Below are 113,844 nucleotides of genomic sequence, written 5' to 3' on the forward strand. Positions count from 1 at the left end.
AGACATCTGTGGCATTGTGTTGAGTGACAAAACTTCACATTTTAGAGTGGCCTTTTATTGTCCCCAGCACAAGGTGCTGTTTAATCAGCTTCTTGATATGCCACACCTGTCAGGTGGATGGATTATCTTTGTCAAAGGAGAAATGTTCACTAACAGGGATGTAAACAAATGTGTTCACAAAATTTGAAAGAAATACACTTTTTTGCGCATATGGAACATTACTGGGATCTTTTATTTCAGCTCATGAAACATGTTACCAACACTACATGTTCAGTATATTATAGAAAATATATATTCAAAATTCACCATGGGTCATCATCATTGAACTTGGTAAAGAGAGCATAAAGGTGCCAACTATTTAGTCTCTGTTGAAGACATCCAATTAATAAATGTCTTAATCCTTTCAAGTAATCCTCAAGTAATATTATACATAGTCCTTACTTTCCTTTTATTCATTTGGATGTCAACCTTTATTTACATCTTAAAGAAAGATAACGAAAGAAAAACAACATTACAGAAAGGGTTTATTCAGTTTTTGCAGGTTGTATTAAGAGTAATATCTTCCAGTGAGTATAGGTAAAGACATTTTCACACAACCACATGTTCTGAATCTGGCTGACTGTGTTGGCTGTAGCTAGCACTTAGTCTGAATCCTTCTCAATGATTCAATTGACTTAATGATTGTGAATCCGCCCTTAAAACGAGTCCTGACCAGGTTGGGTGTGTTAGAGATTACTCTTCGCTGAATGCCTTGATTAAAAAACACCTCTCGGCTGCCCCTCATCCTGACAGACTCACCATAGCAGCGCTCATCCCTTTCCTCTCCTCCACATCATTAAAAAAGCTGTGCTTACATCCAAAACCTGAGCCATTTCTTCTCTGCAATTCTCCATTCATTTCTGTTCTGTTGAAAGGGAACTTGTATATAATTTGACATGATGTGATTTATATTTATAGCATATCGGAACTACCTCAGGGGCAACAACAATAATCTATATGACAAGAACACAGAATTAAAAGGTGCCATAGGGTTGATTAGTTTATACATGTGTGTATAATCCATAATGCGCACACATTTCACCATTTATTTGTTGAATTAAAAGGATGTTTTCAGATAAATCAAATAACGTAGATTGGAAAAAACTAAGTGCTTTCAACTTCATTATACAACCGCACAATAAAAAAATATTAAGTTATGTAACACTGTAGTTTACATTCCCATCTTTTCAATAATCATGAATCTAATAATTATTCATGATTATTAGGAAATCAATCGGTTTAAGTGATGAAAAAATTACTAACATTTCTGTATGACTAATTAACACTTCCCATGATAAATGTTGGCAATATTAACTTAGTGACCGTCCATAAAATTGCTATAATTAGAATTCAAATTGTCTTGAAATCTTCTTTTGTCAGGAAGAAGATAGCAATTTGTTCATAGTCCTCAGTGTATGTACCTGCTCAAAGAAAATACATGTGAACCTTCAAGAAAATTATACAACATTGTAGAAAACAGTTGGAAATAAGATTGTGGAAATATGATTGTGTTATCAGCAGTGTGAACAACACGTGTGAATCATTGTGAATTATGTCCGAGGTCCTACCCAAAGACAAAAAAACTCAATTGAGAATTGTTTTGTCATCCATTCTCCATTCATTGGTTCTGCGTTCACTCCTCCACATTAGAAAGTCATTTGAAGTACAGTGCAATGTACAGGTCCTAAAGTGCACACAGTTATCATCCCTTTCTCTGATAAAATATAAAATGTGTCTTTCTTGGAAGAAAAAAAAAGAGGTCTGCCAATAATAGTTCCATTTACATGTGGGATTCACATGTCTTTGTTCAGTGGATGACAGTACAACATACTCGTTTGTTTCGTCTCCTCCTTCTCTCTGGTCCACGATGTAGTGAAAGTGCAGTGTCGAGAGGGAGTACTCAGGGGAAGGGAAGGAGAGGGGGTGTATAGGCTCTGTCAGGTAGAGTATTTGATTTGGGATGTCTGTGCGTTACAGGAGACACTGGTGAGAGTGGGAACCCCCAACCCCCCCGTGGTCGTCGCAGCACCTCGGCTCTCCAGAAACATTGGATCCAGGCAAGCAACTTTGGCAGCGAAGAACGCGTGGATACAGTGAAGCACGGCAAAGAGGTTTGAAAATTCCAGCTCCTGGGAAACAAAAGATAGACAGTAAGTATTTCATTGTTTTGGTATAATAATACAAACAGAAATTGTATGAATGCACAATACAGTACATCGTTGTTCACATTGGTATCAGGTGATAATGGCTAAGAAAACATGATACAAATATGATATCTGTATCGGCTGATTTCACAGAGAGGATTTTACAGAGTCAGGGAGGTTTGTTACCTTGGCTTCAATAGCTTTATTGTCCTGATTTTGGAACAGAAATTTGATCTTGCTCTTCCCATCATCAGAGGACCCTTTCAGTTGGGAAAACTTGTATCTCCATAGCACTGCCTATATAGGGGAAGGAAGTAAATGTGGTTGGACTTGGTTTATAAAGAAGCTTATCTTCTCCAACTAAGATGGAGTCAAGCGTTACGGTAAACTAGCTGTTTATCTATCTATTTGATCCTGATTAGTCCTCTTAAATTAGCTACCTATAATTATCATATAACTGAATTGCAAAGCTAAATGGTTCCCATAATGTTTTTCCACCTAACATCTGAAAATGTACCAGACAGTGTACTTATAATAATAAGTCATAACCTCAGCAGGAAACACAGTGTGGATTGTAGAGACACCTGGAAGATGACATCCTGTTGTGAATGACGATTCGAATCTCCTACAGAGTGATGATAAACTTCCTCCTAATTGTCAATCATTTTGTTTGGACTGTCTAGAGAACGTGAAAGCGTCCACGTCACCTTGTTCTAAACCGGTAGCCTGACTTTTCAACATTGGGTAAGTCGGTTTTAATTTGTGTCAATAGAGATCGAGCTCTCCCTCTGTATCACTGTCTGTCTTTTGAATAGAATGTACGTTTATTTGCCCGTGGTAAGGAATTTACACAAGTAAAATATGCTAATTCATTTATTCACATTCCATACAAAACAAGATATACATGTACAAAACACAATAGGAAGCAACACTCTTCCCCCTAGGGGCTCCACACAGATCTGAATCCTGTGAGTGCAGAACAAGGCCGGTCTCCTATCTGATTAAATTATTAAACATTCCCCACCATGTGTATAGTTTTACAATTGCCGTTTAAATATGAATTGTAATTTCATGCTTGTTTTGATAAACAATACCCTGCCTATCAGCAGTAGCCTAGGCTACTGCAAGACTCTCTGGGGAGAGAAAAATAATATGCCTCGCTGTGTAGGAATTAGGCCAAGAAACACAGAGAACAATATAGCTGTTGATGTGTCCTGTTTGTCCACATTATGTATTCTAGTGGAGTAGTTCTGGTGGCTCTCAGACTTGGTAAATGTCCAAAGTTGATGTACCGGTAATGTAACTTACCTTCGAAGCAGCATCAAAACAGACAAAGCCCATACTGAAGTCTACGGTCAGTCCCATCAGGTGGCTCTCCATGATGCAAGCGTATGTTTTACACTGTGGAGGGGAAACCATGCAAGACGCTAGTCACTAGAGGCATCTATAATAGACAGCATGATCTTCCACAGCTAAACGCACATAAATCAGTTGTTGTGAGAGGATGAGCAAGCTTGGCCTGTATAGTAGAGTATGCCACTGGTTCTCTTTATCACTTATCGGTTTATCTCCTACAATTGTTTAAGCAGGATGAGCCCTCCCACATAGCTCTGCCTCACTCCCCACCCCTACCTAAAAGAGTTTGGTTTTGATTGGTTTCAAGTGATAATTTTGATGACAGAGAGCTTGGATGTTGCTTTGGGGGCGTTGAAACCTGCCTGGAAATTGATTTATGAAAAAGTTCTGCCTCTCATCTATTGTGTACCTGTATTCTCTCCACCTCCAGGAAGGTAGCCATCTGAAAGGCCTTCTCCCAGATGAGCAGCTCACACTCCAGCTCTACGCTGTAGAACATGTCCTCCCCACACTCCGTTTGGACACTGAAGCAGTGCTTCCGTTTGTCCAAGAGGTCACTGTCCTGAGAGAACCATGTTAGTCATGCCTGCATTCAATGCCAGTCACACATGGGTTCAATTGGTATTTGTTTTCTTTTAAATGCTTCGAGTGGTTTCATTGAGCCTGCCTGGAATGCCAGATGGGCGGGGTTTGTGCATTTGGGACAATTCTATTGGTTCCGTTGCTCCTGACTAGCTCAATCATAATCAAGTACAGTATTTTAAATGTTTCAAATATTATTTGAACCCATGTCTTGATATCATGCTGATAATGTGCACAAGCCACTCATACAGTAGCTTGCGAAAGTATTCACCCCCTTGGCATTTTTCCTATTTTGTTGCCTTACAACCTGGAATTTAAAAAAAAAAAATGGGGGGGGGTTGTACCATTTGATTTACACTACATGCCTACCACTTTGAAGATCCAAAATATTTTTGGGTCGTTGGATGGGTTCCGCTGGTGTACAGAAATCTTTAAGTCATACCACAGATTCTCAATTGGATTGAGGTCTGGGCTTTGACTAGGCCATTCCAAGACATTTAAATGTTTCCCCTTAAACCACTCAAGTGTTGCTTTAGCAGTATGCTTAGGGTCATTGTCCTGCTGGAAGGTGAACTTCCATCCCAGTCTCAAATCTCTGGAAGACTGAAACAGGTTTCCCTCAAGAATTTCCCTGTATTTAGCGGCAGCCATCATTCCTTCAATTCTGACCAGTTTCCCACCCAGTCCCTGCCGATGTAAAACATCCCCACAGCATGATGCTGCCACCACAATGCTTCACTGGGGGGGATGATGTTCTCGGGGTGATGGGAGGTGTTGAGTTTGCGCCAGACATAGCATTTCCCTCGATGGCCAAAAAGCTAAATTTTAGTCTCATCTGACCAGAGTACCTTCTTCCATATGTTTGGGGAGTCTCCCACATGCCCTTTGGTGAACACCAAATGTTTTAGCTTATTTCTTTCTTTAAGCTATGCTTTTTTTCTGGCCACTCTTCTGTAAAGCCCAGCTCTGTGGAGTGCACAGCTTAAAGGGGTCCTATGGACAGATACTCCAATCTACGCTGTGGAGCTTTGCAGCTCATTTATAGTTATCTTTGGTCTCTTTGTTGCCTCTCTGATTAATTCACTCCTTGCCTGGTCTGTGAGTTTTGGTAGGCGGCCCTCTCTTGGCAGGTTTGTTGTGGTGCCATATTCTTTCCATTTTTAAATAATGGATTTAATGGTGCTCCATGGGATGTTCAAAGTTTCTGATATTTTTTTTATAACCCAACCCTGATCTGTACTTCTCCACAACTTTGTCCCTGACCTGTTTGGAGAGCTCATTTGGTCTTCATGGTGCCCCTTGCTTGGTGGTGTTGCAGACTGTGGGGCCTTTCAGAAAAGGTGTATATATCCTGAGATCATGTGACACTTAGATTGCATACAGGTGGACTTTATTTAACTAATTATGTGACTTCTGAAGGGGCTTATTTAGGGGCTTTCATAGCAAAGGGGGTGAAAACACATGCACGCACCACTTTTCCGTTTTTTATATATTTTTTTAAACAAGTCATTTTTTAAATTTCACTTCACCAATTTGTACTATTTTTTGTGTATGTCCATTAAATGCAATCCAAATGAAAAAGCTATTTAAATTACAGGTTGTAATGCAACAAAACAGGAACAATATCAAGGGGGATGAATACTTTTGAAAGGCACTGTATACTGTACTGTATGCAGATAAGAAACCCAGTGATACACTAAGGGGATGTGACAGACATTGGCTGGAATTCAATCAACATGCATTTTAGACTTTCAGAAAATCTGTTTCACATGTTGAGAAATGCTGTTTCACATTTGTAATTCAATGTGTTATCGGCGGACGGACATAGCTGACAATACACATAGAAATAACCAGTTATGTGCACGGCGCAAATGACCAGCTCACTCAGTATGTGACGACGAACCTGGCTGAGTGAGAAATGAATAAGCGGAGCTGCTGTTGCTGCTGTGAGGATTTCAAAATCAAGTGTCAACTCCCTCGTCCCAGCCGAGACATGCTGCTGTGCATACCAAATGCACTCGTGAAAGAGCATTGCAGGAAATTTCAATGATACCAGCCAGAGTTTCAGAAAGTATAACTGCTTCCAATAGCAGCATTTTGAGTTTTACTGTTTTGCACTGTCATATGAAAGTGAAACCAGTGGTCAATGAATTGATCAACTCTATCCTTGCAAAGATGCAATGTGCGTAGAAATTGATCAACTCTATCCTTGCAAAGACGCAATGTGCGTAGAAATTGTGCAATATCCACACATTCTACGTCACAACTCTTGCCATTAAAATGACAAAGGACACATAGCACAGATCTCTTCTCTTTTTCATGTCATCTTTCAAACACAGACCCTGACATTTGCTACTCAGCACTTTCTAAATACAGTACCTCAGGCGTAAAAGTTGTTGACATACCTTTAAAACTTTACACATGATCTCATACACAGTGTAGCTTTTCTCTGCCCTCGTCCAGTCCCATGTGGTCACCTGCAACATTACACATTAAATACCCTTTAGTCATCTATTCAGATGGGTCCCTTTGAAATCTTTTTGAAGTGTAATTACATTGGTCTGTTTCAGTTTCCTTCACTTTAATCTTTTATGTCCTACTTGCACACTCTGTGTTCCCATTTTCACACTTGTTACGGGTTTGTTTTTTCTCTCCACTTCGATGTTGGTTAGCATGTTAGCACGATAGCTGAGGTGCGCACTGATAGGAGTCACCTCGTTAGCCACCTGTGCTGGACCAGCTGGTTTTTAAGAGCTGCTGACCTAGTGCATCAGGAGAAAGGAGATGTTGGGAGAGCTAAACCTGAGGTAAGATTTCCAGCTCAACCACTTTAGTTAAGAAAGAAGCCTGAGTTTTGATGTTTCCCCTGTTTGTTTTGCTCTATATTCTCTTTACTCCCTATCCTAAGTTGGTGTGGGTTTTTCTTTCTGTGCTCTGGTGTGGTGATGAGGTCATCCATTTTATAAATGTTTTTCTCCATGGTGTAAGGGCCTGAATAGTGAGCTTGCAACAGTGACCCATATTCTCCATATTCTCACTGGCAAACTCACAGGTGTGGTGTAGCTGCAATCTGTATTGAAAAGTGCTTACGTGCTCCAACAGATTTGTTTTCATGTTTGAGGTGTTGTCCTCCAACAACCTCTCTCTCAGCAAGGTCAATGGACCTCTGACCAGTGGCGGTCAGTGCCGTTTAAGATGAGGGAGGATGATTATTATTTATTTTTTCATGACCTTGGCCTTATTTCTATTACAACATGACTGTCATTCATATTCCATTCACCCAGTTAAATGTAACAGCGATAGGTTTAGGCTACTACATCCCTACACCCATCATGAGGTTGCTACAACCTAGTCCCCCATATCTGGTGGACCTCAGACCAGATCCAGACGCAGAACGGGGTCAAAACGGACAGCGGGTCCCCCCAAAAAACTAGTTCGGGCATCGACCCCTGGTATCATATAAACGCACATAAGACATGGAAGAATGCATAGAATTGCAGGAAATAAGCTGTAATAAAGCAGCAAAAAAAATCTCAACTACTCACTATATTTTATGCATCGCAGTGCTAACTAGCTGTAGCTTATGCTTTCAGTCCTAGATGTATTATCTGATCCTTTGATTGGGTGGACAACATGTCAGTTCATGCTGAAACAGCTCTGGTTGGTTGGACGACGTCCACCGGAAGTTGTCATAATTACTGTGTAAGTCTATGGAAGGGGGTGAGAACCACGAGCCTCCTAGGTTTTGTATTGAAGTCGATGTACACGGAGGACGGAAGCTCGCTGTCTCCCGGCTACACCATGGTACTACCCTACAGAGTACTGTTGAGGCTACTGTAGACCATCATTGCAAAATACTGTGTTTTCATCAATTATTTGGTGACGTGACTATATTAAGTATAGTTTTATCTAAAAAGATAACTTTTTAAATGTTTGCATTTTTATTTTTATGAAATTTAGTGAGGAGGATGGTCCTCCCCTTCTACTCTGAGGAGCCTCACTGCTTCTCACATAAAGTCCAAACACTAACTTGTTCGGACTGAAACCGAGAGACTCCTGAACAACCTCCTGTGCTGCAAATAGCACTAGAGGCATCCCTTCATCCCAGTCTTTCTCGAACTCAAAGTAGTAAGCTCTCAACATTGACTGCAAAGTCTGATGAAATCTCTCAAGAGCGCCTTGTGACTGGATGATATGCACCGGAGGGGCAATGGGTAACACCCAACTTCTGTAGCACTTGCTGGAAGATCTTTGACATTACATTTGAACCTTATTCAGACTGCACTATCTGAGGATATAAACGTTGAAAAGGTTTCACAAGGCCCTTAACAATACTGGGAGCCATGATGTTTCTCAGTGGAATGGCCTTGGGGAAACGAATGGCAGCACACATGATGGTTAAGAGAAAATGGTTACTACTCATTGCTTTGGGCAAAGGACCAACCCAGTCCACCAGAACCCTGCTAAAAGGTTTGTCAAAAGCAGGTATAGGCTACAAAGGTGCCACAGGCAGAGTTTTGTTCGGTTTAACAGTCAGCGGGCAAATGCTACATTATGTTTCAGACCAGGCCAGAAGAAGTTACGCAGGATACAATCACACATCTTGTTCACCCCAACATGGTCTACCATACTTCCATCGTGAGCCAACCTCTGTATCTCTTGTCAGAGTGTAACTGGAACGACAATTTGAGATACACTGGGACTATCGTTTGGACCAGAAGTGGCTTGAGAATGCCATTCCCTCATCAGAACACCATCTCTGTCAAAGTGACCCATGAGAACTTCATCAAACTCCTCCTCTGGATGTATCTCAACAAAAAGACAGGAGAGGGAAGCATATTTTCTCTGTTCAGCAATTAGCTGCTTCTTAAGGTTCCCTACAGTTGAATATCTTCTTTCAGGGGTCCTACTAACTCGCTCACCTTTGGGGTTTTCAAAGGAGAGGTCAACTCAGGAGGTTTACTGAAATCAGGACCACACAAAGGTCTCAGACAGATTAAACATGGTGCGATCGCTGACATTCCCGAACACTAGACTTGCTCTCTGCAATCTTCTTAAACATAGCACATGTAACAGCAAAAACTGGGAACTGGGAACACAGACAAAGGCAAAACACCCTCCAAACTGAAGGATTGGGCTGCCCCAGTGTCTCGCAGTATTTTCACCGGCTGCTTAGCATCATCACCACTCTGAAGAGACAGAAACCAATCAGAAACATAAGGTTCATACACAACTGATAAAAGGTCTCACTCTTCTTGTTCTTTTCTGTATTCTAACTCAAGTTCCCTTTTCTTGGACTCAAACTTAAATTTCTGTTGCTCTAATTTTGCCTTTTAGTTCCTACTCCCACTGTGGCACGTCTTCAGGGTTTATTCTACCACCCGTATCACCCTTTTCATCAGCCTCTCTCTGAGAGTATTTCCTTCAGCGCCAAAGCAGCATTGAGTACATTTTCGACCACTACTTCTGGATGGACAGATAACACACTGATGTCATAATGCTTTGCAATGATGATCAGATTCGCCTTCGTACAGTTAGATTTTATTTCCCAAGTTGGGTCTTTCATAATGCTTCCGAATCAAAGTCACTGGTTTTCTTTTTTTCATGTGTGTTTTTGCAACTTTCACACCGATTTCACCAATCTTATAACACCTATGTTGGTTGTCAGTGACAGAAAGTCTACAACAAAAAGTTCTATGCTATTGGGCTGTTGAAGCTAGGTGCACCCGAATCAGCTGCCCTGCGCACCGGGTAGGCAACTTTTGCCATTTTTAACAATTTAATGTTTCTTAAGGTACAAACTCTGCCTTGACTGTCAACGAATACAGCAAAGGGCTGCTGTTTTTATGAGTGAGTTCATGCTTAAGTTCAATACTCTAGATTGAACACTTTAATAAGCCACACATTTGAGCGTTCTTCCTATTTCCACTCAGCGCTAAAACAAGCACTGCTGCAGTAATGAATGAGTACGAAAGTGTATCTATAGGCTTGCTCTTTTTTAATATCGAGGAATATTTCACTTTCTCTGTTCATAGGAGTAACAACATGAATTTGTGCATGAGGCAGAAATAATGTGGTGCGCCTGGAGTTTCACCATCAGCTGAAAGACAATGTCCCTTTTTTGGTCAGTGTCAGTGGAGGAAATGGAGAGTGGAGGGATGTTGAGAGGTGGACCCTCAGTCTGCTGCTCTCTCCCTCCGCTGAGACTGACCATCAGATGAAGGCACCATCAGCCCTGTAAAATGTAATTAAAATTAAAATATTTAAATGCTCACTCAGCTGTGCCTCACAAGTAATACAATGGATCTATTACCAGTGTGATCATATTGTTTACCTCAAATGTTGAAATCTGATTTTTTTTAAATGGCCCAAACAATACGTTGGCAGACAATATGCGGTGATAACACATACATATCCCAACCAGAAGCCATGGATTACAGGCAACATCCGCATCGAGCTAAAAGATAGAGCTGCCGCTTTCAAAGAGCGGGAGACTATTCCGGACGCTTATAAGAAATCCCACAATTCCCTCAGACGAACCATCAAACAAGCAATGCATCAATACAGGATTAAGATTGAATCCTACTACACCGGCTCTGACGCTCGTCGGATGTGGCAGGGCTTGAAAACTATTACGGACTAGAAAGGGAAACCCAGATGTGAGCTGCCCAGTGACGCGAGCCTACCAGACGAGCTAAATGCCCTTTTATGCTCGCTTCGAGGCGAGCAACACTGAAGCATACACGAGAGCACCAGCTGTTCTGTTTGACTTTGTGATAACGCTCTCGGTAGTCGATGTGAACAAAACCTTTAAACAGGTCAACATTCACAAAGCTGCTGGGCCAGACGAATTACAAGGACATGAACTCAAAGCATGCGCGGACCAACTGTCAAGTGTCTTCATTGACATTCTCACCTCCCCCTGACCGAGTCTGTAATACCTACATGTTTCAAGCAGACCACCATAGTCCCTGTGCTCAAGGAAGCGAAAGTAACCTGCTTAAATGAGTACTGTCCCGTGGCATTCACATCGGTCGCCATGAAGTGCTTTGAAAGGCTGGACATGGCTCACATCAACAGCATCCCCCCGGACACCCTAGACCCAATCCAATTCGCATTACGCCCCAACAGATCCACAGATGACGCAATCTCAATCGCACTCCACACCGCCCTTTCTCACCTGGACAATTGGAAAACCTATGTGAGAATGCTGTTCATCGGCTACAGCTCAGCGTTCAACACCAGAGTGCCCACAAAGCTCATCACTAAGCTAAGGACTCTGGGACTAAACACCTCCTTCTGCAATTGGATCCTGGACTTCCTGACGGGCCTCCCCCAGGTGGTAAGAGTAGGTAACAGCACGTGCCCCTCAGGGGTGTGTACTTCGTCCCCTCCTGTATTCCCAGTTCACTGACGACTGCATGGCCAAACACAACTCCAATTATTCTAGTTATTCTTATTGTTTTACTTTTCAGTCCCCTCAAGAGACTGAAAAGATTTTGCATGGGCCCCCAGATCCTCAAAAGGTTCTACAGCTGCACCATCAAGAGCATCCTGACCAGTTGCATCCCCATCTGATATGTCAACTGGTTGGCATCTGACCGTAAGGTGCTACAGAGGGTAATGCGAATGGCCCAGTACATCACTGGGGCCAAGCTTCCTGCCATCCAGGACCTATATAATAGGCGGTGTCAGAGGAAAGCCCATAAAATTGTCAGAGACTCCAGTCACCCAAGTTATAGACTGTTTTCTCTGCTACCTCACGGCAATCGGTACCAGAGCGCCAAGTCTAGGACCAAAAGGCTTCTCAACAGCTTCTACCCCCAAGCCATTAGACTGCTGAACAATTCATAAAAATCGCCACCAGACAATTTACATTGACACCCCCCTCCCCCTCCCCTCCCTCTTGTACACTGCTGCTACTCGCTGTTTGTTTGTTACCTATGCATAATCACTTTGCCCCCACCTACATGTACAGATTACCTCAACTAGCCTGTACGCCTGCACACTGACTCGGTACAGGTGCCCCCTGTATATAGCCTTGTTATTGTTATTCTTATTGTGTTACTTTTTATGATTGCTTTTTATTTTTCCTTCTTCTTGAACTGCACTGTTGGTTAAGGGCTTGTAAGTAAGCATTTCACGGTAAAGTCTACACTTGTTGTATTCGGCGCATGTGGCAAATCAAGTTAGATTTGATCATGTATTGGGCCTATAGCTTACTGCACAAATCTCATTGCTACAGTACTGTTTTTAATTGCTAATGATAAAATTAAAAACAAAATCTCAGCAGTAAATCACGGCTTGCATTTTAACACAATGTGATCTTGACTCAGAAAAGGTTGGGGACCACTGTTCTAGAGTTTTCCTTGTTAACACTATCAACGGTTCCCTTTACTGTTGCAATTGTGATCTAATCAACGCAATATTAGCCACTTTCAATACTGAAAGATCCCTCTCGTAGGCCTACGTTTCATTCAGAAAGTATTCAGACCCCCTTGATGTTTTCCACATATTGTTACGTTACAGCCTTATTCTAAAATCAATGAAACTATTTTTCCCCCTCGTCAGTCTACACACAGTACCCAATAATGACAAAGTGAAAACAGGTATGTAGACATTTTTGCAAATGCATAAAAAATAAAAAACAAATATGTAAATACGATAAGTATTCAGACCCTTTGTATGAGACTCGAAATTGAGCTCAGGTGCATCCTGTTTCCATGGATCATCCTTGAGATGTTTCGACAACTTGATTGGAGTTCACCTGTTGTAAATTGAATTGATTGGACATGATTTGGAAAGGCACACACCTGTCTATATAAGGTTAACAATGCATGTTAGATCAAAAAGCAAGGAATTGTCCGTAGAACTCCGAGACAGGATTGTGTAGAGGGACAGATCTGGAGAAGGGTACCAAAAAATGTCTGCAGCATTGAAGGTCCCCAAGAACACAGTGGTTTCCATCATTCTTTTTTCTTTTCTTTTTTTTTCTGTTTCAAATATTTTTTTATTAAACACAAACAAGAATGGTGTATAGGTATACAAGACAGGTATACAATTCTTATCTAAACATAAAAGAGCATACAGGAACAACAAGACCCAGAGTTGGTTTCCATCATTCTTAAATGGAAGAATTTTGGAACCATCAAGACTCTTCCTAGAACTGTCCGCCCGGTCAAACTGAGCAATCGAGGGAGAAGGGCCTTGGTCAGGGAAGTGACCAATAACCCGATGTTCACTCTGACAGAGCTCCAGAGACCCTCTGTGGAGGTGGGAGAACCTTCCTGAAGGACAACCAGCAGCACTCCACCAATCAGGCCTTTATGGTAGAGTAGCCAGATGGAAGCCACTCCTCAGTAAAAGGCACATGATAGCTCGCCTGGAGTTTGCCAAAAGGCACCTTAAGGACTCAGACCATGAGAAACAAGATTCTCTGGTCTGATGAAACCAAGATTGAACTCTTTGGCCTGAATTCCAAGCGTCACATCTGGAGCTAAACTGGCACCATCCCTATGGTGAAGCATGGCTGTGGCAGCATCATGCTGTGGGGTTGTTTTTCAGCGGCAGGGACAGGGAGAATAGTCAAGATCGATGGAAAGATGAACCGAGCAAAGTACAGAGAGATTCTTGATTAAATTCTGCTCCAGAGCACTCAGGACCTCAGACTGGGGTGAATGTTCACCTTCCAACAGGACAATGACCCTTAGCACACAGCCAACACAACATAGTAGTGGCTTCAGGACAAGTCTCTGAATGTCCTTGAGTGGTTCAGCAAGAGCCCGGACTTGAACCCGATGTGAACATCTCTGAAGAGACCTGAAAATTGCTGTGCAGCGACGCTCCTCATCCAACCTGACAGAGCTTGAGAGGATCTGCAGAGAAGAATGGGAGAAACTCCCAAATACAAGCTTGTTCCGTCATACCAAAGAAGACTCAAGGCTGTAATTGCTGCCAAAGGTGCTTCAACAAAGTGCTGAGTAAAGGGTCTGAATACTTATGTAAATGTAAAAAGTCAAGGGGTCTGAATACTTTCCGAATGCACTGTACATTAGGATCAAATAGCCACATTAGCCACGGTTAAAACTGTAACTTAAAGCAGGTACAGGCTGGAAGTTGCACAGAATTTTCAGAACTTTTAAGTTTGCGCTTAGCCGACCTGAAATTCGCTCAGTGCCCCAAACAATGAGAAGGATCATTGCCCACTAGGTTTACCTCCGAAAAGATAAACTAAAAGAAAAACCCACAGCAACTTATTATAGGGAGCACAAACAGAATATGGAACGAAACAAAATTAGGGAAAAACCTAAACTCACTAATGTGGTTGAGCTAGAAATTGGACCTCAGCTGATATAAGGGGTAGCTGGGGGCTCCTCTGGGATAAACCTACATCTATCTCAACATCAATCTCACTTTATATTTTAGTTTAATACCAACAAAACAATTGTCATAACTAATATTCTGAGTTGTGGATATAAACACAATTACTGATATGGTTGGCATAACATAATAATACTGATGGAGTAATAATGATCAATCAAATGAAAAGCAAGGGGCCACAGACGGTCATCAATCAGGTGTGGAATTATAATTGTTGTCCAGCTGGATACATGTACGGTTTAATAGACAATAACAAAAGTGGAAAATGTGTGTAGGACTCATTATAGGCTGGACAACAATGTACACATTTTCAAAAACAATTGACACATATTTTCAGAAACTAGTTTAGATACATTTATGTGGTAACCTTTTTTTTTTTTACAGCCCAGTATTTAGCAGGTAGTTCGCTGGTACTGTAAGTACCAGAAAGTATCCATTGTTGACACAATTTCAAAGTGAAGTACCAGGTAAGTACCAGTGTTGGAAAAAATACCCAATTGTCCTACTTGAGTAAAAGTAAAGATACCTTAATAAAAAATGACTCAAGTAAAAGAGAAAGTCACTGGATTAAAGACTACTTGAGTAAAAGTCTAAGTGTTTCGTTTGATATATACTTAAGTATCAAAAGTGCGGCAGATAGCCTAGTGGTTAGAGTTGGGCCAATAACCGAAAAGTTGCTAGATCAAATCCCCGAGCTGACAAGGTAGAAATCTGTCCCTGAACAAGGCAGTTAACCCACTGTTCCTAGGCCATCATTATAAATAAGAATTTGTTCTTAACTGACTTGCCTAGTTAAATGTAAAAGTATAAATCATTTCAAACTCCTTATATTAAGCAAACCAGATGGCAAGATGTTCTTGTTTTTTAAATTTATGGATAGCCAGGGTCACACTCCAACACTTACAAACAAAGCAATTGTGTATAGTGAGTTTGCCAGATCAGAGGACGTAGGGATGAACAGGGATGCTCTCTTGATAAGTGCCTGAATGGGACTATTTTATTGTCCTACTGAGCATTCAAAATATAACTTTTTGTACTTTTGGGTATCAGGGAAAATGTATGAAGTAACAAGTACATTATTTTATTTTGGAATATAGTGAAGTTGTCAAAAATATCAATAGAATAGTACAGATACCTAAAAAAAAATACTTAAGTAGTACTTTAAAGTACTTTATGCCACTGGTTAGTACCCGCTTAAAACAGACTGTAAAATAAAGTGTTACTTAAGTACTTTACACCACTGGTAAGTACAAGCTTAAAACAGACTGTAAAATAAAGTGTTACTGTTGCTACTAAAGGGAAATTAGGATATAAAACGTACAGGAGGTGCTGAGAACTTGAAGAGTGAGGAACCCCTCAAGGCAAGGAACTGTGATGAATACATTCGGTCCTGAACGGAGTCCTGCTCCTTCTCATCTACCCAGCCCATGTAGATAATCTATCAGAGAAAGAGGTGGGGATATAGAGGGGAGAAAGAGAGAGATGGAAGGAGAAAGAGAGGGAGAGAAGGAGTGGAAGAAATGGAAATGGTGAGGGAGAAAAACACTTTAGGGAAAAGGGAAGGCAGCAGGCATCAAGTCTTTCTGCACTTATCTCAGTCAGGAGGATTGCAGCGAGCCACAGTGGAAATGTTTGCTTGCATTTCTCTCTCTCTATGGACATCTTGATGGATGAAAACACTGAGTGAAAGATTCAGGACCAGCATGAGCAGTCGGTCTCTTCTAATGTACTTTAATTACCATGACGATACGGGATGTCGAATGATTTCATGCTTTTGTCATTTGGGGGCTGGAGATGGATTAATTATAAAAACAGTTAATTCACTATCCATGTCTAGGCTGATGGAGGGATTGTTGCTGAAGTGAGGACCAAGGGAACTTGTGTTGTCCTCTCTTCCTGATGATTTCTCTTTGCTTTGAATTTATGACGCAAACATTCTCCCTCCATCTGCAATAGTTGCCACTGGCACTGCCTGTCTCCCATGGCCTTTCTGTGGACTCTTAAACCTGGTTGGAATGAATGAATGAATGAATTACATTTTATTTTCATGTCAAATCGCCAGTTGGCAACCGATACCTTACGGGATTAATTGACAAACAAACATTTCTTTCACAGTGATCATTCTTCCAGTGTTCTGTGCATTCAGGTTGGATTGACATTCAGAGAGCGTTCTAGTACAGTAAACCGTGTAGAGTGGAGACGAATTGGATGAAGCATCTTTCGGGCATAGTCTGTCATTTTTTTTAAACCTTGAAACTGTGCTTGAAAAAAATGCATTGAATAAAAGACCATGTCATGACAATTTCATATCAATGGTGAGGATTATTTTGTAAGGTATTATTAGTAGCAGGGGTGAAAGTATATTTCATTTCTTACCGGTACGGAACACCTAAGTGTACCACAAAAATTACAGGGTAGCCTACTCTGGAGGATATGGCCGACGTTCTCCTCTGGTGCCAGTAAGATAGGCTACTGTTTGCTCAATTAAGTTAATTTTGATAACTAAAAGACAGATTGGATCTCTTTACAGCAATAGCGATTTGCTTTCCAAACAGTTGTTCCACAATTGTATTTTTAAATATTGCAATATTCCTGGCTGGGTCTCTCTGCTCTTCACTGACAGTTGCAGCGCACACTGGCCAAATTGTGGGCCCTTCCAACTGTAGGCTATGCGATTTAAAACAATCAACAGCTCTTTTTTTTTCTTCTTTTTTTAAGCGAATGATTCTCTGTGGCAAAATCATGCTTTCTGGTATAGTTGCCCATTTGAATAACGTGATATTAATTTCTGTATAGTAAGGAGTAAGCTAATTAGGCTATACAATTTGGGCAATTTAATTTAAAGCTTAGCTTCCCCTAGCCTTATGGACACAACGCCTACTGTATGCCTTTTTAAAGTGGCTTAAACATAGCCAGTCACTTAACAAAGGCACTCATGTAGGCTACCCGTGCACATTCGTTCACTCACAAAATAATTACAGCATCCAAAACCCAACAGTGCACTTTGCACTTGCAATTTGATGAATGGAAAGAGATCTGTTACAAAACACCTACGTGTAGTGTAATGAAATTCTGCGAATGTCATTAGACCTTCACTTAGCCTGAATTGATACATCATCCACTGTTGTCCACGTGCGTCTCGATCTCGGCAACTTATCGCCGCCTTGTCACAAGCGTCTCAGCCACTCAAGATGTAAGTGTTCTCCTTAAACCACAACGCAATTTGGAGTGTATACCACCCGGTTTCCAGTCAATTCACAAATTGTTAGTGTGTTTGATATGCAGTAACGTTAACTAATAGGGTAATAGCCTATAGTTTTTTTGGGCATGTTGTATTAATTGTGATAGGCTCATGTTTTACTGGTCAGGTACCCCCACTATTTATTTTACTGGGATGATGTACCGGACCGTACTGCCTTACTACTAGTAGTAGTAGTAGTAGTAGTAGTAGTAGTAGTAGTAGTAGTAGTAGTAGTAGCTGCTTACCTGTTGATTAACTGGGAAGTTTCTGTTTATCTTCTTCACCTGTAAAATCAAACATTAAACTCATTGCAACATAATACACAAAGATTACATTTGGTAGCACTTGATTTTATAGTCCAGAGACTATTATTTATGTTGCGTATTTAATACTATGGAAATAGTAACCTCTTACTCACTGGTTAGTTTCACTGAAACACCATTTGTTGGCTGTATAACATTTCATTAAGTATCATCATACCAGTATAATATGCTCCTCTTTGAGAAGCACACACACTCAGTCTAGCATGGGCCCACCAAAACCAACAGCTAACTCTCTATTTACAACATTCATATGTTATCCCCACAGACATAAAAGAACACTGTTACATTGAATACATTAAGTAGTTTCACTTCATGTAAATTGCTAAATGGATAGAGTCATTTCAACAAGGACCTGAAGCTGTTCCAAACAATTCTCTCTCTCCCTCTCGCTTCCTCTTTCTTTCTCTCTCTCGCTCTCTCTTTCTTTCTTTCTTTCTTTCTCGCTCTCACCATCTATGAGAAGTAAAAGCTAGGGAGCTACAGAGAGAGCAAGAGCGAGGAATGGAGAGAGGGAGAAATGTAAACATTCTGTTAGATAATGGGTATTAGCAGCTCTGACTGGGGTTCCAATACTTTCAGTGTTTTCTTTAGCCTACCTAGAGTGCCCGTTTTGGGACTATTCTATTGGTCCTTTAAACCAGGCAAGCTCAATCAAGCACAGAATTATTTGTAATGATGTCAAATAGTATTTGAACCCAAGTATCTCCTAATCCACACCACGCTTTCAATAGAACTCTCTCACAGGAACAGAGAGAGCACCAAATTATACCTGGCCGGCCTCCCCACAAAGTCTTCCCATGGAGGAGGGTAGCTATAACATTTTCATTTTCACAACATCTCATTTCCAAAATGGTATGTTTCTACAGTGATCCACGAGAGGAGCCAATGTTTATTTTTTCAATGTTATGGTGAGATTTGCCTTTTATTCTGGGACGGAAAACCATATGCAGTACTAGACCTGTCCAGTGTCTTAGAAAGACGTTGGAAGTCTGCCACAGACATGTCTACTAACTCATGTTAGTGTTGCACACAATGAGCAGATCAGCCACTGTAAATAATTATTCATTTCTCACTTACTAACCAAGCTTCCATTTTTAGAGAGACTAATATAATCATATCCAGGTGACAACCTCTTCCATGTGTCTTGGTACAGTAAGAAGTGGGTGGGGAGCAAATTGGTGGCAGCCAGAAAACCCACTGTTTCACACTGTACAGTAGTGACAGTGACTTGTCAGTATTATGCTCAGTGTGACCCTTCACTTAGTCCACTCCACATTAGCCCATTCCCCATTCTCCCTAACACTGCCCCTAGGCTACATTATAATTACATTTCTTAGAGGTTGCTAATACTATGCTAGGTGTTGATGCTCTTTACTACATTCCGAACCACACTCTCAGCAGTACTCCAACCACCCACCCAGGCCAGAAGGAGGATTTTATCTGAGTGGGAGTTAGCATTAGCCAGTGTCATGACAGTCCACAACAATCCAAATAGGTCAGATCAGGTTTGCAATGAATAACTTCAATCAGACCCCCTCTCAACCGCAGAGGGGGAGGAAAGAACTAATGTTGATTGACAACTCATGTCTTGTAAATCAAGGGGAGAAGATGCAGGTATCCCTCTCCAAATTTACCAAAAGAATGTGCTTTGTCTCAACAGACATTTTTTCTGCTGAAACTCTAACACGTTCAAAAGCAACTACTTAAACAATATTTCTAACATAGAACGTGGGGAATGGTCAGAGGCGTTTTCTATAGAAAACTAATGTTATTTTGTATGTTATTTTGTGATGTCATTAAAAAGGAAAGACTAACGTAGTGTATATGCTTTCTAAATGTACAAAGTTTCCATACTATGCATTGTGCATGTAATATGAACAATTGTGAAAGTGTTTTTGTTAAGAAAGGGATGTGATTTGAGATATGTTTGTTATAACTGTGCAGAGTAATCACCGCCCCTGAGTGAGTTCAGAGAGTGTGTCATCTTGATGGAACTGTCCATTTCGAACAAACTGTATAAGATGATGGGTTAAGAAATTGACATACTAGACCACAAAAGCGTCAAACTGCAGCTGCACGTTTTAAGTGGTTTGAACAGTGAATCTCAATACGAGGTAGAGACGATAAACTCACCTCCCGGACAATCACTGGTACGTCTGATTAGCTGTCCCAAGTAAAGTATCTTCAAAAGCGACTTTAAGTGGGGCCATTCTACTACTCTGCTCAAACCATCGCATTACGCGACTCTCATCACACCACTTGGAACCATCGACACGGCTGGCTAGTCTATCTTCAAAGAAGCATCTTCGAGAGCGAATGGAAAGAAAATAAACTCTGTAGTTTTGTACTTCCTCGCCTGATCTTTACCAGGTCCACTTACTCATTAAATACTAATGGACGACATGGTATTCATTTGGAAAAATCTTCTTTGGTGCTCAGAGATAGCAACACTAAAAAACAAAACCTCTAATTTGCTTTCTGTCAGGAGGATACAAAGTGAGGACAGTCCAGCCAGTAAGATACAGAGCTGACTGGTACACACACATTCCTGACCCTGTTTGTTGAGCACTATCCATCTGGAAGTAAAACAAAGCACTAACTTGTTCCCCACACACCCAGCCAGAGAAAGCTTTTTCCAAGATGTCCAAACAGAGAAATGGAGCATAGGACACAGTTGCTATCTCCAGAGTTCTTTTCAATTTGCTTGCCACCTCTCGGCATTATTATTATTGCATAATGCATCATTCTGAATTATAGATGATACAAATGCCTAGTTAGCTTGGGGTTATAAGTGTATGCCGTTGCTGTCTCCAAGAGCCAACTCTGATATTGTGACCTACGGCTCTAAAAAATAAGTGGATGTTTTCATGCCCCATAGTATTAAATGACATTCATATATATAGAGTATGTGACTTATACGATACATCTGACACATTTATTGATACAGTTAGCTGTTTTTCCCCAATTACAATCTTGTCTCATTGCTGCAACTCCCCAACAGGCTCGGGAGAAGTGAAGGTCGAGACATGCATCCTCCGAAACGTGACCACTAAATCCCTTTTACAGCCACACGCAATCCATATTACTGTAGTAATACAGTGCTCTATTGTATTTTTCAAAACCAAAACCTGTTGATATTGAAGGCTATGGAAAATCTACCTATCTTACTCATGTTTTTGCCTTCAGTTTGATTGTACTCACATTGTGCTTGGTGAGAGCTGATATGTTAGTTGTGATTGATTGGAGCCAATCTAGGCAGTCTTCAGCAGCGGGGCACGTGATAACCCCACTGCAAACCCCATCCACAGCTATGACTTGAAATGCATTTCTCCTATAGAAATCAGAATCACTCTACATTCAAGAGAAATAAGTAACAGTCAAGCATTCTTTGCAGCAAAACTGCCAGTGTCTGACTTCTTCATTTGAATAATCGCAAGGTATTTACAGGAGACAAGTCATTTTAACACAGAGTCACCAAAGTCCCTTACCAGGGGACCCCTCTCAAATAGCAGAGGCACCGGGGTCACTGAACCTTCAGCAGTAACAGTGTGCCAGAAAATGGCCCATTTTTACAACAAGTGGTCTCTGGTCCCCCTGCTGCAGCACAGCACTGTACCTGCAGACGTCAGAGCCGGGGACGTGCTGTGACAGACGAGAGTGGAGGAGAGGAATAAGGCGCAGGTCCACCCATCTCTTCTCCCACCGGAGCCCAGGGGACGTGGGCCAAGATGAGCAGGACAGTGTGTCCTGCAGGAGTTTATACACACAGAGAATGGAACACCTCACCGTTTGGCACTTCATATAGTATCTCCCACGGCTTACTAAGATGTCAACAGCCCAGGCCTGTTCATGATTCATACGGGTAGATGTAGATGCAGCAGAGGCTGTATAAGTACAAGCCATTGTGGAACTACTGAATAATTGTTTTTAACTTTTCTCTGGCCCAGTGAAAGAGTGAGAAAGAGTTAGAGCACCCGGACTGTCACTGTCTGCCTGTGAATACCACTGTGGAATAACAGCCTACTGGCCATGTTTCAAGAATTGCAGAGAGAAGAGATATGGCTGAAAGTTATGTAGAAATGAGAATGTTGAACTGTACCGTGTTGTTAGGGTGATAGTTCAGGTGTAAGCCACTGTCGCATAGAGGGGAGGACGTTCCACTGCTCTGGTCACTTGGAACACCTGGGAGTAGAATGACATTCAGAAGTCATTAAAAAAAAGTCATATTATCGCTTCTTCAGCCTTGGTACAATATTCACTGGAACTTTTCTATCTAGCTCTATTTCAGGTAATAACAATATTCACTGGAACTTTTCTATCTAGCTCTATTTCAGGTAATAACAATATTCACTGGAACTTTTCTATCTAGCTCTATTTCAGGTAATAACAATATTCACTGGAACTTTTCTATCTAGCTCTATTTCAGGTAATAACAATATTCACTGGAACTTTTCTATCTAGCTCTATTTCAGGTAATAACAATATTCAAAACAACTTATTTCCAGCTCTATTTCCATAATATACCAAATAACAGTCCGACGATGCATGAATCATCATATAATCCATGTGTAGATGGAGAAGGTTCTTTCTCTAATCTTGTTCTCATTTCCTCTCATCACATCCTTGGTGAAAATAACACAATTTCAGCTCGGATATTTCTTTGGAGGTTTCTAAGATAGGCGTACATGTGCAGTCTTCACAGAGGGGCAGTTTCAGAAAAGCTGGCGTCTTCTTCAAGAAAGAAACAGTCAGAGTGACATCCTCTCCGGCATTTCGCAAAACCTGCACCTGGAAAGGGAAATGAGGAGGATTGTCAACACTGCCATTGGACTTCTTAAACTCATTTCAAACACGTACTTGGATGACGGATGTAGTGCAAATTCCGTTCTTTAGAACAAGTAGATTAGATATTGGTTGAAAACCTGGGAGATTTATGCGGCCTCACGCATTTGGGAGGTTGAAACATACAAACTGGGAAAAAGGTATAAAACAGATCTTAGGGGTCCCACAGATGAGGTCGAAAAAGTGAAACAAGATAAGGTGGCGGTGCAAGTGTTGCAGCTTGCAGTGAAATATGAGATATTAAGTTGTCAGCTTCTTACCACTTCCTCGTGGCGATAGCTTCGAACATTGATTCCGTTTATCTAAAAACAAACAGTCTTGTGGTTAGTAACAATAATATCAGATCCATTAAACTGAGGATGTGCATAATATGCTTTTATTTTTGAACATCATTGAAGGTGTGTTTGAAAACGGGGTCCTTGATTCGTAGAACAGCAATCAAGTGCGTTTTACATATCTGGCGTCCGTGCTCAAAAATAGCATTGCTGCAAAACAATGAAAGCTGACAGTGACAGTTGCAACGAAGATCTCTATTGCAAATGTACACTACGTTCTTCCTGGCCATGCCAACACATAGCTCAGTGCACTCATATATCGCATAGTGATCCATCAGCAGAGTTTGAAGGGGTTAGAATTCAACCAGACCTGTAGTGCAAACACTGAACGACACCAGGCAGAAGAAACTGTCACGATACTCATCATCATCGCTTACCTGGAGGATCCCATCTCCGATAAACAGCAACCCAGACAGTTCAGCTGCAGACAATACATGATATATTATGTTTGGGCGAAGAAATAATAATTGGTAAGGCATAATGAAATGGATACATAGAACTAAAAAAGAGCTTACCTTTTTGCTCTTTTGATATTTTTGATATCACAACGGGGATTTTGTGTTCCGCTCCTCCCTAAGGGGGTGATTTACATAGTTATGTAGTTTGTTGCACAAACAAATAGAGGAAGAGAAAGAAACAGAGGGAAAAAAGAGAGAAACTATTGTCTTCCCGCATAGGCTACTCCATTAGTCTACTGTTGATATGAATCAATTGTGGTTTTAAAAGATCAATTGCATTAGGTGAAAGTCAATTAAAAGATAGAATAGGGAGAAAACAACAAATCAATGGCAATCTAAATTACCTTAATGCTCAAGCCAAAACCTCCAATCGTCTGTCTTCTGATGGTTACAGTTCTCTCCTGCAAGGAATCAGATAGATTAAAGAGACCGTGTTTATTATGGCGATACTTAGAGTTTAATTTGACTTTACTTTAAGTTTTACCGTAGATGCAAATGAAAGAATAACAGAGCTGACTGATACACCGTATATATCGGGGTGGCAGGTAGCCTAGTGGTTTGAGCGTTGGACTTGTAACCGAAAGGTTGCAAGGTCGAATCCTCGAGCTGACAAGGTAAAAATCTGTTGTTCTTCCCCTGGACAAGGCAGTAAACCCACTGTTCCTACGCTGTTGTTGAAAATAAGATTTTGTTCTTACCTGACTTGCCTAGTTAAATAAAAAAATACAAGGAAAGTAATAAAAGAAAGGTCCCTTTTTAAATGGTGCTTTATATGAGACATGGGTATCTCTCCTGTTTCTGTGCATACAGTACGTATCATTACACACTTAATGTAAGTACATCAAGTTACTGTAAGGGCCAGAGCATGTTTGAGTACAACCAGGTACAGGGTGTGTATGCTGGACCAATGAGGTTGAGACATGCTTAGGCATGGACCAATGAGGTTGAGTGTCTGGCTCTTGTTCTGTTTATTGTATAATCTCATCAGTCATGCTCACACCTCACTCTCATGGTTCCAAATATACAGTAATTCTCGCCTGACATGACGTTGTTCTTGTAATTGAAACACCCTTTAATATGAATGTTGATTTTATGGTTTTACAATTGTTTTACAATTGACTGAAGTAGCTCTTACATGCGCATATGGTCATTCACACCCTGTACCATTGTCAATATCTTTATATTGTTACCCCAGATATAGTGTGTGTGTGTGTGTGTGTGTGTGTGTGTGTGTGTGTGTGTGTGTGTGTGTGTGTGTGTGTGTGTGTGTCACCATCTACAGAAGGTATGGGCAACTTTGATGAGGGTGGGGGCCACAAAAAAATCTGAACTCATGATGAGGGGCTGCAGAGGCTCACAGGTCAGCGTATCCACATTCATACCCACACATACAGTCAATGCCGGCCCTAGCCTTTTGGAGTGTCTGTAAAAGAGCCGTATGATGTCAATGCGTGGTATTTTATGTGACAGGCATGGCAGGTTACTTACACTGGAATAAAATGCTTCTCCTGACACGCAGATGACATCTTGCTCTTGAATTGTCAGAATGTCTTTAGCCAAGTGCAGTCGAATACTGAAAGGCTCCTCGTTACCATCTTGCAGCAGATAAACCCCAGTCTTCGTCTGCAAAGTAAATCAGTGGAAAAATTATTTCTCATTCTCCGAATGTCCGAATGAACTGGCCATGAAATGAAATGAAAATGTCATCGAATTGGAAAGGCATTGTAGAGACTTTTGAGTGACACGGAGAACGCCCTATGGACATTTGACAATGGGCTAGGAAAAGATCATAATTCATGATCAATTCAGGGAAACCTTTTTTGACCCACTAATGTTTTGCATACATCTTCCATATTATGTTGCAATTCCGTTAAAGGAAGACCAGATAAATATGGACTCACTGATTAAGGTTAGTTCTCAGTCAAATATGTGCTGAACTGGCAGGGTGAGAAATTAGTGTTGAACTTTATCTTAGGCCTGGACATGTTTCAATGTATTCAGCTCCACTAATTAGTGTGAATTGCATAAATGTTTTATGCACTGTGCTATAACATTAATCTGAGTGAAATATATTGTCATCTAGGCCCTGAAAATTAAACCAGATAACTGCAATGATATGCCTCTTAATAACAGACAAAATAAACAATTAGTTACAATGGTCTAATTTAATATGTCTCCGATGAAATAATTCAGAATCATTTTGTCTATCCATCTACGATTCTAACATAACGCTCAGTCACCAGATATGCATTTCTCAGTGTTGCGCAAAAGAAATGGATGAGAGAAATCATCATCATATCCCGTGATCCATTTAAAACATGATAATCTGCATACATTTGTATTCTGCAGAGCCAATTCCCCACCAGCTATTTGGAATGCCTGTCCTGTCCTTGAGACTATGGTTAAGTCTAAATATCTAAATAAGAGAAGCACCTTCACCTGACATGATTACTAATGTAGAGCCAAGCGGGCCAATGTCACTGAGCATCCTTGACAACACACGCAGTAGTGTCACCGAAGGACACATTAGTCACCAGTTTGCATTAGTCACATTAGTCACCAGTATTTTTAGTCAGAAATGTCAGCTCGATTACAGGTAAGGCATCTCAAATAACGATATTTACATGTACTGTATCTAGCTCTGTGTAAAGAAATCATGGCAGCTCAACTGCCGGCATGGCAACTCATAGAATGACATTTACTTGTACTGTACACAAACTGGATGAGTATTATTGAGAGAGAGAGAGAGAGAGAGCTCCACCCTGCTACCACACAGCGGGTAAACACAACTATTTCCTGTGACTGGAAACCAAATGTTTACCTGGCCCACCACTCTACCATGGACTTAAACAGCCTTTATGACCAGGTCCACCTATACAAGGCAGCATTGCCCACCTTCGCTTGGACCCTAAAGGACCCCCCCCCCCTCACCTACACATAGAGGACCTACATTCAGACCACAACACCACCAGCCACATCCACACCCCCACCCCAACCAATCAACACCTCCCAAAGTCAACCATGCCCACACCCATTTTAGGCCCCCTCAGATCAGACCTATGCCCCAGACTCAATAGCCTTAGTTTCTCAAATGACTGCCTCGCCTGGTTCACCAACTACTTCGCAGACAGAGTTCAGTGTGTCAAATCGGAGGGCCTGTTGAATGGACCCCTGGCAGTCTCCATGGGATACCACAGGGTTCAATTCTCGGGCCGACTCTTTTCTCTGTAAACATCAACGATGTCGCTCTTGCTGCGGGTGATTCCCTGATCCACCTCTACGCAGACGACGCCATTCTGTATACATCTGGCCCTTCTTTGGACACTGTGTTAACTAACCTCCAAACGAGCTTCAATGCCATACAACACTCCTTCCGTGGCCTCCAACTGCTCTTAAACACTAGCAAAACCAAATGTATGCTTTTCAACCGTTCGCTGCCCTCACCTGCCTGCCCAACTAGACTCACTACTCTGGTACGGTTATGACCTAGAATACGTGGACAACTACAAATACCTAGGTGTCTGGCTAGACTGTAAACTCTCCTTCCAGACTCATATAAAACATCTCCAATCCAAAATCAAATCTAGAATCAGTTTTCTATTTCACAACAAAGCCTCCTTCACTCACGCTGCCAAACTTACCCTAGTAAAACTGACTATCTTACCAATCCTACCGACTTTGGCGATGTCATTTACAAAATAGCCTCCAACACTCTACTCAGCAAACTGGATGCAGTCTATCACAGTGCCATCTGTTTTGTCACCAAAGCCCCATATACCACCCACCACTGCGACCTGTATGCTCTAGTCGGATGGCCCTCGCTACCTATTCGTTGCCAAACCCACTCGCTCCAGGTCATCTATAAGTCTATGCTAGGTAAAGCTCCGCCTTATCGCAGCTCACTGGTCACGATAACAAGACCCACCCATAGCACACGCTCCAGCAGGTATATCTCACTGGTCAACCCCAAAGCCATCACCTCCTTTGGCCGCCTTTCCTTACAGTTCTCTGCTGCCAGTGACCGGAACGAATTGCAAAAATCGCTGAAGCTGGAGACTTACATTTCCCTCACTAACTTTAAACATCAACTATCTGAGCAGCTAACTGATCGCTGCAGCTGTACATAGTCCATCTGTAAATAGCCCACCCAATCTACCTACAGTACCTCATCACCATATTGTTTTTTATTTGATTTGCTGCTCTTTTGCACACCAGTATCACTACTTACACACAATCATCTGCTCATCTATCACTCCAGTGTTAATCTGCTAAATTGTAATTACTTTGCTACTATGGCCTATTTATTGCCTTACCTCCTCTCGCCATTTACACACACTGTATATACACATTCTATTGTGTTATTGACTGTACGCTTGCTTATTCCATGTGTAACTCTGTGTTGTTGTTTCTGTCACACTGCTTTGCTTTATCTTGGCCAGGTCGCAGTTGTAAATGAGAACTTGTTCTCAACTAGCTTACCTGGTTAAATAAAGTTGAAAAAATTAAACAAAAGATGCTAAGATGCTAGCAGGCTCTGCTCGACCAACTCCACACGACCAACAACATTGTACATTTTATGGAACACAAAGCCTTCACTATCTCATCCTGGAATATCCAAGGCCTGAGGTCATCTGCCATTGGCCTAAAGAGCATGAACCTGGATTTAATCAAAGAAATTGTAAATACAGACATTGTCATCCTACAAGAAACATGGTATAAAGGAGATGGACCCACTGGTTTCCCTCTAGGTTACAGAGAGCTGATAGTCCCCTCCACCAAACTACCAGGTTTGAAACAGGGAAGGGACTCAGGGGGTATGCTAATTTGGTATAGAGCAGACCTAACTCACCCCATGAAATTAATCAAAACAGGAACATTCAAAAGGAAATGATCTTAACAAAGGAAAATGTCCTCCTATGTGCTACCTATATCCCCCTGCTAGAATCACCATACTTTAATGAAGACAGCTTCTCCATCCTGGAGGGGGAAATCAATCATTTCCAGGCCCAGGGACATGTACTAATCTGTGGCGACCTAAATGCCAGAACCGTACAAGAACCTGACACCCTCAGCACACAGTGGGACAAACACCTGCCTGGAGGTGACAGCATTCCCTCCCTCATATGCCCCCCCTAGGCACAACTATGACAACATAACCAACAAAAACGGGTCACAACTCCTGCAGCTCTGTCACACGCTGGGTATGTACAGTCATGGCCAAAAGTTTTGAGAATGACACAAATATTAACTTCCACAATGTTTGCTGCTTCAGTGTCTTTAGATATTTTTGTCAGATGTTACTATAGAATACTGAAGTATAATTACAAGCATTTCATAAGTGTCAAAGGCTTTTATTGACAATTACATGAAGTTGATGCAAAGAGTCAATATTTGCAGTGTTGACCCTTCTTTTTCAAGACCTCTGTCTGCAATCCGCCCTGGCATGCTGTCAATTAACTTCTGGGCCACATCCTGACTGACAGCCCATTCTTGCATAATCCATGCTTAGAGTTTGTCAGAATTTTCCACCCGCCTCTTGAGGATTGACCACAAGTTCTCAATGGGATTAAGGTCTGGGGAGTTTCCTGGCCATGGACCCAAAATATCAATGTTTTGTTCCCCGAGCCACTTAGTTATCACTTTTGCCTTATGGCAAGGTGCTCCATCATTCTGGAAAAGGCATTGTTCGTCACCAAACTGTTCCTGGATGGTTGGGGGAAGTTGCTCTCAGAGGATGTTGTGAGTAAAATTGTGAGTAAGCCCACTCCCTTGGCTGAGAAGCAACCCCACACATGAATGGTCACAGGATGCTTTACTGTTGGCATGACACAGGACTGTTGGTAGCGCTCACCTTGTCTTCTCCGGACAAGCTTTTTTCCAGATGCCCCAAACAATCGGAAAGGCACTCACTGTATTGGTGTTGCTCCTAACCCGCAGCTGAATCAACTTTAGGAGACGGTCCTGGAACTTGCTGGACTTTCTTGGGCGCCCTGAAGCCTTCTTCACAACAATTGAACTGCTCTCCTTGAAGTTCTTGATGAATCCAAAAATGGTTGATTTAGGTGCAATCTTACTGGCAGCAATATCCTTGCCTTTGAAGCCCTTTTTGTGCAAAGCAATGATGACAGAGTGATCTCCAGCCTTGTCCTTGTCAATACTCACACCTGTGTTAATTAACGAGAGAATCACTGACATGATGTCATCTGGTCCTTTTGTGGCAAGGCCGAAATGCAGTGGAAACATTTTTGGGGATTCGGTTCATTTGCATGGCAAAGAGGGACTGCAATTAATTGCAATTCATCTGATCACTCTTCATAACATTGTAGAGTATATGCAAATTGCCATCATACAAACTGAGGCAGCAGACTTTGTGAAAATTAATATTTGTGTCATTCTCAAAACTTTTGGCCACAACTGTACATAGTCAATGGTAGGCTTTGAGGGGACTCCTTTTTTATCTGTTATTTTACCAGTTAAGTTGACTGAGAACGCATTCTCATTTGCAGCAACGACCTGGGGAATAGTTACAGGATTAATGAGCCAATTGTAAATTGGGGATTATTAGGTGACTGTGATGGTTTGAGTGCCAGATTGGGAATTTAGCCAGGACACCGGGGTTAACACCCCTACTCTTACGATACGTGCCACGGGATATTTAATGACCTCAGAGAGTCAGGACACCCGTTTAACATCCCATCCAAAAGGGATATTTTTTAGACCAGAGGAAAGAGTGCCTCCTACTGGCCCTTCAACACCACTTCCAGCAGCATCTGGTCTCCCATCCAGGAACTGACCAGGACCAACCCTGCTTAGCTTCAGAAGCAAGCCAGCAGTGGTATGCAGGGTGGTATGCTGCTGGCGAGGTACACAATTGTACCTATGATAGGTACACCTATAGCTCATCTCTTGGCAGTAGTACTGTAGACTACTTTATCACTGACCTCAACCCAGAGTCTCCCAGAGCATTCACAGTCAGCCCACTGACACCCCTATCAGAACACAGCAAAATCACAGTCTACTTGAACAGAGCAATATTCAATTACAAGGCATCAAAGCCAAAGGAACTGAGTAATATTAAGAAATGGTATAGATGGAAGGAATGTAGTGTAGAAACCTACCAAAAAACAATTAGGCAACAACAAATTCAATCTCTTTTAGACAACTTCCTGGACAAAACGTTCCACTGTAATAGTGAAGGTGTAAACTTGGCAGTAGAAAATCTTAACAGTGTATTTGACCTCCCAGCTTCCCTATCAAATATAAATATTTCAAACAGAAAACTGAAGAAAATGAACAACAATGACAAATGGGTTGATGAAGAATGCAAATACCTAAGAAAGAAATCGAGAAACCTGTCCAACCAAAAACATAGAGACCCAGAAAACCTGAGTCAACACCTTCACTATGGTTCATCACTAAAACAATACAGAAATACACTATGGAAAACGAAGGAACAGCATGTCAGAAATCAGCTCAATGTAACTGAAGAATTCATATATTCTAACCACTTCTGGGAAAATTGGAAAACACTAAACAAACAACAACACAAAGAAGGATCTATCCAAAATGGAGATGTATGGGTAAACCACTTCTCTAATCTTTTTGGCTCTATAACAAAGAACAAACAGCAAAAACATATACATGATCGAATACAAATCTTAGAATCAACTATTAAAAACTACCAGAACCCACTGGACTATACATACCTTGACCTAAACATCAGCGCTAAAATTTAAGGTAAGCTTTGACTATGTACAGACTCAGTGAGCATTGCCTTGCTATTGAGAAAGGCCGCCGCAGGCAGACCTGGCCTCAAGAGAAGACAGGCTATATGCACACTGCCCACAAAACAGGTGGAAACTGAGCTGCACTTCCTAACCGCCATCACAGCAGCAAGATTTCTGAACTCTTGTTGTGTTCCAAAGGTTAACACGTATCAGCTGTTGAGTACGCTGTCAAGTAAAAATACATAACACTAGTCACCATGGCAGACCAATTTGCTCCAATTATCTTTGCAAAATGCTGAGGGATTGAAAGCTATTCAACTCAAATTGTAGCTACCTCTTCATTTGAAGTCTTGAAATCCATGTGCTATGGCACAGTGAGGGAATCTGCCCTGGAAAAAGAAAGAAGAAAGGAAATTGAATTTGCTTCCTGAACAAAATACCTAGCAGTTAGTCAGGGACATGGTTCTTCTCATTTGTAGTAATAACACAGATTGACCAAGCTCTTCGTGATGGTGTATCCCTTTCCACTTAATATAAACACAAAACCCACCGGCATGGTCTGCCTATTTTCATTAATGTCATGTCGTCCTTAAAGGAATGAACAATTTGAATCCAGAGTAATAGATTTGCATTGCAATTTCACTTCTTTCTAGCAGACTCCTGTGCAGAACCCCATGGATTAATCATGGAGGAAACCAAAGACCATTAAATGTCTATGAATAATTCATAAGCTGAAGGTGAGAACCTAAGTATCTACAGATGTAAGATCTTAATTTGATTACCCTGTTGCAGGAGAACTGTCCATCAATGCAAGAAATGCTATGTATTTGAGGTTTAAAAAGTCTTCTGAAGTTTGTAATTTGACATTTCAGACTTGATTTCCCCTTAGGAACAATGTATCAACTGCCAAAAAAATGGCCATTCATTATAATCCACATAATAATTCACATTTCCTGCTGCTGCATGATTATGTTCCTGCTGTAGAAAACTGGCTCAAATTAAGATCTTAATCTGTACCCTGATTAATGTTTGAATATGGAATCCATTGCTCCTGACTGACTGTGTTACCATATCTGTTACTGTGTTACAGCAGGGCTAATAATTAAAACAGTGAGACACGCGACAACCAAAGCTGATGGACACATGTCTCTGCAGTAACCCAGTAGTACTGCAGTATTAAAACATGCTACAGCTGAAGCTGTTGAAGACAAGTCACAGATGAAGGCATAGCACAGTTCTGTTCTTTAGTTGTAAAAGAGGTGGTTTGAGACGGAGCCATAAATAAATGGCTCTGGTTTGGGATGAGGATAAATATAAACATGTGCTTCCCTTATCCTCAACTTTGTAATAAACAAACTGCTGTCCTTGAAAATGAATGAATTATACTAAAACAACATTGTGCTAGTGATTTTAGTATATATTCAAGTCTCACCTCAGTAGAAAGGCCTCCGGCTCTTTGTCTGTAGAGGTCTAGCCATCAATCAGGCAGGTGAGCACTGATTCTACCTGTGGCAGAGGAGCTTCCCTGGGCATGGCTGTGGGGGGACTCAGGCTCTCACCTGGAGCTGGTGATGGAGCCTAGCCTATGGTGGGCTTGGTTTTGGACCACTCTGGGCACTGACCGGCCTGGTGTATGGGCTGTTGTTATGGCCAGGTTGTTGTGGCCAAGGTGCTGTCCCAATCCTTATGGTGGTTAGGGAGTGTGTCTGATGGCAGACTCAGGAGCAGTTCCACTCAGATCCAGACTCAAAGGACCACAAGAGCTGAGATTAGAAAAATACATAACATTTGAGTCAGTCTGTGAGGTAGTGGGAAACTAGACCATGAGGCTATAAAGGGCTTATCCCCCAAAAGTATATCACAGTAATAACCCATATGGTTTGTGTTCTTTAATGGAAGCCTCTCAAACATAATCCAGGTAGAAGCAGGAATTCCCCAGGGTATCCGTTTAGGCGCCTCAATATTTACTAACGACATGCCACTGGCTTTGAGTAAGGCCAGTGTGTCTATCTATGACTCAACACTATACACATCAGCTACTACAGCAACTGAAATGACTGAAACACTTAACAAAGAGTCGCAGTTAGTTTCGGAATAGGTAGCAAAAAAGTAAAAGCATTTTATTTGAGACAAATCATTCACTAAACGCTAAACCTCAACTACATCTTGTAATGAATAATGTGGGAATTGAGCAAGTTGAGGTGACTAAACTGCTTGGAATAACCCTGGATTGTAAAATATCATGGTCAAAACATATTGATACAACAGTAGCTAAAATGGGGAGAAGTCTGTCCATAATAAAGTGCTACTCTACCTTCTTAACAGCACTATCAACAAGGCAGGTACTACAGGCCCTGGTTTTGTTGCACCTAGACTACTGTTCAGTCGTGTGGTCAGGTGCCACAAAGAGGAACTTGGGGAAATTGCAGTTGCCTCAGAACAGGGCAGCATGGCTGGCCCTTAAAAGTACATGGAGAGCTAACATTAATGACATGCTTGTCAATCTCTCATGGCTCAAAGTGGAAGAGAGATTGACGTCCTCATTACTTGTTTTTGTAAGAGGTGTTGAAAGGACACCCATGCAAACCCCACAAGACATGCCACCAGAGGTCTCTTCATAGTCGCCAAGTCTAACAGACTATGGGAGGCGCACAGTACTACATACCTGTAGATCCATAACTACATGGAACGCTGTTCCACATCAGGTAACTGATGCAAGCAGTAGAATCAGATTTTAAAAGCAGGTAAAAATACACCTTACGGAAGAGCGGTGATTGTGAAGTAACACAAACATAGGCACAGACACATGCATACAAACACATGATAACATATACTATACTATACTATACTATATACTACTATATACACACGTACACATGGATTTTGCGTTGTAGGTATGTGGTAGTGGAGTATGGGCCTGAGGGAACACACTTAGTGTGTTGTGAGTTCTGTAATGAATGTATTGTAATGTTTTTAATTGTATAACTGGATTCATTTTGCCGGACCCCAGGAAGAGTAGCTGCTGACTTGGCAACAGCTAATGGGGATCCAGAATAAATACAAATACAGATGATATTTCATATTTAGAGAAACCCCCCAATCATGGCTCAAAAACACTTCACAACACTTCACAGCACAAAAATACTGATGACGACAAATTCTCGGTGTGATCTAATGGTTTGTATTCCAGACCAATTTATGGGTAAGGGGTAAGAAATCTAAGTGACAATTTGTTTGACAAGCGCAGAGGTTGAATTTCAGAAAACAGTTTGCTACAAAGCGGTGAGAAGTCTCAACTGCTGCAGGTTGTAGGCACCTGTGGGTCTGATATAAATAACTTGCAGCAACTAGATGGCAATTTTACATGAAGTAAAATTGTGGGACTTGCTTTGCCTGTTTAACATTATTTTTGTAGTAGTTGAAGTACATTTAAAAAAAACTTAAAACAGTTAAATATATCCAAAGTTAAATGTAATTAAATAATGGGTCAGATTACTTTGATATACTACTATATGAACCGTATTACTTTGGATTGTGGGGCAGTTAGATCACACATTTCATCATAAATAACGACACTCGGACTACTACACTGTTATACACTCTCCTACTGGAATACCACAGTATATGCATTGTCAAAGTTTTAAATAAATAAAATAGCTTTTCACAACATATTTGGACGACAGCGGGATGTTCATGAAGTCCTCTCTGGGCTTGAGGGGGATCCGTGGAAAGAAGGACCCACTGATTGGAAAGGTGGAACTCCTTCCCTCGGAGCACCTCTGCCCCAAGGAGGGACACAGAAGTTAACTGAGCATAGCATACAGTGCAGACCCCTTGAGTTTTTCCACATTTTGTTACGTTACAGCCTTATTCTAAAATGGAATAAATGTTTTTTTCCCCTCATCAATCTACACACAATACCCCGTTTAGTTTTTCCATGTTTCAGTTTGTCCCTACTTTTTCAGGTTTTTCACCCTTTACACCATTTACACGTATACGGGTTGAAAATGGCAGATTTAGACACCGTTAAAAGCCTAAATTGGAACGCAGTGGCTGTACAATAACATGCTATATGACTTCAGACCTTAGGCTCTGCGCTTCACAGCGCTAAACTATATGGATTGTAACTTACAGTCGTTCTGAACTTGAGAAGTTGGCCCCATCCCTCCCATTAATTGGGAAACTTTTGCACATTTTTGTTGACCGAGTGAGGGAAATGCTGTAAATGAAAAGGACTCTATGTATTTTTATAGATGAGACGTTGAAGATTATTGAAAATACAACTTTGATGTCATACAAGCAAGCCAAACACCTGTGAGTCCAAATGTGCACTTCACATTTCCATATCGTAAAGCTCACGTCATATACAGTGTCAGTGTTTATGATGACTATCTTTGGCGTCATACCCTAGGTTATTCTGAACAGAATGAGCATGTGAAGTGTGACTGTGAAGTGTCAACTGTGAAGAAAATTCACGGCAGCACATGCACCTGAATGTACTCATGACTTCTTTCTATGCGCACCAAAATGATGATCTGTTTCCCTGAATTGCCTTGTATTTTATAACTTAGCTAGTCATGTTGACAATAGAGCTAGCAACATGCATGCCCCTCCCAACTGAGGATCTGTGTTTTTCATCCATCTATTTCCTGTGTTTGAGGTGTGCAAAATCCAATTGTCACTTAAATCTCGCTGGATTGATTGCTTTCATTTTACTCCTGCGACTCTTTCATACTCTTTCTTGTTACTGTCGTTTTTTTCTGTTCATGTTTTGACCACAGAAATGTTTGTAAATACCTGTCAAACACACCTCGGCAATGGCTGAAAAGGGCTCAATGGGATACTGTATATTGTCTTTTCGTTAAAGCTATAAGAACGTTAACGCTTCGTCTGGGATTCAACCAATGTTCCCTCGAATTTATTTAGACACAGCAAATTTCAGGTCTTGTTTAGCAGAAACTTGAACATTGTCACGACTTCCGCCGAAGTCGGTCCCTCTCCTTGTTCGGGCGGCGTTCGGCTGTCGACGTCAACGGCCTTCTAGCCATCGCCGATCCACTTTTCATTTTCCATTTGTTTTGTCTTTGTCTTACACACCTGATTTCAATTCCCCAATTACCTGTTCATTATTTAACCCTCTGTTCCCCCATGTTTGTTTGTTTGAGTGATTGTTTCTATGGAGCAAATCCCGTAACATTTTCACATGGAAATAGCTTTTGATTTTTAATGATATAGTCTACAGTAGCCTACATATGTGGTGTTGTAGATTTATTTGATCAAATTAATAAGTTAGCTGTCTACCTTTGATAAGCAGCAAGCTAGCTATAGCTAGCTGGTGGCTTGCTAGCTAGTTAGCTCCCATGCCAAAGTGTTTCTAAACTAATATCTGACTAACTCGGAAATATGAAGCTATTTCAGAATGAAAGTTAACTGGCTAGCGTATCATGCTTTGTGACATTATGTTAGCTAGCTATGCACTAGTTCTTTCGTGAGCTGGCTACTCATTCTAAATAGTACAATCTAATCTTTCAAAAACAGTGGCAGAATGTGCAGCAGTGGTCATTTGGTTAGTGACATGAAAAGTAAAATAGGTGGTAAAGTAAAGCAAATGAGATGTCTCCGACAGAGAGGGTTGCCTCACTTCCAGTCCTTAGGAAACTTTGCAATGTACACTACCGTTCAAAATTTTGGCGTCACCTAGAAATGTCCTTGTTTTTGAAAGAAAATCACATTTTTTGTCCATTAAAATAACATCAAATTGATCAGAAGTACAGTGGAGACATTGTTAATGTTGTAAATGACTATTGTAGCTGGAAACGGCAGATTTTTTATGGAAGATCTACATATCTGCCTAGAATGCCAGCATCCCGGAGTCGACTCTTCACTGTCGATGTTGAGACTGGTGTTTTGCGGGTACTATTTAATGAAGCTGGCAGTTGAGGACTTGTGAGGTGTCTGTTTCTCAAACTAGACACTCTAGTGTACTTGTCCTCTTGCTCAGTTGTGCACCGGGGCCGCCCACTCCTTTTTCTATTCTGGTTAGGACAGTTTGCGCTGTTCTGTGAAGGGAGTGGTACACAGCGTTGTACGAGATCTTCAGTTTTTTGGAAATTTCTCGGCATGGAATAGTTTTAATTTCTCAGAACAAGAATAGACTGACGAGTTTCAGAAGAAAGTTCTTTGTTTCTGGCCATTTTGAGCCTGTAATCGAACCCACAAATGCTGATGCTCCAGATACGCAACTAGTCTAAAGAAGGCCAGTTTCATTGCTTCTTTCAGAACAGCAGTTTTCAGCTGTGCTAACATAATTGCAAAAGGGTTTTCTAATGATCAATTATTATCCTTTTAAAATTATAAACTTAGATTAGCTAACACAACATGCCATTGGAACACAGGAGTGATGGTTGCTGATAATGGACCTCTGTAAGCCTATGTAGATATTCCATAAAATAACAGACATTTCCAGCTACAATAGTCATTTAAAACATTAAGAATGTCTAAACTGTATTTCGGATCAATTTGATGTTATTTTAATGGACAAAAAATGTGCTTTTCTTTCAAAAACAAGGACATTTCTAAGTGACCCCAAACTTTTGAACGGTAGTGTATATATTCTTATTCCATTCATTTATTTCGATTTGTTTGTATTAGGTAGTTATTGTGGAATTGTTAGATTACATGTTAGATATTGCTGCACTGTCGCACTGTCGCTACACTCGCAATAACATCTGCTAACATCTGCTATTCAGCCAATCAGGGGTCGCTGTTGGTTGTGTTCTAAACAAAACAACTACAAGTGTGCTTGCTCTAGTTCCTCAATGGCACAGCTAGAAGAGCTCAAAAAGGCACCTTGTAGTTGAAGACTCTTTTTTGAGTCATAAAAGTGCATTTACTTAGGAACTGTGCAGACTTTGGAGACAACAGTTAGTCCTCTCACTCTTTTTTTGTCTTACGTTGCAACTACAGCATATTTTCCAGGAATATTCTTATCATGTCACTGAATGTATCCAGAGTATATTCAGATTTTGTTATCAACAAATGCAGCGAAAAGTACAATTAAACGTAAAATGCACAGAAAATACATAGTGTAATGTTTGGATTCAGTCTTGTGTCACAGTGAAGTGTTGTGTCCTCACTTTGGTCTAATCAATTTCCAATCATCTACAAACTGTTCCCTTTCAATTGCTACCATGGTTATGCATATGTTTTTAACATTTCTTCTGTAAGAAACATTTTCATTTAGCACTAAAACATACAGGCCACTACAATTGTAAATGGTTAAACCACATCAGGAGACCACTCTTGAGGTCTGTGAAAAATAGAAGACATGTGGATTTATGGTATAGTTACCCTTTAATGCAAGTGTGCACCAGCAAGAGACCATTGTTTGGTTAGCAATGTGTCTGTAGCGCTCATGTGGTTGCAGAGTTCGCAAAACAAATGGCCACTGGATTGATGCAAATAATCATATCATTCTGCCAGGTTGGCATAGCTTACATTTTTTTGGGGGAAAGCCTTTGAATCTTTACCAGAAGGTCACCATTAGCATAATCACTAACAGCTACACAAAGTGTAGACATACGCACCAACTACACTCACACACACAGGGGCATTCCTGTGCTGTTTCAAGAAAAATGAAGGAAAATAGATATAACTGTCTTATGATTAACATGGGCAAACTAATTTAGTTGATTTCCTTTCCTTTTTGGCATATTTCTGAATTCGGTTGAACATTTTCACACGTACCAACACACCCGGTGTGATCATTCTACAGTGGTCCCTGTAGTGTACGATCAAACCAGTGTGATTAGAACACGTATTTAGGACATCCAGTTTCGATTGACACAACAATCAGCATTTGAGCTGGCCACACTGTTTTATCAGAAACATGTTGCACAAACACAGTCCTTACAAAGTTATGTCCAGAATGTGAGCAGTTTATTTTTGGATGCAATGTTCAGACATTCACAAAAGTAGCGACAGTATAACACAATCATCCAATCCAGAAAAATGTAGGCTACATTTGTCCTAGCGCTAACTGAGGAAAGATCGACAAAACACAAGCGGTCATATTTTTATAACTGACAGAAACGACAATATTACTATTTATAATTAATCACATCAGGGGGTAAGCTCATCATTGATCGAAATAATTGAGTAAAACACTTTCTAGAAATCAAAAAATGTAATCTAACGATGGGTAGTTTGTGCGCACCGCCATGCTTGTTTTTTTCTCTCGCATCAGCCAAAGACAATAAGAGGAGATTAGAAGAGTTTGGTCTGTTTATAGAATGCGTGTTGAAGGGGGGGGGGGGTCGTATACGATCATCCACTTCCCTTCATTCACTTCCGAAAGTTTCCCCGAAAGATGAGTGAACCATTCATTCACCTCATTATAACATCTTTGGTCTGGCAGATTACGTGACACCCAGAATGCATTGTATAATGTCAACAAACATGGCGTCACACATAGCTGGCAAATAGCTTAACTCATTATAATCAGTACAACCTTCAAAAAAGTATTTTACAAACATCATAGGTATCCATTACAATATATGATATAATCGTTATTATATTATATTATTATATTATATTATTATTATATTATTATATTATATAATTATATTATATAATTATTTGTCACCAGTTATTGAAAATATGAAAAAAAATGTAAATACATTATGCTCCATACATACATGCATACGTATACAGTTGAAGTCGGAAGTTTACATACACCTTAGCCAAATACATTTAAACTAAGTTTTTCACAAATCCTAACATTTATTCCTAGTAAAAATTCCCATTCTTAAGTCAGTTAGGACCACCACTTTATTTTAAGAATGTGAAATGGCAGAATAATAGTAGAGAGAATTATTTATTTCAGCTTTTAGTTCTTTCATCACATTCCCAGTGGGTCAGAAGTTTACATACACTCAATTAGTATTTGGTAGCATTGCCTTTAAATTGTTTAACTTGGGTCAAACATTTTGGGTATCCTTCCACAAGCTTCCCACAATAAGTTGGGTGAATTTTGGCCCATTCCTCCTGACAGAGCTGGTGTAACCGAGTCAGGTTTGTAGGCCTTCTTGCTCACACATGCTTTTCAGTTCTGCCCACAAATTTTCTATGGGATTGAGGTCAGGGCTTTTTGATGGCCACTCCAATACCTTGACTTTGTTGTCCTTAAGCCATTTTGCCACAACTTTGGAAGTATGCTTGGGGTCATTGTCCATTTGGAAGACCCATTTGCGACCAAGCTTTAACTTCATGACTGATGTCTTGAGATGTTGCTTCAATATATCCATATTATTTTCCTCTCTGATGATGCCATCTATTTTGTGAAGTGCACCAGTCCCTCCTGCATCAAAGCACCCCCCAACATAATGCTGCCAACCCCGTGCTTCACGGTTGGGATGTTGTTCTTCGGCTTCCAAGCCCCCCCCCCCTTTTCCCTCCAAACATAATGATGGTCATTATGGCCAAACAGTTCTATTTTTGTTTAATCAGACCAGAGGACATTTCTCCAAGACGATCTTTGTACGATCTTTGTCCCCATGTGCAGTTGCAAACCGTAGTCTGGCTTTTTTATGGCGGTTTTGGAACAGTGGCTTCTTACTTGTTGAGCGGCCTTTCAGGTTATATCAATATAGGACTCTTTTTACTATGGATATAGATACTTTTGTACATGTTTCCTCCAGCATCTTCACAAGGTCCTTTGTTGTTGTTCTGGAATTGATTTGCACTTTTCACACCAAAGTACGTTCATCTCTAGGAGACAGAACGCGTTTCCTTCCTGAGCGGTATGATGGCTGCGTGGTCCCATGGTGTTTATACTTGCGTACTATTGTTTGTACAGATGAACGCGGTACCTTCAGTCATTTGGAAATTGCTCCCAAGGATGAACCAGACTTGTGGAGTTCAACCATTGTTTTTCTGAGGTCTTGGCTGATTTCTTTTGATTTTCCCATGATGTCAAGCAAGGAGGCAAAGAGTTTGAAGGTAGGCCTTGAAATACATCCATAGGTACACCTCCAATTGACTCAAATGATGTCAATTAGCCTATCAGAAGCTTCGAAAGCCATGACATAATTTTCTGGCATTTCCAAAGCTGTTTAAAGGCACAGTCAACTTAGTGTATGTTAACTTCTGACCCACTGGAATTGTGATACAGTGAATTATTAGTGAAATAATCTGTCTGGAAACAATTATTGGAAAAATGACTTGTGTCATGCACAAAGTAGATGTCCTAACCAACTTACCAAAACTATAGTTTGTTAACAAGAAAGTTTGTTAACAAGAAATTACAACCTAAGTGTATGTAAACTTTGACTTCAACTGTACATACTGTATGCGCCAACAGTAGAAACGACAACATGATATACAGAAAATAAGGAACTTACTTTGATAGGAACGCAAACATTTGAAATGCTATTATTATAAATGTTTTACCATGAGCATGTAGACAGTAAAAAATGTATTCTGTTTTCACAATGTATTTGGACTTTTTTTTACACTAAGTCTAACCTGAACAGCAGATCCTCGTTGAAGTCGCCACAGACAATAATTGGTTCAGTGCCATTAAACCAGTGGTATTCAAACAATTTCATCGGAAGTTGTTTTTTACATCATCAGAATTTCTCACAACCCAACCCCACACCAAATTTAGTGACACAGCCGTACAATCTGAATTTTCATATCTTATCAAAATGAAAAGAAATCAATACATTTACTTAATAAAATTGTATTTTTCAAAGGATCTTTCTCAACAATGTTATTATAATGGCACATACAATAATCTATAGTCAAATATTTTTCTTGGGACGCGACCCTGACTTTGAATACCACTGCTTTAAACTGTGGCAATGGAAGGAGTGTGTGTGTGTACTGGTTTCAATATGCTTTTGACTTCTTACCTGTAGAAAACTATAATTGTGGCACTTCAAACAGACTGAGTTGACAGTTGACAGTGAGAAGTTAGCTTAAAGCTTGAGTAAGTAAGAATTGTGTCCACAAATGCACGCTAATGTTTATTATATGTCAATAGCTTATGATTAGTGAAATCTATAATGTAGTTATTTTGTTAGATACTTTTCCCTATTAGCTGAAATGTGTTTTTCAAAGCCATTTTAGCGTCAAAATGGCAGTTGTTTCAAAACGTTAGGAAGAAAAGTAATTTATGTGATTACTAAAAGAGCTGTACTATTTGATTGGTATATGTTGTTCTGATTTCAGATTTCAAACGTAGAGTAGAGGAGGACTTCAGACGCTCTAACGTTTTGTTGAACGTTTTGGGAAAGTGTTCAACATTTCCGTTGTTTATAAAGGAAACGTCATTGATGCGGTTCGTAAAACAGCTGTATAATAGAATATGTTCTTGTTCTGATTTCAGGTATGAATAGCAGAGAAGTAGAGGAATTTTTTATATGCTCTAATGTTTTGTCTAAATTGTTGGTAGTCGTCAAGGTAGTAGATTTGAGCAAAAGTTTGAGCATCAGTTAAAAGTCTAGTTTTGATTTACATTTGGATGAGTTGTCAACTACGGTGAATTCAACGTGAAATCAACAAAAAATGACACCATGTCATTGGATTTAGGTTCAAAGTTGGGTGAAAGAACGACAAAATGCACATACGTTGATCACTTTTTGAAAATCCAATCAGTTTTCCTCGTTGATTCAACGTCATCATATAGATTTTTTTTAGGTTGATGTGGAAACTGCGTAGATTTAAACCAGCTTTTGACAAGTGGGACTATTCCAGACTGACCTGCACGTTTTAAAGTTTGAATGACGTTTCTAGCTTAAACGGTGTAGGAGGAGTAGAAGAAGTCTGATGAAGATTTTGAATGCGACATTTGCTTTGCAAGTCCCATTCATTAATTCATGTTCTTCTGTGTCCTTGTCATTTGTATGCCAAGCACAAACATTTCTGCAGAGGTGTTTTGTTGTGTTGCAATCGAAACCTCAGGAGAAATTCTGCTCATTAGCGTGCCTTTCTTGACACGATATCGCTGAGCTGTCATGGCAAGCTGCCTCTGTGATCATTGTTTTAAGACTTTTTCACTCGCTTCATTCACATTTGAAACTATACCTCATCATGTTATGTAAATCTTTTCCCTCTGCATCCAAGACTATACTAAATGAACAATTTAAAAACCTTTATTTAAACATAGACTTTGGAATGTCTCTCAATACTGTGGCATTCCATCTGGAGCCTGCCAACTCATTGAGTGATGTCTACTGACACCATTTTAGAACGTCTTTAACAATGCATGTCTACATCTGACCTTCTAAGTCCTAAAATGTTCATCTAAAATAGGAATTGTTTTACATACCGTATGTATTGTTTGTTGGAAGACAAACGCAGGCCTGCTTCCAGCAGGTGCCCTCAAGAACATACTGACAAGGGCAAGCAGTTGACTTCACTGCGTGAATCCGAGTAAGATACACTGAGCTGAACCTTTTGTACAATTTAAGTGGAGTCAGCGCAACTCACAGGCACGCTATCAGATATTTCCCCCGAAACCAATTTATTGCACAGTGTTTCTCTCGAATAGCACTCTTGGCTTTGAAACAATAGCAGAGGAAAGTTTGCATAGAGTAGAGAGGAGTTAAAACGCTTAATTCGCTTGGAAGGTGTTGGCTGATGGAGACATCGCCTTGCCTAGGACCTGAAGACAGCCGGTGTTGCCCCTCGAGGAATAGACCAGCCATTTAGCCTACTGGATACATTGGTGAAGTGACCTGAATCTAAGGGAGGTGGATTTAATAGCTGTAGGCTTAAGCTTTAGTAGTCTTATGGAAGCAGACAAGTACTGTATGTCTCTGGATATGGAATATACTCTGACATACTATTTATTTAGACATCTCTGTCAAATCTGACATGTGAGATTAAAGCTTTTAGCAAGTACAGCTCTGTTTTGGACACAACACACCAACGACCCAGGTGAGAGTCCCATTATCGCTTATTAGTTGAAATTAACAAATACAGAAGGCTCCAAAAGTATTGGGACGGTGACACATTTTTTGTTGTTTTGGCTCTGTATGGAAATAATAACATGACTATGGGGTTAAAGTGCAGACTGTCAGCTTTAATTGAAGGGTATTTTCATCCATTTCAGGTGAACCGTTTAGAAATTACAGCACTTTGTGTACATAGTCCCCCATTTAAGGGGACAAAATGTATTGGAACAATTTAACTTAGATGTGTATTAAAGTAGTCAAACGTTTAGTATTTGGTCCCATATTCATAGCACGCAATGACTACACCAAGCTTGTGACTCTACAAAACTTGTTGGATGCATTTACTGTTTGTTTTGGTTGTGTTTCAGACTATTTTGAACCCAATAGAAAGTAATGGTGAATAATGAATTGTGTCATTTTGGAGTCATTTTTATTGATTTGGATGCTACCATGATCACGGATAGCTCTGAATGAACCGTGAATAATGATGAGTGAGAAAGTAAAAAAAAAAAAAAGAATTGTCACTGTCCCAATACTTTTGGAGCTCACTGTAGGTCCAGGAAGAAAACTTCACTCAATCAGATGACAATACATTTTCAACTCTGCCTACCCTTCCACCTACACGTAAATATAAACAGCGACAAATGTCACAATGGTGTGCTGGCTGATTTCTGCATCCCCCACCTTCACCACCGTCCATCTCCATTCCTTCCTCTCTCTGGGTGGATTCTTCCATTGAGATATATGATATGAAACTACCAGATCTATCTCTATGGGTTCTTATCTACCTCAGTCTTTGACCAGGAGCCTAACAGACCAGAGGCCTTATCCAAACCAAAGTAACTACAGCATTTTCATAGTCTAAACCATGGCTATTGTATAGCCTCATGGCCAAACCTACACAGTCATCAGGTGAATGGAATAATAAGCAAATGCACAAACTTGGTTAATTTAGAGAATCAATCTAAATTAATTGGTGACCAAATAAGCATGAGCAGTCTTATGATACAGCAGTGAGTTGAATCTCTCAAATTAAACAGTTTAAGTCTATCTCATTGCATAGCCCTTGCCATGCAGTTTGATTATAATGAACAGTTATGTTCTTATCTTGTACGGGCTCGATTTCTACAAATTTTTTCTCTAAGAAAAATGAATCACATTTTTTCTCTAAGAAAAACCACGCTTGATCTTCACACTGATTTCCAAAGGCTAACCTCGGGAAGCGACCAATTATTTGCTTAGTATTTACAGAGAAGCTCTCAGATTCAAGAGCACCCTAATTCGTATACTGTTTTCAAATACTACTTACAGTAGGTCTATGCTTGGCTGTGAGTGTGTGCTGGCTTTGTGTATTCTGCTAGGTCCTGAGTTCTTGTCATTTGTAAAAAGGGACTGTCAAACCTCTCCCAGCATTACCCCCGGTAGCTTTCCATATTCTGTCAATCTTATAAGGAGTGGATAGGAAAGAGGAAGACATTGTCATTACTTCTTGAGATTAGAAGTTAGCTAATACCTGAGCCACAACAGACTGTGTGAGGACTGGCCCTTTTTCCATGTTGATGCTGAGTGATTGTGAGTTGAACACATTCTCTCACATCATCTGATCATACTAACTGTAAATCGCTATGGATTAGATCATCTGCTAATTGACAAAAAAATGTTTTTAATGACTGCTCAGACCTGCAATTCATCTGCACCTTAGAGACTATTGGCACACATTCAACTCTACATCGCACACACACACACACACACACACACACACACACACACACACACACACACACACACACACACACACACACACACACACATATATACATACATACACACACACACACACACACACACACATACATACATACATACATACATACATACATACATACATACATACATACATACATACATACATACATACATACACACACGCTGTCAACGCTGCTGTACTATTTATATACTTTCTATTCAACTGCTCAACCAAGACACTATTGACTTTATTACTTCATACTTTATACTGTATATCCTATTGTGTATACTACTATGTGTATACTATATTGTGTATACAACTACGTATACCATTTTTTAATTACTTGTTATATTTTTTATTTGACTTGGATTATTATTGATATTGATATTTGTACTGCATTGTTGGGGAGAGCTTGCAAGTAAGCATTTCACTGTACCGTTTATACCTGGTCTATTCAGGCCAGGTCCATTCAGCAGTAAGAGTGAGGGAGCAGAGGTAAATTAGTGACGGACACATTTATGGACCTGCTTCCTGACCTTCTTGATTGTGATGAATGGTTTTTGGCATGGCACAGCCTAGAACTATCTGGTGAGTGTCAACTTAAATCCAAAAGGAGCATTTCACAAGCTGGTGCTGCCCCATTAAAGAGCAGAATAACCAGGATTGGATAATTATGACCAAATATTGTGTTGTGGGGATATACAGTTGTGTAAACATACAATTTATAGCTTCAACATGTTTTTAAAAGCTTTTATGACAAACTCATGGACTGTCGGTCCTTGCGTCCATGGCTCTGTTAATGAATTTGAGAGTTCTGCTTACGTTTCCCCAGACCCAATCCTGAAATTTATACCAAACCAAGTGGCTGGGCTTAAACACTAACTCTGGATTGTGGTTTTAAAGAGGTGTAACTGATTGTTTAGAGTTCAACTGTTTACCCCCTGGTGGGTTTCATAATTTTTCTCCAGTGAGTTTCTTAATTGAAATGAATTGATTGTGTTCTATTAAGAACAGAGGATAATATACCAATATATAAGTTAATGGCTTGAGTGAAGTGAAGCAGATAATCGGACATGGTTGTCTCAATTAACATTAATGCGTTCATTTAACTCATAGTTATCCATGTACATATATATAATGAATTGTTAATTTCGGAGAGAAATAACATGAAGTACAACATAAAAATCAAGTAGCAGCCATATATAGCAGTGTAACAAGCTAGTCCTACATGAGGGAGCTTTGGGGGGTGGATATAATACCATGCTGTGAGGATACATAGACATGAAAGATAAATAACCCAAGTGTATTGCAGTAAGCATCGGCCTGATAGAAACAGCTTTCCACTGTCAGAGGACATTGCCTATTATTTTTTCTAAAACAGACTGTATCTATGGGGGAAGGGGGGGGTGAAATCATCAAGACTTGAAATGCTAAGGGTAATGGTTGTACTGTAAAGCAATTCGTAGACTGGTGGCATAGTGTCTGAAGGATAAATAGCACCAGAAATAATGCACCAAAATAATATATATATTACAATAAATAATAGTATTTAGCCTACAAAGGAAAAAGTATTCTTATTACTCCTCACTTCAGTTTGAGAGAAATCTGACAGAACTCTCCTTTTGTACATTTATACCAGATGAATTGTGTAAGTATGTGGAGTTGTTCCCAAATCGTTGGCTACTCCTAGAGATTTTGCAATTTCATGACAAATTGGAAAACATGTTTCACATCTGCAGCTATTAACAGTCACCAAACAACGATTCAAGACCCTGTGTGGCATTTACCTGGCGTCTAATATATATCTGACAAAATTGCCCTTCTAAGGCAAATGATAAAGTCATTACTTACTGTCTGTAATAAGCAAACATTAGAACTTGTATTTTCTAAAATACATGACTAATTTGAGCCAATGTGCTGTACATGCTCTAACCAAATATTGTGCATTTTAACTCATTCCCACAAAACACAGCTGAAAACTATTTATATTTTTAAGTTGCAATACAGCACAAAGGTAAATAAGAAACAAGACAACAGTAAACATGTCGTCCCCGACAAATGATGCATCGCCCCCCTTGGGCTAATCAGTGTAATTTTGTAAATGCCGCATCTCTATGGCAAGACACATCATTCACCAAAATTTCATCAAAATCGGGGCAGTAGTGTCTGAGATATTGCGTGGGTTATTTAGACTCATTTCCCTGAGCATGTGTGCCAAATTTCAGCACTCTGAGTCAAACAGATCAAGAGATATAAACATGTGCCCATTATAGCACCACTGTGTGGTTGATATGAATGTTCTTGCATATGTTGAGTCTTGACACTGTTTGCAACATGTGTACCAAATTGTATTAGAATACGAATATCCTTTACTGATTTATATTCATGTATGTACCAGACCATGCCTACCTGAATGTTTATTGGTCAATGTTTATTGTTCAGTGCAGCCATGTTTTAGGTGCTAGTCTGGAAAATATTGTGTTGCGAAACGTTTGTCCTTAAATGCCACATATCAAGTTTGGTGCAGATCAGTCATTCGGTGCCAGAAGAGTAGCCTTTTAAATGCTTTTCACAAAATTCAAAATGACAGACAATTAATCATGGCAAACCTTATGCGTCCTTGAGGGAAATGTGTTCCTTGTGAGGAGAGGGACCTGTGGACCAGATTTCATGACTTTTGGTCAAACGGGGTGAGGGGCATGACCTTTCAAAGTTTTCATTTTCAATCTCTTGTTTGTAAATTCCGGAACTCTATGGCAAGACGCAACATTCACCCAAGTATCGTCAAAATCGGGCCAGTTCTAAGATAAATAAAAAATATTTAACTTGGTAAGTCAGTTAAGAAAAAATTCTTATTAACAATGACGGCCTACACAGGCCAAACCCGGACGACGCTGGGCCAATTGTGCGCCGTCCTATGGGACTCCTAATCACGGCTGATTTACAGCCTGGATTCAAACCAGGGTGTCTGTAGTAAGGCCTATAGCACTGAGATGCGTGCCTTAGACCGCTGTGCCACTTGGGAGCCCATATAGCGTGTGACTAACATACAAACAAACATACAGACCGAGACAGATCCACAGTACCCTCCCCAACTTCATCATGAGGGACAACAGTAAACATTTTGTCCCCCACGAATGATGCAGCGACCCCGCTTGGGCCAATTGAGATATTGTGTGTGACGAACAAATTTCAGTTATCGTGTGTGACCACAGATGATACTCCAGTGGCTGCTCTAACAATGAAAATGAATGTCTTAAAAATGGAAAGCAGTCAGGAGGAGGCAAGATCAGGTGGGACCGCTCTAGCCAATGAGAGGGTTGATACGTGCGGGAACAATAGGCACAACTCCGATAAAAAGTTGTTGTTTTTTCAAAGTTGCCTGGATGTCACTTGTCCTACTTATAGCAGTACACGCGTAATGACCTAAGCACTACGAAACTTCTATTTGATTAAATAAGCAAATAAGCCATTATATTTCTTGTTAACCAAATTCAAGAATCTCTCATTGACCTCCATACAAAAACTCCTCATTGGGTGAGGAGAAAATAAAAACACCACCTGCTGAACAAGATAACGTTTGGGCCCAGTTATCCCTCTCGCTTCACCTCTTCCTCTCTGGTGTGACAAACACATTTCAGTTAATTACTACAGCTCCCGCCTTGGGCCAATCAGTGTCATTTTGTAAATGTCGGATCTCGACGGCAAGACACATCATTCACCCAAGTTTCGTCAAAACTGGGCCAGTGCTGTCTGAGATATCATGTGAGATTAAAGTACAAACTAACGTACATACGGACAGACAGAGACCGATCCACAGTCCCCTCTCCAATTGCAACAATAATAGCACCAGACTTCCATGCAGTTTATGGCAGAGATATGCTAGCTAATCTTTAAGGCAATGCCTCGTTTGTTGCTACCTTTTGTACCTTGCATGCTAAACATGCTAAACAAATTGTTAAACAGAAAGAGAGAGATTGCAGACCAGCTAAGGCTGGGCAATATGGCCAAAATATTTTATTTAACTTTTTTTGACAGTATGGTAATTTAAGTTATTTTATGTTTTTGAATATTACAAATTCTTCATTTGCATTAGAACTAGTGCATGACCCTAGTGTGGTAACACATGAATTCTAACTGATTTCAATGTGTCTTTCTCCATTCTGATTGTTTTATACTGTTGAATTAAACTTCAACCCCAAAATATTTTCTATGTTTTCATCCATTTCTGCATTTCCTGCACTCATTTGAGATCATTTACACACTGCCACGTAGGGCTGCACAATATGGGCAAAAAAATCTAGGCCTTATTTTTAACCAAATGTTACAATTGCGATTTGACTAGCAATTTAGATAAAACCACGTGGGGGAACTGTTGGAATCATGGAAATAGAATGATTATTCGAATTCTATAGTTAGAATATAATAGTGGGCACCTTGAATACAGTGTTTGACATGACAACAAATGAAAATGCCAGGGAGGAGTTATTTTGACATGGTAGGAACCAAAGTCTTGGTGGGTGTTTCCTAGGGGAACCTATAATACTTGGGTATATTAAATGTTTTTTCTTTGCTATTAGAAGATACTGTTGCACAAACAACATGATTTAGGCCTACACCATCACTGGTATCGGGCTGTATAGCTAGCTACGTTTGCTCTGACGGATTACATTTATTAGCTAGCTAGCTAGCCAGCTAACTAGCGATTGGCATTAGCGGTAACACAAACTAGCGATTAGCATTAGAGCTAACACGATTTAGCCTCAACTTGTTAAGAAAAGACAAACTAGCTGTTTGCAGATGTCAGAAACAAACGAATAGTGTAATTATAGAACACTTGTGGATTTATATTACGAAGCAAAGTTGAAACAGCATCGTTGTCATCAACATTGTTGTATGACCATGCAGACTAAACGCAAGTGTCTCATGGTCGAGCAACAACAAATGTGCTCATTGAGTGACAGGGGCAGGGCTAGGTCTATGTGGAGAGAGAGCGGAGAGTGATGATGGATGTTAGACACGGTGTATCACATTTGACAAACCAACGGTATATATACTATCGGTATATAGTAAAATACGGTATACCGCCCAGCCCTTAGACCAGCCATGGTACTGACATTTTAGATGACTCAACAACAATAGTATAATTTCTCCAGAGTATTCTGAGTCAGAGACCACTACATCAGTTAAGCATATTAAATGAGTGTTGTGTGTTTTGTGTTATGAGAGATGGTGAAGATTGACTTGATTACTCATCGCTCTGCACTGCCTGGGCCAGAGGACTACAGCAACTATATTTTATTTTTGCACAACAGTGACTCTGCAGAAAACAGAACACTCGGAGGTACACTGACTGAATGATTGACTGAAGCATCTACAGTAAAATCTCTTTGCGCTACTGTGTATTCATCACACAAACCCTTATAGCATACCTCCACAGTGAAATCCAGTCAACATCTGGGACAATTCATACAGATGGATGGACGACCAAACAGTCCCTCTCCAGAGTGTACAGAAATATGAGGTTTGACATAGTCTTCCTCTTTCCCCCGCTCAGTTCTGGGACTACAGTAAATTGGGATGAAGATGTGCATGGCCACAACCTCACCATGACATCCAGCCTTTCTATACCCTCTTCATCTTTCCTTCAGAGGCAGCGCAGCAGCCATAGCTAAAGGGCAACATCAGGATCAGTGCTTCTCGTTTGTCTTTTCACAGTGGAATTGGCTTTCATTTGGCACAATTTAGCAGACATGAAAACATCAGTAGTTTGCAAAACAGCATGAATAAATATTTGACATTATCAAATAATCTTGTAGCCTAACAGTTAAGAGCATTGGGCCAGTAACTGAAAGGTTGGCGCTTCAAATCCCCCGAGCCAGTAAAGTGGAAAAATTTGAGCAAGGAAGTTAACCCCCAACAATTGCTCCCCAGGCACAGATGATATCCATTAAGGCAGCCACCTGCACCACTTTGAGTCAGAGGGGTTTGGTTAAATGCATTCATTTGTGCAACTGACGAGGTATCCTCTTCCCCACATCAATTATTAGCTTTCTAGCTCTACAGACTTTTTTTCTCAAACTTTCAACGGTTACATTGTTGAATCAAAACACCAAGGGGAAATCGAAAACAAACGTATGAATTGAATGTTAAAGAGATGTGGGACCAACTGGTGGACAACTCTCTAAAACAAGTGTGAAGTGCAAAGCGAGCTAAATCCTATAGGACCGTACACAGAGAGAGAGAGAGAGAGAGAGAGAGTGTGCTTCTCAAAGAGGAGCATATTATACTGGTATGATGATACTTAATGAAATGTTATACAGCCAACAAATGGTGTTTCAGTGAAACTAACCAGTGAGTAAGAGGTTACTATTTCCATAGTATTAAATACGCAACATAAATAATAGTCTCTGGACTATAAAATCAAGTGCTACCAAATGTAATCTTTGTGTATTATGTTGCAATGAGTTTAATGTTTGATTTTAAAGGTGAAGAAGATAAATAGAAACTTCCCAGTTAATCAACAGGTAAGCAGCTACTACTACTACTACTAGGCTTACTCCTACTACTACTATTACTACTACTACTACTAGGCCTACTACTAGTAGTAGTAAGGCAGTACGGTCCGGTACATCATCCCAGTAAAATAAATAGTGGGGGTACCTGACCAGTAAAACATGAGCCTATCACAATTAATACAACATGCCCCAAAAAACTATAGGCTATGAGAACAGTCTATGACTAGGGTGGCTGGAGTCTTTGACAATTTTTGGGCCTTCCTCTGACACCGCCTGGTATAGAGGTCCTGGATGGCAGGAAGGTTGGCCCCAGTGATGTACCGGGCTGTACGCACTACCCTCTGTAGTGCCTTGCGGTCAGAGGAGGAACAGTTGCCATACTAGACAGTGATGCAACCAGTCAGGATGCTCTCGATGGTGCAGCTGTAGAATCTGAGGATCTGAGGACCCATGCCAAATCTTTTCAGTCTCCTGAGGTGGAATAGGCTTTGTCGTGCCCTCTTTACGACTATCTTAGTGTGTTTGGAACATGATAGTTTGTTGTTGATGTGGACTCCAAGGAACTTGCTCTTAACATGCTCCACTACAGCCCTGACGATGAGAATGGGGGCATGCTCGGTCCTCCTATTCCTGTAGTCCACAATCATCTTCTTTGTCTTGATCATGGTGAGGGAGAGGTTGTTATCCTGGCACCACACGGCCCTATAGGCTGTCTCATCGTTGTCGGTGATCAGGCCTACTACTATTGTGTTGTCGACAAACTTAATGAAGGTGTCTGGGCATGCAGTCGTGGGTGAACAGAGAGTACAGGACAGGACTGAGCACGCACCCCTTAGGGGCCCCTGTGTTGAGGATCAGAGTGGCGGATGTGTAGTTACCTACCCTTACCACCTGGGGGCGGTCCGTCTGGAAGTCTAGGATTCAGTTGCAGAGGGAGGTGTTTAGTCCCAGGGTCCTTAACTTAGTGATGAGCTTTGTGGGCACTAAGGTGTTGAAACAGCAAGCAATGCAGATGTAGAAGCACAGTGGCTAGGAAAAAGTCCCTAGAAAGGCCAGAACCTAGGAAGAAACCTAGAGAGGGACCAGGCTCTGAAGGGTGGCCAGTCCTCTTCTGGCTGTGCTGGGTGGAAATTATAACAGTACATGGACAAGATGTTCAAACGTTCAAAGATGACCAGCAGGGTCAAATAATAATAATCACAGTGGTTGTAGAGGGTGCAACAGGTCAGCACCTCAGGAGTAAATGTCAGTTGGCTTTTCATAGCTGATCAATACAGCTCATTGAGCATTGATTGCAGTCTTAGTGCCAGCATCGGTTTGTGGTGGCAAAGTCAGTCCCACTTTAAACTTTAGGTCACCGTTTACTTTGTGTGCTAAACGTGATTTATTTATTTTTTACAACGAGAAGTAATAGTTGTACATTTCGATTGGGTAATACTTAATGGTTCTGTTTTTCTATTCTTATGATTGGGACCTACTGGCTTATTATGTCAGAGTTGATGAACTGCTTATCCTTTAACATCATGCTGTGTGTGACTGCTGTCTTTCCATCATTGGTCCTATGCAGTGGTGTAGTGGTACCTGGAGAAGTGGATATACTCTAATTTTGCCCAAAAGTTCCCAAACAGCCTGCCCAGCGAAGAAAAAGCTCCCTGTGTGAAATATCTGTTTTCCTAGAAATGTTTCAGATTTTCACTCTCAAATCACCCTTTTGTTAATAGAATACAATGTGATGGTCTTAAATTCACACCAATGCTTAAACCACATCAATCTGATTGGCTCCCCAGTGGGTGGGCCTCTGTCCACCCAGGCCCATCCATGTCTATGACCCTGATGCAAACAGCATATGATGACCATTGCGCATCACAATAATCGACTAACCAACACTTCGGACTAAACTTTTTCAATACCTGGTTTGCATACCCATTGTTGCCTTAGTTAGCATTTACTGTTGAAATGTCTTTCCTACCCTACCGGCTACCGATGTCATTCTTCTGTGAGCTACTCCATGCCAAAACCAGTTGAAAACTGCACACTCTTGCTGCCCGCTGAAACTAGGCTATGTGTGCGGCGTGCATGTGCATATATTTCACATGCTTTGCGATTGTGTAGGCTACTTTGTGCATGATTTCTCTATTAATTGATAAGTCGTATACCTCCACTACACTACTTTGATATGCATCAGTAGGGATTAAGAAGTGAGTATAAGCAATGGCCACTGAAAAAATGTTGGGTATATGGCTTACCTGCGTATACCCTACACTACACAACTGGCCCTTTGTGTTTTACAAAAGGTGCACTCTCCTATATGAATGCGCTGGTATTACGGTTGCTGTCCTTTCAGAATCACAAACACTCAAGGCCTATAGGTTTGCCACTGTGCAAACTGTGCAAACATGTGTATAATAGTTATAAAGGCTGTTAAGATATTAATGTTTCAAGAAAGGAGTGTATATATTTGGCCTTGCGAAGCGGTTTTATGGGCTGGCTGAATGGAAACAGATAATTATGACTTTTGTACTCCGTTGGTCTCGGGAAGAAATGACGAGTCCTCACTGTCCGAGACCGAGTCAAGACGAAATACAAATGTGGGCTAGTGATAAAGAAATCTCCATTTAATCAATACTAAAATCAGGCTGTAACACAACAAAATGTGGGAAAAAAAAACTTTTCCGTGATATCCAATTGGTAGTTACAGTCTTGTCCCATCGCTGCAACTCCCCTACGGACTCGGGAGAGGCGAAGGTCAAGAGCCATGCATCCTCCAAAACACGACCCTGCCAAACCACACAACCTGGAAGCCAGCCGCACCAATGTGTCAGAGGAAACACCATCCAGCTGAAGTACACGATGGGACAAGGAAATCCCAGCAGGCCAAACCCCCCCCTAACCATTGTGCACCAACTCATGGGTGTCCCGGTCACAGCCAGCAATTGAACCCAGGTATGTTGTGATGCTTCAAGCACTGCGATGAAGTGCCTTAGACCACTGTGCCACTCGGGAGGCCTCGGGTGTGAATACTTTCTGAAGGTACTTTTTGATTGGTTGATTATGCTACACAAAGATAAATCATTTAAATTCGTTAATAGTTTGATTTATTGCACCTGTTCCTGAGATGGTTGTTCCAGTTTATATGATTTATGTAGTCTCTTTAATGAATTAATTTTCCCTACCCTGGCAGTCATTCTGAATGCAGGTTGCAGTTGACTAAAAGTGACAATTGTTAGATATCCTTACTTTGTCTGGATTCCAATAGGAATTACACATCACTTTGCAAGCATGCATAATGTGAATAGCAGGCCTGATGTGGCCAGTAAAGCAGGAGTTTCAGACCACGGTGTTAGGGTATAACTAGGCTCTCAAAGAAATGCTTCAAGATATACGTTATGTATTGTCAAAAATAGTTTAATTTGAAAGATAACAACATAAGATAAAAGTGTTATAGCACATTAGAACCATTCATGGAGGGTTCTAGGTATAGAACCCTTCTTTGAGGATTCTATGAAGAACCACTTACAGAGGGTTCTACCTAGCACCGAAAAGGGTTCCCCTATGGGGACAAGCTGAAGAACCCTGTTGGGTTCTATTTGGCATCTATTTTTCTACGAGTGTACTTCATGGCATTACAATGTGACACTGTAGACAGGAGAGTCATGCCTGGTTGACACCTGGTCACAGTACCCTATTGGCCAATTTCCCTCAAGCCTGATGTTCTTGACAAAGAGATCTTTGATTTATAGTATGAGCTGTATGGGGAGAGGGGGTAAAGTCAGAACATAAACATGTCAATGACATGTCACCACCTTTTCAATCCATAGGAACAAGGATCTGACACTATACTGTACATCAACCAAATTGCTACCTTTGACCATTGACCTAGACTGCTCCGTAATCCTTTCTGAAGAATTTGTAAGAATTACAGCATATTGATGATAAGGCCATGATACAGACCTAACAGGTATAGCCTATCCTATGGTTTGATTGAGCTCAGCAAGCAGCTTACATTGAATACAAATTAAGAGTGTGTCAATCAAATCTAGCTAGGTTTTAACCTCCATCTTAAAGCCAATGGATGGTAGCACAATGGACGTCGGGTAGCCTAGCAGCTAGAGTTTTGGGCCAGTAACCAGAAGGTCACTAGTTCAAATCCCTGAGTTGACAAGGTGAAAGATGGGGCCCATAAGCAAGGCACTTAACCCTAATTGCTCCAGGATCACTGTTGAGAAAGGCTATCCCTGGCTGTTACCCCACTTTCTGAGGGTGTCTCAAAGAGAATTGGGATATGCAATAAAAAAAAATACATTTCTAATTCACACATGCTGTATGTATTCATATGGACTTGTACATGTGTGAAATAGCACAAATATAATCACCCACCAAATGATTATAAGGTATACACCAACTGACCCCTCAAGTTATTGAGTTGATTTGTCTTTACTTTAACAAACATTACTGTAAGAAGAGTGGAAATGTTAAATATATATTCATAATAGATCATAAATATTCAGGAGGGGCTTTCAAGTAAATCTATATACCTTCCTAAAAAGTATTAAAACCAGAATAGAGACTATAGTTTGGTTGCCATTGGGCTGGTGATATATTATGCCAGGCTGGTATTGCATGTATTCCACATTATTAGCTCCAGAAGACGAACAATCAATGGGCTGTACAACCATGTAAATCATTGGAATATGATTAATACCAGCAACTGCCTTACCGTGGCAGCAGAATTCCATCATCTACAAGTCTATATCATACTAAACTGACCATGTCGATAATATGGGCAGTGTTTAGCCTTGCACTTCAACCTTGTTTAACGTCATTGTGGATAGAAAGAGGACTGACACGGCACAAGCTGAAGGAACTGCGTGTGCCTATACATTTGGACACGTCAGACGGCAAAATAGGCTACTGCATGTTGCAACAAAAATTCCTTTCATGTTTTACACTTAATGGGTTCTCTATCATAATCTGAATGAACGGTTCCCTTTCGTAGGCTACATTACGCATATGTGAGAGCCAATGATCATAGATTCTTAGGCTACCTATTAGATATTAGATAGATCATGAAGAACATAGCCTACTGGCTTCTGAATTAGGCTTTATGAAAGTGATAATCTACAAATGGCGTTTTTAATAAAAGTGAACGTTTTTAAAGGTACAATTAATACATTACATTGTCTCATATACTAGTGGGCTATATCCCACTACAGTGAATTACCATCTTAAATGCAAATTGCATTGTATTATACAATATAAATCGAGAAGTTGACTTGGAATATTTATATATAGTTTACCTGATTTTCTGGTAACAGGTGGTGATGATATTGGATCCAGTCGGCCCCTTACATCAATCCCTGCTGACTGTCAAGGCTGCAGATTATAAAGAATCTATGTGAATCTAAAAAATCTATGTGAAATCGTAGCCTACCTATCCTTGTGCCACCGTCGCCCACGATATCCACACACTGAGGCAGTGTGCGAAACCGCTAAGCATCCCACACTTATCCTAGGCTACACGAAAAACGTGTATTTTTTTCTCTCCATATTTCTCCAGCAGAAACGAGACAGGGCATCCTTTCCTTCGACAGTCGTCGCCAGCAAGGCATGGGATAGATACAGTTTCACATTTTCCCTTACCATGCGCCCTGGTGCCAAAATGACTGGCTAAAAATCGCATGTGATTTGTTTTAACTCACGTCAATCGACTCAGTTGTTAATTTTACTCACGGACCACTCACATTTCTCCCAATGGGGAAATTACTGTGAATGTACGTTCACCGTTGATTAAGAAAATCAATTATGCACATAGCCTAAGATAAGTACAAGCAAAATGTCCGGTCCAAGGAGCGGTTTGAAAGACAATTATCGGCGAGCACTGCGGTATGGGTTGGTTGGTTGGGGAATGCGTCCTGAAGAAAATTACCGCAAAAGGAGATTCAAAGGAGCCAGTTCAATGTGTATCTCACATCAGATCAGGGAACCCAGTTTCAGCTCCTCAATACATTAACAGACAGCTGGGTTCAGTGCCGTAAGATCCTCTACCCTGCAGCCCTTATTGTGTGAGCAGCTGTGCAGGTTTTCCAGTTTCCAGGTGTATTACAATCAGAGCTATGTATAGCCATAAAGAGAGTAGGTCTACATATGTATATGATTGCAATAGTATCTTTTTTCTACACAACACACTGTCCCAAAGTCTAACACTTTACATGAAGTTGCTCTTATACCTGTGTAATAACTCTGTCATGACATTGTAATAACATTAAGTTGCTACATAGGACTTTAATAATTGCATTCCCCTTTGCAAGTGCATTGAATTACCATCTTAACTACCAATTTTATACACAGTTGATTAAAGTGGGACCAATTTGAGCATCATAGACCTGAGAGATAAAATGGCCCTTATAAAATAGTTAAATAAAGGTTAAATAACCAAATTAAATGTAAAAAATAAAAAACATGAATTTGAATGCTATTATCACTTGCACCACATAAGGCTTCTTCGTCATGAATTCATCTCACAGGCATTTTATCCTCTTTTCAATAATTAGTTATTGTCGTTTCAGGTGATTTTCTAATGATTGTTGATCTTATTTATAGAACATTTCATCAAATGAACACTTTGCTGCCCTGGACATGACCTGATTAGATTAAAGACGATGCACACCCATCTGCTTTAGCATCAAATCCCTATACAGTACTACAGTGGCTTGCGAAAGTATTCACCCCCTTGGCATTTTCCCTATTCTGCTGCCTTACAACGTGGAATTTACACCAAATGGGGATGAATCGTTTTGCAAGGCACTGTACCTTGTGAGTAACCCCTATATATTGGGTATCCATGTTGATTTAGATGCGGAAAGCTGTAGTATTGACTTGTGTTTTCACAATAAAGGTGTGTTTTAAGTGCGGTATAGCTCATCCAAAATTTCAGTTAGTGCACACAGACTATCTGTGTGAAACAAAACATTGATGCTTTCTCACCGTGGAAAACTTACACACGTTTACTTTGTGTATGTGTTTGTTGTTTATTTCGAAAAACCAATATAACAGAAAGTACAACACAACACTAACATTCAAACATGCAAAAATACAAACATTAACAAACATATGAGCTGCACATCCATTCCACAGTGTGTTGTCAGATAAATTATCTAACGTCCTGGAACATTAGGTCTCACCCATCAAAAATGGAGCCATCCAACTAATTATACACAGATAACCCCTCCTACCCTTATAATTTAGCCAGGAAAGAAGGACATTATTTATTGTCTCCAATTAGGTTTTGAAGATAAGATAACCAGTTCACAATTAACTTTAAGTTAGCAACACAATAATATTCAAAAATTTGCCAATCTTAATTGCTATGGAACTATTCAAATGTATCCTTTGTTTCATTAATTTTGCCATATAATGCCATTGCGAAGAGTTAACTGGACACAAGGGGGCGTAAAGTGATATACATTTCTTTCTCCTTTGCAGGCTCCGCTCAGCAGGCTCAGCAGACAGAGGTAAATGTAATTATGCTGTTCAGACTGACCTTGAAAGCCAACTAGTTAGATTGACATTTGAAGGAAGAATACTTTATTGGATTATTGACAAGGAAATGTATGATTTACTACCTGCATTCACACTGACATCAGAGGAAGCTTCGTTGAGGACAATCCCATTCAGTGACAATGTGAACAGCAATGGAGTTGGTTTCAACTATCCCCTTTTTATGCATACATTACATGTCACTGGATTGGGGAAAGGGTATACATCAATAAATAATCAAACATGTGTGTATGCTGTGTAGCACATAGGAAGCAATATCATTTAATACCATGCAGATGTGTTTTTTTACAATTATATCCCTCATTAAATTAGTCCTCCATGCCATTGAACAGGCTATCGACTTTCATGCCTTCTGAGCTATGCAGCACACAACGCTCATTACCAACAACCTGCACATTCCGCTGATTGCACTGGTGTGCATCCTTATTTCACAGCTGTCTCCAGCTACAAACCCAAACACCATCGCCACCACCACCACTAGTCCACAAATCTCCCCACTCCACACACAAATACACCTGTCCACCAAGAGGGTGGGTCTTGACTCCGCCCATTACACATTTACGTGGTTTTAATTGGTTTGAGGACGCCTGACATGTAAATGAGTCTTGGGAGACTCCTCCCATGCACCTGATAGGGAGTATTTACAGCTCTTTACTGCTGCCTGCTGTACTGTTACAACAGCGCTCTCTGCACTACAATGACACTTCACTGGCGTATGCAATAAGGATTTCCGTCTCTGCAGTGATTTGTCGCGCCCTGAGGGGACCGTTACCAAAAAAGTTTTATACCAAAGTTTCAGTCACATTTATTTTTCCAAGATGCCACGATCGTTTCTTGTCAAGAAACATATTAACTCCTCTAAGAAGCCAAATTATAGCGAGCTGGAAAGCCCTACAGGTAAAGCAAATAAGTTTTCTAAATCCATCGCTCAACAGATGCGTGGATTACACTGACATGCAACTAAATTGTTACACGTTTACAAATTGACAGCGGCCAGGCTATTATCCGACTACACAGTTGAAATGTATCCGGATGCATACTTTCATTGCATCTCCATGTCAAAGTTATTGCTGCTTTGTAACTTTCTAATCTGTGCTCTTCAATGAGGGGGGATGTTATTCAGCTCTTTTTAAAATAAATAATACATGGACATATATAGGCATATTATTACTATACAGTGAAGTTATTTTGAATCACCTAAATGTACGATTTTGTTTCTATTTTCAGTATTTATTTCACCGTATCTCTACAAAGGCCTCCCATTGCCTGTCATTCCTCAACCGGAGATCCTTAGCTCGGTCGCATACAACCCTATCACAGTATGGACTACAAGCAGTTTTCCGTTATCTCCGCTTCCAAGTGACCTCTCTCCCATTTCTGGATACCACTCATCGCTCTCTGACACCTCATCCAAAGACCACAGCGGCTCCGAGAGCCCCAGGAGCGATGAAGACGACCGGATGCTTACCAAACTTACAGATCCTCATGGAGTGGAGGCAGAGCAATTCCAATGTAGTTTGTGTAACAAATCCTATTCCACGTATTCTGGACTGCTGAAACATAAGCAACTGCACTGCGACGCACAGACGAGGAAATCTTTCAGTTGTAAATATTGCGAAAAGGAGTACGTCAGTCTTGGAGCCCTAAAAATGCACATTAGAACTCACACTTTGCCTTGTGTCTGTAAAATATGTGGCAAAGCTTTCTCAAGACCGTGGTTGCTTCAGGGACACATCAGAACGCACACTGGTGAGTAGCTATAAAGGTTTGGAGTGTCATTACTGTACAGTAGTCTACTTGGAAATATTGAAGATTGCTGCATGGTGGGCTATTTTGTTTTAGGATAACTATGTGCAACAGTTTATGGAATATATCATTTATGATAACTGGTTTAAACTGTTTTTTTAAAATTAAATGTATGTATCATATACATATTGCAAAATGCATTGCAATGCCTGTGTAAAACAGCAATGCCTGTGTAAAACATATGTTATGTGGTAACTTATGTTAAAGGTGTGGTTTTCAGACTATGGAGTTCCATGATGTACAACATTTTATGTTCTGGTTTATACTTTTCACAAAGTAAAATACTTGGACTTTAATGTCAAGCCATATCTCATGCTTGACATCATGTCAAGGAAGAACGATTTTGACTCTAGTGTTTCCTAACCTTTACAGTGCAACATAAGAGTAACCGTTGATTATGGAGCAAATAGTTTGTTATATTATTAGGCCTATGTCAGTTTGTATCTTTTATCCGCCTGTGAATACTGACACATTTCTTCCCCTTTCCCCTCTTACAGGAGAAAAGCCCTTCTCCTGCCCCCATTGCAGTAGGGCTTTTGCGGACAGGTCCAACCTCAGGGCTCACCTACAAACCCATTCGGATGTGAAAAAATACCAATGCAAGAACTGTTCCAAAACCTTCTCCAGAATGTCTCTTCTGCACAAGCATGAGGAATCTGGTTGTTGTGTAGTACATTGAGACTGCTGGGCTGGGAGACAGTGCCACCACCAGAGACCTCTGGTACTTTCCAATCCTCAAGAACTGTTCAGGGGATATTGCATACTGAGGCATTGTAACCAAATATGCAAGACACTCTTTTACTGACTGACCAACAAGCCATTTCATTTCAGTGTAAAAACAAATCCTCTGTCTGTCATGTGCTTTTCATTTTAAGCAGTATCTTTCTGCCATCGCAACCAGTGTTGAGCTTTATGTTTGTTATACCATGTACCTTACAGTCATTGCTTTTCATGTATTTTTGAGAAGTGGAGATATTTGAAATAATGTGCCTTCTCAAACATTTTGATGTTCTGACCAATCTCTCTCATAGGATATATTTCCAGTTATGTCATAATATTTTTCTTTTTTCTAAGAAACCACATAGGTATTCCACATGGTGTATGGTAACAAACGATAGAGATGGACTGTGCACAGTCAATGGAATATTTAAAGCCATCATAACTTAGGGAACAAGTGGAGAGACTATTTTTAGGGTGACAGTATTACAACTCAATCAGACAGTAACTGTTTTGCCAGCAGATAACAATACTTTTACCAAGTGCCTCACTTTGAGTTGGCAATTAACTATTTTTTCGTAAACAATTATTTTCATTCATATTTTTATATATTTGAATGTAAGTGGGACTGAGATGATTGTATTTCTGACCGTGTGAATTGTGATACTGAATAAATGATTTTAATATTTTTGAGATGCTTTTAAAAATAAAGATTCATAAAATGTTTGTAAAATGCTTGACTTTATTTTTCTGTGCAAGGACTGTGGATATCAGGGTAATGGCATGATGACGTACACTTGCTGGGTATTCTAGAAAAGGTGTCATGAAACATCTTCTTAATTCAACTTTATGAGATTAGTAATCAAATAAATATACTAAGATCCATCACATCATGTGCAGACTTTAGATTTATCATTATACAAGCTGCAATGTTTTTACTACTTTCTCTTGAAACTACTTGCCTGACATTACTATGATAACAACCTGTCTGTGGAGTTGTAAGTCCTTCAACTTCATATAGTAACTTTCAAACTGCTTCAAAGTGAAACATACAACACAGCAGAAGTCAGATTCCTGCTCCAGTCCACTTTCATGCTTTCATTCCATGGTAGAGGTGTAGAAAGAACGAAGAATGACTCGACCCAGACTCAAGGCTGAACCTGCTCCTTGTGAACCTGTCCAGACATCAAACAAACTTGAAATGTAACACATGCTAGCTATATTGATCAGCACTCACTTGCTACACCCTTTGAGGGAGCACGGCCCTTTATTTGCCTGCCTGCAGCCAATCTTACTTTTGAAATGGAAGAGCTTATTTCTTGTAGGCAGCTATCTATTATAATCCTAATCGACCTATCCCTCAGAGGTCTGTCTGTCTCTCTAGCCCTGTTTATACCTGGTTCTAACATGCGTCCTTCATCCATATCTTGTCCACATTCTGATTGTGCCCACATTTTTAGGCAGGTGTAGATGATTAAATTACTAATTGTGAACTGATTTTGACCAGATCTTAGAAGTGCAAGAGCAGGACAAGATCAGGAGGAAGGATGCATGTTAATGGCAGGTATAAACAGGGCTTCTGTACGTGTGGTGAATGCTCCCAGGCAGTAAACTGATTAAATCCGTCTTCCTTCTAATGCATAAGTTGAGGTCTGATACTGAATGGTTAATTCACAGCAATCACTGCAGAGGCACTGGAATAAGTTATAGTTCTACCCTCTAATATGTTTCCACCCAATCCCCGGATTTGCATTGCTTTGACAACCTGCAAGGATTCTGGGATGTGTGCCATCAAGAATTAAAACTGACTTCCTCAGGCTACATCTTGTTGTCTTTTCTAGTATGTTGTACAATAGGCTTAAATGTTGTTTTTTAAATCACTCCAAAAAGTGCAATGCCTTAAAGGATACAGTAGAAGGCAAACTATTTCTAACAAACAGACGCCAGTGTGGTATAATCTAGACTAGAGAGAATGTTCCGTAATGCCCAAAAGCTGCTGACCTGAGTGATCTGACTTGACAAACAGACACTTGTGTTCCTTCCTGGCTCATTCTGAAGGGCTCCTGAGCTGATCTTCCCTGTAGGTAGATTCTAGATCCGTACATATGAGTCATCGTCAAGCTATTTCAGGTGCTCTCTCCTGGATTTCTGATTGGACCAGGTGGCTCCAGGCTTTTCTGTCAGACCTCACCATGAGAGAGGCAGGTGCAGGCACATACATAAACCACATATGACTCTCTTATAGCTGTGTGAACCATATAGTCATGATTTCATGTTAAAATATCACTAATGTACTGTATATGAAAGGTTTGGAGGAAGGTGTGTCCCCAAGGAATTTTCATGAATCAGCTGCTTTTGGTTATAGTCGAAATGCACCCATAAGATAAGAACTTTGTTCGTTTCTTTTCAGAAATTCATGAGGTTTCTTTCTACTTAACGCAATGCCAATGTTGTATTTCCATAACTTGCCATCTCCTTCTCTTGTGAAATAGTACCTTTCCATTTATTTTTTTATTACAATGATTATTAAAAGCCTGGCAGATTTGCTCCGATTTGAAAAGGACATGCAATGATTTTCATCCTGGCATGAATATTTAATTTAGCAGTGATGGTGGTAGTAAGAGGAGGAGAAAGAGGGAGAAGAAGAGGTGTCTCATTTGTTTGGCTTCATATGGCTACTATATGATGGGAACTTGTGAAATCAAATATTTGTGTGACGTGGCAAAACTGTTAATCGTTATCCTGTTGTGTATAATTACCAAACCTGAAGATGTAAACACCAGGAGTGCTTTATGGATCTTTTCTAACAGACAATAGTGAAGAAAATGGACAATCCATGCTCTCTGAATGATAAGTTTGAATCCATTTGATTTGAGGTGTTTTCTAAATAACTTCTGAACTACCATTCAAGTAATTCAAAATATTGTTCGTTTGGACATCCATCTACGGTATATTATTTGTTTGTTCTGGTAGGTAGGTTATACAATAAAAAATGAATGTCATTTTCTTAAACATAACACTTATTAGACACACAAAAAATATATAGATATATCTGACACCACACAAGAACTAGAAACTGTATTCACTGTCTTTAGTATTGCCACGGACATACACATAATGTCGAGCACTGACTGCTGGGGATAGGCAAATACATGTAGATGTGAGGGGGGCACACTCTTTGAAACCTGCTGACTTAACAGTGAATTGGGAGTATGGTTCCTCTATGACTGTCAAGTGGAACAAACAAAGTTAAGGGTGTCCTCTGAGGCCTGATTGTCCCGCCAGCCACAACGTGATCCACCAGCTCCTCTCCAAACCCTGGCTCAGGAGAATGGCCTGATTGTGTTCCCTCTGATCCCTATGACCGCCTACAGGGATGCCTCCCTGGCCTGTTTATAGACCTCACACATCTTGTTAAAGATGATTCTCTACCCCCCTCCCCCTACACACACGCTCTCTCTCTTTATTTCAAATTCCACTATCTTCTCCAAATGACTGGATGGATAACTTGGTTGTGCTAGATTTGAGTTCTTCCTGCTTATAGTGGTCCACATGTCTTGGTTCCTCAGACTGTTCGACCACCAGAAATGTAGTAGGCTAGGTGTTCATAAGTATGATTCACTGTGGACATACGCACCAAGTTAGGGCTGTGAAAACTTTAGAAATATTCTGTATTTTGGCTGTATTAGCCATTCATTTTGTTAGTGTACAAACACTCAAGAAACAAAAGAACAAACACATTTGACCTGCATGTGCACATCCCTGATTGTGAAAGGAGAGTGATGCACTTTACAACCAGGGTCAAGGAATAATTTGGGTCAACATGTCATTAGAGAAGGGCTAAGGGAACACTTGGAAGCGAAGAAAGAGCAAGGCTGTGATGTTCAAATCAATAGTCGTCCACTCTGGTATTTCCAAGTTGCAGTTTAGTCGAACAGAGGTCAGCTGTCAAAAGATCTTGTGATCATACTTAGCTAGTTGATTGTATTTCCTCCTCGATGTGCAAGTCGTAACATCTCATGACTACAGCAAGATAAGACAACATTTCAGTAAACAACATGTCCCTTTGTGACCTTGGTGTATTTGGCAGAGCTGAAACATGCCCTAAGTTAACCAACACTTGTTCTTCAATGTTATAGCTATAGATTATATGGGTAGTGGTGTTTCGATAAGGACCTTGTGCGATGGATTCTCATATCTATTTTAGGTTCTAAATGTTAAATGGGTCGAATTACAAATTACTACTACCAAGGCTTAATGAAGCCTTCATAAACCCTTTATGAGACCTGTATAGATGATTCAGAAATAATTCATAAGCAAATGTTGGGCTGTATAAAGGGTGATACAAGGGTCAGTGTGATGACGATAAGGTATCTGACAATACTGTTAAAATGTTTTGGTTGTGACAAAAGTTCTTATCTCTTCCATCTTGTAAACTGCAGTGTTTCTGTGCCCAGTCTGATGTTTTACAGTGAGACAGACTTGCCAAACTTCCATAACCCTCCCCCCCCAACCATGCCAAATTGGTCTGATCAACATGTGATCATGTGACTGTGACAACCTGAATCACATGCCGCTCAATCAATTATAATTAATATCATCAGAATGACACAGGGATTCTCTCAATTGCATACACCTCGTTTCCTCTCTCCTCTCAGAGAAGGAGGCGAGGAGAGAGGATGCGAGGGGTATGCAATTGATATTCTCCCAGTATCTTCTCCTGTAGGACATACCATCCCCTCTCAATGGTAAATCCTGAATTGCACAAAATACCCAAGAGCAGCTGATTCATTTGTATTCATTGTGTTTTGTTGATAAAGTTTACTTTTAGATCAAAGGCCACACAATCATTTTTATTCTGGGATCTTTCAAGGTGAACTTCATCCAACTCCAATCAATGTTTTTGGTAGGCCATTCCACAGTATGCCTATACACTATTTAAATACTGACAATCAGAGCCATTAGACAGGCTAGAGTAAATGTTGCTTCACAATGATGTATTCTCCACAGGTAGGTGATACAGTATGCCTGCTAATTGTATGTATGTATGCTAGTTCAGTACCCACAGGGGACGACGCCAGCAGCTGTTGTGACTTTTACCACTATAATTGCATCAGCTCATTTCCAAATGTAAAATGAAAACTAATTGTGAGACATAGACAGTCTTACTCTCAATACATCTGCTATGTTGTTTATAGAGTAGTTCTGTTGTTTATAGAGAAGTTCGGCCGTTTCCCAGGAAAATATGTCAGGTCATTTTGTGAAACAAATTATTCTTGAGGTGTTTACATCCGTCTGCTGCTGCGGTGAAGCAATAGACATGATTTCTGAGCACGTCTCTGGGTCCACCATCATTATTTTCAAGCGGTGATTATGTCGGTAACTGCTTGAACACAAACCTGACCATACATTTTCAGGGGCACAGGGGTGGGGCAGGGGCACTGTGGAGTATGTGAAAGCTTCCCTAGGGAGGGAGGGGAGGGAGGCTAAGCCAGTGACCTAATTATGATGAATCAGGGCTAGAGAGAACTGCCTGAATGCCTGACTGCCTTGCTGCCTGGCCACTAACCACTTGATAAGTGGTGCTCCACTCCATTCCACAGCAACAGCATGCACAGCTTCACTACAGCAAAACATTGGCTGGGAATGTGTTTAGATTTAGATTCACAATGAGCTAATGTTACCTAGAGATATTCATTTTAAAAAGGTGAATGAATGTCATAGCCTATCAGACATAGGCTAAACAGTTACTAAAGCTTTCCAAACACAACATAGCATATAGGCGGTAGGCAATTTATAATTGTTTAAGTATAAGTGTGGATATGGATGAAATGTAAATGCAGAGTGACTCTTGCTAGTCTATAGAAATAGCAGGATCAAAACCCTGTGGAGATCCCCTGGGGATAGGTCCTAGTCCCCGGCTCCCCGGCCAAGTCCCAGGTACCACCATCAAAGAACAGCTGTTCAGAGACACACGTGTTACAGCGTAACCTCTCTTGACTTCATGTGTAAATAGTGAAACAGAATAGTGCGGGAGCTTGAGAATCGCCAGCCCTGGAGACCAGCATGGAATCATTGGACCTCCGAATTTAATCAGGTGCCAAGAGCTTTGGATTGTGATTCTTACATAACATATTTTTGAGATTTAAAAATCATGCATGTTCCTGGATGCTTTTAACATGGGGCTCATTGGTTGTTTCACATTGACCATTTATGACGTTAACTTGGCTGTCCATTTTTTAGCTGGACATATGAGTTTCCTAGAAGAGATTATGTCTGGTCATGGACTGTAAATGTCCGTCAAACGGTCTACATCCACCTGTCCCAAGGCCGTGCACCGACCTTTATGCTCTTACAAAAAAAAGGGCGCTCCTTGAGCAATTATTACAGGAAGAGGGGAAAGCAGAACAATCTGATGACAAAAGTATTTTAGAAAACTATTTTGAACTGGAATAAATGCTGCACTTATTAACAATGACCAACATAATTCCAGTCAAAGTAGAAGATTGTAAGAAATACTGTACAGATGTAGGATCTTAATTTGATCCCCCTGTTGCAGGATAACTTTCCTGCAATGCAGAAAATGTCAAGCTTGTACTGTATTTGAGGTTTAAAAAGGCTTCTGAAGTTTGTAATTTCCGCTTAGAAATTTCAGTCTTCATTTTCTCTTACGATAAATGTATCAACCTCTATTAAAATGTCCATTAATTAAAATTCACATAATAGTTCACTTTTCCTGTCAGTGCAGGATTATTTTCCTACTGTAGAAAAATGGCTCAAATTAAGTTCACAATCACTGTGGAAATGTAGCCTGCCATTACAGCCATAAACAGCCTGGTCTCATAGGCCAGCGGACGTCTAGCAACCCAATGGTTGTGAGTTCAAATCTCATCACAGACAATTTTAGCTAATTAGCAACTTTTCAACAACTTACTACTTTTTAGATACTTTGCAACTGCTTAGCATGTTAGCTAACCCTTCCCTTAACCGTAATCTTAACGTTCGCCCTTTTTGTTAACCCTTCCCCTAATCCTGACCCTTTTTGCTAAGCCTTCCCCTAACACCAACCCTTTAATCTAACTTCTAAACTTAACCCTAACCTTAACCCTAACTCCTAACCCTACCCTTAGCCTAGCTAATGTTGGCTAATGTTAGCCAGCTAGCTAACGTTAGCCACCTAGCCACTTAGCTAGAAGTCGTAATCATACTTTTAGCAAAATTCATAACATATCATTCAAATTGTAATATGCAACATATCATACGAAATAGATGATTTCATCCACAAATAATACATACCATACAAAATGTAACATACCATACAAACTGGGTATATTTGATTTATGTACAAAACAACACAAACTGTTATGAGACCAGGTTGCACCAGCCAAATGGTAACCCATTTTCAAAATGCAAGATAGGTTACAGAAATAAACTGTTTTACACCTGCATTTGGAGTTGAAAATCAGTCATGTTAGCAACCAATATCAACTAGGGATACAGTGCACTCGGTAACTATTCAGACCCATTGACTTTTTCCACATTTTGTTACTTAACAGTCTTATTCTAAAATGGATCAAATCAGTCTACACACAATACCGCATAATGAAGAAGCAAAAACAAGTTTTAGAAATATTTGCAAATGCATAAAAAATATACATAAGTATTCAGACCCTTTGCTATGAGACTCAAAATTGAGCTCAGGTGCATCCTGTTTCCATTGATCATCCTTGAGATGTTTCAACAACTTGATTGGACATGATTTGGAAAGGCACACACCTGTCTATATAAGGTCCCACAGTTGACAGTGCATGTCAGAACAAATACCAAGCCATGAGGTCGAAGGAATTGTCCGTTGAGCTCCGAGACAGGATTGTGTCGAGGCACATATCTGGGGAAGGGTACCAAAACATTTCAGCAGCATTGAAGGTCCGCAACAACACAGTGGCCTCCATCATTCTTAAATGGAAGTATGAAAATGTATGCACTCACTAATGACTCAAATGTTCTTCCTAGAGCTGGCCACCCAGCCAAACCAAGCAATCGGGGGAGAAGGGCCTTGGTCAGGGAGGTGACCAAGAACCCGTTGGTCACTCTGACAGAGCTCCAGAGTTCCTCTGTGGAGAGGGGAGAGCCTTCCAGAAGGATATCCATCTTTGCAGCACATCACCAATCAGGCCTTTGTGGTAGAGTGGACAGACGGAAGCCACTCCTTCGTAAAAAGGCTCATGACAACCTGCATGGAGTTCTTCACATTGTCTCTGGTAAACACACTATATATCAAATCATATCAAACCAGCCCCAGACACATCTAGCTAAATGGATGGGTCTTTATTCAATCAATCAATCATACTTACTTATATATCCCTTTTTAAATCAGTCGATGTCACAAAGTGCTATACAGAAACTCAGCCTAAAACCCTAAACAGCAAGCAATGCTGTATAAGCATGGTAGCTAGGAAGAACTCCCTAGAAAGGCAGGAACCTAGGAAGAAACCTAGAGAGGAACCAGGCTCTGAGGGGTGGTCAGTCCTTTTCTGGCTGTTCCTGGCAAAGATTATAACAGTACAGTTTTTTCCTATTTTGTTGCATTTACAACCTGTCATTTAAATAGATTTTTATTTGGATTGCATGTAATCAACATACACAAAATAGCCCATATTGGTGAAGTGGAATGAAAAAAACAACTGAAAAGTGGTATGTGCGTATATATTCACACCCTTTGCTATGAAGCCCCTAAATAAGATCTGGTGCAACCAATTACCTTCAGAAGTCACATTATTGGTTAAATAAAGTCCACCTGTGTGCAATCTAAGTGTCACATGATCTGTCACATGATCTCAGTATATATACACATGTTCTGAAAGGCCCCAGAGTCTGCAACACCACTAAGCAAGGGACACCACCAAGCAAGCGGCACTATGAAGACCAAGGAGCGCTCCAAACAGGTCAGGGAAAAAGTTGTGGAGAAGTACAGATCAGCGTTGGGTTATAAAAAATATCAGAAACTTTGGACATTCCACGGAGCACCATTAAATCCATTATTAAAAAATGGAAAGAATATGGCACCACAACAAACCTGTCAAGAGAGGGCCGCCCACCAAAACTTAATGGAAGGAGAGCATTAATCAGAGGCAACAAAGAGACGAAAGATAACCCTGAAGGAACTGCAAAGCTCCAGAGCAGAGATTGGAGTATCTGTAAATAGGACCACTTTAAGCCGTACACTCCACAGAGCTGGGCTTTATGGAAGAGTGGCCAGAAAAAAGCCATTGCTTAAGAAGAAAAGAAGAAAACACATTTGGTGTTCGCCAAAAGGCATGTGAAAGACTCCCCAAGCATATGGAAGAAGGTACTCTGGTCAGATGAGACTAAAATTGAGCTTTTCGGCAATCAAGGAAAACGCTATGTCTGCCGCAAACTCAACATCTCTCATCACCCCGTGAACACCATCCCCCCAGTGAAGCATGGTGGTGGCAGCATCATGCTGTGGGCATGTTTTTCATTGGCAGGGACTGGGAAACTGGTCAGAATTGAAGGAATGATGGTGCTAAATACAGGGAAATTCTTGAGGGAAACATGTTTCAGTCTTCCAGAGATTTGAGACTGGGACGGAGGTTCACCTTCCAGCAGGACAATGACCCTAAGCATACTGCTAAATCAACACTCGGGTGGTTTAAGGTTAAACATTTAAATGTCTTGGAATGGCCTAGTCAAAGCCCAGACCTCAATCCAATTGAGAATCTGTGGTATGACTTAAAGATTGCTGTACACCAGCGGAACCCATCCAACTTGAAGGAGCTTGAGCAGTTTTGCCTTGAAGTATGGACAAAATCCCAGTGGCTATATGTTCCAAGCTTATAGAGACATACCCCAAGAGACTTGCAGCTGTAATTGCTGCAAAAGATGGCTCTAGAAAGTATTGACTTTGCGGGGGTGAGTAGTTATGCACGCTCTCAAGTTTTCTGTTTTTCTGTATTATGTCTTGTTTGTTTCACAATAAAACATATTTTGGATCTTCAAAGTGGTAGGCATGTTGTATAAATCAAATGATACAAACCTTAAAAAAAATCAATTTTAATTCCAGATTGTAAGGCAAAAAAGTAGAAAAATGCCAAGGGGGTGAATACTTCCGCAAGCCACCGTACATGTCCAAGATGTTCAAACGATCATAAATGACCAGCAGGGTCAAATAATAATCACAGTGGTTGTAGAGGTTGCAACAGGTCAGCACCCCCGGGATAAATGTCAGTTGGCTTTTCATAGCAGAGCATTCAGAGTTCGAGACAGCAGGTGTGGTAGAGAGAGTGTCAAAAACAGCAGGTCCGGGACAAGGTAGCACGTCCGGTGAACACGTCAGGGTTCCATTGCTGCAGGTAGAACAGTTGAACCTGGAGCAGCAGCACGACCAGGTGGACTGGGGACAGCAAGGAGTCATCAGGCCAGGCAGTCCTGAGGCATGATCCTTGGGCTCAGGTCCTCCAGGAAGGGACAGAGAGGGAGAGAGAGAGAATAAGAATACTTAAATTCACACAGGACACCGGATAAGACAGGACAATTACACAAGATATAACAGCCTGGCCCTAGCCCCCAACATATAAACTACTGCAGCAGAAATATTTGGAGGCTGATACAGGAGGGGTCGGGGGACACTGTGGCCCCGTCCGACTATACCCCCTAAAGGGGCCAACAAGGCAGGATATAACCCCACCCACTTTGCCAAAGCACAGCCCCCACACCACTGGAGGGATATCCGCAAACCACCAAATTACTACCCCGAGACAAGGCTGAGTATAGCCTACAAAGATTTTCCCCACGGCACGAACCCAAGGGGGCCCCAACCTGGACAGGAAGATCAAGTCAGTGACTCAACCCACTCAAGGGGCGCACCCCTCCTAAGGACAGCATGGAAGAGCACTAGTAAGCTAGTGACTCAGCCCCCGTAATAGGGCCAGAGGCAGAGAATCGCAGTGGAGAGTGGGGAACCGGCCAGGCAGAGACAGCAAGGGCGGTTAGTCGCTCCAGTGCTTTTCCGTTCACCTTCACACTCCTGGGCCAGACTACATTCAATCATAGGACCTACTGAAGAGATGTCTTCAATAAAGACTTAAAGGTCGAGGCAGTGTCTGCGTCTGTCACATGGATTGGCAGACCTTACCATAAAATGGAGCTCTATAGGATAAAGCCCTGCCTCCAGCTGCTTCCTTAGAAATTCTAGGGACAATAAGGAGGCCTGCATCTTGTGACCGTAGCGTACGTGTGGGTATGCCAAATCGGAGAGATAGGAAGGCGCAAGCCCATGTAATGCTTTGTAAGTTAGCAGTATAACATTGAAATCAGCCCTAGCCTTAACAGAAAGCCAGTGTAGAGACTCCACTGGAGTAATAGGATCACATTTTTGGGTTTTCACATTTTCTGGATTCTAGCAGCCGTGTATAGCACTAACTGAAGTTTATTTAGTGCTTTATCCGGGTAGCCGGAAAGTAGAACATTGCAGTAGTCTAATCTAGAAGTGACAAAAGCATGGATTGGCTTTTCTGCATCATTGTTGGTCAAAAAGTTTATGATTTTTGCAATGTTACGAAGAAAGCTGTCCTTGAAATATTCTTGATATGTTCGTCAAAAGAGAGATCATGGTCCAGAGTAACGCTAAGGTCATTGACAGTTTTATTTGAGACGACTGTACAACCATCAAGATTAATTGTCAGATCCAACAGAAGATTTGTTGGGACTTAGAACAAGTGTCTCTGATTTGTCCGAGTTTAAAAGTAAAACATTTGCTGCCATCCACTTCCTTATGTCTGAAACACAGGCTTCCAGGGAGAGCAATTTTAGAGCTTCACCATGTTTCATTGAAATGTACAGCTGTGTATCGTCCGCATAGCAGTGAAAGTTAACATTATGTTTCCAATGACATCACCAAGAGGTAAAATATATAGTGAAAACAATTGTGGTCCTCAAACGGAACCTTGAGGAACACCCAAAACTAACAATTGATTTGTCAGATGACAAATCCAACAGATAAGATCTAAACCAGGCCAGAACTTTTCCATGTAGACCAATTAGGGTTTTCAATCTCTCCAAAATAATGTGGTGATTGATCGTGTCAAATGCAGCACTAAGGTCTAGGAGCATGAGGACAGCGATGCTCCTCATCCAACCTGACAGAGCTTGAGTGGATCTGCAGAGAAGGATGGGAGAAACTCCCAAAATACAGGTAAGCCAAGCTTGTAGTGTCATACCCAAGAAGACTCAAGGCTGTAATCGCTGCCAAATATGCTTCAACAAAATACTGAGTAAAGGTTCTGAATACTTACAGTATGTAAAGATTGATGAGTGAAAAAAACGATTTAAACAACTTCTTAGGGCTAGGCCCCTTTTTTCTCAATTTCCACCTGAATTACGTGCCCAAAGTACCTGTTGTCCAGGCCCTGAAGCCAGGATGTGCAAATAATTGGTACCATTGGAAAGAAAACACTTTGCAGTTTGTGGAAATGTTAAAATAATGTAGGAGAATATAACACAATAGATATGGTAGGAGAAAATCCAAAGAAACACCAACCCAAATTTATTTTTGAGAGACCATGCTCTTACAATGGCAAGTATAAGGGCAAACTCAAGTCTAGCTCCCAGGAGGCAATTCCTATGGCTTCCACAGGGTGTCAGCAGTCTATGTTCAAGGTTTCAGGCTTGTAACTCCCAAAGCAAATAAAAAATATCACTTTTAGTACAGGGACACAGTCTTGGAAATTCATGTTTGCGCGCGACAAGACGCACCTGCTAAAAGTGGTTTCCTATTGAACATACTTCTATCTGTAAGAAATATTATAGTTTGATTACATTTTAGGATATTTGAGGAGTAAATAGAAACATATTTTGACTTGTTGAAAACAAAGTTTAGGGGTAGATTTTTGGATTCCTTTCTCTGCATGTTGAACGAGTGGATTACTCAAATCTATGGCGCTAACTATACTGACTTTTTGGGATATAAAGAAGGATTTTATCTAACAAAACGAAACTACGTTGTAGCTATGTTATAGCTGGGACCCTTTGGATGACAAATCAGAGGAAGATTGTGAATATTTAATCATTATTTGTGAATTTATGAAACCTGTGCCGGGGGAAAATTATTTTGATGTGGGGCGCCGCCCTCAAACAATCGTATGGCATGCTTTCGCTGTAACAGCTACTGTAAATCGGGCAGTGCAGTTTGATTAACAAAGAATTTAAGCTTTCAACCGATATAATACACTTGTATGTACCTAAATGTTTAATATCCCTAATTATTATGATTATTTATTTGAATTGCGCTCCCTCCAGTTTCACCAGAATTTGTCCCACTGGAAGGACGCCTAGCCCTATTAATCCATTTTAGAATAAGGCTGTAACGTAACAAAATTTGGAAAAAATGAAGGGGTCTGAAAACTTTCCAAATGTACTGTATATCATGTCACTTTTCTGGAGTCCAGAGCAAGCAAAATCATACAGTTGGAAGGGAAGCATGTTCTCTCTGCACGGAGCCATCACTTCGGAGGGCAGCCTGCCTGCAGAGTGCTCGTGGCCAGCTGGGTAGCCCTGTTCCTCCTGACAAATATCGTAATAAATTTGCCAGAATATGTTACATCTTCATCCCATAATATTAAACTCAGTGCGATGTTACAGCTGCATATATTTTGACATGTTGCCAGTAGCCACCCAAACTAGGCCTATCTGAAATAAGAAAATTATCAATCCAATCGTCAGATAGCCTATTGTTCTGTCAAAAATGAGTCAGTAGTAGATTGCTAAACTGTGTTTTATATGGATGAGAAACGTAGACCTACTCTGTTTTTGACAGGCAAAACTGGACCAAATGAGCAAATTCTTTCTGGTCACTAATCTGGATATGCTCAATGAGGATGATGACTTAACGATGACTTGTGGGCAGTGGGTTCAGGACAACAACAAAAATTGTACAAAAAAATGGCGTACTAAGGGCAATTATACTACCACAGAAAAAGGCACTTTGGGGACCGGAAGGCCAAAGGGCCTTGCACTGCACAGGTAGAGCCCTATCTGTGCACGTACCTGACCTGTAGTATAACATGGATTAAAATATATATATATTGGTATTTTCCCCCCTCTGTCTGTCTGTCTGTCTGTCTGTCTGTCTGTCTGTCTGTCTGTCTGTCTGTCTGTCTGTCTGTCTGTCTGTCTGTCTGTCTGTCTGTCTGTCTGTCTGTCTGTCTGTCTGTCTGTCTGTCTGTCTGTCTGTCTGTCTGTCTGTCTGTCTGTCTGTCTGTCTGTCTGTCTGTCTGTCTGTCTGTCCACTAACAGTTACGACCTGGTCTAGGACCTGTCTGAGACAGAACCTGTCCTATAGCCTGGCTTTTGTCTTAAATTGATTTTTTCCCCCAGTTTGTCAGTCCGTCTGTTCAGTGGTTATCTGATCGTCAGTGGTGTCGCCATGTCGGAGGGAAAACGTGATTTGGGTGAGCAAACAAAAGGTGCTTGAATAAACTAGCTCCCGGCCACATTATACCAACTCTGGGTATTGTGTTGAGCAGACAAGCCCCAACAGGACAGAGGCCTCCAGAGGAGATGCCTCTAGTAGGGCTTGGCATGGCAGGACACATGCACCATGAACCAGATGCCCATGCTTCTTCAGGAACAACTAAGTCACAAGTAATGTAATCCTCAAGCATTCAGGGCCATTGTAATTAGGACAGTAATATCTATACTGTATGTTTCGATGCTATAGGATAGTGCACATAGTATAGCATTGATTGTAGCACCTGTGTGTTTCCACATTCAAGGCAACCAGGGGTAGACAAAATAGTAAATGTCTCCCTTTGTAAATCTGTCTCCCTCCATTTAGTATGATATGTTAGGTTTTGCATGGTATGTCCATCATCCATTTCGTATGATATGTTATGAATTACAACTCATATGATATGTTAAGAATTGCAATTCGTACAATAGGTTACATATTTGCGATACGTATGGTATGTTACAAATTCCAATTTGTTGTGGATAATGTTAGCTAGGTGACTAATGTGGGCTAGGGTTAGTGTTAGGTTTAGGGCTAGAGTTTTTTAAGATTAAAGCTACACTCTTAGAAATAAAGGTATGGTATTGTTCCCTTGGATACAAAAATATAAAAATACACAATGTACCATCAGAGGTACACATATGATTTCACATGGTACTGTTTGGTAACTTTTAGGGCACATGTGCAGATTAGAGCTCTGCTACCCGACTCGAGTCTGATGGGACCCAACATTATACACTGAGTCAGGGCCGGGAAGGGTCTGTTTTATCATCAATAAGTAGGGTACGGGTAGGATTTGGGTATCACTATTCATCCGATGGCATTGAGGAGTTTACTAAATCAGTCACCAGCTTAATTAATATGTGCATTGACGATGTCGTCCCCACAGTGACCATACGTACTGTACAAATCCCAACCAGAAGCCATTGATTACAGGCAACATCCGCACTAAGCTTAAGGATAGCGCTTCTGTTTCAAGGAGTGGGACACTAACCCGCTACTTGAAAGCAGGTTAATCCCATAACGCCCTCCAACGAACCATCAAAAGGTCCCTGGGCCCAAGAACACTAAGATAACCTGCCTAAAGGACTACCGACCCGTAGCACTCACATCTGTAGCCATGAAATGCTTTGAAAGGCTGGTCATGGCTCACAACACCATCATCCCAGAAACCCTAGACCCACTCCAATTTGCATACCGCACCAACAGATCCACAGATGATGCAATCTCTGTTGCACTCCACACTCCCCTTTCACACCTGGACAAAAGGAGTACCTGTGTGAGAATGCTATTCATTGACTACAGCTCAGCGTTCAACACCATAGTGCCCTCAAAGCTCATCACTAAACTGAGGACCCTGGGACTAAACACCTCCCTCTGCAACTGGGTTCTGGACTTCCGGATGGGTTGCCCCCAGGTTGTAAGGGTAGGTAACAACACATCACATAAGGGTAGGACTCCAACACCATCATTAAGTTTGCTGATGACACAACAGTGGTAGGCCTGATCACCGACAACGATGAGACAGCCTATAGGGAGGAGGTCAGAGACCTGACCGTGTGATGCCAGGACAACAACCTCTCCCTCAACAAGATAATTGTGGACTACAGGAAAAGGAGCACCAAGCACGCCCCCATTCTCATCGATGGGGCTGTCGTGGAGCAGGTTGAGAGCTTCAAGTTCATTGGCATCCACATCACCAAAAAACTAACATGGTCCAAGCACACCAAGACAGTCGTGAAGAGGGCATGACAACATCTTTTCCCCCTCAGGAGACTGAAAAGATTTGACATAGGTTCTCAGATCCTCAAAAAGTTTTACAGCTGCATCATTGAGAGCATCCTGATGGGTTGCATCACTGCCTGGTATGGCAACTGCTCGGCCTCCAACCGCAAGGCACGACAGCGCATAGTGCGTAAGGCCCAGTACATCACCGGGGCCAAGCTTCCTGCCATCCAGGACCTCTATTCCAGGCAGTGTCAGAGGAAGGCCCTAAAAATTGTCAAGGACTCCAGCTAGTCATAGACTGTTCTCTCTGCTACTGCACTGCAAGTGTTACCCCCCCCCGGAACGCCGCTGCTACTCTCTGTTATTATCTATGCATAGTCCCTTTAATAACTCTGCCTACATGTACATATTACCTCAATTATCTCCACACGGATGCCTCCGCACATTGACTCTGTTCCGGTACCCCCTGTATATTTCCCCGCTACTGTTATTTACTGCTGCTCATTAATCATTTGTTATTCTTGTCTCTTACTTTTTGGGGATATTTTCTTAAAACTACATTGTTGGTTAAGGGCTTATAAGTAAGTATTTCACTGTAAGGTCTACACTTGTTGTATTCGGCACATGTGACAAATTTGACTTGATTTGATTTGCAATTGCCTTGAAAAACTGGTCACGGCTCCCATCAACAGCATCATCCCAGATACCCCTGGACCCACTGCAATTTGCATACCACCCCAACAGATCCACAGATGACGCAGTCTTTATTGCACTCCACACTGCCCTTTCACGCGATGACAAAAGGAACACCTACGTGCGAATGCTGTTCATTGACTACAGCTCAGCGTTCAACACCATAGTGCTCTTGAAGCTCATAACTAAGGGACTGAACACCTCCCGCTGCAACTGGATTCTGGACTTCCTGACGGGCTGTCCTCAGGTAGCGAGGGAAGGCAACACCACATCATCCACGCTGACCCTCCAAAAATAAGACCAGGACACTGTCCGAGTCCCCAGAGACATTATTTTACTGAAAATAACCATGTTCTTTGAGTTTTGTCAGAGTTTAGAGTGACAAAACGTAACTAGTTTATTGCCAACTGCTCTCTGTTGCGCCATTGAGCTGAACAGCAAGCAGAGGCGTTGCTATGAATATTCATACAAGCAGAGCCATGCACAGGGAGCAACAGACAGACTGATGAGCAGCTAATTTATACTAAAGGAGGAATTTATTTCTGATTTCGGGTTCGGCAGGGCGGGGCCTTAAATTTGGCAATCATGCCTGGGTAGAGTAGGGTAGGGCCTGAACGTTGCGGGCATGGGTAGTGCTTTAAATGCATGCCCATGCAGGGTTCTAGTGTGGATAAAGAGTTTGATGGTGCATTTTTGTTTGAGCATGTGATGATAAGACCTGAGAGATTAACTGGGAGATTTCTAACCCGCATGCTGGTTTTGAAATTCAAAGATAAAGTGAAAACCAACCGACATGAAATCACATGAATATAAATGAACTTTTAAGCCACATTATTTTCTCTTCCCTCGGGGCACCTGTGGAGAACTTGTTGGATTTAATTAGTAGACCTATCATTGTTGTCTTACAGCCCTATTCTTAAAAAACTGAAATAGCTAAAAAAGTTCACACATACTATAAATGTAAACTTGTTGTTGAATAAAGAAAAGGAATCTTAAAGACTGAAGCCAGTGTCCACTACTCTCTCTTCCCTTCCCTTCCCCTGCTCTGTTGACTTAGGCTCAATGAAAATTAGATCCACCACCATTATGTAGTCAGAACAGATTAGCAGCACGGTCCATCTCCCGGGCTTCACAAAATAAATCACTGTTTAAAAGCAGGAGATGTCACTCAGTCTCTCAGGACGTGTACGGATGACTGAAGAACTGAAGCACATGTACGAATGACTGAAGCACTCTGACAGCTGGAAACTACCAGCGCAAACAGACTAGAGGAAGTTTGAACTGAATCAAAACTGCCAACAAAGTATTTGTAACAAAGTTAAAACACATTTCGAAAAATAAATATTAGTCACGACACTGATGACTTTTCATTCAAATAAAAAAATTAAGTTCCACCATAACCGTAGCTTCATGCCCCGACTTCGGCTCAACCCTAGACGTAACCCTAAACCTAACCCTAACCCAAAAACAACTAGCCTACGTGCCTGGCAAAAAAACTGGTTGACAATAGCTTCATAACCCAAAGACCATCCCACAGCTCATATAAAATAAGACAGTATTATGAGCTGTGAGTGTACAGTAACACCTTATGAATCACACCGTTGCTTCTTCAAAAAGATTACAAACATTCCTCGTTGAACCTTTTCACTTTGTTTCCCCCCCTCAGAGAGCCAGCTCCATACAGATCATTACTGTCAGACTGTGACTACAGGAATCCCTCCCAACATGAAGGGGCATGCTTGCTTACATAGCTGTGAGGTTTAGTGCACTGCCCGCGTCCCAACAGGTACAGGTGCCTGCCTTTCAAAGCACAGCAACCACAGTCAGAGATGGCAGCATTATTTTAATCATTTATTTACTATACGTTGGGTATTCAAAGCTGAATGAATATATTCGATTAACGAAAATATAATGGATATACTGTTCTGTATGTGACTGGAACCACAACATGTGGTTTGGGATACAGTGGACCAACATAGCTGCAATGGCCCTTTTGTGAACTGGATCAGTGAAGGTCCTTAAAGTCCTACTAGTCTCCTTTTCACCTCATTTAACATCTGATTTACTTAACAAAAGGCACATCCCAATAGGTGGTCCAGGTAACCTCGTGACACGGCACAAGTTTGGAGGTTGGCCTTAGCTCTTTTGTCCTCCTTGAATACCCTACTCCTTGAATAGCCTACTCCTTGAAGTTTGCAGTGGTGTCTAAAGAACCCTATTTTGCCGAAAACATATATGTTTTTACCCTTTAGTGTGTGTACTCTTACTGTATTTATACTTGGCATGTCACTTTTCAACAGGAAAAGTTCAAGAATCCCCGGAGGGGAAAGCCGAATGCTCTTTCGGCTTTCCCCTTGGACTTTTGTCTCCTGTTAATTTGTTTTGTATCCAAACGTTGTATCATTGGAATTGTTAATTGAGCCAAATGAGTACCTGACACAAAATAAGTAAGATGTTACTTTCTAGTGGGCGTGGATGTAGACTCTTCCTCACTGTTGAGGAGCTCCTTATAAAAGCATTTTCAGACAATGTAATTACTACTATGATGTGTTATTTATTCATATTACATGACGACTATCAAATAAGAAAAATCTTCAAGGTGAAGTTAAACGTCCTAGGATTTTCCCATTCTTATTGCTGAAGCTTGAAAGTGCACGTCACAATGTGCTGAATCTATGGCCTTTTTTTAAAAACAGGGTGGTTGCAGTCTCTAACTTGTCCTGACAATTCGACAGGTTGGGTACCTCCTAATAGGAACAGATCAGCGCCTCAGCTTCATCACGTCTGCTCCCTGCACCTGCCACAGGCAAGTGCCTTAGCCTTTACAAAGGCATAACTTAATGCCGGTACAGGTCTCAGCCTGCATCCTCAGGCACTCCATCCTCTTACTTGTTGTTCCTTGAATGTCCCATTGTCAACAGGCTAGGGTATAGAAAAGAGCCTACTTGACCTTCTTTTGAGGGTGTTTCTATGGTATTGCAATAACCTTCAGGGGAATATGTAGATTGCCCCTGGTCTGGAAGACATGGAGCTTTTCCAGGAGGACTCGGTTGGTTGAGAAGTAGTTCTCGTAGCTCAGCTGGTGCTACAGAGTGAATTAAATATGGCAGATAATGCAGTCTATGACCGGTACATAGTGTTTCTGCTGTAGTAGCGTTTAAAGAGTTTATTTCCAAAACACTATACCTACCAATGTTTTACATCCTCCGGGTGGAGTCCCATAAACATTTCATCGGCCCGTTCCCCATCTCTAGAGTCATTAGCCCCACTGCTGTTTGTCCGTATTCACCCTACTTTCCATGTGTCTAGGATTAAGCCTGTGTCTCACAGCTCTTTGTCTTCTGTTTCCAGGCCCACCTCTCCTCCCCATGTCATTGATGGCCATCCTCCTCAGTGTTTGACCACGGGGCAGGGGTTTCCAGTACCTGGTTGACTGGGGGGGTTATGGCCTGGAGGAGAGGTGCTGGGACCCCACTAGAGACATCCTGGACCAAGCCCTCATTGCCGACTTCCACCGCCGGCACCCCGGTCAACCAGGTATGCGCCCAGGTAGAATGCCAGGTGACACCCCTAGAGGGGGGGGGGGGTACTATCACACCTTGATCTTTTTCACCTGTCTTTGTGATTGTCTCCACCCCCCTCCAGGTGTTGCCCATCTTCCCCATTATCCCCTGTGTATTTATACCTGTGTTCTCTGTTTGTCTGTTGCCAGTTCGTCTGTTTGTCAAGTCAACCAGCGTTTTTGTGTCTCAGCTCCTGCTTTCCCAAGTCTCTCTTTTTCTCACCCTCCTGGTTTTGACCCTTGCCTGCCTGACCACTCTGCCTGCCCCTGAGCCTGCCTGCTGACCTGTACCTTTGGATTATTGACCTCTGCCTGCCTTGTCCTGCCTATTGCCTGCCCCTGTTGGATTATTAAACCATTGTTAATTTGACGTTGTCTGCATCTGGGTCTTACCCAGATGAATGCACTTAAGTCACTCTGGATGTCACGCCCTGACCTTAGAGAGCCTTTTTATTTCTCTATTTGGTTAGGTCAGGGTGTGATTTGAGTGGGCATTCTATGTTTTCTGTTTCTTTGTTGGCCTGGTATGGTTCCCAATCAGAGGCAGCTGTCTATCGTTGTCTCTGATTGGGAATCATACTTAGGCAGCCTTTTTCCCACCTGTGTTTGTGGGTAATTATTTGTTTTCTGTGAGTGTTTGTGTGCGCCACGGTTGCGTCACATTCGGTTTCTGTTTACCTGTTTTTTAGTGAAGGTTTCACTTTATTAAAGATGTGGAATTACATGCACGCTGCACCTTGGCTCATTTATGACAGGGAGTTTGAAGACACGTGAACATGACACTGGATAAGAGCATCTGGTAAATGACTCAAATGTAAGATCAGATCTCATATTACTGTGTTTAATTATTTGTTCATATTCATAAAAATATTTCACATGTATCATTACATTCAGCGTTTTAAAACCTGGCAGTACTATTTAATTCTTTGAGAGTGAGGCGGATATATAGCATTCTGCAACCAACAAAAATATGATTTGTCTCTCTGAAATGAAACCAGTGACAGATTTTACACAAATACATATCTGTCATTGAACAACCCCATGCCATGATTAGATAGTGAGAAAGCACACCAATTATTTTCATAATTTCTTTAAAACAATGAAAGCTAATTTACCAACATTTCTTAAAGTGGACGTATAGCGTTTCAGAATGTGTGAGCCACCATCAGGTGAAGATAATAATAATCAGGTGAACCATAATAAAAATCTTTCTCATCTCTTTTTTTTTTTTTATAGCAAGCCTCCATACTAGAACCGAGTTACTTTAATTTCCACAACACACCCTAGGCCAAGGTGTAATACATTGTATACATTTTTGGGGTAGTGAATTTTAGAGACGGAAGCCTGAGAAGAGTCCCCTTGCCGCTCCTGCCCTGACAGCCCCATGGTACATGCGCAAACAGATATTATTTTGCATTCCTCTTCCTTTATCTCCATCTTTCTTTCCATCTGCTGCCAATTACGTCATCAAAATGCTCCAGTTCCTGCGATTTCCTCTTTCAATGGCTAAGTACACGGCATGGTGAGGGGATTCTTGAATCTATTGAGGGGGAAATGGAGGAGGAGGTGTGTGTGATGTATGAATGAACTGAGCAGAACAATTTAAGAGAGGCAGATTTCTGCCTGGAAGTTATGAGACCCTCTTTTTTCTCATCTACAAGTCATCTGAGCCAGCGAGAGAACATTATTTCGCTTGGGTTAAATTAAATTAAAGCCAGATCCATACAAGGGATTGGGTAAAATGTTCCCTTTTAAAATGACACATATTGTGTACTTTCATGCCTGTCCTCAAAATCCCATTGGAGACTTCAAATATATGTCAGTCTTACACACTGTATATATGTGCAGGCACTGTACAGTGGTATGCATTTAACATTTTCACCTGAAGCCCGAACCAGGGAAGTGAGACTGCATACTAGTGTATAGGGCAATTGTGGATTCACTTAAAATGTGATAGGATGGCAAGACTCCAATGTAGCTTAACCACAATGCTCAACGCACTGTGTACCACGCATACAATATCAATCTTGAATGAGCACTCTTGTGATGAAAAACAAATGGCGGAAAAAAATGTATTGACATAGAAGCAAAAAAAAATGGAATCTCCTCTGGCTGTTCTTTTCCACATTGCTCCTTGAGGCGGAAAGGCCATTTGTCACTGACTTCTTTATTTCTCTCCTTTCTTCTCTGTGATTAGCCATAGTGCTCCTCGACTCTACGATGCCGCGCCCAGTCGCCTACCTCTGGGATAGTCAGAGAAAGGAGGGCAGCTACACCTGCGGATGGCTGACTGAACAAGTGTATCAGTGTCTGTGGGTGCTTGGTTTCGGCTTGTTTGGCCCTCTCGTCTGGAATGCGCCGATGAGATAATCAGGTGCAGGAGGCGCGTGGCAGCTTGCTGCTGGAGGAGATAACTGCTCTTAGACACGGGTGGGGAGGTAGGGAGGGAGTGCCGGACGATTCATAAACCAACTCTATTTAATCGCCCCAATCAACTCGTTATGCAAACTCAGAGAAGACATGTTAATGCTGAAATCAGTGCAGGTGACACTTGCGAAGGGGGTTGACTTCATAACATATTTTTTTTGTAAACTAGTGTGTCTAGCTAGAGTGACTCACATTGTCATTGAGAATAAGGTGGAGTTTGAGGAGATTTTGTTTACCGTGAGCGGATGAAAAATTCATTGCTATTGACAAAAAAGGTCATGAGCAATGTTTCTGCTTAACAGGAAACAGGCACAGCATCAACACACATGACTGGATAACACATTTTTTTGTTGGTTGGTTAATGCACAGCCACCTTTTTGGTTTCCACAACAACAACAAAATTTACCTTTCCAATATGTTGAATACATTTTACTTCTTATTTCCCTCTGTACAATTCTACTTCTCAATTTTCTTACAATTCTCTTTGAATTGTTGTTCTAGTGTCATGCTCACATTCTATTATTTGACTGTGTGTTGTGGTCTCCAATTGGTATTTCTTCAACCAAGCAGTAGCTAGCTAACCCCCATAGTTAAAGCACTTACAGTCCCAGTCTAAAGTTTGGACACACCTACTCATTCCAGGGTTTTTCTATATTTGTACTATTTTCTACATTGTAGAATAAAAGTGAATACATCAAAACTATGAAATAACACATATGGAATCATGTAGTAACCAAAAAAGTATTTAACAAATTAAAATCTATTTTATATTTGAGATTCTTCAAAGTAGCCACCCTTTGCCTTGATGACAGCTTTGTACACTTGTGGTAAAAATAAAGAAAACCCTTGTGTAACGATGGGTGAGTGATGGGTGAGAAGTCAAACGCAGAGAGCAAAGTAAATGGGGAAAAAAAAACGTTTTAATGTCCTTAACCAAGTAACGGGTCCAAACATAGGTGAAGCCCTAAAACACAGGTGCAAAACAAACCCAAAACCTAGTTACACAAACCCAGACAGCGAAAACCCAAAACCGACGACACACCACAAACGTAACAAACACAACAAGCCCGCACAAACACCAGCGGGCTAAACTAACTTAAATAACACCCATCCCAAAACCCCAACAAGGAACAGGTGAAAACAATGAGACAAAAACAAACTAAAAGGAAAAAGGGATCGGTGGCAGCTAATAGACCGACGACGACCGCCGAGCGCCACCCAAACAGGAAGGGGAGCCACCTTTGGTGGTATTCGTGACACCTTGAATGAGTAGGTGTGTCCAATCTTTTGACTGGTACTGTATGTCTGGGGTCACTATGTGGTTAGGTGGTTCCTTTTGCAATACCAAAACATTTCATTTTCTCAAGGTATGCCATGACAACATAACTGATTACCCCTGGCCGTGAACCTTGATTAATGGGTTTTTAAAGGCCCAGTGCATTCAAAAAACATGATTGTCCTGTGTTTAATATATATTTCCACACGATGAGGTTGGAAATCATACTGTGAATTGTGAAAAGGATGATAATGCTCTTTTAGTGTAAGAGTAGTTGCAAAGACCACCTGAAATTTCAGCCTGTTTAAGAGAGTTCCCAACGTCTCTGCCAATAACAGCACATTTTCAATTTTCCCCTCCACACTCAAATCACTTCCAGACAGTCATAGCACAATTCTTGTTTGAGAAATGACTGCTAAGAAGATATTTTTGTTTCCTTTGACCATTTTAATTGAAAACAATCACAGTAAGGTACGTAATTGATTTGATTTGATATTGAGATAAAAAGCTGCATTGGACCTTTAACAACAGCCCCTGTTATCTCCAGCACAGGAGGTTGGTGGCACCTTAATTTGGGAGAACGGGCTCATGGTAATGGGTGGAGCGGAATGAGTGGAATGATATCAAATACATTAAACACATGGTTTCCATGTGTTTTATCCAATTCCATTCACTCCATTCCAGCCATTATTATGAGCCATCCTCCCCTCAGCAGCCTCTCCAGACATACTGTACACTGAGTCACACCTTCCTAACAGCTTCCTAATATTGAGTTTACACCCCCCGCCTAAATTCGTGGGGGCAAGGACTCTACAAGGTGTCGAAAGCGTTCCACAGGGATGCTGGCCCATGTTGACTCCAATGCTTCTCACAGTTGTGTCAAGTTGGCTGGATGTCCTTTGGGTGGTGGACCATTCTTGATACACACAGGAAACTGTTGAGTGTGAAAAACCCAGCAGCGTTGCAGTTCTTGACACAAACCGGTGCGCCCCATTCAAAGGCACTTAAATCTTTTGTCTTGCCCATTCACCCTCTGAATGGCACACATACACAATCGACATGTTAATTGTCTTTAGGCTTAAACAACCTTTTTGAAACTGTCTCCTCCCGTTCATCTACACTGAATGAAGTGGATTTAACAAGTGACATCAATAATGGATCATATTTTTTACCTGGATTCACCTGGTCAGTCTATGTCCTGGAAAGAGAAGGTGTTCTTAATGTTTTGTATATTCAGTGTATTTCTCTGAAACTCCCACATTTTTCTCTTTCTAATGGAGGAATAATATTTACCTCTGAAGACCAAACTAAAGCACACTTTTTGAGGAGAAACTGGCCCTTCTCAAATTTTACATTTTCATTTTTCCAGAATGTGTGTGTTTTTGTTGTCTAAGGTTTTCGTTGGTGGCAGGGAACAAAGCATTCTAGTGTGTAGTGGAGTTGATCGCAGACACAGTGTCTGTAATGGGAGTTCCTGTCTCTGGACCAAAACCCACAGAGAAGGACAAGGTCAACTATTGCCTTTCTGCTGCAGATACTTTCTCTTGACACGAACACACAGGAGATTTACCTGACTATAAAAGTCAAATCGCTAATGTTGTGTTTATTTATAGGTTAATCATTTTGCTTTCATTATGAAATGTTTAAATCGTAATGAAAAAACAAACTCATCAAAATGTTTTATTTTAAGTGCTGCATTATCAAATTCTGCTAAGTACAGCAAACTACAGGTATATTCCCACATCGCTTTTCTTGCAGTAAATATTTTGTACTCCACACATTTCTGTCTGTTTGTTTAACTCTTTCCTCCTATCACTACTAATGAAGACATTCGTCAGCTGTTGGAATTCCAGATGTGTTACAGGTGATAAGGGTGGCTAACATTTGTGGGAGATAAATGCAGAAACACTCACAAATGAAAACAGCACCAGTCTTATCAGACTGACATTAGGGCTTTGATGAGCTCTCCCTTTGAAATCCTCTTCACTGTCACTTTTACAAGCTCTGGGTTATATTGTTTTTCATCAGGCATAATTTGAAGGAAATTCACAATCCTTTGTTCTTTTCTTAATGGCAAAAAAAAAGTATAATGTAAGGTCGTCTTGACAGTACTTAATTTTCCATCTAAAATGGATGATCTACTGTGTGTTATAAAATGAACATCTTTTTTTTTTTTTTGCAGCAGCACATTACCTAAAGAACTAAATAAGAATACTCAAGCATTTAGATGCCAATTAAAATGTAGTTAGTAAAGCAAAGTGAAACTAGATTGCTTTTATTTACCGCAGCACTGCAGAAATGAATACATATAGCATCAACACATGGAAAATGAAAGCTTGATGTTAGCCTATATGACTGAAATACACAATCAGATGAGATACCACTCAGGATCTAGAATTGCTTCAAGAGTTCAGACACATAACACAGGCCTTCCTATAGGCAAACTTGGCCTCCTTACTCTTGGCACCCAACTTGCTGAAGGCTTGCAGCACATCTGCAAAAGCAGCCGAAGTGAACAAGACGTGAATGGCTTCTATGGTTCTATCTGGCCTTTGCAGTGCAACAACCTCCAGACCCCTAGATGACATCACTTTAGGTTACAGGGTCCATGCGTTGCGCTGGTATCTGGGGGAGGGTTGTGCATTCACAAGTCCTAATGACCAGGATGGAATGATGTGAAATCTGACCCTTAACCTCAGACTAGCTGTCTGACATCATCAAGCTGTGACTATGTCTGAACTGCAGCTATTCCAAGAATGTAAGTGTCTCGTTCCATGTTACAACAGTGAGTAGCTTGTAATTATTGATAACAGCGGAATTATAACAATGTTGTAAAGATGAACCACTGACATTCTTCGATTAAAAAATATATATTTTTGTTGCAGCCTTAAGGCTGCATGTCTCATGCACTCCCCAAGCGACAACAAAAATACTACATTTTGGCTGCTGAGCAGAGGGGGGAAAAATCGCATTATAAACCTAGGGCCCTTGTGCCTTCTGCTTTTGGAATGCAGTGGATATAATCATATATTTTTTTCATATCCACCTCATTAAACAGAATGTTACAAATTCTAAATCTATTTACCATGAGTATAATCAATATTGTATTGGATAAGTAAATATGACATGTTTGACTGACAAATACCTACTACTGCACTGTGAAAGTATTGTTTGATTTCTTGGCTGCATTAAATAAGCTCACGGGCCACATTCAGTCCACCCTGACTTAGACACATAAGACTTATTAGAGTACATCGCTAACTCTTGAATCATAAGACAATCAGCAGCTTAAACCAGGACAGTTGCCAGATCCCTGTGTACAACACCACCTTGTAGTTTGCATGATTTTTTATAAATCCTGTCCAAGTAGGCAACACTCCCCCCTGTGAGCTCCCCTGCCTGTCTTTCTGTCTACACCACATCCTAGTGAGTAAGAGGTGCCCCAGACAGTACTTATCATGGCCCTGCCTGGTCCAGGGCCCATATTCACAAAGTGTCTCAAAGTAGGAGTGCTGATCTATGATCACGCCTCTGCTGCCCAGCTAATCTTATTCATTATGACCTAAAAGACGAAACTGGTCCTAGATCAATACTCCTATTTTGTGACGCTTTATGAATAAGGGCCCTGGTCTGTCCCCTCTCTCTCCTGTCCTACCTCAGCATGTCATTATCATCACTACAGACAGCCACAGCCAGGGCAACTTTACCACTCTGCCATGATTACCTCACACACAACAACAAGGGGATGCCTTCACTGCTATGCTTGCCTTCAAGTAAACACAGTCCAGATTCTGGCCGCTCGCTCACTACAAAGCCGGGGCATGCTGATAACAAAGCAGAGGCCTGGAGAGTCCCTCTCCACCCCCTTCTCTGTCTCTACTCTCCCTCCTGCAGTGAGTGTGGCTGGTGGCTAGGATAGACACACAGGGGGTGTGAGCATAGAGAGAGGAGGGGAGGGGAGATGTAAAGTGACTTTTGACAGCCACAGCACCTGCTGCTTCCCCACCAGCACCAGCAGAAAACCCAGCCATTTGTTTTGGCTGACCAGAGAAGATAGCCCAGACCTGGGATTAGTGAAAGGACTCAGTAGAGAAGCATGGACAAGTCAGGAGAAGGAGGTGAATGTGTGTGTGTGTGTGTGTGTGTGTGTGTGTGTGTGTGTGTGTGTGTGTGTGTGTGTGTGTGTGTGTGTGTGTGTGTGTGTGTGTGTGTGTGTGTGTGTGTGTGTGTGTGTGTGTGTGTGTGTGTGTGTGTGTGTGTGTGTGTGTGTGTGTGTGTGTGTGTGTGTGTGTGTGTGTGTGTGTGTGTGTGTGTGTGTGTGTGTGTGTGTGTGTGTGTGTGTGTGTGTGTGTGTGTGTGTGTGTGTGTGTGTGTGTGTGTGTGTGTGTGTGTGTGTGTGTGTGTGTGTGTGTGTGTGTGTGTGTGTGTGTGTGTGTGTGTGTGTGTGTGTGTGTGTGTGTGTGTGTGTGTGTGTGTGTGTGTGTGTGTGTGTGTGTGTGTGTGTGTGTGTGTGTGTGTGTGTGTGTGTGTGTGTGTGTGTGTGTGTGTGTGTGTGTGTGTGTGTGTGTGTGTGTGTGTGTGTGTGTGTGTGTGTGTGTGTGTGTGTGTGTGTGTGTGTGTGTGTGTGTGTGTGTGTGTGTGTGTGTGTGTGTGTGTGTGTGTGTGTGTGTGTGTGTGTGTGTGTGTGTGTGTGTGTGTGTGTGTGTGTGTGTGTGTGTGTGTGTGTGTGTGTGTGTGTGTGTGTGTGTGTGTGTGTGTGTGTGTGTGTGTGTGTGTGTGTGTGTATCCTCTCCTGTGTTCGGCCTGCCCGGCCACTCCCTCCGTCATCCTAGTGGAACATTCCTGTTATCTGTGGCAAGTAGCGCGACTGTTGTGGGATGATGATGTGTCTCTGCGTTCTACAAGCCGTTGTGTAGCTAGCTATCTTCTCCACTTCTGTACTCAGTGTAGAGTGACACAGAAGGAAGAAAAAATCACATCTTCTCGATAAAGATCTCCAATGATCCCTGGTTCCAGACAAGGAAATGAACAGGCTCAGTTAAGAGGCCTAAATGAGTATTAATCAGAAAGTCATTAACCTTATCTCCTAATACATTCCAAATGGCACTTGTTGTTGGCTTTAAAGCCACAGCTTATCCTACGTCAATCAGTGTCTTCCCCATATCCGTTATCAGCAGCTGTTTTTTCTGCAGCTCATGACACAATTTGATCAATTACCCTTCAGATCAGGGCAGTGGTGCAGAGACAGCAGACCAGACCATCTCAAATCCTCAAAGGTTGTGGTAGGCCCAGGAATGCAGCAATGACATTATTTATGACAGTCGAGATTGTGACCACTAACTGGAAATTAAAATAATCTCTTGAAAATGTATTGGTAAAGGCCATTTTGATTTTGAAGTGATGTTTATAAGTGTGTTGTAATTGCAACATATCCCCTCGTAGAACAGAAATATTTAACCCCCCTTTAGTATATCATAAAAATCTGAGACACTTTTCTTGTGAAACAGGATATTAGCAATTGCAGTAAAAGCTCTGCTCTCTACTAATACACATATTATTCAGTCTAATTAACTTTCAATTTTAAAGGCATTTGTCAAACATGTTTAGCGTGACTAATAACTTGTAACCCCATTGAAAATGCATGTTTCCTTGAACAGCCTGGTCTCATATGACATGTTACATTTGCTATAGTTACATAAGACAGAAGGTGCTAAGTAGTTGTAGTAGGTAAAAAGTAGTTAGTATATGCTAATTAGCTAAAAAGCTAACGTTGTCCGTGGTGAGAGTTAAAAACGCAACCTTTGGGTTGCTAGACATTCGCAAGCTGTATAATGTGAACGTCTAGCAACCCAATGGTTGCGTGTTCAAATCTCATCACGGACAAAATTAGCATTGTAGCTAATTAGCCACTACTTACCGTTTTTTAGCTACTTTGCAACTACTTTACATGTTAGCCAACCCTTCTCCTAACCCTAACTTTAACCCTTTAACCTAAACCCTAACCCTAACCCTAACCTTAGCCCTTAGCCTAGCTAACACAATTGCATAGCGTACCATTAATAATTCAATGCACATGGTTTCCTCTCAGCTATACTGTGGTGCTTTCCAAAGCCATACTGCCATACAAGTGCCTTACATACACTATTTGATCAAATAATTCTCTAATGTTGTCTTGTCCTCTGTTGTAGAAAGCTGTGCAGTGTTGAGTATAGACAGGTTGAACCAGCTCTTATCTTCAAGTCATCTCATTGTAGCCTCCGGCTATCTAGTGTTAGTGTTTTAGAATCAAAGCCTGTGGCAGAAAGAGAAAGGGTGGCTTATTTTCAAAATCCTTAAAGAATTTTCAACCAGTGTGACAAAGACAACAACAGGAAGTTATTTTGTAAACTGCCCCAAGGCAGGTGAAGAGTTCATATACACTGCATGACCAAAAGTATCTGGAAACCTACTCATCGAAACATCTCATTCCAGAATCATGGCCATTAATATGGAGTTGGTCCCCCCTTTGCTGCTATAACAGCCTCTACTCTTCTGGGAAGGCTTTCCACTAGATGTTGGAACAGTGCTGCAGGTACTTGCTTCCATTTAGCCAATGGAAGCTGGTTCTGAAGAGGATCAGCTTCGACAAACCATTTCTGTATGGACCTTGCTTTGTGCATGGGGACATTGTCATGCTGAAACAGGAAAGGACCTTCTCCAAGCTTTTGTCACAAAGTTGGAAGCACAGCATCGTCTAGAGTGTCATTGTATGCTGTAGCGTTAAGATTTCCCTTCACTGGAACTAAGGGGCCTAGCCCGAACCATGAAAAACAGCCCCAGACCATTATTCTTCCTCCACCAAATTATACAGTTGGCACTATGCATTCGGGCAGGTAGTGTATGTATGACATGAATAGTACCTTGTCCTTGTGGGAATATTGTAATGTGCCCCATAACATGGATAGGCCCCTATAACCCATATCTAGCTGCAGTACCCTGACTACCCCCCTGGCTATGTTCTGATTCACTTATAGTGCCATTTATGAGAATTGTTAAGTATATTATCCCCTCATACCCTGTCCCCAGTCTTCCTACTTCATACAGAGGATAGCACTTTATATTACTGCTCAACTATTACCATATTATTACCACTTTATTCCTTGCTGTAATGTTAAGCGCTTCCTGGATGGGAAATGGAAGGAGAGATGGGAGGATGTCTAAACTGCCAGGTAGCTCCTCTCGAGAAGTGGTTTAAAGCCAGGGGTGGTGACCTGAACCTGGGATTACCTGTCGTGGAGGAAGAATGGTGCTAGCCCCCGTCACCTCACCTGACGGCCCGCAACGCAGATCCTCTTCAGTCAAAATGATCATGTCAAGGCTTTACACACTTGATCACACACAGATGCATGCATGTGGTCAGCTTTTGAGGTCAGCTTTCGACTTGCTAGAGTAAAGTGCTCTTGTTTAGTTACACAGAATACATCCCCCCGCATTTTGATTACTGTAATGCTTTGATCTGTTTTGACAGTAGAAAATATCACGAGTCCTGATTTATCATGATTCAATTATTTTCATATATTGTATCACAGGGTGATCTCAGAGCTTATTGTAAGCACAGGTGTGTGGTTTGAGGTAGACTACTGTAACTTTGTCATCATGAGTAGGAAATCTGTCCAAGTTCTTCATTCACTTAACTGTGTGACTACTGCAGTCATAATAATAGACTGACAGCCAGGAGAGGAGGAGAGGCAGGTAACACCACCTCTAACCAGATGGAAAGCCCTACATTCCAGGGCAGTGTGCTGTAAATCTGAGTAACACCCACAGCAAGTTAAAACACGCTGCTCACAGCACCATCACTGTTTCAGTAAATCATTTTACAACTAGTGGTGTTTGGGACTGGAGTCAATGCTTTAGGACACAACGGTGGGTTTTGGTTTCCCAGACGTTTTGTTGCCCTGTAAACACTGATACACTTCTAAATTGGAATGCAGTGGGTGTGCAGTAACATGCTATACACGACGTCAGACAGCAGGCTCTGCACTTCACAGCGCTGTATGGGTTTTGACTGAAAGACGTTCTGAACTTGAGCACCTCGCGGGACAACATGTTTTTGGAGGTCTGAGTGAGGGAAAAGCAGTAAATTAATAGCACTCAATATATTATGAAAGATTAGACGTTGAGGATTATAATATATGCTGATTTGAGGTCATACAAGCGAGCCAAACACCTGTGAGTTAATTTTCTTACGGTACAGCCTCATTTTAAAAATGAATTTAAAAAATAAAGTTCCTCAGCAATCTCACCACAATACCCCATAATGACCAAGCGAAAACCGAGAGATGTTTGCAAAAATATTTTTAAAAAATAATAATAATACAGAAATACCTTATTTACATACAGTTGAAGTCAGACGTTTACATACACTTAGGTTGGAGTCATTAAGGCTGGGTTTTTGTACAGCACTTTGAGATATCAGCTGATGTAAGAAGGGCTTCATAAATACATTTGATTTGATTTGAATTGGATTAAAACTAGTTTTTCAACCACTCCACAAATTTCTTGTGAACAAACTATAGTTTTAGTCGGTTAGGACGTCTAATTGTGCATGACACAAGTAATTTTTACAACAATTGTTTACAGACAGATTATTTCACTTATAATTCACTGTGTCACAATTCCAGTGGGTCAGAAGTTTACATACACTAAGTTGACTGTGCCTTTAAACAGCTTGGAAAATTCCAGAAAATTATGTCATGGCTCTAGAAGCTTCTGATAGGCTAAATGACATCATTTGAGTCAATTGGTGTACCTGTGGATGGATTTCAAGGCCTACCTTCAAACTCAGTACCTCTTTGCTTGACATCATGTGAAAATCAAAATAAATCAGCCAAGACCCAGCCAAGAAAATGTGTATACCTCTACAGGTCAGGTTCATCATTGGGAGCAATTTCCAAATGCCTGAAGGTACCACGTTCATCTGTACAAACAATAGTACACAAGTATAAACACCATGGGACCACGCAGCTGTGATAACGCTCAGGAAGGAGAAGCGTTCTTTCTCCTAGAGATGAATGTACTTTGAGGTCAAAGGAATTGTCCGTAGAGCTCAGAGACAGGATTGTGTCGAGGCACAGATCTGGGGAAGGTCCCCAAGCACACAGTGGCTTCCATCATTCTTAAATTGAAAAAGTTTGGAACCACCAAGACTGTTCCTAGAGCTGGCCACCCCTGGCCAAACTGAGCAATCGGGGGAGAAGTACCTTTGTCAGGGAGGTGATTGACAAGTGTCATGTCTGGAGGAAACCTGGCACCATCCCTACGGTGAAGCATGGTGGTGGCAGCACCATGCTGTGGGGAATTTTTTCATCGGCAGGGACTGGGAGACTTGTCAGGATCGAGGGAAAGATGAATGGCGCAAAGTACAGAGAGATCCTCAATGAAAACCTGCTCCAGAGTGCCCAGGATCTCAAACTGGGCCAAAGGTTCACCTTCCAACAGGACAACAACCCTAAGCACACAGCCAAGACGATGCAGGAGTGGCTTCGGGACAAGTCTCGGAATGTTCATGGGAGAAACTCCCCAAATACATGTGTGCCAAGCTTGTAGCATCATACCCAAGAAGAATCAAGGCTGTAATCACTGCCAAAGGTGCTTCAACAAAGTCCTGAGTAAAGGGTCTGAATACTTATGTAAATGTGATTTGAGTTTTTTATTTTTTGGAAATGTTATTATGGTGTATTGTGTGTCCATTGATGAGGGGGAAAAACTATTTAATCCATTTTAGAATGAGGCTGTAACGTAACAAAATGTGGAAAAAGTCATGGGGTCTGAATAGTTTCCGAAAGGCACTGTACAGTGTCAACATTTATAATCACTATGTTTGATGTACAGTTAAAAGATGACATGGCGTTGTTCCCTGGGTTGTTCTGACAGAATGAGCCTGTTTGTCTACTGTGAAGAAAATGAGCCGCACCTGAATGCAGTCATGACTCCTTTCTATGCCCATCAAAATGACGATCTGTTTACCTAAATTGCATTGTGAAAGCCTAATACGGTAATATCGTATTTTATAAATGAGCTAGTAATGTTGGCAATAGAACAAGCCTTCAAATTATGCCCACTTGACCCAGATTGTGATTTAAAATTGACCATTTTTGGATTGCGTGAACAATAACAGTACTTATGTGGGTAAAACAAAATGCAAGGTAAGGTACGAATCTCGGAGCCTCGTAGCACCATTAGGTGCAAAAACTCGACTTACCCAGTTGCGGCCCACTTTTTGGAAGCAAACCACTCGATTTTTTCTCTACATTATATTGGCATCGAACATGTCACCCTCCCTAGGAGAGGGGGTGACCTCGACAATTTATTGTTGACACGAGACCCTTGCTCCATCCGATCTCAACGTAGACTTTGATCTGAAGCCATTCTTGTGATTATTGTGATTTTGCTATTGTAAATGTTTGTAGGCTTATGTAGCCAAATTGTATCTGTGATCGTACACTATCCATTTATGTTTTTTGTATGCTATTTTAATATATGAGAAATAACCAATGATATCAGGCCACACCCGGCCATGATTACAGACACCTGTCTTTTGACACTATATAAACGAGTCACCCCGCAGCGTTTGTCTGTCAGTTTGTCTGTCGAAATATTGGACATACATATTTTTGCATCTGAGCTCCTAGAGTGTGCGGCTCTCCTTTATTTTTTATGGATTCAGTCTTGTGTCACAGTGAACTCGTGTCCTCACCTTTGGATTAATAATTTTCCCATAATCTCCAAACTGTTTCCTTTCATTTGCTACCATGGTTATGCATATGCTTTTCATATTTTGTCTGTAAGAAACGTTTCAATTTAGCCCTATCCCTAAAGGCCAAGTACCACGAGTGTAAAGGGTTCATTTGGTTCAACTTCTATTGGGGGATGGAAATTGAAAAGTGCTGCTAAAGATCTTTCATAGCATCGTTAATAAAGTGAAGTCTATGTTCATTAGTTATACAAAAATGTGGCTGCAGTTCAGTGCTATTTCAATTTGTGCACTATGCTTTCGGATAGGTGATTATGTTATTGTAAGTTCGATACAATGACAAAGAAAACACGAACAGTTCTTTGAATAGTGTAAAAAAAATGGTTTTCCTTCTGTTAGGTCATCATCTAGATCTTCTATTGCTGTATTAGCTCAAAGGTTTGGCTCTTAAGACTGGGAGGATACAGAGACATTACAGACAGCCCAGCTATACCAACCATGCAACAGCAAGCACACTAGATACCACCTGTCATTCAAATTCAAAAACACCTGCTTCCTCAAGGGTGACCACCGCCAGCTGGCTGAGCTGAGGAAGAAAAAATATATTTCGCTGACTCAAACCAAAACTAACATTACACATTCCCACTGAACTGATGCGAAACACCTACCAGTATAAATGTTTATAGTATCTTACATACCTCCTAATATTTCCCCAATTTAAGAGTTGCTTTCCCTTGCCACGCTGTGCTCCATTTTTCATGTTTAATGCAGCTGTTCTGTTCAAGGCTGTGTTGAGCTGTGGGCCAACTGAATATTAATCCCACATAACAATTTCCTCAACTCATATCCAATAATCATAGTAAGAATGTATTCAATTCCACCTTCTTCCAGGGTCAATTTAGATTTACTTAGCTCCTCCTCCTAGCCGTTTCTCTGTGACATGCATTTCAATGACAGATTCGATTTATTTTACATGTAATATTCACAGAGATAGATAGACAGAGACAGAGAGAGACAGAGACAGAGAGAACCATTAAGACAGATGACTGACTTATGATTGGTCAGCCTGTGTCTTCCAGTTCCAGGGAATAATGGTTCACAATACTAACCAATTCTAACGAATTCTCTCTCTGTGTGGGAATGTTTTCCGGCCTGGACATTCCAAACATCCATGGAGGTTTTTGCCCTAACACTACACAGCTGATTCAAATTACCAAAGCTTGATGATTATTTTATTATTTTAATCAGCTGTGTAGAGCTAGGGCAAAAACCAAAAGTGCACCCCTTGGGGAAAGGACCGAGTATGGGAAATCCTGACCTAGAGGTTTATACTATATATGACAGAGAGTATATATGACAGAGAGTGTATTGTTGAGTAGAATATTTTATTGGTACTTATTTTATCAGGGAGTCATACTGAGACCAAGGTTTCTTTTACAGATCAGCGCTAAATTACAGAAAATACACACTTCAAAATATAAATACAAAATGCAACCACATAGAAAAACATGATTTACCTAACTCAGTAGACACCAAAGGAATTTCCAGAGTTAACCATCGCTGAAACCGGGTGTTGGCCCAATGTCTTAAATATCCTCATGTGTTTTCTAATGATGTTAGGTACAGTGGGAGTTTTTGCAAAAGTGCTTTATAAATTAGAATTTAGCAATGTACGTATCAACCTACGTGACATCAAAGACGGCCAAGCAACTTTCTGGTAGAGAATGTAATGACGACTACTAAAACTGTAGCCCGTAATAGTGCAGTGTGCTTTTTAAACACCACATTTTAGTCTTACTGAAACCCCAGCATCTTTATCTGAATACTATTGGCTTGACTTAAAGGATAATAATGATAATTTGTGTCATAATCTGGCCATGTGCCGTCTTTATGTGTCACTTTATAATTAAAAAATTTGCCATTTAAAATGTGTCTATAAAAGAGATTGGATTCGACTATAACTCATTTCAGATGGTTGAGATACAGACCTGTACCGAAGCCTAATATAATGACATATGTTTCAAATACATATATGTAATATACTGAACAAAAAAATATAAACGCAACATGTAAAGTGTTTGTCCCATGTTTCATGAGCCGAAACAAAAGATCACAAAATGTTCCATACGCAGAAAAAGCTTATTTCTCTCAAATTGTGTGCACAAATTTGTTTCCATTGCTGTTAGTGAGCATTTCTCCTTGCTAAAATAATCCATCTACCTGACAGGTGAAGCATATTGAGAAGCCGATTAAACAGCATGATCATTACACCTTGTGCTGGGGACAATAAAAGGTCACTCTGAAATGTGCAGTTTTGTCACACATTTATCATTGACTGGTCAATGATCCAATATCAGCTCAGTTAATCCCTACCATTGTGACATTGAGTCGTCATAATGCTGCATCAAATGTACATGATCCTAGGAGCATTGGCAAACACAATGTAAGTAACTTAATTTATGTGCCCGTAATTGCACAGAATACTTATGTTTATCCTACAGCTACCGCTATTGTATGCAGTAATTATGAGCATATGAACCAGAATTACACTGTTAGCACTGAGGCAGTGTGCCCTAGAAAGAAGACCACTTTGTGCAGCTCACCCTGCACTATCAGCTCCAATATAAATAACATGAGTAAGTCTACTTCTGACAAGCTTCCCAGTAAAGCATTAAAAACAATCAAGCAACCCAGAAAAGTGCTAAAAAATAACCAATATTTACATATGCAGCCTGAGAAACAAGGTCCATGAAGTCAATAACTTGCTTGTAACAGATGACATTCATATTCTGGCAATCTCTGAAACCCACTTAGATAATACCTTTGATGATACAGTGGTAGCAATACATGGTTATAACATCTACCGAAAAGACAGAAATGCCAACGGGGGCAGTGTTGCGGTCCATATTCAGAACCACATTTCTGTAAAGCTTGGAGACAATCTAATGTTAAATACTGTTGAAGTAATATGGCTACAGGTTCATCTGCCTCACCTAAAGCCCATTCTAGTGGGAAGCTGCTATAGACCACCAAGTGCTAACAGTCAGTACCTGGATAATATGTGTGAAATGCTTGATAATGTATGTGATATCAACAGAGAAGTACATTTTCTGGGGGATTTAAATATTAACTGGTTATCATCAAGCTGCCCACTCAGGAAAAAACGTCAAACTGTAACCAGTGCCTGCAACCTGGTTTGGGTTGTCAGTCAACCCACGAGGGTAGCTACAAACAGCACAGGAATTAAATCATCAACATGTATTGATCACATTTTTACTAATGCTGCAGAAACTTGCTTTAAAGCAGTATCCAAATCCATAGGATGTAGTGATCCAAATATAATAGCCATATCTAGGAAAACCAAAGTTCCAAAGGCTGGGCCTAATATAGTGTACAAGAGGTCATACAAGAAGCTTTGTAGTGATTCATATTATGTTGATGATGTAAAGAATATTTGCTGGTCTGTGGTGTGTAATGAGGAGCAACCAGATGCTGCACTTGACACATTTATGAAATTGCTTATTCTAGTTACTAATAAGCACGCACCCATTAAGAAAATGACTGTAAAAACTATTCAATTCCCTTGGATTGATGAGGAATTGAAAAATTGTGTGGTAGAGAGGGATGAGGCAAAAGGTATGAAAAATACATCTGGCAGCCCAACTGATTGGAAAACGTACTGCAAATTAAGAAATAATGTGACTAAACTAAAAGAAAATAAACTATACTATGAAACAAAGATAAATTATATAAAGAATGATAGTAAAAAGCTTTGGGGCACCTTAAATTACATTTTTTGGGGAAAAAAGCCAATCATTCATTGAATCAGATGTCTCATTCATCAAAGCCCACTGATAATGCCAGCTACTTTAAATACTTTTTCATTGGCAAGATAAGCAAACTTAGGGATGACATGCCAGCAACAAACACTGACACTACACATCCAAGTATATTGGACCAAATTATGAAAGACAAGAATTGTACTTTTGAGTTCTGTAAAGTCAGCGTGGAAGAGGTGAAAAAAGTATTGTTGTCTATTAACAATGACAAGCCACCAGGATCTGACAATCTGGATGGAAAATTACTGAGGATAATAGCAGACAATATTGCCACTCCTATTTGCCACATCTTCAATATCGCCCCTGCGATAAGCAACTTTTCATGGAAGTCAGGAACCAATATACACAGTCAGTTAGGAAAGCAAAGGCTAGCTTTTTCACTAATTCCAAAAAGTTTGGGACACTAAACTCGATGGAGAATAAGAGCAGCTCCTCCCTCCCAGCTGCCCACTGCACTGAGGCTAGGAAGCACTGTCACCACCGATAAATCTACGATAATCGAGAATTTCAATAAGCATTTTTCTATGGCTGGCCATGCTTTCCACCTGGCTACCCCTACCCCGACCAACAGATCTGCACCCAAGCCCCTCCTCGCGTCTCCTTCACCCAAATCCAGATAGCTGATGTTCTGAAAGAGCTGCAAAATCTGGACCCCTACAAATCAGCTGGGCAAGACAATCTGGACCCTCTCTTTCTAAAATGATCCACTGAAGTTGTTGCGTTACTAGCCTGTTCAACCTCTTTCGTATAGTTTGAGATCCTTAAATATTGAAAGCTTCTGTGTTCATTCCCCTCTTCAAAGGGGGAGACACTCTAGACCCAAACTATTACAGACCTATATCCACCCTGCGGAAGCCAAGTTAACAAACAAATCACAGACCATTTCGAATCCTACGTACATTCTCCACTATGCAATCTGGTTTCCGAGCTGGTCATGGGTGCACCTCAGCTACGATCAAGGTCCTAAATGATATCATAACCCGCCATCGATAAAAGACAGTACTGTGCAACAGTCTTCATCGACCTGGCCAAGGCTTTCAACTCTGTCAATCACCGCATTCTTATCGGAAGACTCAATAGTATTGTTTTCTCAAATGACTGTCTCGCCTGGTTCACCAACTACTTCTCAGATAGTTCAGTGTGTCAAACCCTAGGGCTTGTTGTCCGAACCTCTGGCCGTCTCTATGGGGGTGCCACAGGGTTCAATTCTCAGGCCAACTCTTTTCTCTGTATATATCAATGATGTCCCTCTTGCTGCGGGTGATTCCCTGATCCACCTCTATGCAGACGACACCATTCTGTATATATCTGGCCCTTCTTTGGACAGTGTGTTGACAAACCTCCAAATGAGCTTCAATGCTTTACAACACTCTTCCATGGCCTCCAACTGCTCTTAAATGCTAGTAAAACTAAATGCATACTCTTCACCCGATTGCTAACCGAACCCACCTGCCCGACTAGCATCACTGCTCTGGACGGTTCTGACCTAGAATGTGTGGACAACTACAAATACCTAGGTGTCTGGTTAGACTGTAAACTCTACTTCCAGACTTATATTAAGTATGTCCAATCCAAAATTAATTCTAGAATCGGCTTCCTATTTCGCAACAAAGCCTCCTTCGCTCATGCTGCCAAACATACCCTTGTAAAACTGACTATCCTACCGACCCTTGACTTTGGCAATGTCATTTACAAAATAGCCTCCAACACTCTACTCAACAAATTGGATGTAGTCTATCACAGTGCCATTCGTTTTGTCACCAAAGCCCCATATACTACCCACCACTGTGACCTGTATGCTCCTGTTGGCTGGCCCTCACTTCATATTCGTCGCCAAACCCACTGGCTCCAGGTCATCTATAATAAGTCTTTGCTAGGTAAAGCCCCGTCTTATCTTAGCTCACTGGTCACCATAGCAACACCCAACACAACAACCTGTACACAGCCCATCTGTAAATAGCCCACCCAACATCCCCATTTTGTCATTTTTTGCACCCCTAGTATCTCTACTTGCACATCATCAACTGCACATCTATCACTCCAGTATTAATGCTAAATTGTAATTATTTCGCCACTATGGCCTATTTATTGCCTTACCTCCGTAATCTTACTACATTTGCACACACTGTACATAGATTTCTATATTGTGTTATTGACTGTATGTTTGTTTATCCCATGTGTAACTGTTGTTTTTGTCGCACTGCTTTGCTTTATCTTGACCAGGTCGCAGTTGTAAATGAGAACTTGTTCTCAACTGGCCTACCTGGTTAAATAAAGGTGAAATAAAATAAAACATTTAAGCCTCCTAGAAAGTCTGTGCCCTTAGGCCTGGAGGGGAAGCTAAAGTCATTCCGCTACCCAAGAATAGTAAAGCCCCCTTAAAACGTCCTCAGAGCATGGGCAGACCAGCTGGCTGGTGTGTTAACAACATATTCAATCAATCCCTATCCCAGTCTGCTGTGCCCACATGCTTCAAGATGGCCACCATTGTTCCTGTTCCCAAGAAAGCAAAGGTAACTGAACTAAATGACTATCGCCCCGTAGCACTCACTGTCATCATGTAGTGCTTTGAGAGACTAGTCAAGGATCATATCACCTCCACCCTACCTGATACCCTAGACCAACTAGAATTTGCTTACCGCCCCAATAGGTCCACAGACAACGCAATCGCCATCACACTGCACACTGCCCTATCCCACCTGGACAAGAGGAATACCTATGTAAGAATGCTGTTCATTGACTACAGCTCAGCATTTAACACCATAGTACCCTCCAAACTCGTCATTAAGCTTGAGAACCTAGATCTCGACCCCGGCCTGTGCAACTGGGTCCTGGACTTTCTGACGGGTTGTGGTGAGGGTAGGAAACAACATCTGATCCTCAACACTGGGGCCCCACAAGGGTGCATTCTCAGCCCTCTCCTGTACTCCCTGTTCACCCATGACTGCGTGGCCATACATGCCTCCAACTTTGCAGATGACATCAACTTTGCAGATGACACTACAGTGGTAGGCTTGATTACCAACAATGACGAGACGGCCTACAGGAAGTAGATGAAAATAACCTCTCTCAACGTCAACAAAACAAAGGAGATGATCATGGACATCAGGAAACAGCAGAGGGAACATCCCCCTATCCACATCAACGGGACAGTATGGTGGAAGGTGGAAAGTTTTTCGTTTCTTCGGCGTACACATCACAGACAAACTGAAATGGTCCACCCACACAGACAGCGTGGTGAACTTCAGGAGGCTGAAGAAATTTGGCTTGTCACCTAAAACACACAAACTTTTACAGATGCACAATCGAGAGCATCCTGTCCGGCTGTATCACCGCCTTGTACGGCAACTGCTCCACCCACAACCACAAGGCTCTCCAGAGGGTGGTGCAGTCTGCACAAGGACAACAAGCACCTGAGCCACTGACTGTTCACCCCGCTATCATCTAGAAGGCGAGGTCAGTACAGGTGCATCAAAGCTGGGACCAAGAGACGGAAAAACAGCTTCTATCTCAAGGCCATCAGACTGTTAAACAGCCATCACTAACATAGAGCGGCTGCTGACAACATACTCAAATCTCTTTCCACTTAAATAAATGTAATAATTGGAAGTTAATAAATCCTCTTAAGGACCCGCCCCTTTTTTTTGCCTGAAATGACATACTCAAATCTAACTGCCTGTAGCTCAGAACCTGAAACAAGGACATGCACATTCTGGTACCACTTGAAAGGAAACACTTTGAAGTTTGTGGAACTGTGAGGGAATGTTGGAGAATATAACACTTCTGGTAGAAGGTAATACAAAAGTAAAAAAACAACCATTCTTTTGTATTTTTTTGTATCATCATCTTTGAAATGCAAGAGAAAGGCCATAATGTATTATTCCAGCCCAGGTGCAATATACATGTTGGCCACTAGATGGCAGCAGTGTATGTGCAGAGTTGTATACTGATCCAATGAAACATTGCATTTCTGTTCAAAATGTTGTATCAAGATTGCCCAAATATGCTTAATTTGTTTATTAATAACTTTATGTTCAACGTTGTGCACTCTCCTCAAACAATAAAATGGTATTATTTCCCTGTAATAGCTACTGTAAATTAGACAGTGCAGTTAGATTAACAAGAATTTAAGCTTTTTGACAATATCAGATATGTCTATGTCCTGGGAAATTCTCTTGTTACTTACGACTTCATGCTAATCGGATTAGCCTACGTTAGCTCAACCGTCCCGTGGAAGGGACACTGATCCAGATTAATAAAGGTATCACGAGTCACTTTAACCTTTTGCGTGTAGGGGGCAGTATTTTCGTTTTTTGGCTAAAAAAACGTACCCATTTGAAACTGCCTATTTCTTAGCCCAAGAAACTAGAATATACATATAATTGTCAGATTAGGATAGAAAACTCTCTAAAGTTTCCAAAACTGTAAAAATATTGTCTGTGAGTATAACAGAACTGATATTGCAGGCGAAAGCCTGAGGAAAATCCAATCAGGAAGTGCCTCTTATTTTGAAACCTCTGTGTTCCTATGCATGCATATCCTCCTGTGTGGCAGGGTTGCCTAGTGGTTAGAGCATTGGACTAGTAACCAAAAGGTTGCAAGTTCAAATCCCCAAGCTGACATGGTACAAATCTGTGGTTCTACCCCTGAACAGGCAGTTAATCCATTATTCCTAGGCTATCATTGAAAATAAGTTCTTACTGACTTGCCTAGTTAAATAAAGATCAAATAAATTTAAAGGGATATCAACCAGCTTCCTTTTTCTATGGTTTCCCTAAGGTGTCAACAGTCTTTAGACATAGTTTCAGGCTTTTATTTTGAAAAATGAACGTGAAGGATCACATTGCGTAAGTGGATAGGTGGGGGCTCTCAGAGTGAGTTTTGCGCAACTGAGTAAAGCGGCTATTTATTGAAAAAGCTACACACTCGGTTGATATATTATCGAATATATATTTTAAAAACAACTTGAGGATTGATTATAAAAAACGTTTGACATGTTTCTGTGGACATTATGGATATTATTTGCATTGTCGTGATTGCTCTTTCCTGTGGATTTCTGAACATAATGCGACAAACAAACGTTGGTATTTTGGGTATAAAAATTATCTTTATGGAACAAAAGGAACATTTGTTGTGTAACTGGGAGTCTCATGAGTGAAAACATCCGAAGATCATCAAAGGTAAACTATTTTTTTGATTGCTTTTCTGATTTTCGTGATCTAGCTACTTAATGCTTAGTGTACATAATGTTATGCTATGCTATCGATAAACTTACACAAACGCCTGGATTGCTTTCGCTGTAAAGCATGATTTAAAAATCTGAGACGACAGGTGGATTAACAAAAGGCTAAGTTGTGTTTTGCAATATTGCACTTGTGATTTCATGAATATGAATATTTTTTTGTAATATTATTTGACTGTGGCGCTATGCTGTTGGGTCATCATGGCCATTTAGACACACTCACTGTGGTTCCTCATCGGCCGTGTTTCAATTCTCTCAATGGCTTCCTTTCCTTAGTTAAATAAAGGTTTTTAAAAAATATATTATTGCCTTATCTTACAGGTTTCGGGGGGAGTGATCAGAAGTCATCATATAACACCCCATCTTGCCAAATGGATGATGATCTAAAACTAAAACTAAAACTATTCCGCTATTCAGCGGTTGCTGATGACAATTATCCCGGTACCGGGATGGGTAGCGTCAAGATTAAATAACGCCACTTTAATAATGTCTACATATCCTACATTACTCATCTCATATGTATATACTGTATTCTATACCTTCTACTGCATCTTGCCTATGCCGCACGGCCATCGCTCATCCATAATCAATCATAGTCTGCTTCTGAAAAACATATGTGTTATGGTTTTACACCCCCTGCTATAACGTGGATAAAGAGTTACTTGTCTAACAGAACACAGAGGGTGTACTTTAATGGAAGCCTCTCAAACATAATCCAGGTATAATCAGGAATTCCCCAGGGTAGCTGTTTAGGCCCCTTGCTTTTCCAATTTTTACTAACGACATGCCACTCACTTTGAGTAAAGCCAGAGTGTCTATGTAAGCAGATGAATGAACACTATACATGTCAGCTACTGCAGCAACTGAAATGAATGCAACACTTAACAAAAGTTGCAGTTAGTTTCAGAGTGGGTGGCAAGGAATAAGTTAGCCCTAAATATTTCTAAAACTAAAAGCATTGTATTTGGGAAAAAACATTCACTAACCCTTAAACCCCAACTAAATATTGTAATAAATAATGTGGAAATTAAGCAAGTTGAGATGATTAAACTGCTTGGAGTAACCCTGGATTGTAAAACTGTCAATGTCAAAACATATTTTTACAACAGTAGCTAAGATGAGGAGAAGTATGTCCATAATAAAGCGCTACTCTGCCTTCTTAACAACACTATCAACAAGGCAGGTCCTACAGGCTCTAGTTTTGACGCACCTTGACTACTGTTCAGTTGTGTGGTCAGGTGCAACAAAAAAGGACTTAGGAAAATTGCAGTTGGCTTAGAACAAGACCGCACGGCTGGCCCTTGGATGTACACAGAGAGCTAATTTTAATAATATGCATGTCAATCTCTCCTGGCTCAGTGGAGGAGAGATTGACTTCATCACTACTTGTATTTATGAGAGGTATTGACATGTTGAATGCACCGAGCTGTCTGTCTAAACTACTGGCACACAGCTCAGACACCCATGCATACCCCACAAGACATGCCACAAGAGGTCTCTTCACAGTCCCCAAGTCCAGAATAGACTACGGGAAGCGCACAGTACAACATAGATCCATGACTACATAGAACTCAATTCCACATCAAGTAACTAATGCAAGCAGTAAAATTAGACTTAAAAACAGATTACAAAAACACCATATGGAACAGCGGGGACTGTGAAGCAACACAAACATAGGCACAGACACATGCAGACATACACACGATAACATATGCACTATACACACACATACACATGCATTTAGTATTGTAGATATGTGGTAGTGGTGGAGTAGGTGCCTGAAGACACACAGTGTGTTGTGAAATCTGTGAATGTATTGTAAAAAAAAATGTAATTATATAAACTGCTTTAATTTTGTTGGACCCTTTGAAGAGCAGCAGCTAAATCCGGATTCATAATAAATACAAATACACAACGCCACAGATGTCTTAAGTTTTGAGGTAGCGTGCAATTGGAATGTCCACCAGAGCAGTTGCCAGAGAATTGAATGTTCATTTCTCTAACATAAGCTGTCTCCAATGTCATTTTAGAGAATTTGGCAGCACGTCCAACCGGCCTCACAACCGCAGACCTGGTGTAACACAGCCCAGGAACAATACATCTGGCTTTTTCATATGCAGGATCATCTGAAACCAGCCACCCGGACAGCTGATGAAACTGAGGACTGAGATACCTAAATAATGGCACCGGAGGGGATGGCTGTCATTTTACAGGCTCCGAACCAATTGTGCTATTTTGTGTTTTTTTCCCGCGTAATTTTTTACTTCTTTTGTACATACTGTTTCTGCCACCGTCTCATATGAGCTTCCAGATATCAGAACAGCAATTACTCACCTCAAACTGGACAAAGATTTTTTCTTTAATGAGTCGGACGCAAAGGATTTACTACTGATACTGGACCAGGCCCAAATCCCCGTCATTCGCATGAAGAGACCACGCCGATACAAGGGATACAGATCCGGGTGCCTTGTGAGAATTTGAAGGCAAGTGGGTAACCCACCTCTACCATCCGTCCTATTGGCCAATGTGCAATCATTGGAGAATAAACTGAATGAACTCTGTTTGAGACTATCCTACCAACGGGACATTAAAAACTGTAATATCTTTCAACAAGTCGTGGCTGAATGACAACATGGATAATATACATTCAACGGCAAGACAGAGGTTTTGTCACCAAAGCCCCATATACTACCCACCACTGTGACCTGTACACCCTCGTTGGCTGGCCTTCGCTTCATACTCGTCGACAAACTCACTGGCTCCAGGTCATCTACAAGTCTTTGCTAGGTAAAGCGCCGCCTTATCTCAGCTCACTGGTCACCATAGTAGCACCAACCCGTAGCACACGTTCAAGCAGGTATATCTCACTGGTCACCCCCAAAGTCAATTTGTCCTTTGGCCACCTTTCCTTCCAGTTCTCTGCTGCCAATGACTGGAACAAACTGCATAAATCACTGAAGCTGGAGACTCATATCTCCCTCTCTAACTTTAAGCACCAGCTGTCAGAGCAGCTCACAGATCACTGCACCTGTACATAGCCCATCTCTAAATTGACCATCCAACTACCTCATCCCCATACTGTATTTATTTATTTTGCTCCTTTGCACCCCTAGTATCTCAACTTGCGCATTCATCTTCTGCACATCTATCACTCCAGTGTTTAGTTTGAGTTTATTTTTTTACAGGGACAGTGCACATTAATCAACGTTTCAGTAAAAGTGCCGGTTTTAGCCAGCCGGCTAATTTTCAACCGCAGTCCCTAATTTTCAACCACAGTTGCTATATTGTAATTATGTCGCCACCACAGCCTTTTAATTGCCTTACCTCCCTTATCTTACCTCATTTGCACACACTGTATATGTACTTTTTCTACTGTATTATTGATTGTATGTTTGTTTATCCCATGTGTAACTCTGTGTTATTGTATGTGTCGAACTGCTTTGCTTTATCTTGGCCAGGTCGCAGCTGTAAATGAGAACTTGTTCTCAACTAGCCTGCCTGGTTAAATAAAGGTGAAATAAAAAATGTAAAAATAAAAACAGAACAGCTACCTCCAGTAAGACGAGGGGTGGTGGTCTGTGTCTATTTGTTAATAAAAAATCTAATATTAAAGAAGACTCAATATTTTGCTTACCTGAGGTAGAGTACATCATGATAAGCTGTAGATGACACTATTTACCATGAGATTTTATCTAAATGTTTCTTGGCTGTCTATTTACCACCACAAACCGATGCTGGCACTAAGACCGCACTCAAAAAACTGCATAAGGCCATACGCAAACAAGAAAATGCTCATCCAGAGGCGGCGGTCCGGGGAATTGAATGCAGGAAAACTTATATCGATTTTACCTCATTTCTACCAGCATAACATGTGCAACCAGAGGGGAAAAAAATCTAGACCACCTTTACTCCACACACAGAGATGCATACAAAGCTCGCCATCGCCCTCCATTTCGCAAATATGACCATAATTCTATCCTCCTGATTCCTGCTTACAAGCAAAAACTAAAGCAGGAAGTACCAGTGACTCGCTTAATATGTAAATGGTCAGATGAAGCGGATGCTAAGCTACATGACTGTTTCGCTAGCACAGACTGGAATATGTTTAGGGATTAATCTGATGACATTGAGAAATATACCATATCAGTCACCGGCTTCAACAATAAGTGCATCAATAATGTTGTCCCCACAGTAACAGTACCTACATATCCCAACCAGAAGTAGTGGATTACAGGCAACATCCGCACTGTGCTAAAGGGTAGAGCTGCCACTATCAAGGAGAGCTTATAAGAAGTCCCGCTATGCCCTTCGACGAACCACCAAACAGGCAAAGCATCAAAACAGGACTAAGATTGAATCCTACTAAACCTGTTCTGACACTCGTCGGATGTGGCAGGGCTTGCAAACGATTACGGACTACAAAGGGAAGCCCAGCCGCGAACTCCCCAGTGACACGAGTCAACCAGATGAGCTAAATTATTTTAATGCAAGCTTCAAGTTAAGCAACACTGAAGCATGCATGAGAGCACCAGCTGTTGAGGACTAATGTGTGATCACACTCTCCATAGCCTGTGAGAAAGACCTTTAAACAGGTCAACATTCAAAAGGCCGCAGAGCCAGACAGATTACAAAGACATGTACTCAGAGCATGCCTTGACAAATTGGCAAGTGTCTTCACTGACATTTTCAACCTGTCCCTGACTGATTCTGTAATACCTACATGTTTCAAACAGACCACCATAGTCCCTGTGCCCAAGAACACCAAGATAACCTGCCTAAATGAACACCGACCCATAGCACTCACATCTGTAGCCATGAAGTGCTTTGAAAGGCTGGTCATGGTTCACATCATATCACAATCATCCCAGAAACCAATTCACCTGTCTCTAACTCTGAATGATCAGCTATGAAAAGCCAACAGATATTTATTCCTGAGGTGCTGACCTCTTGCAACCTCTACAACCACTGTGATTATTATTATCTGACTCAGCTGGTCATCTATCATCATTTGAACATCTTGGCCATGTTCTGTTATAATCTCCACCCAGCACAGCCAGAAGAGGACTGGCCACCCCTCAGAGCCTGGTTCCTCTCTAGGTTCCTTCCTAGGTTCCGGCCTTTCTATGGAGTTTTTCCTAGCCACCGTGATTCTACATCTGCATTGCTTGCTGTTTGGGGATTCAGGCTGGGATTCTGTACAGCACTTTGTGACATCGGCAGATGTAAAAAGAACTTTAGAAATACATTTGATTGATTGTCCTTCTGGAAGATTCTCCCATTTCCACAGAGGAACTCTGGAGCTCTGTCTGAGTGACCATCGGGTTCTTGATCACCTTCCTGACCAAGGCCCTTCTCCCCCAATTGCTCAGTTTGACCAGGCAGCCAGCTCTAGGAAGAGTCTTGATGGTTCCAAACTTATTCCATTTAAGAATGATGGAGGCCACTTTGTTCTTGGGGACCTACAATGCTGCAGACATTTCTTTCATACTCTTCCTCAGATCTGTGCCTTGACACAATCCTGTCTCGGAGCTCAACAACAAGTTCTTCTACCTCATGGCTTGGTTTTTGCTCTGACATACACTGTCAACTGTGGGACCTGATATAGACAGGTGAGTGCCTTTCCAAATCATGTCCAGTCAATTAGACTTACCACAGGTGGATCATCTCAAGGATGATCAATAGAAACAAGATGCACCTGAACTCAATTTCAAGTCTCCCAGCAAAGGGTCTGAATACTTATGTAAATGTAATATTTCAGTTTTTTATTTTTAATGCATTTGCAAACATTTCTAAAAACCTGTTTTCTCTTTGTCATGATGTGGTATTGTGTTTACATTGATGAGGAAAAACATGAATATAATCCCTTTGAGAAAAAGGCTGTAACGTAACAAAATGTGGAAAAAGTCAAGGGGTCTGAATATTTTCCGAATGCACAGGTCATGACAAATGTTCATGAACAGCAAATTGATACTTGCAATGCAGATTCCTTATTAACCTCCAGTGTCCATTTTCAGACTCACAAGTTGACAGTTACCCTGTGGATAATGTATCCAAGGAAGCATATGGAGGAGCGATGGAACTCACATTTTTCGGCTTTGACAAACAGTTGGTTCTCCAGGAGATGCTGGAGGACTTGTCGGATGTGGAGAACGTGTTCTTGACTCGAGTGGGAAAAGACGAGAATGTCGTCGAGGTAGACGAACACATACCGGTTCAACATATCCTGGAGAACGTCATTCATCAGGGCCTGGAACACAGCAGAAGCATTGGTCAAACCGAAGGGCATCACCAGGTATTCAAATCAAATCAAAGTTAATTTGTCACGTGCACCGAATACAACAGGTGTAGACCTTACAGTGAAATGCTTACTTCAGGCTCTAACCAATAGTGCAAAAAAAGGTATTAGTTGAACAATAGGTAGGTAAAGATATAAAACAACAGTAAAAAGACAGGCTATATACAGTAACAAGGCTATAAAAGTAGTGAGGCTACATACATACACCGGTTAGTCACGCTGATTGAGGTAGTATGTACATGTAGATATGGTTATAGTATATGATGAACAGAGAGTAGCAGTAGTGTAAAAGAGGGGTTGGCGGGTGGTGGGCGGGACACAATGCAGATAGCCTGGTTATCCAATGGGCGGGAGCACTGGTTGGTCGGCCCAATTGAGGTAGTATGTACATGAATGTATAGTTAAAGTGACTTTGCATATATAATAAGCAGAGAGTAGCAGCAGTGTAAAAAGAAGGGTTGGGGGGGAACACAATGCAAATAGTCCTGGTAGCCATTTGATTACCTGTTCAGGAGTCTTATGGCGTGGGGGTAAAAACTGTTGAGAAGCCTTTTTGTCCTAGACTTGGCACTCCGGTACCGCTTGCCATGTGGTAGTAGAGAGAATAGTCTATGACTGGGGTGGCTGGGGTCTTTGACCATTTTTAGGGCCTTCCTCTGACACCGCATGGTGATCTAGAATTTTTTTTCCCTCTGGTTGCACATTTAACATGTTGATGGAAATTTGGTAAAACTGATTGTTCTAAGTTTCCCTGCATTAAAGTCTCCGGCCACTAGGAGCGCCACCTCT

General features: G+C 41.0%; 2 protein-coding genes across 2 annotated transcripts; one reads left to right on the plus strand and one right to left on the minus strand.

Moving 5' to 3' along the window:
* Nucleotides 1-227: 227 nt before the first annotated feature.
* On the minus strand, nt 228-58,654 carry LOC112226808 (gamma-1-syntrophin). Its single transcript, XM_024391378.2, has 19 exons — nt 57,949-58,654; nt 32,860-33,190; nt 31,762-31,816; nt 25,189-25,323; nt 24,045-24,101; nt 23,758-23,815; nt 23,620-23,663; nt 23,168-23,209; nt 22,751-22,853; nt 22,165-22,247; nt 21,682-21,812; nt 21,267-21,396; nt 17,988-18,026; nt 15,823-15,939; nt 6,527-6,598; nt 3,949-4,101; nt 3,492-3,584; nt 2,370-2,480; nt 228-2,168 (listed from the first exon to the last, which is right to left on the minus strand). Exons 3-19 carry the CDS (start codon nt 31,786-31,788, stop codon nt 1,977-1,979), a joined length of 1,587 nt encoding a protein of 528 aa, XP_024247146.1. The 5' UTR covers nt 31,789-31,816; nt 32,860-33,190; nt 57,949-58,654; the 3' UTR covers nt 228-1,976.
* Nucleotides 58,655-60,873: 2,219 nt separating this feature from the next.
* Nucleotides 60,874-63,464, plus strand: snai2 (snail family zinc finger 2). Its single transcript, XM_024391379.1, has 3 exons — nt 60,874-61,105; nt 61,436-61,957; nt 62,512-63,464. Exons 1-3 carry the CDS (start codon nt 61,027-61,029, stop codon nt 62,691-62,693), a joined length of 783 nt encoding a protein of 260 aa, XP_024247147.1. The 5' UTR covers nt 60,874-61,026; the 3' UTR covers nt 62,694-63,464.
* The last annotated feature ends 50,380 nt before the right edge of the window (nt 63,465-113,844 follow it).

This window comes from Oncorhynchus tshawytscha, linkage group LG28 (assembly GCF_018296145.1).
Source record: "Oncorhynchus tshawytscha isolate Ot180627B linkage group LG28, Otsh_v2.0, whole genome shotgun sequence".
Classification (NCBI taxonomy): domain Eukaryota; kingdom Metazoa; phylum Chordata; class Actinopteri; order Salmoniformes; family Salmonidae; genus Oncorhynchus; species Oncorhynchus tshawytscha.

Bases quoted from the DNA above. Each gene is read 5' to 3' on its own strand.
- LOC112226808 (XM_024391378.2), bottom strand. From the start codon at position 31,788: ATGGATTTCAAGACTTCAAATGAAGAG. The intron at 22,248-22,750 runs GTACGCCTATCT...TTCTACTCCCAG, and splicing joins CCTCTGTGAAGACTGCACAT to GTGTTCCAAGTGACCAGAGC. The intron at 3,585-3,948 runs GTACACAATAGA...TCCCCTCCACAG, and splicing joins TGGAGGTGGAGAGAATACAG to TGTAAAACATACGCTTGCAT.
- snai2 (XM_024391379.1), top strand. From the start codon at position 61,027: ATGCCACGATCGTTTCTTGTCAAGAAACATATTAACTCCTCTAAGAAG. The intron at 61,106-61,435 runs GTAAAGCAAATA...TTCTATTTTCAG, and splicing joins CGAGCTGGAAAGCCCTACAG to TATTTATTTCACCGTATCTC. The intron at 61,958-62,511 runs GTGAGTAGCTAT...CCCCTCTTACAG, and splicing joins ACACATCAGAACGCACACTG to GAGAAAAGCCCTTCTCCTGC.